Genomic DNA, 102,913 nt, shown 5'->3' on the forward strand with positions numbered 1-102,913 from the left:
TCGTGTGCCCCTGGCTGGGGCGGGCATCATGCAGGAGCTGGGGGTCTGCAGAGCCATCACCCTCCTCCCTCCCCTCTGCCGGGAAGCGCTGCGGCCCCTCTCTTCTCACATGCCCGTTCCTCTCGAGGAGCGTACATCCTTGGGGGACGGCAAGGCACGGACCAGCCTGCGGCACCCGGGTCTTCCCTCCCTGCCTGCCTGCTCTGCCCTCGGGGGTGGCAGTGGGACCTGGAGCTGCTCCGGCCCCTTGCACAAAGCTGGCGGTCACCGATCCCCTGCCTGCATCCCTCCGGTTCCTTGGCACGGGACAGGGCAGCGTGCACGCACAGCAGATATCCCTCCGTACCCTCCCTCTGCTCTCCGAGCAGCGCCTGCCCCACGGGGTGGGCAGGGGGGGCCCGGGGGTCGCGGGGGTTGTTTTACAGCCTTGCCGTGCCCCAGGCTCGGCTGCTCCTTTCTCACACGTCACCCAGCTGGCGGTGCCGGGGGATTAACGCCACGTCTGTGCCGTGACCCCGGCCTGCCCTCTGCGGGGGTCCCGGCTGCCTCCGAAGGGCTGGCGGGGGTGGGCGCGCTGCCCCGAGATCAGGGGAGAGGGCTCATGCTTTGGGACCCCAGCGAGGGGCTGCAGCCCGGGCTGGCTGGAGCTGCCCCGTGGGGCGATCCGGCCCCCCCAGGGCTGTGTGGTCTGTACCGGTCCGGGCTCCCAGAAGAGCCTGTCCTCGCCCGTCCTGCTCTCACATTGAGGGGAGGCTTCAGCACCGCTCTGCCCGCGCCCCGAGATGGGGCACGGCTCCGCATTGCCGGCTGGAGTTGGATGCTCTGCTGCCGCTGCGGCTTAGGACGGGACGTGGTACCTGTTGGCACTGCTCCTGCCCCATGGGTGACGGGACAGGTCAGCCCTCCGGTGAGCGGGGCGCAGGCAGCCTTTGCTCCCGCTGCACAGCCTGAACTGGGCTGGAGGTTTCAGCTGTGGTTGCTCTTGCGACACCTTTTAGCTCCCGGGTGGTTTCGGTGCCCCCTCCCCGGCTTGCTTTCTGTGCGCATGTGTGCTCCACAAAACGGAGTGGCCGATGCTGGACACTCGTCCCTTGTCACTTTAACTGGTGTGCAATCCCAGCACTGACTGCTTGGGGTGACCCACGCGCCTCTGCCCCCACGTCTCGTGTCCCCAGGCCCGCTTGCCCCTTGGTCCTTCACAGCTGTATGCAACGCAGGCAGCGGGGACGTGCGCTTTGTGAGGGCTGTTGGCATGCAGAGGATACTGCGAGAGTCCTCGGCCCCAGAGCAGTTTCAGCAAGAGGCCTTGCTTGGATTTGGACTTTTTGGTATTTAAACAAGCCCAGTCCACCCCCCAGTGCAGGCAGTCTGCAAGCTGCCCCCAGCCATGGCTCTTCCCAGCAGCTCTCCCAGCCGATACGGTCACGGGAGGAGAAACGTCCTGTTTTTCCCCTGCCAGCACTGTGCGTCCTGGTGAGCACGATGGCACAGGCAACAGCCACAAAAGAAAACGTGGAGAAGCACAAGCCCCTCCATGGGCTGGCAGGGATGGGGTGTCTGGGGCACCATGGCCCTGGGCCCCCTTTCCCAGCGCTCGCTTATGGGAACAGCATGATCCTGCTCCCTAGCAATGCCACGGACCGTCCCGTCCGTCCCTGCCACCCGCCCACGCATTGTCCTGCAGAGCCTGTGGCAAGTGTGATGCTCCTACCAGTGTGGTGTCCACCTCCCTCCTGCTTATGTCCTGACTGGGGCATAGTCCATGGCCTTGCCCCCCTGCAGGTTTTTAACCTTTTGGTTAGATCTGGGGGAACCGGCACAAGCCTGAGCAGCCGCCAGCCTAGGCAGCCCCTTTCGCAGAGCTCAGCCTTTCTCCGGCGGGCGGCAGACACCTACACATGAGTCATTTTAAAGAAGGATCTTTCCAGGGAGATGGTGTTGGTTTCAGCCCGATATGGGAAAGTCCCTGGGATAAGGCGGCGGCGGCGGGACGCCTGGGTGCGAGGCAAGGTTGAGTCACGCAGCATGAATCTGGGCAAGCCCCTTTGCCTGCCGGGGTGCTGCTCGGCCAGCAAAAGTGGGATGAGGCGAAGGATTGGCTAGGAAGGGTTCGCAGAAAGTTTGCTGCCTTACTCGGCTGTCCCTTGGGGAGCCCGCAGCAGCCGGCAACCCCAAACATCCCGCCCCAGCTCTGTCCTGTGACTCCTCTCACTAGAAAGAGCCTCTGCACAGCAGCTCACGCCTTCCATCCCGTTTCTCCCCTCCCTGCAGCGAGTCCTGCTCACAGCGACCGCAAATGCTCACCCGCAACTTCCGAGGTGCTCCTGCCTTCCCGGCCAGGGTGCCCGGGGATGAGGTAGCACCTAGCCTCTGCCCACGCTGTCTCGTGGGGCTTCAGTGCCACATGTGCCATCTCCTGCCTTTCTGGAGCGTGCCAGGCTTTTAACGTGGGGAGCCGTGGCATCGGCTGCCCCCTCGGAGGCATGGCGTGGGTGCAGCCTCCCACGGCTCGGGCTGGAGACGGTGTGCCCGGCACGGACGGAGGCTGCGGAATGGCTGGGAGCTGGGCAGGCATGGCACGTCTTGGGCCTTTTGGGAAGGAGGAGGTTTTAGAGAGCTGGCCGCAGCAGGCGCCTGCAGGCTGGGGTGTCTCCTGCCGCAGGCTGGCCGGCTCTCGGGGGAGCTGCGTGGCATGTCTGGCGCAAAATGGACGGGCAGAACCGGTGACGGAGGGGCAAACGGTGCAGGGGCTCACTTGGGGGCACTGTGAAGGAGATCCCTCACGAGGTTACCCTTTCTTTGGCAAAGCCTAGAAAGCCGGAGGCAGACAGAATCACGTACCGCAAGGTCGCATTGGTTGAAACGGCATCATTACGTGTGAGCAAAAAGACATGGCGGAAAAGCAGACCTTTCTGACGGGGATGGATGGGCTGTTCTGACCTGAGCACCCAGCAGCGCAAGACAATTTAGATTCTGATACGATCAAGCTGCTCTCCTCTACTCTCAGTGTGGAGCGAAGCTGTGTGTGTGTGTTTGGGAGAGGAGAAGTGGCTCTGCCTCCTTCCCTCGTGGGATGGGTAAGTGGGAAGGGGGTCTCCGAGGAGCTGCATGCTGGCGCTTGCTGAGCTCGCAAGCCTGCAGGCGCTGGGGCGAAGGGCTGGAGCTGCCACGCACATGGGTGCTGGCTCGGATTTGAGCACTCGGCCAGGCGAGTGGTCTCGCGTGGAGCTGGCTTCTCCTGAACGGGACGGTGGCCATCTGGCTCTTGAGAGCCAAGGCAGGGTCCCTTCCACCCAACGTCAAAGGGGCTGTGAGATCCCAGCTGCGCTGTGTTTGCAGCTCCAGAGGAGATTGCTTTCATTTCCTCACCATTTGTCAAAATACCTTCCTGATAAAAGATGGTTTATTTTATTCCTTTAACACACAGTAAAACTTATCAAGTTATCTGGCCGTAAAATCTCAAGCACAGACCAAGTGCACTGCTTAGGCACGGTCTGTTCGGTCCCCTCTTCCCACCATGAACCCAACCTAGCTTAATCTCAGCCAAACCAAAGTATCTTGTCCCCTTTGACAGCCGCTGAGGATCTAACCTCGGGGAGGTTTATCCAGAAGAGCCGCAGGAAGGGAGGTGGCCCATCTTGGCCCAGGAGTCCTGCACTGCCTATCCTTTCCACGCGCCTTGGCACAGACGTGCCTGTCCTGGGGTTTGCTCCCGCACAGGAGTCTGTGCTGGGAACTGATGCAAAAGTGGTGATGGGAATTTATCGGAATTGATGCGAAAGTGGCAATACCAGCCAAAGAGAGGGAGAATGCTTGATCTGTGAAGCTGTTACAGGAGGTTTCTGAACAGGCTGGTAACTGGAAGGCAGAGGATTTTTCCAGTTCAGCCCTGTAGGAGCTTCCCCACCTGCAGCTTCTGTTATTAAACTGGGATAATACCGGCTGGAGCAGTTCGCTGGTGCACAACGGCACTTTACAACCAGTGGTCTGCATCCCTCGCCCACGGGGAAGAGTTTGACACTGGTGCTCAGGAAAGCTACAGACAGGGCAGATGCTCGGTCTCCACTGCCCAAGCGGAAAGGGCCCCAGGTATTCATCTTTGAAGACCTGAGGTTTAGCAGTGCAAATCCCAGCAGATGCAAAGACTCCTGACGTTGTTCCCTCCTGCCTGCTGCTCCCAGCTCTGTCTCCTTCTCTAGTGAATTGGAAAGGACGTGCAAGGGGGATTAACAGGGTTTGGGGTTTTCCTGCTCTGAAATACTCAAGTTGTCAGAGTTTGCTCGTGACTGGCTTTGCCGCCACTGCTTCATGCTTAATGAGCCTTGAATCCTTAACAAAGACTTCTCCCTCTTCAGGGCATTACTCATTGGGGTTAAATGGGTTCAAACGGTGGAGCATGCATGCATGGCTCCGGCTGCCATCCCGACACCTCTGCCTCGGCTCTTGCGCTCTCCTTTACCTCTACCCTGCCAGAGACCATCTGCGCTGTGCAAGAGACCAATAGGTTTTTTAAAACCCAGCCACCCAGGGCACAGCCTTCTTGAGCAAGGCTTGAGGCTCTTGACAGCCACCTCCTCCCAGTGCCCCCGCTCCCCTGTGGCTGTGTGTGCGTGGCAAGAGCTGGCCCATACATCAGGAGAGCCCTGAGACAGGCTGCAGCCCTGCACCGCGCCGCTGCGCCCTGCACGGCAACCCTGGGGGGGGATTTGCTTTCCCTGCGCCGCCGGAGAAGGTCTGCTGGGACAGGCAGGGCCGTGCCGGGGAGGCAGCCGCTCACTGCCTTTCCCAGCCGGTGGCACTCGTGCAAACGGCCCCCGGAGCCTCGGCAGAGCTGCTGCTGCTGCCGAAGGTGGATTTTCCCAGTCTGGCTGCTGGGCTTATGTCCTACTCCACCGGCCCCTTCACCCTCCGTGGGCAGTGGTGCCCACCCCACTGGAGCCATGGGCTTGCATGGCAGGCATTGGCCAGTGCCAGTGCCAGGCGGGCATGGAGACAGCCTCTGCCGGAGCCGGTGCTGCCTGCCAGGGTGCTGGGAGGAGAGCGCTCCCCTAAAGACATGGGCTCGAGAGCCAGAAGCGGGGGACACTGGGTGAACCAGGCTGGCCAGGACATTACGGCTCCCGGTCAGTGGTAGAGACCCGCTGGTGCCTTTGGCTAGCTGGGACAGCCGTCCCGCTTCCCGAGTGCTCGTGGGGCAGAGCTGCTGGTCCCCGTGATCCTCCGAGGTGCTTGAGGGGCACCTACGTGCTGTGGCGTTGGCCTCGGCTTCCCCCCATCCCTGTCCCAGCACGGCTCTTTGGGACACCAGGCCCGCGGCTGGGTGTGCAGAGCCAGCGTGGCCCTCACCCGGGCGGATGGACCAGCCCGGGGAGCCAGCCCTGCCACCAGTATCGGGGGGCTGGGAGCCCCAGCCGCGGCCAGCCCTGCGCCCAGTTCGCTCTCGCCTCTCCGTTTGCTGCCTGCGCTCTGCCGGAGGGAAGATGCAGACTCTTTCCAGACTCTTACTTTCCCTGTGCCTGTGATTTCCAGCTCCTAAAATCCGTTTCTCGCCCTCGTAGGGTTTCCCCTTCTCCCGTCCCTTTGCCTTTCAGTGAACGCAGGCGAGATTTGGAGGCAGCTGCTGGGGGCTTTGGGCAGCAAATCTGGACGTGCTAAAGGGAGGCACCGTATTTTCCACGCCCGGGTTTTGGGCTCGCCGACGGGGTCTGGCATGCTCTCCGGCTCGTGTCGATGCAGCTCCCACCAGAGCTGCTTCGGCTCTCCCAGCCATCCCACCTCCCCCTCAGCTCGCACTGGCCCGATGGCAGCGGAGCCGTAGCCGGCGCCCCGGTGCTCCCTAACCCCCTCCTCGCGCGGCGGTGGCTGGGGACGCCTGGGGGTCCCCCGCCAAAGCCGGCGCAGCCCCTTCCAGCCGAAAGCCCGCGGGGACGGCGCGAGCAGACACTTACCAGCTTCCTCTGGTTGCTGAGGCAGAAAGTGCAGATCTGTTTGGGCTGGGAGTTCTCGGTGTCGCGCGCGGGGGGGCTGCTGCCGCCGTGGTGGTAGAAGGCAGGGGTGGTGTGGCAGGGCTGCCCGTCCCCGCACGCCTCCCCCACCAGCAGCACGTTCCCCAGGTGGGAGATGTAGCTGGAGGCCAGTCTCAAGGTCTCGATCTTGGAGAGCTTTCTGTCGGCCGGCTCGGTGGGGATGAGCGTGCGGAGGGCGGTGAAGGCGGTGTTGACGCTGTTGGTGCGGTCACGCTCCCGCGCGTTGGCTGTGTGACGCTGCCGGGGCTCCCTGTTGATCCGGTTGGGTTTCTTGCCGCTCCTGCGCTTGCTGGCCTTGATGCCGTAGCCGTCGGCGTCCAGGTGGTAGGGCTTCTCGTCGGAGCCGGAGCTCTCGCTGCCGTTCTCCTCGTCCTCGGACAGCATGCTGATCTCGGGGTACAGGTACCGGCTGGGGGCCGAGCGCAGCATGGCAAAGGACATGTTGGGCGGCGAGGGGACACCGGGGAAGCCGCGTGAGGACCGCCGTGCTCTGCCAACCTCCTCCTGCTGCGGGCGGCCTCAGCTCCAGGCGCTCATGCTGCTTCCTCGGCTGGGGTTCGGGGAGCCCCGGCTCGCGTCGCCCTCCCCGGGCAGGTTCCGGCTGGGAGGTGGTGCGGCGGGGGGTCCCCCTCCCCAGCTCCCCACCGGCTCTCTCCGCGCAGAAGGGGTTAAGGGCTGCTCACAGGCAGGGCTGCCTGTTTCCTCTCCCCACACATGTGCATCTTAAGACGCCGAGTGTGGCAGGAGCGGGGAGTTTTATAGCAGCAGCAGTGGTCAGCCAGGCCCTCCTCCGGCTCCGGCAGGCAGCCCTGCTCCGGCTCTGGAAGTGGGAGCTGCACAGGCTCACGCCTACCTGAGCTCACCCTCCATCCCCGCGGGGGACTTAACCCTTCAGGGCTCGGCCGGGGGTCCTGCCCGCAGCCCCGGGGGGCTTCAGCCAGCCTGGCGAGGATGGGAGCGCTTGCTGCGGTTCACCTGCCAGCTGCGGGCCTCGGCTGCGGCTGCCGGCCCGGCACGCGGCGGGCACACGGGGACTCGTGCAGCATCCTCGCCCATCACTTGCGTGGGCCTGGGTGGGCATGGTGGGCACCCGCAGTGGGGTCTGTGGGGACTCCCAGAGGACCCTACATGCTGGGGTGGGAGGGAGGCTCCCCCAGCCCTGTGTCTGCGGGGTTCATGGGCAGCCTGCGCCTGGGACAGAGTTGGGGACAGGGCTCTGTCACCCCCAGGCTGGGGCTGGGGAGACGGGATGCTGTTCAGGATTAGTCCCTGCAAAGAGAGCCCCTGAGAGGGCTCCCTCCCCTTCCCACAGCATGACCAAATCCATCCTGCTGCTGCTGCTGCTGCTGCTGCTGCTGCTGCTGCTGCTGCTAATGGGGCAGAGAGGGAGGAATTAACCCTTGAGGAGCTGCCCGCCGGCACACCTCCGCCAAAGCTCTTGCCTGGTGCACGCCTGCTGCTTTAATTTGCTTTAATTTCCTCCCCAGATATCAAGAATGGCATCTGTGTCTCTATCAGCCCCATAGGTGTGTGCAAGTGCGGAGCCTGCTCCTGTCCCCGTAACCTGTCCCCGTAACCTGTCCCCGTAACCGCGCCGGCTCTGCTGAGCCCGCAAAAACCAGCACCTGCTGGCAGGGTCGACTTCGCAACCTGCCCCGAACTACCCCCTGCTCCCCTTCCTACGCCGGCTCATCGTGCCCACGCAGGCAGCTCGAGCAGACTCCTCTGGGGACAGAGGGCTTGGAGGGTCGAGCAGGGGTCCCCATGGGCCCCCAGCGGCTGCCGCTTCAGCGGGGCAGTCCTGGCTGGCTTTGCCCAAACCCGGGACCGAAGGAAACCAAGGCCTTTCTGTGCTCTCCATGTGAGCTTAGAGGCTCGTTGGGAGAGTCCTGCGACCCAGCCCCAGCGTTGCTCTGCAAGGCTTTTGGCTCGGTGGCAGCCCCAGGCAGGCAGGCTCAGTGCAGCCCCAGGGCCGCTGGATTTCATGGCATCGATCGTGGGCCTGCCACGGAGGTGCTGCAAGGCTGCTCCGGAGCTTGCTGGCCCAGCTAGTCCCTTGCTGCAGAGGCAGAGGGCAGGCAGGGAGGTTCAGCCCCAGTGAAGGCCATCAGCCTCCTCCTCTGGGGCCAGGCACGTGGGAATCCCCACAGCATAGCGAGCCACCGAGCCGTCCCTAAGGTGTGGGGCTGGGACCCCGCACCCAGGGTGGGTCCAGGGAACCTGTGGACCTCCAAGCGCCAGGGCAGGCTGTGCCTGAGCTGGCAGGGAGTTGCCTCAGCTCCGGGCTGCCCTGCCCCAGCCCCATAACCTCGTAAAAGATGAGTTGTGACAGTGGGAGCATGCCCCCTTCAGCTGCACACTCCGCCTTTGCATGACGACAGCATGGGTGCCCAGAGAAAGCCTGCTCTGCTCCCAGCCCAGCAGAGCTCCTGCCACTTGGCCCTGCTCGGGGGACCCTCAGGGCAGCGTCATCCCCTCGCAGGGCGACTGCAAACCCGCAGCCTGGGGGGGCTGCAGCGGGGTCGGCCGGGCTGAGCCCACAGACTGCTCTCCCCTTGCCAGTGGGAGGGACACCGGCTGCTTTTGGTGAGGGGGAACTGGCAATCCCCAACAGCGGCAGCTCCAGCCCTGCCTGCACGCAGCCCCGGGGGCAGCAGGGCGAGACCCCCCACCTCTCTGCTGGTACAGCCACGTCACGGCCTTCGAGTGCACTTGCTTTGTGTGGCGTGGTGATAAGCAGCGTTTTAACTCGGCCAGAAATGGGAATTGCCATTTGCTGTGAAGTCTGGGGTTTCCCCTCCATTTCGGCGGTTCCGTTTCGGTGGGGCACGGTGCGTCCCCCCAAGCGCCCTCCCCAGCAGGAGCTCCGCATGGGGTGTTGTCACTTCGAGCCAGTGTTTTGCACCTTTGCAGCGTGCTACCACAGTTAATCATCAGTCTCAGCAGCTTCTGAAATCCAAGCCACTGTCATCTCCTTCCACAGTGCCTGGGCGCTCACCATGTGTGCTTTGGAAACCCAGGCTCCTGTAGGCATCTGCTTTCGTTTAGCTCCGCTAATGATCTTGCTTTTCTCTAGCACCTTCTATCCAAGTGCAATCCCCCGGCGCTTTCCCTGCGCTGTCCTTCCTGGTGAGAAGCACGTCTGTCTCCCTGCGGCCCAGCTCCTCCGGCTCTGGACCGGGATGGAGAGCGGTCCTGTGTGCAGGTGACGCTCAGCCCTGGGTCGAGCCAGAGCACCAGACCTGGCTCTGGCTCGGAAAGCCCCGGTCTTAAATAAGCAGAGGCATTTGGCGCTGGAGATTGCAGCGTCCTGACCCCTGGCTCTGTGGCAATCCTGGCTTCCCAGAGAGCTTCCATGATGTCCCGGTTTGGGCATCGTCTTCCCAGCTCTGGCAGGTCAGCAGAGCCTGGTGTAGGCGCCTTCTCCCAGGGAGGCCGCAGCTGCAGAGCCATGGCCGAGGAGTCTGAAATTCCCTGCTGCGATCCATCCCCTGCCACGGCTTTATTACCTGGAAGCTTGGCCTGGCTGCCTGCAATGACGCCACGGCTCCGCTGCAGAGGAGGTGCTGCCTGCGGAGGCTGCCTGCCTCGCCCTGCTCCCTGGACCGAGGCGCTGGGCCGTGGCGGAGCTGGGCTTTTGTGGGTCCCTTTTAAATCTGCCTCTCCCCGTCTTCGGGACCTGCACTCCCCAGCTAACAGCCCTGCAGAGCGTGGGGTGCTTGGGGTGGCTTTTCTACAGACAACTTGACCCCAGGCCCTGCAGAGCTTCCCTGCCCGCAGAGGGTGCCCGGTGCTTGTGCCAGACCCCTCGAGGACCCCGCTCCTACGGGAAGTGTGGCTGGGGGTGCTGGGGGTGCAGAGCCCTCTCCAGCACTGCTGGAGTCTGGACTGCGGTCGCCTCGGGGGGCACGCGAGATGTCCTCCTGCCGCGGTCCCGGGATCGCCAGCGCCCCACCAGCACCCGGGCACGCTGCCGCAGTCTCCGGGGTGGGGGGGTGGGAGGGCTGAGCTTGCCCCGTCCCCTTTCTCCTCCACGTGGACCGGATATTTTCAAGAGAAGAATCTTTCCTACGAGGCTCTCCAGCTGCCAGGAATGTGCGTCTAGGAATGCCCAGGGCCCATCCAAGAACAACTTCCAGACGTGAGGCTGAGTGACGGCAGTCCCTCGCTCCGGGGCTCCAGACTCCCCCGCGCTCGCTTGGAGGACGCGGCTCGCCGGAGGCGATGTGTTAACGACACGGGAGGCAGCCGCGCAGCCCGAGTGGGTGGGTGGGAGGCGAGCAGAGGGGAGGGACGGGGCCATGGCTACTGGGCTGCTTCGACACCGTTAAGAAACTCTGTCTGGGAGGAATTTGCTCCTTCCTCCGCACTGTGGGGCTGTGGGGGGACCTGGATCCCACTGCGGGGGATTGGGCTGGGGGAGGACGTGGATCCCACTGCTGTGGATTAGCCCCGTGGGCGAAGCCCGGCTGTCCTCCCATGGTGGCCCCAGGCATGTACATCCCTACGGGATTTTGTTGGGGCTGAGACCCCGGTCCTGACCTACCCAACGGCACCGTCGGTGCTTTGGGGTTTGCTCCCTGCCCCAGAAAAACTAGAGGTGGGGACACCCAGTTGGGGCCTCCCAGCGTCCTCAGCGCTCACTGGGGTGTCTGTGCTGGGCACGTAAGTGCTGGGGACAGGATGAGTGTGTGGGCATCCTGCCGGCGCTGAGCCTGTCCCTGCCAGGCTATGCCGGCAGACACGGCCTGGCCGGTGCCGCGTGGGGCACCTCCTGCTTCGGTGTCCGGGCTGGGGCAGTGCGCAGCCGGGGTGTGCTCCGTCTGGCCAGCACGGGACCCTGGGGCTCGCGTTTGAGGAGAAAACGTTCCAGGCCTGCTGGGATCCTGTCTGTGCTCCTGGCAAGAGCTTCGCCCAGGGATTCCTGCGTCAAGTCCGCAGCTCCTGGCGGAGCTGAGCCGGCCTTCGGGAAGAGACGCCCAGTCTGGGCTTCCAGGCTCCAGGCAAGGCAGCGCTCCCTGTGCAGCAGCCCGGGGCGTTAAAAATACTTGCTTGTCTCTACGCCGACTGTGTCTCTACAGCGGAAGGCTGCAGCTAGCCCTGCTTTGCCACGCCACAGCTGGAGAGCCCGGCCCCGCTCAAGTCTTTCCCTGTGCGAGTGCAGCATGTGTTTGTCAGGGTGAAGAGAGCATCACGCGGGGAGAAAGGGCAGAGAAAGCAAAGCTGCTCTGATCCCTCGGCTGCAGAGCCCAAACAAAGAGTTTGCATCCCTGTCCCCATGTCATCACCCGGGCATCTATGCTGCCCATCCTCTAGAGCCCTCTCGCTCTCTGCCCTGCCACCGTCGCTGCCCAGCCTGTCGCTGCTCAGCCTGCCTGCATCCCGGAGGTGAAGCAGAGCGGCTCCAGCATCGCTGCCTGCAGGCTGCGTGGGCAGGACTGCTGCGTCCCCATCCCTGCTTCTCCCTGGAGGCTCCGTGCCACCTGCGGCACTGCTGAACTCCTGCCCTGCCGGGGCCTCGCATCCCCGGCCTCGCCGCTGCCGGCAGGGACCGAGCCGTGCAGCAGTGCGAGCACGTGGGCGCGCTGCTCCAGGAGCAAGTATTTCTGCTGGAAACACAGCGGGGTGCAGCCGGACAGACGGCCGTACACCTCTGCCTGGCGAGCGTGCCTTGTGCTGCCTGGGAGCGTCGGTGTCACACTTGGTGCTGAGAACAGGAGCCCGCGCCAAGTGCCGGCTGTTGCTGACCCCGTCACCGTTCCCTCATCCCGTGCAGGCCCCAAGGGGCTGCTGTGAGCTCAAGGAGTGCACGGTCGGATGGAGCAGTCCCCGTGCCTGTGGGGACTCCCGCCTCTGCCTGGCAGCCCCTCGGGGAGCCAGCAGCTGCTGCCCCGTTGCTCTTTGCAGAAATCTCCTTCCCAGGTGAGGCAGCAGCTCCAGCCCCGGCAGACTCGGCGGCTGCAAGCTCCTGCCTGGCCAAGAGCTGGCACCACCACACAGCCGTCGTGGCTGCCTGCGGCCAGGAGAGCTGTGGGCGTTGGGCATCTCATGGGCATCTCCTGGGGCTGTGCTGGGGCATCCCAGGGAGAGGTGGCTGCAGAGCAGCCTACGCCCAGCTCCCGGAGGCCTCTTGGATAATGGCTTTCCTGCTGCCGGCCACAGGATGAGGCTTCCAGAGCCAACATCCCGGTGTCTGTCCTTCTGCGCGAGCCTTAGCTGCAGGGGGGCTCTCCCAGGCCAGTCCCAGATGGTCCTGGAAGTCCCTGGGGTCTCGGCCATGCCCCAGCAGCACGCAGCCTCCAGCCAAGTGCAGCGGCAGCATCCCGGGACCGGGTCGGCTTTTGCTGATGCCGAGGGGGAGATTCCTGCCCGGGGGGGCTGCGCACATCCTGCGCTGACGTCTGCTTGGAGAGTGATGGATGGGTCCGGCTTGGCCCCCGGAGCTCCCGCTGGCTCTGCCTTCCCAGGGCTCCAGGCACCTTTCCGTGGGAGGCTCCGTGTCGTTTACAAGTGTTTATGGGGACCAGATGGTGCTGCGGGGCGAGCGTGACCCCTGACTGTGGGGTGTACGGGGCACAGGTCGCCTTCACACCTTCGTCCCTCTGTGGCTGTAATTGGGGACGGGGTCTCTGCCTTCTGCAACGTGAGGGCAGCTGGGAGAGGCCGCAGGGCCCTCGCTCCCCGCTCCTGCCCGACCCTGCCAGTCCCGAGCGGCAGGATGCGGCCAGGGTGGGCGAGGAGCAGGGGCTGGCGCTGGGGGCAGGCAGGACCTCCTGCCCGGCATCTGCCTGACCCCCGCTGTCGGGTCGCATCCTGCCCTCACGTAGCTGCAGGGGCTCCGTCCCCAAGTACCGCCGTGGGTTTACTGTCAATGGCGATGAGTCTGGAGGTCTGCGTTGCCTGTAGAAGCGCCCGATTGCCGACGGGACTGCCTCGGTGTTTTGGCGACTTGCCGCGGCCGTGAGCACTGCTGCTGGGCTGTGGGTTGCGTGTGAGCGCTTTCACTACCGGGTTTGAATCTCCCACCTTTCCTTTGCCAAACACCCCCTCGCTCCGGTCCAGGGGGGTGCAGAGCGAAACCTCCCCGTCCACCCCCCCTCTGTGCCTGTGGGCTTGGCATCAGGCCCCGGCTGGAGCCGTCCCCGGTGCCCAGATGAGCTCTTTGGGGCCTCTTTGTCTTCACCGCTCCTCTCTGAGCCCTCCAAGCTCTGTGCTGGGGCAGCAGGTCCTGCCGAGGCGCCGAAGCCGGTGGGAGTCCGGAGCCCCCTCAGGGGCTGGTTCCTGCCCCTGGCCTCTCCTGAAGGGAAGCAGAGCAGCTCCGGCGTTTCCTCCATCTCCCTCAGCCTCTGTCGGTCCACGGACCGCAGCAGGTCAGGGACAGCTCATCTCCGCAGCGCGTCCCCGTGCGAGCTGCTGATGGGGACCAGGGCAGCCGTCCGTCGTGCTCCCTCCGGCATCGGGGACAGGAGACGCAGAGCCCAGCAGCATTTCCGAAACGTGCCCATGGTGCCGGCTGGCCCATTCCACCAGCACACCATGGTGCCAGGGGCTAGTCCTGCCCCAGAGCCATGGGACTCGTGGCCACATGCAGACCCCGGTGGCCACGGAGCCAAGGGGCAGCTGCCTGCTCCCGGTACGGGCAGCCAAGAAAGGCAGCGGCTGGCCGGGTGCGCGTGTGCCTGCACATGCATGCGTGTGCAGGGGGAGCAGGCCTGGCAGCTGGCAATCGGAAAATGTGAGGCGCGCTCCTGTCTGCGGGATGGACGCAGGAATGTGCTCAGCCGCGGCGCTGCTGACCGCCTGCAGCCCCCTGCCCGCGCGCTCCGGCAGGCAGCTGAAGCCTGGCTGCAGCCAACGCCATGCTCCGGCGTTCCCGTTCGTCAAGCCATTAAAAGGTTTTTAAACTCTTCCTGCTGCGGTAAATGAGCCCAGGCGCTGCTTACCTTGATGCTCGCGTCCTCTGCCCCGAGCGCGGAGGAAGGGGCTGCACGTCCCCTAACGAAGCGCAGCTCAGGGCTGCCCATGGTCGGGCAGGGCACTGGGGTTGGAGGTCAGACCCTGCTCAGCCCACTGCAGCTTTGGGGTTCAGTCATTGCCCTCCCAGCCTCCCCCCATCCTGGCGCACCCCTCTCCAGCCCCGTGCTGCCCGGGCCACCGGCAGCGTGGGGGTACCAGGGCAGTGGAGCATGGCAGCAGGCATTGGCAGCTCGCAGCCGGCATTTGCTTCGCTCCCGCTGGGAGGGTTTGGGGCATCCTCACTGGAAGTCGTGGGCAGAGCACCCGCCCGGGCACCGTTACTGCTTTTCGGTGCCTGCAAATGGGCAAGGGGGAGGCAGCGGGGTTCAGCCTGTACCTGGGCAGGGGGGTGGACATCACACGGCTTTCCTGCCCCCCCTCCTTTTTACCCTCCTGGCACCCAGGGGTGCTCCTGCTTGAAATGGTGTCCCCTGCGCTCCCCCTCACACCACTTCCCTCTGCTCCCCTCCAGGACATCCGCAACACAGTGGGCAACATCCCCATGGAGTGGTACCAGGACTTCCCGCACATCGGCTACAACCTGGAGGGCAAGAAGATCTACAAGCCCATCCGGAACAAGGACGAGCTGGACATGTTCCTGGAGAAGATGGAGAACCCCGACTACTGGTGAGCGGGGAGGGGAGGGCCGCGTCAGTGCACGGCGTGACGTGCTCGCCACGTGGAGTGTGTGTGTCCACACGCGTGCGCACCGGGACTTGAAACACCCCGAATCCCCGGAGCCCAGGGCCATAGAGTACCGGCTGGGGACCTCAAGGTCTCCTGGTGTGACTCCTGGCGTGGGGCTGCGGGGCTTCGTGGTAGTGGGGCTTGTACCACCGTCGGGGACGGACGCTGCAGTCCAGCCCTAACCCTGCCTCATTCGGTTCCCTGCAGGCGAACGGTCCAGGACAAGATGACGGGTGCAGACATAAAGCTGACAGACGAGCAGGTGGACCTGGTGCATCGGCTCCAGAAAGGGCAGTTTGGGGATGTCCACTTCAATCCCTACGAGGTAGGGCCACGGCACACCCTCTGCGCTTGCTCCGAGCCCTGGGTTGCCCCAGGATGGGCAGGGGCAGCGCAGCTGCCGCTGCCACACGGGTCTGTGTCTCCCCAGCCAGCCGTTGACTTCTTCACCCACGAGGTCATGATCCACCCGGTGACGAATCGCCCAGCGGACAAGCGGAGCTTCATCCCCTCCCTCATCGAGAAGGAGAAGGTGAGAGGTCTGACGGCACCTCGGGTGAGCTGGGAGCACAAAGCCAAGCTCTGCCTGCGACTGGAGCCCCCACGCAGACGGCAGCGCTGAAGGCTGATGACTGCGCTGCTCTCCTGTCCGGCAGTCCCTCCTGTCCCTGCCGTGGCTCACCCACCCCCCCGACTGTTCCTGCTGCAGCAGTTCGTGTCCACGTGTAAACCCCTGCCAAGTCCTCCGGCCCTGTGCAGCCCCACCGGGCTCCCAGGGCTGCCAGAGCTGTGCCCAGAGGCATTCGTTTCCGATCTTCGCATCCCACACCTCCTCCTCCCTGAGCCTGCGGAGTCCTGTGGCTCCTGGGGTTGACCTCTCCCTGCCCCACAGGTCTCCAAGCTAGTCCACGCCATCAAGATGGGCTGGATCAAGCCCCGTAAGCCCAAGGACGACACACCTACGTACTACGACCTCTGGGCCCATGAGGATCCCAACTCCATCTTGGGCCGCCACAAGATGCACGTCCCAGCCCCCAAGATGAAGCTGCCTGGGCACGAGGAGTCCTACAACCCCCCACCCGAGTACCTGCTCAGCGAGGAGGAGGTAAGGGGGGGACCGTGAGCGGCCAGGAGCCACAGGGGAGAGCACTGGGCACACGGGGAGCTCAGTAGGTGCCGGGACCCAAGGGAGGCTGTGCTGTGCTGGGGAGGGCAGCGGGGGAAGTGCTGCACCTCAGAGGGGCACCCTAGAGACTACAGCCTGTCGAGATGAGTCAAGACTTTGCAAGGAAAATGAAAGCAAAGGTTCCTCAGCCCCCTGAATAAAAACAGAAGAAGTGGGGCCACCTCCCAGGGAGCGGGGTGTCCCTGCGGCAGCAAGGTACAGCCTCCAAGCTAAACTACTGCAGGGTCTCCTGGTGTGGGGTTGTCCTGGCGCGCTGTGTCCGGAGGCACGTTCAGCCCAGGGGCTGGGGGGCAAAAACGGGCAGCAAAACCCTGGCAGGCTGAGGAGGGCAGCCTGGAGGCTGAGGAGGGCTCGGCTGGAGGCAGACGGGGGATGCTGGGGCAGAGCGGGTAAAGCACGGTGTCTCACAGAGCGGCACGGTGCTGGCCGGTGAGAAACCAGCTCGAGGATGATTCTTGCTCAGCTCGGGGGGATGTGCCGGGGCTGGGGCAGCGGCACCTCTCCATCCAGGGGTCCCGCCAGCCCTGCTGACCCGGGGTCTCCTCCGTCCCGCAGAAGCTGGCCTGGGAGCAGCAGGAGCCGGCCGAGCGGAAGCTGAACTTCGTGCCCCAGCAGTACCGGTGCCTGCGGGCAGTGCCTGCCTACTCCCGCTTCATCCATGAGCGCTTCGAGCGCTGCCTGGACCTCTACCTCTGCCCGCGCCAGAGGAAAATGCGGGTGAGGGCTTCTCCTACCCCCTCCACCCCCCACCTGGGTGTCCTGGGGATGTTTCAGAATGGCCTCTGCTCGCTCCTGTGTATGCCCCGATGCCACCCAGCTGGTGAGGGGACCGTGATGCTCTGAGGCACAAACTGCTGCTCCTGAACGCCTCTTGCCCCTCACCTACCCGCACCGCCAGTCCCAGCTCACTGCAGAGCTCCTGAGCTGCGATGAGGGCCATGCCCACGCTTACAAAAGTGCTGTCCTGTGATTCCCCCTCTGGCTCAGAGCCCCGAGCCTGGGCTTTCCACCCGGAGCCTGCCCTGGGGCTGCGGGGCCGTACAGCCCGTGCACGCAGGACACCAGCACCGGTGCCAGGGGAGCGCTGGGGGGCCGAGGTGCAGCCTGGTTGTGTCTCACCGCCTGCCTCTCGCAGGTCAACGTGGACCCGGAGGACCTGATCCCCAAGCTGCCGAAGCCGCGGGACCTGCAGCCCTTCCCGACCACCCAGGCCCTGGTAAGCGGATGCGCGGAGCCGGGGGGGCTGCTGTGCATGCCCGTGGCAGTGGGCTGTGCCCAAGCCAGTCCTGGTGAGACCAGGCGTGCCCACGCACCCGCGACGGCTGTTCTGGGCACAGCTGCTGCCTGCTTGTCCCGGAGGGAGAGGAGCTGCCCTGCAGCCCGTGCTGGCAGCCAGCGGGGTCCTGCCTGCAGCGGGTGAGGCAGGACTGGGATCAGCACCATCGCGGATGGGCAGAGCAGGGCATCTGCCGCAGGAAGAGAGCAGGGGCCCTGGGTCTGGTCATGCAGGGGGGTCGGCGGCATGCAGATCTCGGCTTTCCTCTAGACACAAATGACCCCAGGCCCCCTCCGTGCTCGCTGAACCCAGGGCAGTGCGGGGAGGTCCCCACAGAGGAGCCGCTGGGCTGCGTGGGGCCCTCCCCTGCCTCCCGTCTCCCTCCCCAGGTCTACCGTGGGCACACCAGCCTGGTGCGTTGCCTCAGCATCTCTCCCAGTGGGCAGTGGCTGGTGTCAGGTAAGCGTTCCCTCCCCAGACCGTGGCATCCCGGACGTGCCAGGTGCCGCTAGCCTGGCCCCAGCGCTGCAGCCGGTCCCAGCGTCACCCCATGCCAGCGTGGGGCTCGGGGCAGCCGGGCTGCCGCTCTGTACACGTGTGAAAGCCAGGGCTCCTGTGAGCTGCCGGGCGCCGGGGAGCCTGCCAGCCCCCTCCACCGGTGCATGGCGTGGGGGAAGCCTGGGCAGGAGGCTGGGAGCATCCCTGGGAGTCCTGCGGCTGCCCGAGCCGGCAGCGTGTGTCCTCCAGCTTGCGGGAAGGCGTGTTGCCTCCAGAAGGCTCCGTGGGTTTTTCCAGCCGCTCTCGGGACCCCACCCAGGAGCCTGCATCCCTCCCGCTCAGCAGTGGAGAAAGTGAGGCTGGAGGAGTGAACGGCGGAGTCCTGCGCGGCCGGCCGGAGGCTGGAGATTGAGAGCAGATGGCAGTTTAACAGCCCACAAAGGCACATGTGCTTTTTATAGCGCTGGAGTTTCCAGGCTGCCAGCTCCCGGTGGCCGCGGTGCCGGTCGGTTGCACAACGTGGAATTCCTGGCCCCGGGCTGGGAAAGTGGCTGAGATCAGGCGTTAAAAATAACCCGACCTGCGGGGACACGCGCGCACCGCCGGCTACCTGCTCCTGCCGTGCCTGCCCGCAGAAGAGCCTGCCCAGGCATCTGCCTGCCTGCATCTCGCAGCTAGACGGGGCCGTGCCGCGCCGTGCCGTGCCAAGCTGAGCCAGGCATGCTGCCAGCACGGCAGCTGCGCTGGGAGCCGTGCGCGTCGGGAGGGGGATCACGGGCAGAGACGCGGTGCTGGAGGGAGCGGGGTGGGGGCCTGTTCTCTCGGCAGCAGCCCCCGGTCACATCTCGCCTTCGTGGTGCTGGAGCTGCTGTCGTGTGGAGAAGCTGCTGGGGAATCACGGGCGCCGGGGCACTGCTGCGTTCCTCTCGCTGCTCCCAGTGCTCCTCCCCGACGGCTGCGAGCAGGGGCAGTGCTGCGGGGCACAGGGCTGCTCTCCCCTCCGGCTTGGGGATGTGCCCTGGAGTCCCGTGCTGCTGAGCCGAGCCGTGGCAGCCCCCGGCGCAGCGTCCCTGGCCGGGGAGGGGGCTGTGCCTGCCCCTGGCCCACGCCGTCCTGTCCCGCAGGCTCCGATGACTGCACAGTGCGGTTCTGGGAGGTGTGCACGGCTCGCTGCATGAAGACCTTGCCCGTGGGCGGCGTGGTGAAGAGCGTCGCCTGGAACCCCAACCCCACCATCTGCCTGGTGGCCGTCTGCGTGTGAGTGTCCCAGCGTGGCCTTCGCCATCCTCCAGCCGGCAGCTCTCGGAGCTGGAGCGGTTGCTGGATTTCCTCTCCCAAAGCCTGCCCAGCCTCCAAGGAGCACCTGTAAATTTGTGGCACCCCCAGCAGCGAGGATGGCCACACTGTGGTGTGCAAAGCCACCTCTGCTCGCTGTGACCCTGCCTCCCGCTTCGTTTGGTGGCCCTCATTCTTCTGTGGAGCAACCAGTCAGTCCCCACCATCCTCCCTGGGGCATTTGGGCTATGACAGAGCTCCCCCGTATTCTCTCTCTTCTCTCTTTGCTGGCCTGCGGAAGGGCCTGACCGCTCGCAGAGTCCCACGCGTCCCTCCCGTGGCCCTGGCCCTGTGCCGGGGCCATCCCATGGCGGCGCAGGGCTTGCAGAGGGGTTTCCTCTCCTCGGTGGTGCCCTGACCCATGCACTCATCCCACACTGCAGGGAGCAGTCGGTGCTGCTGGTGAACCCCTGCCTCGGGGACAAGCTGCTCTACGGGGCCACCGACCAGCTGCTCGAGTCCTACGTGGCGCCGGAGGAGGAGCGGGTCCAGCCCGTGCAGTGGGTGACGGCCACCGTGGAGGAACACAGCAAAGGTGTCCGGCTGGTCGTCCAGCACAGCAAGGTAGGGACGGGGAGGCCCCGCGGGAGCCAGGCTGGCCGGGGGGGCAGCTCCCTGGGGTGGTGGGTGACTCCCTGGGGAGGCGTGGGACGGTCCCGCTGATGGGTCTGACCCGTGGCTGTCGCCCTCCCCGCTCTCCGCAGGCCGTGAAGCAGGTGACCTGGCACGGCAAAGGCGACTACTTCGCCAGCGTCGTGTCTGACAACAGCAACATGCAAGTGCTGATTCATCAGACCAGCAAGCGCTGGAGCCAGAACCCCTTCCGCAAGAGCAAGGGGCTGGTGCAGTGCGTGCTCTTCCACCCCATCCGGCCCTACTTCTTTGTGGCCACCCAGCGCTACGTCCGCGTCTACAACCTCCTCAAGCAGGAGCTCACCAAGAAGCTGATGACGAACTGCAAATGGGTGTCCAGCATGGCCATCCACCCTGGAGGTACGTGGCCTGCCTGCTCCCCAAGGAGCTGCCAGGTCTTGTAAGCCGGTATGGAGCATCCCGCTCAGCCAGGCTGCTTGGGATGCAGACACGGCTCCGGAAACTCGCAGGACACTGGGGGGTTCGCTGGCAACCCCAGTAATACCCTGTTCCCTCTCACAGGCGACAACATCATCTGCGGCAGCTACGACAGCAAGCTGGCCTGGTTCGACCTGGACCTCTCCACCAGACCCTACCAGCTGCTGCGGTGAGCCCTGCGGCATGGCCAGCCTCTGCCTGCTCCCCATTAACCTGCCCGCAGCCCCCCCCAAACCCCACGGGGCCTCTTCCCGGGGCTGTTCCCTTTCCTGGGACCTGGCAGCAGGATGGAGCCCATCGGGGCTGTGGAAGGAGCAGCCATCCCTGCCCAGCGTGTTGGTGTCTCACGGCTCTCGTGTGCCGGGGTGGAGGACGGTGACCACAGCTCTCCCAGGGCTTAGGGTGGGGCAAAGCCTCTATGGCAGTAGGTACTGGGCTGGTTTGAGCTGCCCACAGCAGGTCCCAGTCTGTCCCAGTTGCCCTCTCCCCTCCCATACATACGATCATTAACAGCAGAGCTTGGGGTCCGTAAAGCCTGGCCGTGCGCCGACCCACGCGCCCCGGCCAAGGGTGGGGACAGGGGCAGAGCGTCCACCCCTTGCCCTGACATCGCACCCGCCGTCTTTGCAGGCACCACAAGAAAGCGCTGCGGGGGGTGGCCTTCCACAAGCACTACCCGCTCTTCGCCTCCGGCTCCGACGACGGGACCGTCATCGTTTGCCACGGCATGGTCTACAAGTACGTGGAGGGGAGCCACGGGGGTTCGGCGTCGGGTCTCCTCTCCTCTGGCGAGCGGCGGCGTGGCAGAGCCCTGGAGGGGCTGCTGGGCGGGGAGGGTGCGGTGCTGCCTGCACCTCGGGGGGTGCAGCGTTTGTGGGGTGACTCTGGGGGTACCCCAGGGAGATCAGAGGGAGGGAGCCAAAGCCCTGCACTGACTTGTTTCCTCCACCACAGCGACCTGCTGCAGAACCCGCTGCTGGTGCCGGTGAAGGTGCTCAAGGGCCACGTGATGACATTGGACCTGGGTGTCCTTGACGTGCTCTTCCATCCCACCCAGCCCTGGGTCTTCTCCTCTGGTGCCGATGGCACCATCCGGCTCTACACGTAGCTGCCGCCCGGTGCCAGCGCAGCCCCAACCCAACACCAGCACCCTGCGGGCGAGGGGCAGCGCCGGAACCACCGCACTCTGCCGGGAACGCACTCCCGCTCCTGCGCACAGACTCCTGGGGTCTTTCTCATTAAACTCTTTTGGATACAATCCTGCACCGCTTTGTCCTGCATTGCCGGCTCAGCCCGGGCCGGACCGAGGCTGTGGGGGACGCATGGATCCCCCCTGCCAAAACCCGCTCGGTGCTGCTGCCTCCCCCAGCCCAGCGCGGTGCCCTCCGGCCGGCACGGCTGCCTTTCCCCAGAGCTCTTGCGGTGTTCGCCATCGCTGCCCAGCCCTGGAGCTCACCGTGGCCCTGACCAGGAGAGCCGCTCCAGTGTGGTGGTATTGAGCAAGGCAGGACCTGTCCTGTGCCAGCCCCAGCTGACCCCCGTCCCTGTGGGGCAGCCACCCCACCACGGTGGCTGCGTGCTGGAGAGCTGGAGCTGGGCTGCACGTCACCCCCGAGTACCCCAGGTGGAGGGAAGGGTGGTGGACAGAGAAAGGGAAGGGCAGGTGACGGGATGGAGGGGTGGAAGGGTGGAAGGAAGGGCAGAAGATGGGATGAAGTTTATCTCAGCCCTCCCCAGGGTCTCCGCTTGCCCCCCTGCGCCAGCTCCAGCCCACTCGCGCACCCCCCACCACCACGGTGGGGTTGGGGAGGGGGGCATCACCCGACACCTGCACTGGTGCCCCCAGCAGTGGGCACATCCCTCGGTGCCCGGCCCAGCCCAGGGCTCCAGGCTGCCCCCCCTGCCACGCGCCAGCCCCGGGGGGCACGGCGGCTCCCGGGCTGCAGCAGGTCCCAGCCCTGTACCTGGGCTGGGGACACGCACCAGGGCTGGCATGGGACATGCACCCGCCAGTGGGAACCCTGACACCCGCTGCCCCACAGCTGACGCCATGGGCACCCGGTGCAAGGACACGGCGAGCAGCCAGCCCCAGCCATGCCCAAAATGCATTAGGCCCCCAGCCCCAGCACCCCTCTAACCCCAGCATCACCCCCCCCATAGTCCCTGGGGTCACCCCAGGTCAGGGGAGCAGGGCCCTGGCTGCCCCCCACCCATGGTCGCAGCAGAGGATCCCCACGTGCTGCCCTCGGCAGCCTGCGGTCCGACAGCCACCGTGAGCTCATCCCGCGCATGAGCTCAGCGCTGGCCACAGGCCAGGACGGCCACGGGAACCGGCCCTTCCCGCCACGGGCCTGGGGGGATCCGGCCGGGACCCTCCCTGGCCCACGCGCCTGCACGGCTAGGGGCTGCCGGGAGCCCACGTGGCCCCCAGCACGCAGCACCCCACGGGACCCCCGCTGCGGGGGGGCTCGTCCCAGAGCGAGGGTCATGGGCCAGGGCTGGCATCAAACCTGATGCGAAGAGCCCACCTAGGGCTTCCGCTTCACAAGTGGAAAAAGGCTGGGGGGGGGCAGTGCTGGGGGGGCTGGGTGCGTCTGTCTGTCCATCTGTGTGTCTGTGTGCGTGCATGTGTGTCCCTGATTGCCCCCCCCGAGGTGGGCAGGAGGGGTGGGAGCACCTGGCATGGCATGGCCCCAGCCCGGCTGCAGCCCAACTCCCTGAGCAGCCATCCCAGGAATCCCCCCCGCCACGCCAGAGCTGAACGGCCGGAGGGGCTGTGAGATATTTCAGGGCTGTTTTGGCCAGGGGAGCAGGCAGGGCTGAAGGACTGACCCACAGCAACGGAAAGGCCCCGGCAGCCACCCGGCCCCGTGCAGAGGCAGCAGCCGAGGGAGCACCAGAGCCCACGGGCACTGCTGTGCTGTGCCAGGGCCAAGAGCTCACAGGACACCTCCTGCCACCAAGCCCCAAGCGGCCTCTCCACCCTGCCTGCAGCACTGGGCATGAACCACTCCTGCCTTGCTCACAGCAGCTCTTCTCTGTCCTGGCTTGTTCACTCTGAGCCCTACTGACACCAGGACTACCACTGACACTTGCAAGCCCTCCTGGATGCCAGATGCAGGTGTCACTGCGGAGTGCTGAGGAGGAGCACTGCTAGGAGGATGGTGCCAGGTCATGATGGCACCCCTGCCACCCCACACCTCCCTCGGCTGCTTCTGGTTGTGGAGGAAGCTCCCACAGAGGCACCTGCCCAGCCCCCTGCCCCCCTGTATCACATACGTCCCAGCAAAGGAGCCCAGGGAGCAGCGCGAGGAGCAGCAGGAGTTGCAACAGAATCAGCACTTGAAGGAGAAAAAGAACCCAGAGGTGAGCAGAGCAGAGCAGGGAGCTCTGGCGTAGGGACAGAAACCCCTGACAAGGAGCCGGGGGAGCTGGGGCACCACCAGCGCCACTCGCCCGGGGCAGGACCGGCTTGAGGGGACCCCATGAGTAGAGCCAGGGCTGGCGCTGGGCTTCTCCTCTGGCAAGAGGGAGGAGAAGAGACCCAGCATCTTCCTCCAGAGGGGATCCCTGCACAGCCGGCAGTTTCCCCTGTGCCGCTCCCTCCCCCCAGGCTCCCCCAAGCCCCCGCTGCACCCCAGCTCACACAGCCGCGGGGTGGGGGGGGGCACCCCTCCCCTTCACCCCACCACAACGCTTGAGGAGCAAAGAGCTTTATTTAAAAATATGTTTATGTACATGTGTGTCGAGAGGACGGTCACATTCATCAAGCAGGGCCCCAGGGGGACAGGACCCCGTGTTCAGCATCAGGGAGCAGCAGGGTGGGACGAGGGGCTGGAGGCAGCCGGGGCGGGGGGGGGGCTCAGGCTCTGTCCTGCTCCCGGCTGAGCGGGAGCCGTGCGGGGAGCCTGGGGACGCTGCCTGCCCGCGGCTCCAGGCCAGCTGCAGCCCCTTCCCTCCACATCCTGCCACCAAGGTCCCCTGCCCAGGACCCTCAACCCAAAAGTCAACCAGGACCCCGTCCAGCAGCCTGCAGAGAGGGGCCATGTGCCCACCGTGTCCTCCGGCCACCGCGGTGCCACAGCCGGGCCAAATCAGTCCTGGAGGGGGACAGCAGAGGCGCTGGGCCGGGCGGGCTCCCGCGGGCTGGCGAGAGCGGAGGAAGACGACAGGGCTGCCGCGGGGACAGGCGAGCCGGGCCCCAGACGGGTGTGCTCGATGCAGGAAGACGTGGCAGTGCCCGTGGGGGCCCCAGGCTGCGGGGCTTGTGGCGAGGAGCCGACCCAACTATTGCTGCGGTGGAGCCGGGGTGCCCCGGGGCTCACAGGACCCTGACGAGGCGGCCCAGCGTCTCTGCCACCTTCACGCGGACGGCGGGGACGGGGTCCTTCAGGAGCAGGTTCAGAGCTGGAAGGAGCAGAGCACAGACATGCGAGGGGCCAGGGGGCCGTGGCCACCCACCCCCGGCCCCAGCTGCATCCTGGCTTTGCTCCATCACACAAGGAAGGAGAAACTCCACTCCAGTCCCAGGGATGCTGGGCCCCTCTGCCAGCCCCCTCCCCGGCTCCAGCCCCAGCACACGCCCCAGGGGAGAAGAGGCACCCTAAGTCCTCTTCAGCCCCCCCAGGAGCCCCCAGCTCTGCAGCCCAGGGGACCGAGGCCATGGCAGCAGGACAGGGCTCCAGAGGCTGCTGGCCCTGCCTGGCCCGGTGGGACTGGGAGGGCTCCCCGGGGCACGGGGCTCAAACTGGTGGGGCTCCTCCTGCACCGCCCTGGGGAGGGGAAGGGCCCCAGCGCAGGGGTCCAGGGCCAGGGAGGGGAGTGGAGCCGGGAGCTGAGCCCCCGGGGGCCCGCGGGGCCGTGCAGACGCTCGCCGGGCCAAGCCTCCCCTATCAGCACGATTTCCTAATGCCTGGAACAGCTCCCGGTAGTAAGAAAACAATCCAGGTAGTTTTTCCTAGCAGTAAAAGTATAATAATATTTTTCCAGTAGCTTGTTTACCCGGCGCAGGAGAGCCCTCGCCTCCCTCCCGTGTCCCCCCCCCAGCTCCCGCAGCGAGCCAGGCTCCCCTGATTTATGTGCCCGCTCGCCTCCTGCTCACGGCATCCTCGTGCCTCGCCGGGCCCAGCCGCGGGGGTGCCCCGGGGCGGGCTGTACCGCCGAAGCCCCCCCGGACCCCGCGCGGCCGAGCCACTCAACACGGGAAGCTCGCGCAACCCAATCCAGGCCTGCTCGCTCCAGCGATTACTCACACGCAGGCAGATTATCTTTCACTTGTTTCAAACAGACAGGCCTCTTTCTTCTGGAAGGGCTCAGGGAGCCAACGGAAAGATAGTTTTTCCTTTTTTAGTGTTTTTTAAGCTCCCTTGGAACAATCCAAAAGTTTCCATGCATTACAATATACTATGAGGTCACTAGTGACAGGGAAAAAATCCCTGAAATCCAGGAAAATTACTTAACTCTGCTCCAAAATGCCACCAGCTTCAAGTCGACTTTTTATTAGCCCTTCATAATGAGCCTTAACTCTGCCTTTTAACGGTTAACACGTTACAAACAAACCCTGCGAGTCCCCTCCTGCTTACGCTAAGCCAGCGCAAATGCCCCGTGAGCCCCTGAGAGAAAGACGCCCGGGGCCGGAGCCGCCGGCCAAGGACCGCAGCTCGCGGTGCAGCCCGGTGGGGCCGTGCCCGGCTGCGGGGCTTGGGGTTCACGTGGCACCCACCAGCAGAGCCCCGCTGCCGGGTGAGCTGCAACCTTGGCCCCGCGATGCCTGCAGGGTGCAAACCAGATACCATCTCAGCACCCCCACGCCAACGGCTCGGCCCCTCGCAGCACCTTGGCTTTCCAGCCCAGGCCCCCCACGTGTGCTGCCCGCAGGTGCCGGGCTCGTCCCGGCCACAGCTCTGGCTTCATGGGCTGACCAGGAGGTCAGGGACATTCCCCATGTCCCCCAGCTCACCCAGGGGCGCAGCCGGGTGGTGCCTGGGGGCAGTGCTGGATCTCACCGCACCGGCGCATCCGGGAGGGAGTGGGATCCCATTGCAGCCTCGTCCTTCTGCGATGGCCTAAAGCCCCTGAGCTGCCAGTCCCCAGGGGCCCGCGGGAGGCTGCCCCAGGCGCTGCCCATGCCCGGGCCCCGAGAGCCGAGCAGGAGCCTCGGGCACAGCAATGCCAGAGGCTGAGGAGCCCCATCTCGCGGGCCTGAGCTCCGGCTCCAGCGGGCAGAGGCGAGTCCCCGCTCCCCAGCAGCGAAAGCCGTGGGCAGCAGCACCTACTCACCTGAAATGAGTTGGTCCAGGTCCACTTGCTGACAGTGGTCTTCGTCCACGTGCAGCACAAGGAAGCCTGAGGAAGAATTTCAGAGTCAGGGCTTGGTCTGGATCCAACAGAGGAGTCCCGCATCCGAGGAGACAGGTAACAGCGGCACGCCGCCAGGCACCAGGTCACCCGTCCCTGCGTCAGCGCTTTGTGCGGAGTCTCAATGGAAACCCCGCAATAACCGCTCAGGCGAGGACCACCGTGGGTGTTGTACATGCAGCACCCTAACGTGAGCCCTAAGGAGATGCCTGCCGGCGTTTCTGCTGCCTGCAGCTCTGGTAACTTGTCCTAAAGCATCGCTGGGCGCAGGCGAGTGCAGCGCAGCCAAGGTCTGCGCTGAAAGCAGCAAAACCTGCCCTGCAGGCAATCTCCAAGGGGTAAAAGCAAGGCTGGGCGCTACCCATCCTCCTCGGAAAGGAGGGACTGCAGAAACACTCTGAGCTGTGGGCACGGGGCTGAGGCAGCTCTTCTGGCCTCACCGCAACATCATCTGCGTGCTGCACCCTGAGCCTGGAGACCTTTAAAGTGATGGCCCGAGCTGGTCCAGGCCCCATTGAGGGCATCGTCTGCGCAGCCCACAAGCAGCCCACTGCTGCTGCAAACCAGGGTCTGTACGGGCATTGCCCACGGCAGGTGGTCACCCAAACCACGGCACGACCTGGCCACGTGCTTTCCACCTCAGCTGGTCACGGCAGACGCCACGCACCCAGCCAGCATTAGTGGCAAGTGGCCGGAGAAAAGTTCCTGGGGTGCTGGCACCACGTGGCAACCTCGCACGTGTGCCTGTCCCCAGGCCTGGGCACAGCAAGGCGCAGGCCGGTGCTCTGCAGGACATGGAGGCACCAGATGACCCGGCTGTTTCCAGCAGCCCCGCTCGTCCGCAGTGCCCTCCCAGCAGAGCGGGGACCGAAAGCATTCCCAGGACAACAGGGACAGGTACACAGCCCTTCTGGGGAGAGGACACCCAGGCGAAGCCCGAGGAGCGGCTTGGGAGCAGGACCCCAGCAGCCTTACCGATGAACATGGGCGCAGCGGCTCGGATGTCCACCCAGTTGCTCTTGAAGTAGAACAGGTTGGTTAAGATCAGGCGGTTCAGCATCTCCGGGTAGCTCTGCATCTAGGAGAGAAACAGCCGCCGCGGAAGTCACGCAGGGCACGAGAGCGGCTGCCTGCAGCACTGGCACCATCTCCTGGAAGCCCAGAGCTCCTGGGGCGGCCGAGGTCAGCCCAGGAACACCCCTGGGCTGGGGGGGAACTGCCCTGTGCGGACGCAGGGACAGGACCCAGAGGACCTTACGGACCAGCAGCCCCCCACATGAGCCCCGCCGGGTTGCACCGAGCCCCGCGGGCAGTGCCGGCACCGGTGCCACGGGCTCTGGCAGCCGCTCACCAGGTGTTTGCAGACGTTGTTCATGAACTCGCCGTAGTGCAGGCTCCTGTCGTCCCGCAGGTGGTTGAGGAACATGTCGCAGAGCCCCTCGCAGCCCATGTTGGGGCCACACATGCGCAGAGCAAACTTGCAGGCCTGCGGCACAGAGAGGGGAGGCTGCAGCGTGCACTCGAGAGCTCAGCACCTCGCAGGATCCCCACGCCGAGGCAGGGGATCCCCTGTCCCCGCCGGCCAGCCCGGGCAGCGGGGCACTCACTTTGACAACCTCCGGCTTCGGGTCCTGGAGGTGCAGCAGCAGCGTCACCAGCCCGTTCAGGATCTGCTCGAAGAAGACCTCGCAGTCGCCTTCGCTGAACTTGGTCAGGTTGCCAAAGAGCATGATGGACGACTGGCGGAGGTCAGGCTGCTCCTGCAGGCAGAGGGGACGAGCAGGGCTCAGCGGGCACCGACCTGCGCCGGGCATCTCCCGCCTCGGGGAACGCGCCTGGCAGGGCTGCTCCCACCACCCACCGCCTCGCTTCTCGGGTTGGAGGGCATCAAAGCAGCAAGAGAAACGCTGCCGTCTGTCCTGAACCCTCAGCACCTCCTTCCCAGGCTGCCCCGCTCCTCAGCTGCAGGACCCCAGCTTTTTTTTTTTTGTTTTTTTTGCAAAACCATTTTAGACTATTCTTCATGAGGAAATAACAAGACCCCCCATGGGCTGAGGACAGGCTCTGTTGGAGGTGTAAATTCACTCCCTCCCACCTAATGACTCCACAAAAACACAGCCCCCGGCCTCTTCATCCCAAATTTCAGCCACTATCATCCCCATTCGCTCCTGCTGGTCCGGAGCCCCCCACCAGCTGGCGGGGAGCACCCGGGAGGTGCTGGGGACCGAGCTCGGGGATGGGGGTCTCCACGCTGCACCCTCCAGCTCTTCGAAGGGGCAGAGCAGCCGCACGCAGCTGGGGAGGGAGCTGGGGAACTCCCGGCTGCAGGTCTGCTCAGGCCAGAGGGAGCAGCACAGAAGACGACACCCCCGAAGCTGGAGCGTGGGGTGCAGCAAGGGCCTGGCCAAGGCGGGATGCTCCCAGCGGGACAGCAGCAGCTCAGCGCAGGAGCAGCGGACAAGGCTCGAGCCCAGGGATGGGCTGCAAGCTGAGCAGGAGAAGCATCAAGCTTCCCCGCAGTGATGCTGGAGGGGTTTAGGGCTGGACGGAGACTGCTAAGGGCAGTGAAACCCCCTGGGACAGGCACCCACAGAGGACTTCTCCCCTCTCCCTGGCCTCAATCTGCCCTTGCTCCTGTCCCAGGGCACCCACGTAACCCAGCTCTGGCTCAACCCCGCACCCAGAGCTTCCTGCTACCCAAGAGGAGTCCAGGTCCAAGCAGAAACGCAACGGGTGCCTCTGCTTCCCAACCGCACCGTGTCCTCACGCAGCCTGTGCTGAGCTCCCAGCTGGAGATCGGCACCCCGACCTCCTTCCCCCGGCTCCGTGGCACTGCCAGCACCCAGGGATGTGCCCCGTAGCATCCGAGCAGACTCCTGCTGCTCCCGCACCCGTCCCCTGCGTTGAGCAGGCTCTGGCTCGGCAGACGAGCCGTTTCAGCCACGCCGGCAAAGGCGCGAGCTCGGCCTCCCCTGGCACAGCCAGGGCGCTGCCTTACGCTGTCAAAGAAGGGCCGGATCCTGATGGCGATGTGGAGGAGCATGGACTGGATGTCTCTCTCCTCCACGTGATCCAGGAGCTTGGAGAGACTGGACATGGCCTCAAGCGCAACCAGGTTGTGGGGGTCGTCTTTGTCATCCATGCCATTGACCATGGACGCCAGGAGCTTGGCCCCGTGCTTCCTCACCTGCAAGGGAAGCAGTGAGAAAAGTGGTCCCCGCGGGGCGAGGCTGGCAGGGGGGCTGGCAGGGACACATCCCCTGGGTGTCCTGCAGCAGGCTCCTGCCCCACGCCGTGCTTCCAGCCAGAAAGAGCTGGAAGGAGACTTGAATTATGACCGCCGCGGGCAAAAGCGTCTTCGGCACAGGCCAGTCATTGCACACAGTAACTGCTTACTGCAGTCACCGGTTCCCCTCCCACTGGAACCATCAACGCAGTATTTCACTGTGTAATTAGAGCCGGTGTGTACACAGCGAAGGGGGAAATTAAGTTTGCATAAGCCACGTTAAGTCTGCCATCACTTAATTCTGAGAGCTCGGCTTTGCAAACTACGCCATGCTATCCAGCGTGGCTTACGGAGCATAGCTGGGAAGGGCCAAGGATGGACAGAGGGACTGCTGTCCCTGAGCCACCCAGGACGGTCGGAGCCCTGGAGCCCTCCCAGACCTCGCCGGGCTGGCATCGCTGCGGGTTGCCCTAGCAGATGTGGGATGGGACTCCTGATGAGCTGGAAAGCCGGTGGCGCTCGCTGCGCTCCGGCTGGGGTGAGCGGAGGAGCTGGCAACAGCTCGTCTCTGACATTGCTCTAATTGCGCGGGCTCGTCGCTGCCCTCCTCATCCTCGCCAGGCTGCGCTGTCAGCGCTGCTGGTTTCTTGCTTCCCCGAGGCAGTGCTCCGGCTCACGCAGCCCAGAGCACCGGGTGCTGTTACAGCAGCGGCTCTGACAGGGCTCACGCCAGCAGAATGATATTTTTAGCAGCTACTTATATTTTATCAGCAGATCACGGTAGCGTATTGTCTGTCTTGGGGCTGGCCCGCCCGTGACCTCTTCCCGGGGTTTGGCACGGGCAAGCACCGGAGCGGGGCACCTGCCAAGCCCCCGCGCTGCCGCCGATCAGCCGTCAGGTAAGGAGAGCTGCGGGGTCAGGCCGGCAGCCCCAGGCAGCCCGATGCTCCCACGCCTGCGGGGTTTGCGGCGTCAGCTCCTCTCCCAGGCAGGAAAGGGGGTTTAAGCTGCCGCTTCCCGGCTGCAAGGTGCATCTGGAGCCTGGCAGGGACCAGCCGCCCCTGCGCATCCTCAAGGTGAAGAGCTACAAGCGCAGAGCACCCTGCGCCTGCCCTCCCCGCGTGCCGCTCCACAGACGTGCCTCTGGCACAAACTGCTCCGACCGCAGCGCTTCGGAGAGTGGGGATACCGACTCCTGCCTGCCTGAAGCCCGTCGTCGGGACAGAGGAGCGCTTTGCTTTTAAGGATCCATTTGTCAGCCAGCAAAACCACGGGAGCAAAGAGCGATGGGCTCGCAGGTCTTGCACAGGCGCGATGCCGCTATCTGCATGGGTGACCTGGCTTGTTCGGGCCAGCCAGCCTTCCCGCAAGGATGGCCGGCTTTCCTCCAAAGCCAGGCTTGTATAAAGGTGTCTCCTAAAGCAGTCAGAAGTCTGAACCAGAGCAGTCCCGCAGCGCCTGCCTGCAGCGGCGGTGATGCACAGGACAGCTGCCACCTCCGTTTTGGAGGTGCCGTCACCAGGGCGAGGAGGTGGCCGACTGTCCTGCTGAAAGACCCACCCGGTCTTTGACAAGCAGCATCTCCCGGCGGCTATGTGCTCCCTTCTCCCACCCAGCCCCGGCCAGGACTCTCGGGCCGAGCAGCACGGAGTTCACGCTCACCTTTTCCGGCGAGCCGGAGGCGATGTTGCCCAGGCCCCGGAGCGCCAGCATCCGCACCAACATGCAGGTGTCCTTCTGCCTCCCCGTCATGTTATCCATCATGGTCTCCAGCAGGATCAGGTCATTCACCACATTACTATTGAGGAGCTAAAGCAGAAGAGAGCCTCAGCATCGACAGGACAGGGGTCCCGTGAACCACGAGGGAGATGACGGCTGTGTTTCAGATGCTCTTACTCCTTTACACTGGGAAAGAGCCCCAGCAGACTTGATTTGCCGCCCCGGCTCCCCTCAGACCCTCACTCCATACCCACGCCATCCAGAGACAGGGCTGGGGGAGCCCTCAGCCCCTGCACCCCGAGGCAGGCACTTGGATCTGGGGAACCTGCAATAATTCGTAACACGTAAATCGAGAAAACTAAGGACTCCAAGTTGGGAAGAAGGGGGAAGCCCGGGCGAGCACGGACAGCCGGGAGAAACCCACAAAACCTACACGAAAGCTAAATCCTCGCCCCCGAGATCGCCTGCCAGGTGAGAGGAGGCTGACTGTGGAGAGGTCGGAGTATTTACAGGGATGGAGGGCCAAAGCGGAGCTGCGGAGGCTGCGGAGCGGCCAGCGGCACTGCCAGCTGCTCTTCCAGAGCAGTGCAGGGGCACCCGGAGGCACCGTGTTCCCTGGAGCCCCTGGGAGCATCCCCAGCGGCTGAGCAGCAGCAGAACCGGAGCTTTTGGCGAGCAGCTCCTCGTTCCCGGAGCGCTCCCCGAGCGGCGCTGGGAGGAGCCGGCCGGGCAGAGACTCAAGGAGACCAATTCAGGAGACCTGGCTGGAAGGAGACGGCAGGGCTGCTCTCCCGCTGACCCTCCCAACCGAGCCCCCGGGTCGTGGGGAGAGCCACGTACGGAAGCGGGATGTGCTCCAAGGAGTGTCGCTGGCCCTCCCCGGTGGGGCCCGGCTCATCCTGGACGGATCAGGCTCCGCTTTACGGAAAGGAGGTTTAACCGCCGGCAGCGGCGGGGTCGGCAGGAGCCCCCGCGCCGAAGGGGCACTTCTGGGCGCCGGCGTGGCTGCTCTGGGGTTTAGCTCCTCTCGGGGAAAGCCCTGCTCCCTGCTGCTGCCCGGCCCAGGGCAGGGGGGGTCAGCGGGGCTGCTCCAGGCTCCAGCCGCAGCGGGGGGCTCCCTGTGCGCACCCACTGTCACCTGCCACCACTGCGGAGAGGCCAGGAACCCCGGGGCTGAGAGGGACCCCGCGACACGAGGCCTGGAATCCCAGAGCCTGACCCAGGCAGGGGTACAAGCACAGAGCTTGGCGGACACCCGTGGGTGGCGAGGGCTGCCGGCAGCCACGTGCAGGCACCGGCAGGGTCGCAGGGGCTGGCACAGAGCCCCCCGGTCCCGCCGGGACGAGGCAGTGACAGCCGTCCTGGGGCAGCGGCTGCACCTCTGCTGCCATCCCGGGGGATCCTGCGGAAGCCGGGGGAGCAGAGGCCCCGTGCTGCCGGTCTTCCCGCTGCTCCAGCCCAGTGGCCGTTCCCCTCCTCGCTTCCCCTCTGTCATCTCCGTCACTGGCACGGCCGAGAGAAAAGGGACTGAGCTCTCACCTCATCAGTTTTGAGAGAGGGAGACACAGGCATTTGCTTCCTTCCCCTCCAGCTCCACAGTGAGGCAAAGCTGCTATTTTAAACCCTTTAAGGATGCAGAGAGCCAACCACACTCCAAAACTAAAGCAGATTCTGGGACAGGCTCCAAGAGCCGGGCCGGCAGCTCCCCCAGCCAAACAGAAAATAAAAACAGTGCCTTAATCCCAGGCTGCTTAAGCAGCTGAGAATTTAAAAGGTGGTTTATAAGGGGGGATATAGTTCTGCATTGTTGGCATAAGGTGCTCCTTTATGTAACAAAAACTCCTCGAGTGGCCCAGGGCTTTAAGGTGGTATGTACGGAGAGATAGTGTTACAGTCTGCTGGCTGCACTGCCGGCGAGGGGAAAGGACTTGAGTCACTTCATTCCTTAGGGTGGTACGTAAGGACGGAGTTACGGTTTGCTGGCTCATGGCGGTGATGTGTTCAGAGTTGGACTCCTGCAAGCGCTTCTCTGCCATCCCCTCTACCAGAGGGTCGGGAAGCCGAGGAGGACAGGCAGAGCCCTGCTGCAGCTAAACCCTCATCCCGGCTGCTCTCCAGCCGGGTAGGGAAAGACTGACGGACGGACGGCCAGGAGCCAGCCTGCAGCGGTGGCTCAGCCGCGCTGCGCCTCCCCGCGACACCCTCTGCTCACCTCGGCGAAGAAGGCGGTGGTGGTGATCCTCTGGCTGTCAAAGACGCTGCTCAGAGTTGGGACGAGGTTCTTCACGATCAGGGGGAGCCGGGGGCCGGCGTGCCTCGCCATCGCGCTGCAAACAGAAGCCGCATGTGTCACCCGTGCCGACTGCCCGCACTGGGGGCTACAGCGGCCCCAGGGGGCTCTCAGCAAGCTGGCGAGGGGGTCTGCGAGCCACCAAGCACAGCGAAGCGTCGGCACCGATCCCGGCGCTGTGGGGCATCAGCGGGCTGCCACAACAGGCCTCTGTGGAGTGTCACCTCCTCCTGTGCTGCAGGACAGGCAGCCGCAGCCCAGGGTGCTTTGAGCACTGTGAGCAGCAGCGGGGACACGGGCAGCAGAGCGGGCAGCGCAGGCAGCTCCCGTCGCTCCACGTGGAGCGACGGGAGCTGCCTGCGCTGCCCGTCTTTCACGCCACCGCGTCCTGCTGCTGTGCAGAACCAGCACATTGACATCCAGGACAGAAAAGCTGGTGGCCCTGGCCTGGCATCGTCCCCTCCTGCCACCCGCTCGCCTGGGGACGAAGCGCAGGGCAGGACCGAGCCCACGCCTCGTGCGCGCCGGGCACCTGGCAGGAGCCTGCTCCGGCAGGACCTTAGCCAGGAGGGACGGTTTTTGTTTTGGATGAGACACTCTCAAGTGTTTGGGAGGTTCAAGAAAGTATTTTTGCAAATACTGGAAAATCCCAAACCGCTCGTCTCCTCCGCAGCCGTCCAAGAGCTATTAACGGCACTGGGTGGAGGGACAGCGAAGTCCCCGGCTGAACCAGGCTCCACCGAACTGGACCGCAGGGCCACGGCCGTCCCTCGGCCTCGCCGCCTCGCGCCAAACTCGCTGCCGTCGGCACGAGGTTGCGCAGCCGCTGCGGGAAGGACGGGCAGCTGTCAGCCAGCCGTCTACAGGGATCGGATACCGCCGCAATACTTGATGAACCGCAAGGACATTGCAGCAGCAGCAAAAGGAAAAAACAGTTTCCATCCGAGACCTTTTGGTGTCCGGCACACCTTGGTTAGAAGGGAACAGGGAGCCTGAGCCCCGGCGGGAGCACAGCGAAGCAGCTGATAGCAGCAAAGGTTTGGCCAAGGTGCCTGAAGAGCTGCCGCACAGCCCCAGCGAGGGGCACACCGGGGAAGCGTGGGACGGCGGGCACACCGCGGCGGGACTGACAGCGGGCGCACCGCGGCAGCCAGCTGCATCCAGCCCCACCGTGCTCGCAGGAACGCAGCTCAGCCCCCGTGGGCTCCCCACCCGGGCTGCTTCCAGCGAGCTGGGGACAGAGCTGCCCACCGCGTGGTGGGCAGCAAGGCAGAGCCCCACTGCCAGTCCCTCGGTGATGCTGCGCGAAGGACCCTCCACGGGCTTCGATGCATCGCAGCTCCCCGGGGACACGGCGCACCCGCTCCCCGCTTGCTACGGGGTGCTGTCCCGCTCCCAACGGCCGCGGTGCAGCTCTTGCACCAAAGCTAGAGGACGTACCAGAGAACCGGCGCGCGGTGCCAGCGTCTTACCCAGCGAGCATGGCGATCCCGTCGTGGTGCCTCTCCGGACTCGCCATCAGGTCCCAGCCGCCGGCGCTGCTCACGGCCCTGGCGACCTCCTCGCTGCCGCCCCGGGCCAGCATGACCTTCAGCGTTTCCACGGCACAGCTGGGGAGAGAAGCACGGCGGTGAGGCTACGGCAGGCTGCCGGCCCTGCCTGCGGCCCTGCCCGTCTGGCAGGTCGCAGGGCGGCAGGCGAGGGAACTCCTTGCCCGGGGAGTGCTGGGACACGCGGGAGGCGTTCGGGTGCTTGAGGACGGGATGAGTTATGCGAGGGCTTTAGCTGGAGTGAGACGAGCCCATAACTCACTGCTACTTCCATTTACACCGTGACGTTTGCCGTTAAAGTGATCCAAGACAATAGACTGAAAAGTAAAGAAGTCCAGAACTACTTTAAGGAGAGGGTTTTTTTGCATTAATATTTTATAGGTAGGGATTATTTTGCTGCAAGCACAGAGCAACATATGGGAAACATACATTATCCTGTCAAAACAAAACAAATATTAGCAATGGATAAATCTTAGCCTTCAATACAAGCAAGAGGAATGTAGTTACCACACACACAAAGAAAACATAATTTACTAAGAGTGTCTGAACACGAAGGTCTTTCAGCTTAGGAGCTGGGTTCCTGCTATTTTGCCTTCTCGTAGGGATGGGCCAAGCTGCGGTGACAAGGGACCGGCGCTTGGAGGGACCGTCACCCCTGCCGAGCCCCAGGAGGCTGCAGGGTGTCGGGCACCCCTGGGCCTCCGCCGCCGCCACGTCCTCCAGCAGCTGCAGGAGCCCCAGAGAGCCGGGCTTGCCTTAACGAAGGACATCCAGTCACGCCTCCCGCACGTCCCAACTTGAGACTAACGATGGAAAATAAAGGCTGACCCATCGTACGCACGGAAAGCACACCCTGCCACGCCAGACCAGAGGCTTTCGGCAGTTTTGTACTGCGCTTGTCTGTGTGTTGGATCGGGAGCCGGGGCTGGGGTTCCCCCAGGGATGAGTGCCCGGAGGACCCACTCACACAAGCGGAGCATCCTTAAGGGCCAAAGCTGAGCGCCTGCCCACGGCAAAGGCACAAGGCGACAGGAAAGGAGACAAGGAGGAGACGAACGCGGGTTTGCTTTTCTGCTTGGCACAGCCATGTCTAGTGCTCAAAGCAAGAGGCCCCCGCCGTCTCCCCCGTGAGCCCGAGCAGAAGCTGGCTGGTCCCGCGCTGCTCTCATGCACGGGGCACGCAGCAGCCAGTCGGGCTGTGCGGTTACAGACCGTGGGGCAGACGGTGCAGAAGCCTCAAGTCTGCCCTGCGAAACCCACCCGGAGGGGCCCATGGAGGAGCCATCGAGCTGGCTCCATTAGTAACGGCAAACAGAGCAGCAGGACCACAAACGCTTGCTGAGCTAGCTTGCTCAGCTCTTGTGAAAAGCCCAGACTGGCGGCGAGTCCTTCGACGTGCTTTCAGCATCCCTGGCATCATGAAGACTACAGGACAACAAGGAATTAATTACTAATTAAAGAAAACCTTAGGCGGAAGTATCCTTCCACCATCTGTCCACACCACAATCTGCTGGTATACGTAACAGTCCTGGTTTTACTGTTTTGGAGTCCGGCCACACAGGCCTTCGGAGTTTTTCAACCAGTTTTCAGCTAGAGACAGCCCGAGCTGCTGCAGCGCGCACAGCTCCCCCGAGCCGGCTGCAGTGCTTCCTTTCCGTGAGCTGTAGCCGAAATTGCTAAGCGACGTGCAAACATCTCCATTTAGAGAGGTCCTTCCACGGAGCAAGCCTCTGACCTCGAATATCCCCTTCCAGCAGCCTGGAATAAAACCCAGGCTCCTTTTTCCTTACAGCAGTCGGTTTAGCGGGGAGGTACGGTGTCAGCTTCACGTACGACCGCCCATTTGGAGCAGGAGACCCAGAGGCCTGCCAGCTCTGCCAGCCCAGCAGCGGGCAGCTCAGCTCCCCAGGGGCCGAGCATCGGCCTCCAGCCTCGGCCGGAGCAGTGCGGTCCTGCGGAGTGCATCCGACACAGCAGAGCTCTGCACAGGCTCCAGCGCCGGTGCTCAGCAGATACACGGCCGTACCTCTGCCTGCGGTGTGCCCATCCCCGTGCTCTCGCTCTCCCTAGGGCAGAAATCATCACCGCACTCGGCCACAGCACTGGGCACTTCACCAGCTCTCGGTCCGTCCAGCCCCAGAAGACCGAGCCAGTCTCCCTGCCCCAAGACAAGGTCGACCTAATCCTGGCGTGATTATCCGGTACATCTCCAGTCCTTTCAGCCCATTCCTGGGGTTCTCGCCCTCGCTGGCAGGGAGCCCCCCCCGCTCCAAAGCCTAACCCGAAGCGCTCTGCAGCTTTGGTGCAATGGAGGCCCCCCTCCTGCAGCGTCGTGAGGACCACTAACGTTTCTGCAGAGCAAGAAAACTCCACAAGCCTCAAAACTCAAAGCTTGCATACAGGTGAACCTGTAACTCAGCCCAAGGAAGCTGCAGTGGGACTTATTTTCTTGCAGCGTAAAAAAACAGCAACAAGAAAGCTTCCTGGCAAATGCTCACAGACAACAGAGGCCCGTGAAGGCCAACGAACTTCCCACCGGCTCCTTGGTTGGGGATGAGGTCTGACAGGTAACATCCCGGCACCAGCCCGGTGCTCGCGGGTGGCTCCTCGGGAGGGACCATTCCCGGCAAAGCCCCCGCGTGCCGGCTGCGGGATGCCCGCTCCACTCGAACCTCCCCGAGGTTTCGGCTCCCAGCCCACAGCTCCAGGCTTTCCCGCTCCTTAACAAGAGCTGCAAAGCCCGAGGCGAGCGCAGTGGGTTAAGCCCCTGCACAACCAGAGGCCGCTCCTGCAAGACAGATGGTTAAAGCCGTTCATTCACAAGGTTTGCTTTTTCCACAGTGTCCCATAGACACTTCCTTCCTTTCCAACAAAAGCCCGTGTCTTCCAACCTCCCTTTCCTGCCAAGCTATCATATTCACCTTTACCATCTCTCTTTGGCATTTAAATATCATGAAGACTTAGAATTCAAAACGCGTACAGGAAATTACTTTGATATTGTAACCAGCTCCTGGGACCAGGCTGGAATTTCACATCCCCGCGGTTTTTCTGCGCGTTGGACAAAGACCGTTCCCCCTCCATCCATCAGCGATGACTTCATGGACGCGCAGCCACGGCTACCTGCCCGCACCCACGCGGCAGGAGCAGAAACAGGGCTCGGAGCAGAACCACGTGCCGTTCCCTGCCCCTCCGGTCAGTCCCTGGAGATTTCTGGCAGGAGGCCCTCTCCCTGCTCCCCAAAAGCAGGCGACGTTACCGGGGACTCGCAGCTGCGATGCACAGCCAGGACACGGCTGCTCTGTACCAACGCCTGCAAGATCAAGCGGAGATTTGAGAAGCGGCGCTCAGAAACCCAACACAGCGCAGGCGTGACGGCCACGTCTGGGGAGCGGCGATGAAGGAGCCTTTTTCCCTTCTTGAGGACACCGACGCCGCGAGTGACCCACCGACTGTGGTCCCAAGGGAGCGAAGCGGAGCATCGCCAGCACGCCCGCATTTGGACAAGCCCTGGTGATGCAAGCTGTGGGCTCGGTCCAGCGAGAAAGCCCCTCCGGTACAATCCTGCCCGGCTTCACCCAGCAAAGCCCGGGACCAAGCTGGCCGCCTCGATCAGCGGCAGCAGGAGGGAGCTGGCCTCCGGCAGAGCTGCTCCCCGGGGGCTGCAGGAGAGGGGCCGGGGGGCTCCCCCACCCCACATCGGGGGGGTGGGTGTTGAAGAGCTGCTGGTTCCTACCCGTTTTCTGGCCGGCGCATCGGCTTTTCTCGCAACAAGGTCTGGGGGCTCTTGCACCCTGATGGTTCGCTCTTGGGACCGACAGCCGCCTTGCTGCCGCAGGGAGCACCCAGAGAGGAGCCTGGGCCAGCGGCGGGGAGGCACACGGGCTCATCCATCCCCAGTCCCACTCCACGGATGGAGCAGCGGTCCCGGCAATAGTTCAGCACGTTCTGGTTTGTGTCCCCAATGCTGTTTGGAGTCCCGACACTTTTGGAGGAAGAGCAGTCGTTTCTGGCTCCTCCGCCTCCTTCCCTGGGAGGCAACCAGTTGCTTCGAGTTTCCTTCAGTGCTCCCCGTCTTATGGCACGGGGTCTGGCTGGGATCTGCCCGTGCCTCTCTTCCAGGAGTCGTTAAGGGGGAAGAGCATGACGAGAACAGACAGTTCTGGCTGCACGAGCCCAAAGCCACAAAGGCAGCACAAGTGTCCGCTCCCGTCGGGGGGATCCGCACGAAGCCATCCCGAACCGCGGCCGCTGCTGTGCAAAACACCCCGCGGGGACGGGGCAAGCGCCACGAGCTCGGGGAGCGACGCCGCCAGCACCAGAATGGCCACGGGGCAACCCACGATCGGCCTTAACCAACCTGCTCCTCCAACACATTGGGTTCATCTGATTTTATTCTAACATGTGGTCTAAATAAAACACTAATCAGATAGCAGCCCTGCCATCCAGCACAACAACCTGTTTCCACTCATTACATCTCCCTGCCGGAGAAGTCACCCTCCGCGTGAGCAGCAGCTTTCCGAGATGAAGACGGGGCCTGGCACGGTACGGCGGCAGACAGCGGCAGACGGGGTATTGCTCGGTGTGCCCAACACCGCCGTTCCAGTCGCTCCGCTCGGGGTCTTTCCTCACCGTCGAGATTTGACAAATGAAGTGCCAAGTGATGCCAGAGCCCCTTTACCTCGCTGCTGCTTTGTCTGGTGTCTTTGTGGGCTCCTCCAGGTTTTTTTTTCCCCCTCCCCAAGACTAATAATAGCCTGTAAAAAGTCTGGAAACCCACAAGAGGTTAAAACTGAAAATCAGGGCAGAGCTTCCTCCCTGCCGGCCGACCCAAGCTCCTTTATCCATTCTGCTGGTGGAGGGAGCAAGGAGGTGGCTGGAGAAGCAGCTCCAGAGAAGGGCTCCCTGCCCTCCGACCCCCGGTAGCCTGCAGCACCTCCTGCCATTACTGCCTGGGGTGTGGGTTTAACCCCAACATCCCCATACATTTAAAGCGCTTTAAAGCAAACGCGGGTACCGCTCATCATGCTGCAGGATGAGGGCAGCCGCCGTCACAAGGCCAGGGCTGTGCCGCGGCAGGCAAGCCGCCAGAAGCAGGGCTGAAGGCCGCGGGGCACCAGTGCTGTTTCAGACACTAAACGCAGTGCAGGCAGCGCGGATGGCCGGGACGGCCGATGCGCGTCGGCACCCAGCCCAGCCCCGGAGCAGCTCCACGAGGGTCCCCAGGCAGACAGAGTTGCTGCGTGCAGGAGCAGGGCTGTTTGCATCTTATTCACGGCCGCACCACCTACGGAGGCTGAAGAGACAAGCCCTGGTCCTTTTGCCTACAGACCAAGGCATCGCCAAGGTAGCTCAGAGGTGCAAGAGAGAAGAGCAAGTCCTTAGCGCTGCTCAGCACAGGCAGGCTCCCGCAGGAGCACTGGATGGAGCCACGCAGGGCACAGGCAACGGCTGGAGAACCAGCACTTCGCACCAATCCAGCGCGATGCCCGCAAGACGCTGAAGACCTGCATACATCAACAGGACGCGTTCACCGGTCCGGCAGCCCCACCACACCGTGGGTTACGGCCTCACGCTCCCAGGAGGGGACTCGGTGAAGCCCAGGGGTGGGAGAGCCCTGCAGCTCGCCTAACGCGGGCTCTGCCTTCACGGCGTCCCACCTCTCCCAGCACAACGGCTCTACTGGAAACGTCCAGGAGCTGACGATGCTCAGCGAGTCGGCCGGCGCTGCGCTCGCGGGCTCAGAGCGACACGGAACGATGGCCTGCGCAGGACATGGACCCTGTGCAGGACGTGGACCCTGCACACCCAGACCTGGCAGAGGGGTGCAGCGGTCTCCCCGTCCTCCGCAGCCAGGGGAAAGCCTCGCTTGCAGAGGCGCCTTCAGCATCCTCACCTTCTAAAGATGAGAGATGCCCAGGGCCAACACAGGTGCTGCTCCGCGCCAGCAAACACCCTTTGGTGTTTGAACCGGGCTGTTTGGCTCGAGCAGAGGATTATTTAGCGGCTGCGGTGACTCTCACCTGGGTTCAGCAATTGGCCCTTTGGGGTTTCAGGGCCTCTCACAACAGAGAAATCATTTTTACAACACCACTCTCTTAAAATCCAGAAGAGCCAGCCCCCGGGAGAGGCCAGGACCTGAACCCACCTTTGAAAAAGCTGCTGATTGCGCCCTGCCTGGCTGGGCAGCGCAGAGGCTGCTGGCATCCCAGGTGGGCAGCGTATCCCCCCCACTGCCCGCCCGGCACATCGCCACTCGATGCGGCTATTTGAAGGTGTTCGCCGCAACCTGGCCGGGGTGGTGGGGGGGGCACAGTGGCTGGAGAGCGGGTGTTGGGGACCCGAGCCCTCCCCCTCGGCTCCCCAGGACTCCTCCTCAGCAATGAGGGACACCACGGGCTGAAAGCACCGAAGGAGGACAAGCCAGATGCGATGGCTCGGCACCGCCACCTCTCCACAGGGGAAGACGGCATGGTGGCCCGGCTCCGTTTGCTCAACGGGCAGCAATTCGGCGTGACTGAGACACGCTGCAGCCATCGACGCGACGAAGCCAAAAAGTTTGCTCTTTCCAGCTTCCCCTCCTCGTCCTCCACAGAAGCGGAGCCGTCCGCCCTCCCCAAGAAACGCTCATCCGCCTCCGGCGTGCCCAGCGAGCCCCGGGGGGCCCCGCCGAGACCCGCTCCCGAGAGCCAGCGGGGCTTTTTTGGGAGGCTGCGGCAGTAACCCAACCCGACAGGGCTCTGGCACGGTGGCTGCCCGAGCTCTGAAAAGCACATCTTTCACTGCGGCTGCAAAGGCGGCTGATTTAATGCTTCCCAATTTAGAGATTGTGTTCTGCAGAAGAAAACACACCAAAAAAAAAAAACAAACCACAAACCCAAAACCCCAACCCCAGAGCCCAAACCGCACCAGAGGTCAGGCCGTCATACCTAAGGCGTTATGGCCCGGGTGTTATTACCCAGCCCTCCGATTACAGACGCAGCACACGCTATTGTGTTTGTACAAACAAAAATGAGTTCCACATGGCAGATAGGCGCGTTCCCTCCGCACCGGCCGCCCCGGCTCCGCTGTACCTGCAGGGATGGAGGCTCCGGGGGGCCGGGCCGTGGCTGCTGCTCCTCCTCTCCCTGCTCTGCAGGTTCTTCGGTAGCTGAACACCCACGGTGCAGCTGACGCGCAGCAGGAGAGTCACAAACAACGGCGGGTAGAGTCCCAGCACTGCTGCCCCAGACTCCGGAGCAGACATGATCTCATACAAAGCACATGTGGCCTGGAGAGAGAGCGAGCGCGCGGGAGAAGAGGATTAGGAGGGGATCTCCCACACCACGCCGATATCTATTAGTAAATAACCCAGCGAGGCAGCGAGAGGGTTTTTGCTCCTTCCTGCAACGCCGAGTCTAACAAAGCATCGGCATCTACCCCCAGCGTAACCTCTCCGTATCCCACACGCAGCTCCGACGGAGCTACAGCTGCTATTAAAAGCCCTGCTCCTCGGGAAAGCTGGGTGTTTCCAGCTGGGGGAGGTTTGAAGTCTGTACCTGGGGAAGGAGAGCAGATCCAAGAGCTCAGGTTTTATGGGCAGGAAGACAACGCACACACAGAGCTCTTCGCAGAGCCCTATTCCGGCCAATTTAAAAAGCCGTAATTACCCGGCACAATATAGAGGGGTGTTAAAGACAGAGCGGGGAGGGGAGGAGGGTTTGCTTTCAGTGCGGCTGATTCTGTACCATCTGCATTTGGTCCTTCAGAGGAGGAGGAAATTTTCACAGCTGCTTTACTCCTTAGAAAGCTGCCAAGCTGGGTTTATTTTTTCTGAAGGGATAAAATGCAAAGTGGTCTCCCTTGAGGACGGACACCTGAGAGGCTTTTTACGAGCCGGTGGATTAGCTCTAATAGGCATTACACAGCAATGCGTTATTTCCAGAGCCCACGCCTGGCACAAACCCCCGAGGCCAAGGAAATGAAAAAAGCATTCCAGGTATTGGCGTGGGGAACAGCATCCTCCGCGGGGCTGGGAACGGGGCAGGACCGGCAGCGGGACACTTACGGCCAGGGGCAGAGGGGTCGCGATGCGTTCGGATCCGCTGCCCAGCAGGAAGCACTTGCTCTCCTTGTACGGGACGTCCCTGTTCACCTTCTCCAGGAGCTGCTCCAGGATCTGCGAGGTGAGGGTGGGCTCGGTGGCCAGGGACCTCCACATGGTGCACGTGTGGCTAGAGGAGAGGAGGGAGGGGAGCGCCGCTTTGGCACCGGCTGCCGTCGTTAACTCACGCCCTCGTTTGAGGAGCGGCAAGCGTCGGTCCCCTCCCTGACCCAGGGAACACCCGGGTCACGTCACCTGCCGCACAGAAACACGAGCGAGGAGCGCGTCACCGCCGGACAGGAGCCACCTTGCTCAGCAGCTCCGCTGCCACGGCAGCTACCGCCTCGCTGCCGGCAAAGCCGGCACAGAGAGCAGGAACCTGCAACGACGGCGAGCCCCGGCGGGAGAGCCGTCCTGGGTGGCTCACGGGAGCTGCGTGCAGGGGAAGGCTCGACGGCAGCCTCCTGCGATAGCGTGCGATCCTCACCCAGCGCCTGCTCTCGGGCAACTCCCAGAGCCACCCTGCAACCCAAAAAAACCCCACGGCTCCCCCGATACCAGCAGCCAGCGAGCTCCTGCCTTGCCCCGTGCAGTTCACAAGCCTGCCCGCCGTGGTAGGAACGGAGCAGCAGTAACGGTACAAGGAGGTGGATAACAACTGCTCAAGGCTCAGCCCAGGGCTGGCACCGACGCGGCCAGCAGCTTTGGGGTAGGTGGCCTGCTCAGTAAAGCAGCACCGAGCACCCCAGCCACGCTCGGCTCTCTGGGGCCAGCTTTGCTAGTTCGCGCTGCCGGCGCCTCTAAGCCCGGCAAGCCCCCCGAAAGGCAGCGCCGGCAGCAAGCGGCCGTGCTGATCCTTGAGCGTGCAAAGGAAATTCCAGCAGGGTCTGATTACTGGGGTAAGGAGCCAAAAGATTATCTGCAGCTTAGGCGAAAGCCGCTCCGAAGCCCAGGCACCGCGAGAGCACATGCAGGCGCCGGGCCACCGTGGCAGAGCAGGGCAGGACCTGTCAAAGGGCAGCGAGCTGCCCAGCAGGCTGGACACCACCACGCTCTTGTGCTGGGAGGCCAGGATGTAAACCGTCTGCTGGGCCGCCTTCCGGATGTGCTCCTCGTCCACCTCCTCCAGCTTGCTGTGGATGATGCTCATGATGTCGGGCACCTGAGGGAAGAAGAGAGAGCGGCATCCAGCTGAGGGCCAGGACATGCCGAGCACTCGGGGTCACCGTCAGATGCTCCCTGCGGCCAGGCCACGCGTGTCCCTTCCCCTCGATCGCAGCCCAGGCAGGTAACGGGACTTCAGGAGACAACATGGGTGGGCAGACCATCAGGCAGGGCAGTTTACCTTCCCGGTTGAGGGATGTCTCCCTGCTCGCCGGGTGCATGCAGAACCACAGACCTCTCTGGAAGTCAAGGATCCTTCCCCACCCTGCCACCCAGGAGACGGAAGAGGCTGCAGGGTATTCCCAGGGGAAAGAGGACCCAGCAAGGACACCCTCCACCCCCGAGCCACAGCTTCCTGGCAAGGCACTCGTGCTAAGCCCCAGCCTGGACACGGGTGATGCGAGAGGAGCTCAGCAAGCGAGTTCCTAAGAAGAACTCAAGCTGAACGCAGGGAGACACCTCGGCACTCGCTACAAGCTGTAAAACGTACGTTAAGACAAATAGGAAGTTCATGTGCAGACCAGGCCTGGCAGCAAATTCCCGAGATTAAGTGCAGAGCAGCCGAGCGCTCCGTCCCCAGCTGCGCTCAGGTCTGCCCCACGGACTCCGGGGCTTAGCATCAGTTCAGATTTCAGGATCTGGGCTGGACTGGATCTGACCAAAAGGTGAGTCATGGAAGCTGGAGCAATCCCACGTAGGATAGAGGCTAATAGGTAGCGAGCAGGACTTTAGCAGAAGCTCTAGCGCAAAAGAAAGCCCAAGGAGTAGCTAGAGACCTGGTGTTTCCAATTACTGCAAGAGAAAGGGGGAGCTTAGCCCTAAAGGTAGTGGATTAGACAAAAAAGCCTTCTGTGTCCAGCACCTCTAAGCCCTGCAAGCATTCAGACTGGCTTCCCAGCCAGGAACCCTGGGCTCCCCCAGAGCTTGCAAAGGTTTCACGGGGAGCCTGAGCCCTTCTGGTAAAGTGAGCTTCTCTGAACTCCTCAACCCGAGCGAGAGCCAGACCGGAGCCGGCCTCGCCAGCAGCCGCCGCCTCCTACCCCACAGCAGCCTTCCCCCTCCGCGACGATGGAGGAGGAGGAGGAGAGCGCGAGCGCACGTGCCCACGGGAAACGAGGAAGGTGAGGAGCGACAGCCCCCGAAAGCTTTGGGGCAAGTGTTCCTCTGGCCAGAAACGCAACGGCAACAGCCGATACAGACAGGGGTTCAATGCCTCCCTTCTTCCATCGGGGCTGGAGCCCTCCCCGTGCTGGGCATCATCACGCTGTGGCCAAGGGCTTGCCCCTTACTGGAGCATCCCTGCCTGTACCAGAGAAGCCCATCACCCCCAGCAAACCAGCTGCTGGAGCTGCAAGCGGGAAGTCATCAGGCTACGCACGTGGGAAGAAAGGGAGGCAGCGCGACCCGGCTGGAGCTGCCTCTCCAGGGCCGCGTTTGGGCCACGGAGGCAGTGCCGAGGCCAAGGAGCAGCAGCTCACCTTCTCCTGCAAGACGCCTCCGCGCTCCTTGAGCAGGGAGTTGATCATGACGGTGGCTGCTCGGGAACAGTTCTTATCGGGGTCCGCCAGCCCCTCGAACATGGCGAGCAGGAGGCTCATCAGCTGGTCCGGAGGGACGCGCTTCCCGATCACCTAGCGGGAGGGCAAGCGGAGTTAAGCAACGTGTTTTTGTCACTCTGAAAGAGAGCAGTCCCTTCGATGACAGCGGCAGAGCCCGGACAAAGGGCCCCCTGCGCAGCTTTCCCCAGCTGCAGGTAGCAAGGACGGGCCGTTCCTCGGCTCGGTGCCCGGCAGGAGCATCAGCCAAGAGCCCAAATCGGTGGTAACGGAGGGGAGCAAGAGCCAGGCGGCAGCCCCGAAGGAGGCAAGAGGCCGCCTGCCCCATGCTGGTGGCCAGACAACCTGGGGCTCTCTTGGGATGGGTCGGGACAGCACAACCAAGCCATGAGCTCTGCTCTGGCCACCACCCAACCGCTGGGAGGATGCTCCCCCAGGTCTCATCACGCTCTCCAGACCCGAGGGTGGAATAAGCTGCTCAGCAGAGAAGTTAGTAGGGGGAACGTCCACTGGAGTGACAACATTTGAGGAACGGCAGCTTTTCCAGGACAAAAAGACACTACCAGCTTCTCTCCAGCTACAAGTCCTTCTGGAGCAATGCTTGCAGAGCTCTCAGCAGAGAAAATGGCCATCAAGGAGGAGTTCACGCGTGCAGCTCTCACAAGAGCAGAGTGGTCACCCCTCATCCCGTCCCTCACCACCAGGCCCCAGATGCTGTCCATGTCATTCGAATCGCTGCGGTTTGAGAACCCTGAACCCTTTTGGGTGTCAGGTATTTGCACTGAACAGCTTTACCAACACCGCTGCCGTACCGGGAGGCAGGCAGGAGCCCAGCGGCTGCAGCTCCTGAGCCAACCACCCCACGCTCCACAGGAGAGCGCAGCCAGCGACAGGACCTCAAGGGCTTCCTTCGGCCAGCAGCTTCCATTGAGGAGCACGACGTACCAAAGTCTCCACCCTGGAGCATGCTGGGGCCCCATGCAGGGCCCGTAGGGCTGAGCTAGACCACCTCCACCTTAGCTTTTAGGTGACATGGACAGAAACTATTTGCATTTCCTACAGCAAAGTAAGTTTTCGACCCCAGCACTGGGAGCGTTGATGGCTGAAGAGTTCAGGCTGCCCGTCAGACCCCTGAACCACTGAGCCACAGCGCAGCCAGGCACAAGTCCCTGCCAGTGTCCTCTGCACTCCCAGAGTGCCTGCACAGATGTCCCCGTTGGGGCCCTCCTGCCCAAAGAGGGGACCAGTAGCTTCCCCATGGGGGTGAGATGCTCTGAGCCAGGCCAGGGGAACTCTCCAGCTGGAGGAGAGGAGAAGACGGCAGTGGCTTGTTTCCTGGTGCAAGACTGGGGCTCCCCAGCAGCATCCAGACCGCGGGGCCGGCCAGAACAGACGAGGCATCAAGTCCTCTGCAGCTCCCGCTCCACAACTCCACCACTCTGCAAAGACCAGTGCTGGATTTGCCCTCCACCTTACCATGGCAATGTTGTTGCAGGTATGGAAGAGAACGGTGAAGTCGGGCTCCTCCAGGCCTTTCTTGAGAGCTTTCAGCCCCTCCACCATCTCATCTCTGTGATCCCGCGCGAAACCTGGATTCAGAGGGAGCATTCAGTGAACAGCATTCCTCATATTTTACACCCACGTGCTGCAGAGAGCTGGGTTTTACTCGCGACCTGGCCCAGCTTTCAGGAAGGAGCCAAGAAACCGAAGCTGCTGCCAAAGGCCAGAAGAGCTTGCCCTGCAAGGAGCCACACTGCTCTGGAGAGCAGGACTGAGACAAAGTCCTCTCCTGGCGCTGCAGGGGCTTCGCTTTTCTCAACGCCTCTGCTCAGGCCATCTGAAGTGGAGGATTGACCTCTCCTGGAGAGAGGGAGAACGGCAGGCTCAGAAACCTCCTCGTCCGCACTCGAGCGCTGGAGAGAGCCTTTGAAACCCAAATGCTTCCGTGATGTTCTCCACCAGCCCTGCTTCTGCAGGGATCCCTGCTCCTTCGGGATCGCGTACATGGAGGGATGGGAGGTGCAGCCCCCTGCCCGGCTGCGGAGAGGAGGGCTCCTGCTGCTGGCACCGACCGCCCGAGCGGCAAAACCACCCTCCACGGCCCGCACGCCCACCTTCGTAGCACAGCTGGATGTAGAGCAGGCAGTAGACGCAGTCGACGGCGTGCTGGCGAACGCTGGCCAGGGAGTCCGAGCAGCGCGGGGAGAAGAGCGCGATCAGGACGCCGAGGTTGTAGAAGGGGATGACGGTCTGCAGGGACGACAAACGCAGGCGACACTAGCAAGGAGAGCACGGGGCCACGAGTCCAGCGTTTGCCTACTGCCGGCGAAGGCCACCTTCGCACCCCCACGGGGAGGGACGTACGCACGAGCCCCAGCAAGGCTGACAGCAGCAGCAAGAAAGACGCTCGAGCACTGGGTTTACTTACGCTGACGTTCAGCTTGCTCAGGTAGAAGTCCAGCAAGGCGGCGCTGACCTCCACTGCTCGCTGCCGCTCGTGTTCCTTGTTCGACTTGATCCAGGGGCCTAAATGCTACGGGGGAAAAGCATCAGAAAGGAGAGCAGAAGCTCGGCTGCTTTGCCGGGCGCAGCCAAGGCTTCCTTCAGCCCAGCGACCCACGGCGCATGCGTGGGCTGTGGGAACTACGGCCCTGACCCCACCAGCTTCCCCTGGCTCATCTTCACGACAACACCGGGTCTCTGCCTCCTGGTGAGGCTGTGCCTGTGTGTGTCCCCCCCCCACTACCAGAGACCTCCTCCTCAGCCACGTGCTGCCCACCCTTCCTGGGCACCAGCAGGCATGCCCGAAGGGGCAATCACATGCTTCCTCCCCTAGAGACCTTGCCCCAGCCAGGCAGCGTAAGCACCACACCAGAGCAGCCATGCCGCGTGCCCAGCCTCCGCAGGAGGGGGACTAGGGTCCCACCGGACCTCGCATCACATGAAGAGGTGAGGACCAGCCTCCCTAACTCCTGCTCTGGGTCCAAAGCTGTCTCTGCCTCGTGACCTCTGGTCGGCAGGCAGGCACCTCGGCTTCCCTGCTTCTCCCTGAAGAACCCACCGATGCCGGGCTGCACCTACCGCAAACATGTCCTGCAGCCCATGGGGGGTCAAGTTCCTCTGCAGGAGACTCTTCAGCAGGTCTTTAAGGGCACTGGTGGTGTCACCATACAGCATCTGAGGAGGAAAGATGGATCACAGGCTATGCAAGCACTGCACCTCATCCCAGAGAGCCTGCCCAGGCATGCAAGGAGGAAAAGCTCGCTCTCTGCACCGATTCTCAGCTTGTAGGACTCTCCCAGGTGTTGGGTGCCAAGATACAGCCACCTCCAGCCTAGTCAGAAAATGCAGCAGGGACTGAAACCCAGTTTGCAAAATCCACCTTCACTGGTAGCGCTGGGCACATGGCAGGAGTCGGCATAGTGGTGGCCGTGATCTGTGCCGAGTGCCAGCAGCTAGCCAGAGCCGAGCGTGCTAGCACAGACGCTTCAGTGCAGACTTCCCAGAAGGGAATTTGGTCCTTCTCCCGCTTGGGGATAAATCCCAGTGAGCCCAGTCTGAATGAGCCCTTTGAAGATGCTTACAGTTTCCTTCCAGGACTTATTTTGGCATAAACTCCAAAAAATAAAAACTACAAAGCTTCATAGGATGGAAGGGAAGGAGAAAAAGATTATTAACTTAAAACTCTAGGCCAGGTGCCTGCAAACACTAGCCGGGGACAGCCAGAGCCCCAGGCTCCTGCTCTGCAGCTCACCTTGAAGGAGCAGCAGCGGCGGCGGGCGATACGGCGGCGCACGGGGCTGCTCTGCAGCCACCCAGCAGCTGCAACAACTTCATTAGCAGCATGTTATTTTCATTCATTAAGCACTCAACCACAACTGAGAAGCAGCTGCAGCCTTTCAAAAGCTAGTTATGTAAAGGCCCCTTCTACCCTGCAGGGTTTCCAGGATCATTTGATTTTTTCCCTCGAGGGAGTTCATGCTCTTATTAGCAGCATTTGGACTTGCTGATAAGCTCATATTTTCTCACTTGCTATCAGTGCGCAGAAGGGCCAGGCTTTTTCAGGAGATAAGTGAGCAGAGGAAGCAGGGCAGCCTGCTTCCCCCCCGAGGTGCCCAGCTGAATTGAAAACAGGCCTTTCCCACGGCTGATCCGCTGTCAGGGAGATGCTGGGGCCACGGGACCCGATGGCTCACGGGACTGTGAAAAAGGCATCTGCGCGCTGCCTCGAAACCAATGTCCCGGAGCAGCCGTGACCGCAGCTCCTGCGCCGCAGAACAAAGCCGTATCGCCTCGCCGGGTCGCGAGCGACCCGACGTTAGCTCCGCATCGGCTTTGTGCTGCCAGCGCTAGCTGCAGGCAGGCAGGCAACCGAGCGGCACGGGCAACTCCCTGCCTGCCTCAGCCTGCTGGCGCTGGATACCGCACCTCCTTGTGTAAGGCATCGCCTCCGTTCTCATCTCTCTCCTTCACCGGTTCCAGCGGTGGAAGGGCAAGCACGCTAGCGAGGCAGGTATCAATCAGCTCTGTCCTGTCGGGGTCACTGAGGTGGGGCTCCAGGATGCTGATCCCAGGTTAAGGAAGCAAGACGGATGCACCAAGCGCTACGGGAGCGCCTGTCACCTGGGTAAGCAGGGAACAAGGACTTTAATAGGCATTCCTGCTGACTTGACTCTATCCTAAGTGGCACCGGCTTTAATCGGAAGCAGGCAGAGTGTTCCCAGTATCTGTGTCAGGAGCTCTGACGTGCTGAGTATTTTTAACTGGAGCTCAGAAGTCATCTTTGCGTAACTGAGAGTGCGGTGCCCTTGGCTCTGGTTTGCACAAAGAACATTTACCGCAGAGTCCAACGAGAACGGAGCCCGAAAGCGCTGGGGAAAGCTGGCTGGCAGCTGTGCCAACCAGACCGTCCAGTTTCGCTGTGTCTAGCACAGCTCTATTAACGTGCCCACCGAGGGAGAGCGCCTCGGCTCTGCCGTCAGACCCGCAGGGCAAACCGGGGAGCGGGGTCAGGCTCTGCGCTCCGGTGAGCGCTGCCCTGCAAGCGGTATTCCCGCAGGAATGGGCGCAGAGGAAGGATACACCAGGTAAGTGCAGGTGATCATCGCCCGCTGGCGAACCGGCGTCCGCATCGCCTCCAGCGGTTCTGCTTTTATGAACTCCTGGAAGGCAGAACAAGGCGATGGTTACGGTCACATCCAGCCCCGTCCCGCTCCGGGCATGGGCCAAGCTTTAGGGTGATTGCTGCCTCGAAGCCCAGCCTCCCCAAGACAGCAAGCCAGGAGCCACACCGCATTAGCCCGACACCCCAAATGCTGCACAACTACTCCACGCCTTGGGCAACGCGGCCACGGAGACGCAGCACCATCGCTCACTGCAAGTCTGCTTTGGCTCGCGGCAAGCCGTCCTCCCACCGCTCAGCTCCCTGCTGGGACCTGCCCTCTCTCGAAGGGCAGGCAGAGGGGTCTCTGCAGGTCTGGGGGTCCATGGAGGTCAGCCCCCTGCCCCAGCAGAGCCCGGCAGACACGCGGGGACGGGGCTCAGTAGGGCGAGCTCATACCCGCCCTTCCCACAAGGCGCCCGGACCACAGCTCCAGAGACGGAGCAGCTACACCTACGCTTAACCCTGAGCAACGTGGGTTGGGAACCTCCCCCGGTGTCCTCTAGACCAGCCCCAAGCCAGGCCACCCTCCAGGGCTTGCTCTTACCACCATCTGGGCCACAAGCTCAGCTTTGCGGGAGAAGATGAAGTCCCCACACTTCACACCGTTGTAGATGGCTTGGCTGATCATGCAGATGCTCCGGATGAGGCACAGCTTCAGGGTCAGGTCCTGAGAGCAGAACCCAGGGTGAGAAGCGGAGACCAGGCTTACGACACAACCATAACTGGTCATCCCACCCAGCACTGGTGTCCCTCCGAGAAAACTGGTGCTCAGGCTGAGCACAACAGCTTGCCCTGTGCTGTTAGTAGCGTGTGGGCTCAGCTCTCTGCTCTTTACCCACGTTACAGGCTCTCTGGTGACCGGGGAGCGCAAGGGCAGCCTGTCCCCAGTGTCACAGACTAGCTGGACACCGGGAGCTCCCTGGCAGCACATGGCAGGAGGACAGTCCTCCGGGGTCTCCCTGCTCCCCGCCGAGGCAGCGCCCTGAGCACGCAGATGCTGAAGGCAACGCCGGGAGTTGCCAGGAGCTCTTCCTCCTACACAGCTCGGGGTCTAGGCCAGTCGACACGGGGTCGAGAGGAGGCACCCCAATTAAAAGCGCTCCCCTCGCCCCAGCCCTCAGGAGGGCCGGGAGCCAGGGGAGGGTTTGAGCGAGAAGGTTCCCAGCTCGGGGGCCGGAGATGCTCTGCAGAAGCTGTTAGTGCCAGCGGGAGCCCAGAAGGAAAACGCATTAGTGGAGCCCAGAGGAGGAGTCCTTGGACTGACAGTTCAACTTGACAAATGCCATTTTTCTCGTTCAGCATTTAAAAAGAGAAATATAAAAATACAGCCCCTCGTTGCCCCCAGGACAGTAATCTGGGTTTTAGTATCTGCCCATTGAATGATTGTTCCAGGGGGAAGGAGGAAAATTAGTTCAGTGGATTTTAGCCAAGCGGTGGGTTGCTTGGAGTCTCCAAGCTTCCCCAGCGAAGCACGTGCCGGGGAGCCGGAGGGGCTGCCTGACCGCCCTCTCGGCGGGCAGGGGAGGTGAGCACCGTGCCGTACCAGAGCCCTGAGCCTGGAGCGGCTCCGGGGAGGGAACCCAGCCCTCGTGCCTCCCAGGGCAGGCATGGCTCGTCTTGCCACGAGCGCAAACCCAAACTGGCTCGCTCCCTCCTGGGGACAGCTCTGCAAGCTCCAGCCACGCAGAGCTCGCAGGAAAGGCACGGCCTCAGCAGAACGGGTGGAAGGCGACAGGCTCAGGTCTGCCCACGGGCAGCGAGCTCGGCCGTAGGCACCCGTGGGAGGCCAACGCAGCCTTTGGTCAGCTCAGCATTTCACCACGGTGGTGCCCACCCGAGCCACGCTTTCACCTACGGCTCCTGTCCTGCCAGAAAGGCATTTTTCCCTTCCCCTCTGCTGTGAGTTTTGGCACTTTCAGGCAACGGTTCCAGCACAGAGGACCGGGCTGGGGAGCTCGGGGCGAGGAGCAGCAGCTCCCACAGCTCTCCCGGTGCCCACGGGCAAAGGAGCGCTGCTGTGAGCACAGCATGGGGCTGCTCTCGAGGGGAACCCAGGGCAAGAGGCAGACAGAGACAGCAGGAAAGAGCAGAGAGCAGTTCAGATTTAATGCCTCACACTGTACCTTGGTTTCTACCTTTATTCCCAGAACCTGAACAAGTGAAAAAACAAGACACATTAGCAATGCACGAGCGCGCAGACGCCGCAGTGAATGCCCTTCTCCCAGGGGCTGCCGGCGGGTCCCAGCGGGACCCTCAGGCAGAGCATCCAGAGCAGCCTGGCTGCTCCAGCTCGCCCGGGTGTGCTCTCCCTCCCCGGGGAGGACGGGGCGTCCCAACAGCTTACCTTGGTGTTAAAGTACTGGAAGATGTTCTTCAGGATGTCTGCCTCGATCCTGGACAGCACCAGCTCCTTGGGCGCATACAGAGCTACGTATCCATAGCACAGGATGAGAGTGCTCTTTATTTTCTCCACTTCGTTGTCACTACGGTCCTGTTACAGCAGATGAGAAAGTTAATGGGGGGGGAACGGGTGGGGAAGCCAAGGCTGGCTCTTCCCAGGTCTCACAAGGAGGCAGTCCGCCTGAGCAGCTGAAGGTACCCCCTAGAAGACAGGGTCCCTCCTTGTTTCGGACCTTTGGGTCCGAAAGCGGGTTTTGGACCTTCGCTTCCCATCCTTTTGGTGGTGGCAGCGACCTCCAGAGCCCTGACGGAGCGTCAGGCGTCCGAGCACAAGCCGCACTAACAGCACGTCTCTGTCCGAGGCATGAGCCCCAGTTTGCCATCGAGTGTTACCTGACAGAGCCCTGCGGGGAAGCACGTGAGTCCCAGCCTGGCCAAGTTAACCTGGTTAACTGCTGGTTAACTACCGTGCTAGAAATCAGCACCCACTGCCCATTAACCAGCGCCGCTGAAAGGTTTCACCCGCACTGTCGCAGGGAGCAGTTTGTGGCCGACCCCCCCCCTTGTACCACAGCCCGAGGGGCAGGGCAGGGATGAGGGCTCCCTGGCTGCTCGAGGGCTTCCTCGCCCAGCTCCCGAGCTCTGGGCACCTTTCTGTCACGGGCCAAGGTCTCTTCCCTGCCCAGGCAGCACCAGTCCTGTCCCTCAAACACCCAGTCTTAGAGCCTGGGAGTTAAAACAGCCACCTGGGTCAGAAAGTTTGAGGAAAGGCTTTTGCTGCCAGCGCTCGGGGCACGAGACACCTCCATCTCCTGGGGCGTGCGCAGGGCTGCAGGAGCCGCTCGGGGACCGCTGTCAAGCACCAACGTGGGCGACAGCCAAACCACATCAGGCCAGGGTCCCCCGACGGATGCAGAAGCCAAGTTCCAGCTTACTCGAGCCCACCCAGCAAGCAAGCGGCTTCACCGGGACGCGAGTCCGCAGGAGCGTCCGGCTGAGGGCTGGGAGCTAATGCCAAGCAGCCTCTGATGCCAAGAGCAGCTCTCCGGAGAGGCGGAGGGTATCCCAGCCCCAAGCCAAATGCACCGAGGCAGGAAATTAACTCCTTTCCCGAGGACCGCTCCAGCGCACGCCGTATCTGAAGCAGCCTGCCCGAGCCTTTTGCTGCAGGCTGTGTCGCAGCAGGGGCCCTGCGGCTCTTACCTTGAAGATACTGAACAGTCCCACAGATTTCTTGAAGACATCAGACCTAACAAAATCTTCCAGCTTGGCCAGGGTTTCCTCCAGGTGATTTATTGCACATATCCCAAAGCAGGAAGCAAGTCCCTGGAGGAAGCAGAGAAAACACGTTAGCAGACAGCTATTAATTCACCAGCCCCAGCTGACACTTAAGGAGAGCCTGGTTACTGGTTTAATTCCTGGCACCAGAGCTGTGCCCAGCTGGGAGCCGGCCCGGCAGCCAGCGTTCCCCTCTCCCAGGGCAGGGACTTGCCCCCAGGGGATACAGGGCACAATAACACCGTCCTTGCCTGGGTGACAGGCTGGGACACAGCTCCAGAGGAGCCACGGGGGCAGGACAGACACGGCACGCTCTCCGGCGGGCAGATGTCAGCCGCTCGGCGGGAGACAGGAGCCCGGTCGAGCGCTCCGGCTGGAAGCGAGAGCGAAGCAGGCTTAGCAGGTCCTGCCTTTCTGCTACACCTCCAGGAGGTCTAGCAAGCCGGGCTGAAACTCCATAAACAGTTGATTCAAGAGCAGCCCTTGATGGAGTTGCATAAGCTGGAGCAAAGCCAGGCACCATTAAGCTTGTGTTTGCACTGCACTTAAAGGCAGCTGCAGGCGAGGGGAGCGCTCGGTGGTGGGGCGATGGAGCCGGGCAGAGCAACACGGCTCGGCCAAGTTTCAGTGTAAGCCGGGGAGTGTGTGAAGCCGGAGCACGAGTCCGGCCAGGACGGGCAGGAAGAGCTCGACCCCGACCTCAGCTCCAGGGTAGCGAAGGAGGGTCTGAGCTGGCGGCGGAGAAAATGCTGCAAAGCATCCACATGCAGATGATTTTTCAGTAGGGCCTGGAGCGATGGGACAAGGGGGAATGGTTTGAAACTGAAAGAGGGGAGATTCAGACTAGATCTGAGGACGAAATTTTTACGCTGAGGGTGGTGAGGCACTGGCACAGGTTGCCCAGAGAGGTGGGAGATGCCCCGTCCCTGGGAACATTCCAGGCCAGGTTGGACGGGGCTCTGAGCAGCCTGCTCCTGTGGGAGATGTCCCTGCCCATGGCAGGGGGGTTGGACTGGATGACCTTCAAAGGTCCCTTCCCACCCAAACCATTCTGTGATTCTATGACTTGAGCACATGAGCTGGAGGTCGCCCAGGAAAAGTGGAGCAGCATCCCCAGCTGCTCCAGCGAAGGCAGCAGCAGGTCTGCGGCGCCGTGGTGGGTGCAAGGCTCGGTGGAGCTCAGCACAGGAAGGCAGAGATGTCACCAGACCATCCTGGCGCAGCCAAGAGCTGCTGGAGCCCAGAGAAATGTCTCACCAGCTGGAGATGCTCTGGGGACCAGGGGGAGACACTGCCGCAGCCCCCAGGGTGACACCAGCTCGGTGGGCTGCAGCACAGAGGAGTAGGAAGAGCTAGGTCCCCTCCCTGCCGCAGGGACGGAGCAACCCTGGAGGGTCCGAGGGAGCAAGAGCTCACACCGGAGAGACGAGTTAACGCTGCAGAAGATGAGAACACTTCGTGATTCAGCCACGCTAATTTAACAGTTGGCTGTCAAAGCAAGGTGCTGAGCCCATCTGACCCCACGGCAAGCCAGAACAGGCAGCCAAGCCAGAAGAAAACTCCTGGTTTTTTTCCCGTGGCTCTGGCTTAACTCCCCAAACCTGTGGGGCTACACGAGCCCCAGCCCAAGGACGAAGCAGGAGCCAAAAAGCCCCTTCTGGCAGCAGGCAGAGGCTCGCCGGGCTGTCACACACGCAGAGCCAGGCAGGCTGCCAGGGACAGGCCAGCGACGACAGCTCTGCCCACGAGATGGCACCTGGCAGTAACAGAGCCCCAGCAGCTCCGAACACATCCCAGCCTGTCACAGCACCTCCGTCCCCGGAACCTGCAGAGACCCTCCTGGCACCCAAGGATTTGTGAGTCCGATCATGAAGTTCCACAAGGTCAAGTGCAAGGTCCTGGGTCCGGGCAGTCCCCAGTCCTGGCACAGGCTGGGGGATGGATGGATGGATGGATGGAGAGCAGCCCTGCCGAGAAGGACTTGGGGACACTGGTGGGTGACAAACGGGATGTGAGGCGGCAAGGTGCGCTCGCAGCCCAGAAAGCCAAGCGTCTCCTGGGCTGCAGACCCAGCAGCGTGGCCAGCAGGGCGAGGGAGCGGATTCTGCCCCTCTGCTCCGCTCTCCTCAGACCCCCCGGGAGCACTGCCTCCAGCCCCGGGGTCCCCAGCGCAAGACAGACAGGGAGCTGTTGGAGCGGGGCCAGAGGAGGGAGACGGGAACGCTCCGAGGGCTGGAACCCCTCTGCTGCAGAGAAAGGCTGGGAGAGTTGGGGGTGTCCAGCCTGGAGAAGAGAAGGCTCCGGGGAGACCTTCCTGCCGCCTTTCAGTACTGGACGGGGGCTGGGAAGAGAGACGGGGACAGAGTTTTTAGCAGGGCCTGGAGCGATAGGACAAGGGGGAATGGTTTTAAACTGAAAGAGGGGAGATTCAGACTAGATCTGAGGAAGAATTTTTTTACGCTGAGGGTGGTGAGGCACTGGCACAGGTTGCCCAGAGAGGTGGGAGATGCCCCGTCCCTGGGAACATTCCAGGCCAGGTTGGACGGGGCTCTGAGCAGCCTGCTCCCGTGGGAGATGTCCCTGCCCATGGCAGGGGGGTTGGACTGGATGACCTTCAAAGGTCCCTTCCAACCTGAACCATTCTATGAGTCGACTCTATGATTTCCCCGAGGAAGCAGCTCTGCCAGCAGGCTCAGGGCTGGCAAACAGCAACCTGTCCCAGTCTGGGGCTACACGCTGCTTGAGACAGAGTCCCAAGGCACCCCCTGCATCTCGCCCAGCTTCAGAGCCCTCTTGCCGTCGGGTTGCCGCAGGTGGGCTCTCTTCACTTTTCTGGGCTCATTCACCCAGATGCTGCAACCTACCCTACAAGCCATTCTCCAGGAGGTACAAGCCCAGGCCAGGCATGGTGGGACCAGAAAAGAGAGGTCAGCATGGTAGGACTGCTTTCCTAGTCCGTCAGGATGACCCTTGGGACATTCGGCACAACTCCTCACCTCCCTTTCCGCCTCCTCGTGGTATCTGGCTGTTTCCAGGAGCTCCTGGAGCTGCTTTTGCACGAGGTCTTTGCTGGCGCATGCCCCAAGCGTCGTCCCGATGCATTTATACAGGAAGTTCTGGAAGAGCAAGAGGAACGTCACCACCCCGTGAAACCCTGCCGAGCCCTCGCGGGCAGGCTGAGCTTGGTCACGCACGGATTACTCCTCGCAGCACCCTGAAGGCGCAGGACAGAGTCCAGCTGTAAGCAGCTGGGACACTCAGAGCACCAGGGTGCACCGGGACAGAAGTCTCATCGCAGAGCAGCACTCGGGCCAAGGAAGAGCCAACTGCATTCATCAGAGCCAGGAACAGGTATAACGAAACCCTTGTTCCTGCCCAGAGAGAAACAAAGTCACCGCGACAGAGGGAGCACGAAGACAGATTTTTCCAGCGATGCCGCCACAGCCCCTGGTGACCAGCCAAGCCGGGCTCAGCTCCGACTGCTCCTACACCCCTGCAGAAACACCACGGCCTTCAGCAGCCACCTGCACACGGGAGATCTCTTCCATCCTGACCCACCAGAGCGAGACCTCCCCTGTTCTCTGCCCTCGCAGCACACCCCTGCACCGGTGCAGTCGGAAACGGGGTCATTTGGTTCCCTCCCTTCTGCACCAGAGCTCTCTTTGCCTGGTTCAGCTCGCTTCTCGCTCAGCTTAATTACAGACCTGCTCACAGCAAGCTGCAGAGACCGTGCATCAGGTCTGACCGGCACAGGCAGAGCAACACAGCCTGGCCGGGACCTCTCGAGCCAGCGATTCGGCTGTGGACTGACCAATATTTCATTTTCAACCCTGCCTAGCCGCCTCACTAACCTCCTGCTATTTTTTCTTCCCTCCTAACACCCCTTTCCCAGTGCCAAGCTGTCGGCAGGACGATGCTTTCAGAAGGCGTCGAGGGCTGGATCGGCCCTGCCCCTGCTAACACGCCGCGGCAGGACGGGCACTGCCGGCCCGTCGATCCCCCCGCTCCCCGACACGATCACCTTCTCCATCGGGAAGCCGTTGTAGCTGTTCAGCTGCCTGCACATCTCCGTGACAAAATGGCAAATCCACGTGTTGTCAGCGATGGCCGCCAGCGTCTCCTGGAGGAACTGCGGGAGGAAGAGCCGTCAGCCCCAGGCGTCCCAACAAACCTGCTCCTAGCTAAGCGAGGAGCCTCAGCCGGGAGCGGCGAGAGCAGGGCAATAAATAAAGCACGGGGGCTTGTGTCAGACCTACCCGGACCCTGTCTGCACCAAGCACCCCCCGGATCACCACGGGAGGCTGCCTGGCCCTTCGGAAGGCAGGCTGCCCACCCCGGAGTGGATCCTGCCAGCACACAGCCATTCCCCCCACTCCAGAAACGTGCCTTTTTCCTGAGGGTCAGGTCTCTCCCAAGATAAACTGCACCCAAGTAACACTGCCATCATCGGAGGAGCAGGATGAGCCCTGCCCGGTTTTAATTGCTTCTCCATGCCCTATTTTAAGGCTCTCCAGTTAAGTGGGGAGACACTCCTGGGACTGCTGTTCTCTGACCCACCAGCAAGCCTGAAAGCTCATTTTTAACTTTCCCTGCAGGAACCGCAAGTCACCCTCCGCGCTGACCTGCATCTCCGCTTCTGAAGCGGCAAGACCCGGCAGCGTGACGACGAGCGACCGCCTCTGCCGCCACGGTCAGGGTGGGTGAAGGCGAATGCCTGCGCCCCTGCAGACCCAGCCCGTGCTGCTGTCCTGCACGCGGAGCCCTGGCAAGCCCGGCCGAGGGGAGCTCTGGAGCTGGTTGCCGCTTGCCCTCCCACCGTCCTGTTGCCTCCCCGGCAGAGGGACCCTTACCAGCAGCAGCTTCTCTTCCCACTCCTTCTGGGACAGGGACTTCTCCGTGTTCTCTAGGAGAAAGCACATTTTTACACTCGTTTCTCATCCTCACTGTACCTCCCGCAGCAGGGGCGGACCGCTCGCCAAATGCTGCCTGTCCTGCCCTTGGCAGAGCGGGGCTAACCGCCTGAGGGACAAAGGCACTCCTGGTAGGAATTAGTGGCATCAGGGTGATTAAAGCCCTTATTAAAATAGGAAACGGCACTTCTTCAGAGAGCTTCGATGTACCGAGGGTCATTAGGCACGCGGGCAGTACCCCACCCTATTCCTGGGACAGCCCCAAGTGTCCAGGCACACGCAGTCTGGTTTGGAGAAGGTGACTCCAGCAGAGAGTTTCTCCCGAGCAGAAGCCCCTTCCTACCTTCTATGTGCTCCACCAAGAGCGGGACCTTCTTGCTCCAAAGCTGGTCCAGCGCGGGGTGGACGCTGTAATGCAATACGTTCAGCAGACGCAGGGCAGCCGTCCCCCGGCAGTCTCCTACGTACGGCTGGGAAGATACAACCTGAAAGGTTGGGGATGGAACAAAGGGTGTTAGGGCAGAGAAAGTCATCGCCAGGTTGTGAGTCAGAAAATATGAGACAAAACACAGGAATGCAATACTGGGAAGCGATGGATCACTACACCTCAAAGAAACTACAGCTTCCTCCTTTTGCTCCAGCTGTCGACAGAGAAATGTTGTCAGGAGAGGATGTCTCTCCATACCCTGGATTCATCCCTGGGCGAAGGGGGGCAAACCCCAGCCTCCCCAGGGCTGAGGAAGAGTTTCTCAAAGCCGTGTAAGAACAGCCGCAGATCTGCACTGCAGCACATCCCACTTACGCAGCTCTGGGTGTCGAAGAGGGAGCCCGAGCTTTCACAACCTACACGGACACGCTCCCGTGTGCCAAGGGGACGCGGGTGCACCCAACCCACGACGGGTGGGATACGGGCACCTCTGCCTGGAGCAGTGGGGCATAAACGGGGCATTCACCCTGCCTGTTTGCTGGGGCAGGCTGGGTGCAGGCTTCTCTTAGTCCATCTGGGACAGGGGAGGGAGGGCGCTTTCTTCGGACGTGCCGGTAAGCAGAGGAAGGAAGAGCTCTGCCTCCAGGCCACTCACCAGCAGTCTCGTCGTTAGAGCATAGGGCGAAGGAAGATTTGCTACAAAAAGAAGGGGGAAAAAAAGTATAAGACAGCACCTCCCACCAAGCGCCCACGAAGCAGGGCAGCGACTGCCTGGCTTGCAGACAAGTCCCAAGCTCGTGCACCCCGGCGTCTGCCGGGGGAGGCCGGTACTGACCGTTCAGGTCGTAACGGATAAGGGACGCGTTTTCTCCCTCCTCCTGCTTCTTCATGGCCAAATACATGAGGCTCTTGCAGAGCGGGGTCAGGGCGTTGGTGAACTGTATCGGGGTCACAAACTCCAGGAGGTACGGCCACAGAACCTGCCAGGAGAAGGGGAGCACGGCACTCGCCCTGCCTGCTGGCGCAGGGCAGCCGGCAAGAGCCCGGCTGCGGGATGGAGACCCTGCACCGGAGCATGGGACCGAGAGGGAGAGGAGGGGGAGATGCCAGGTCAAAGGCCTTTTGCTGATGGGGAAAATCCCCGAGTCCCCTTAGCCAGTGCTCTTGTTCAGGAAGGGAGACGTCTCCGCTGCTTCTGCTCTACTCCAGCAGCACCGAAGCTCCAGCCCCAGCGTGTCCCCTTTCACAGAATCACCGAACGGTTTGGGTTGGAAGGGACCTTTGAAGGTCATCCAGTCCAACCCCCCTGCCATGGGCAGGGACATCTCCCACGGGAGCAGGCTGCTCAGAGCCCCGTCCAACCTGGCCTGGAATGTTCCCAGGGACGGGGCATCTCCCACCTCTCTGGGCAACCTGTGCCAGTGCCTCACCACCCTCAGCGTAAAAATTTCATCCTCAGATCTAGTCTGAATCTCCCCTCTTTCAGGTTAAAACCATTCCCCCTTGTCCTATCGCTCCAGGCCCCGCTAAAAACTCTGTCCCCGTCTCTCTTCCCAGCCCCGTCCAGTACAGAAAGGCGGCAGGAAGGTCTCCCCGGAGCCTTCTCTTCTCCAGGCTGGACACCCCCAACTCTCCCGGCCTTTCTCCGCAGCAGAGGGGTTCCAGCCCTCGGAGCGTTCCCGTGTCCTCCTCTGGCCCCGCTCCAACAGCTCCCTGTCTGTCTTGACCTGAGGACTTCCAGCACCACTGCCTTGCTCCAGCCTTAGAGAAGCTTGCAGGGAGGGTACGCACGGGTCCTTGCGAGGACAGCTTCCCGAACCAAACCTCTGCCCTGCTCCCAGAGGGACGGGGATACTGGCAATAGCTCCTACAAGGGCTGGGAGCGGCGACAAGCCGTCCTGCCTGGCAGACGGGCCATCCCGCACGTCGCACGGGTGGTGCGGGCTGTGCCGAGGGCAGTGCGGGAGCCCCGGCACACGGTGCACGGACGGCAGCTCTGGGGCCAGCACCCACCACCCCAGAGGCAGAAATGACTGCGCAGACTCACGTTGTTCATCCTGTCGACGGTCGTGCTAAGGAGAAAGAGCGTATTGACGCTGATGCTCTGGACGCTGTCACTAGTGAGGTCATCGGCATCCGGTGGCTGCTTTTTGGGTTGCTGGAAAAGAGGGAAAGCGCAGGTCAGCACGGATGCTGCGGCAGGGCCGGCAGCCAGGAGCAGCTCTGGGTGACTCCCTCAGCAAACACGCTTCCCAAGCCGTCGGGATGGCACGCCTGGCAAACAGCGTGCTGGGAGGAACGGGCAGAACCCGAAAGCCTCCTGGTTCACGGCCCATCTCCAGCATGCACTCCAGCCCTATCCATGGACCTCAGAGGGGCTGCCGAGCTCCTGCAGCCCAAACCATCGCCCCTGCTCCTCTTTGAGGGGGAAAGGGATGAGCCCAGGGGTGCTTTTAGTCGTGCCCATGTCTCTGCAGCCCAGCTGGACAAGCAGGGCTGGAGGCAGCCAAGCCTCCACGTAAGGGAGCTGCCCCCACTGAGAGGGCAGCAGCCTGACCCAGCCTGGCTACACGGAGGGCACGGAGCCGGCAGGAGGTGGAGGTCCTGCCAGTGCAGCCCCCGCGTCCTGGCTGGCGTCCTTTGGATGCGGGGAGATGCCGGGACAGCTGTCCCAATGGCGTCTCTCCCGCTCCTGAGGTTTGCCCCCGCTCCTCCTCGCTCCAGGAATGACAACACGTCATCGAGGGGAAGACAGGGAGGAAGCTGCAGTGCTGCCGCGCGAGGGCTGGGGTGGTGGGGATGGCAAAGGGGACAGCGGGGATGGCAAAGGGGACAGCCTGAGGGTCTGAGGTGGGAACCCTGTGCAGGGACAGAACTGCGGGGGTGTAGTTGGTTCGGATGCTTTGGTCCTAGAGCAAGGGCTGGCCTGGGGAGGGTTCAGGGTTGAGAGGCCGCAGGCGAAGCGAAGCAAAGCCCGCAGGCTTCTGCCAGCTGCAGCGCTCCGCTGAGGACAGCGGTGGCCAGAGGCTGGATGGGAGAGCTCTGCAGGCTGCGCCGCACATCCGCAGACCTGGGTACCGGGCAGCCGCCGCCACGGCTCTGCCTAAATCGGTGCTGCGGGGAGCCAGAGACGCACACAGGGGCTCGCCCAGCCCCGCCTGGGTACCTTTCTTTAGGAGTTCTGCCCCGCCTGGACGTGCTTACCGCATCCGAGGGCAGGGCGCACTGCCGGACGAGGAACTCCATCATCGCCTCCCCGCCGGGCTGCTCCAGGTAGCCGTGGTGAGCCATGGCGCTGATCACCTGCACCACAGCCCGCTTCACCTGCGCGGGCAGAGCAGCGGCACCAGCGTCGGTGCGGGGTGGAGGGGAGAAGCTGCGAGCAGGGGGGTTTCTGCCTGCTGCAGGGTCCTCCTCACAGCTGCCCTTCGCCGCCTCCTCCTTGGAACGTTATTATGGGTCCTGCGCAGCCCTGCACAACTGGGTTTGGGCTCTGCCAGCAGCAGCCGGGCACCGCACAGGACAGCGGGGTCAGCTGCCCGCTGCTTACGTCTGTGGGGTTGTCCGGAGGGGACGGGACAGGAGCCCACGGCCACACCACCCACCGCACACGGTTAGGTCTGGCAAAGCAAAGTCTGTGTTTTGCAGGCGGGATGCACCGTGCGACGGCGTGAGCTGAGCCACCGGCAGCCCGGTGCTCCCGGCAGAGCCGTGAGTTTTGTTCACACGCAGCGCTTCAGGCAGGAGCACGCTTCACAGCGGCAATGCTCCCTTGCTAGGGAGGGCTGCCGACACTCAGACGCACTCTTTGCGCGGGGCGCAGACGGAAAACCAGTCCCCGTGTGCTCCCCCGTTACTGGGACGGTATCTTCTGGGCATGTTGGCAGAACTGCCAAAATCCCAGCCAGGAGAGAGATGAGCAACAGGAGGAGGCAGCGGAGGACAGCCGGGCTGGCAGAGGCAGGGGTCACGGCCACGCAGGGCCCCAGAAATAAACCCCCACCCCTGAAGTACCCCGTGGAAGAGCAGAAGCTCAGCTTACCTTATTGTTGCTGTCTTGCAGAGGAAGTTTCATAGATGAAAGAATAAAGGGCTTTTTAATCTCCATTTGCGAGGCTGAAAAAAAGAAAAGACAGACTCTGAAGCTCGGTGATGCTCTTGAGCTGCCAAGGACAGAGCTGCTGACCCCAAACATCCCCCTTCCCCGACAGGGAGGGCTTTGCCCCTCGCCCCCTTCCCAGCTGGTCGCGCCACCAGACTGGTTTCCTTCTCCCCTGGCCCTGCAGCCAAGGACAGGCTCGCCACCTCATCCCACTCATCCCAGGTCCCAGCAGGGGAATGAGGGGACTCGTGGAAAGGGACCCACTGGAGGAAGGGGAAAGCCTGCCCGGAGCCCCTCCACACCTTCCTGCTTCGAGACCCTGACAGGAACCGCGGCCAGCCGGGCGGCAGCCGCCCCGGTACTCACGGGCACTGTTGATGATCTGCCTCATGATGAGGAGCGTCCCCACACGAGTCCTCTCGTTGCTGCTCTCCAGCTTCGGGAGGAGGAAGGCCAGCACGCGGTCAGGGAACGAGCAGGCTGCGGGAGCCAAACCAACCGTCACAGATGCGCGTCGCCCCGGGGACGGCACACAGCCTCAAGTTTTGGGATGCAGGCACCGCATCCCCTAACACGGAGACATCCCGCCCCACGTATCCCCACGTGCGATGGGGGGGGGGCCCACGTGGGAGGGCTTTGCCTGCTGCATCAAACTGTGTGCGGTTCGGAAAGCACCGCTCCTCCTCTCCTGGCCAGGCAGCTCCCCAGGGAAGCAGCCTGCTGCCATGCCACCCCGCGAGCCAGGCTAACCGGCCCATCCCGCTCTTCGCATCCAGACCCGAGCTTTTCTCCGGTGCTTTCAGCACATTTCCCGCGCTCTCTAGGGAGCTGAAGGAGTTTAAATTGTACCTTCCAACAAGTGCTGCCCCGTCTGTCAAAACATTTTGATTGTTAAAAATAAAACCAGTCTACGGATGCTGAAATTGGAGCAACACTCGTGGGCATTCGAGAGGCGTGTTTGGGGAGGGCTGGGCTGCTCCGAGGCAGGGTAGCCCTGAAGATTGCTCAGGCAAAGGCAGCTTGGCTGCAGGTCTGCCTTCACGAACGCTAGCAAGGAAGGGACATCGCCCAGCCGTGACTCAGCAGCAGCTTGTCACACCGCCGCTCTTTTTCTGGCAAGTGCCCACGCTTCTGTCTGTGCCACAGCCATTCGGCGAGGCGAGCCAAAATCGGGGGAGGCCGGGCTCCAGCCACGGAGCTCCACGCGCAGGCTGGGAACGTATAAGCTGTAGGTCAGCCCACATCTCCTGCTCAGTCCGACCATAGGGGACCCCGCCGTGCTCTGAACGTTTGCACTAACCTGGAGCAACAACTGCGTTAGCTGTACACAAGATACAGCAACAAGGAGTACGGATGAGCAGGGTACCCCCAAAGTCAAACTACATCTACTGCCCCTGGCCACAGGCACGGCACGCTGCGGAACCTGGCTCCTGGGGAGGTCTCAGTGGGCTGGTACAGCTCAAAAGGCTCCGAAGAAACCTTTGAAACGGAGCCAGGCGCCTTTGGAAGGCCCCTGGAAGGGGATGATCAGGCCTGAGCCAGCAGTGAGCTCCAGGGGAGCGGAGTTGGCCCCGTGCTCTTCCTCAAAGAGCTCCAGCGAGAGATGCTCTCCCTGGACGCCAGCCTTTAGGGACACGCAAAGCTACTGCCTTCTGCAAGCCTGAAGCCATGGGCTAGAGCCAGGACAGAAACCACCGCCCTCCCCTCCCTCCCATCTCCCCACACAGTTAAGAGATGTCCGCGATATCCCCCAAGCCCAGCAGAGACCAGGGGGGAACAAACCCCTCCATTCACCACGCACGACTCCCTGGAGAGGACCAGGAAACACCAGGAAAAACACCGGCCACGGTGCAGCACGCCCACACCGCTCCAAGGGGTCTGACCCGCAGGCGCAGCAGGCTTTGGGACAGCCACGCCACGTCACCCCTTACCCAGCACGGTGAAGCATCGGAGAACCTCAGTGTGATTTTTAAGAGTCAGGGGAACAGACGGATCCGCAGGAGCACAAATCTGTTGGGAGAAACAGCTGCGGTCAGGGACGTTACCTGGAACGGGCCCCGGCAGGCTGCAGACCCAGCCCTGGCGAGGCAGAGCTGCGCTCAGCACAGGTGCGGTGCCGAGATTCGGGGCAGACCAAGCCCTGGGCTGGTGGGTGACGGCATCCCACGACACGGATGCCCAGAGCGGTGCTTTCTGCCCGCTGCTGGCCGAGCAGAGCTCTGCCTGCGCTCGCAGCAGGTTAAGTCATCTCAGGGAGACCACGTGGGAACGAGGTGCCTGCTCAAGAGCTGCGGGACCTTCCTTGTTTAAACATTCCCCACCACCCAGCCGGGACCGCCGGCCTCCTCTGGAACCTCTTCAAAATGAGTCAACCCTTCTGGGTGCTATTAAAACAATTCAGGCTCTTGATTCAATTTACGTCGCAGCAAGGACAACGTGCATCTGCTTACTCCGGTCTGCCAAAAAAGATGCTTCGGTCTGCAACTGAGCCAGAGCTGCTGTGTGAGGCCAGCCACATCCCACAGCCCCAGAGCTGCCCCTCTGCATCCCCGAGCGGCTTTTGCCTGTGAAGCCCGTCATCGAGAAGCAGCTCCTATAAATGGCACCGTTACCGCGTTCGGTCGTTATGCATCACTTTGGAAAAGCGTGTGTTTTAAAGGACAGCCTCTCTGCTGGCCACTTCCGAGACTCAGAGTCAGTTAAGCATTTGAAAAAAAAAAAAAAGTGTTCAGACCTGTTTCAGCCCCAGGAGCATGATTTTAAGAGTTTAGTAATACAACAGACCTCGCGCCCCTGCGGCTGAAGACTGGCTGAGGAGGAGTCCGGGCTCGGCAGCCTGAGGAGGGCTCCTGCACGCTGCTGCACGGTCACTGCTCCGTGGCGAGTCAATGCCCTTGCTTCCTCTCTAAGAGCAAACTTTTTAAAAGGTCCACTGCCTGGTTTCGGCTGGGATAGAGTTAATTTTCTTCCTAGTAGCTGGTACAGTGCTGTGTTTTGGATTTAGCGTGAGAATGATGTTGATAACATGCTGATGGTTTAGTTGTTGCTAAGTGGTGTTTGCTCTAAGCCAAGGATTTTCCACTTTCCCGTGCTCTGCCAGCAAGCAGGTGGGCAAGGAGCTGGGAGGGAGCATGGCCAGGGCAGCTGGCCCCAACTAGCCAAAGGGCTATTCCATACCATGGAACGTCATGCCCAGTAATAAACTGGGGGGAGTTGGCCGGGAGGGGCGGATCGCTGCTCAGGTATCGGACAGCGGGTGGTGAGCAACTGCATTATGCATCACTTGTCTTTTCTTGGGGTTTATTTCTCTCTTTTTTTTTGTTATATTCCTTTTCATTACAATTATTATTATATTTTATTTTACTTTAGTTATTAAACCATTCTTATCGCAACCCACGAGTTGTACTTATTTCTTTCTATTCTCCTCCCCATCCCACTGGGAGCGGGGAGCAGTGAGCGAGCGGCTGCGTGGTGCTTAGCTGCTGGCTGGGGTTAAACCCCGACATCCGTTGATTTCGAGATGTTTGTTTTCAATCTGCTGCATAACTGTGCAGCCAGAGCTGCTCTCGCTTCAGACAACCTGACCGGGCATGCGACCCCTTCAATACATCAGACACCAGAGCCCGAGAGGTGGCAACAGCACCGGTGAGCAGCAGAGAAGCCGAGAGCCTCAGAGGGGCACGACCAGGGGACAGAAAAGCCGAGCAGGCTGCACGCCCCGATCTCAGGCTGACCCAGGGGAAGCCTCGAGCCCGGCAGACCGAGCTTACGGCCGGGCTCCAGCGTTAACGCCTCACAAGAAGCCCACCTTCCCCCTGCCCCCCAGCACCCTCCTGAGGGCGGCCGCTCTCTGCCCAGCCCTTACCTGGGGGTGCAGGGTGCCCAGGAGAGCGTCCAGCTGCACATCGAGGCTGCGGCTGCCGATGTTGACAGAAGCTTCCAGGATCTGGCAGAGGCTCTGCTCGGCAAGAGACCAGGTTGCGGTTAGCATCAGGAAAGTACTTTCCGTGGCTCCAGAGGAGGACAGAGGATCGTGACCCCCATGCTACGCCAGCCCAAGGGGAGGGACTGCAGGCGAGAGCAGCGATCACGAACCCACCACGGCGGCAGCAAGCAGCGTAATCCACCACCGGGACACAGCTCGGGCGTTCGAGAGCTGCCTCTTCCCCCAGTGCCGTGGCAGGAGGCCACGAAGAGGCACGCTGGCCGCTGCGAGCCACGGCTGGGTGCACGGTGAGAACCAGGCACACGGCAGAGTGCCCGGACATGGCAGCGGAGATGGGCTGCAGCCCACTCCCAGATCACTGGGCACAACCGCCTGAGGCTTGGGCTCAGTAGCAAGAGGGATCACGATGCAGGGAGAGGGAATCTCGCGTGGAAAAGGCAGCCGCAGCCAGCGGGCGGAGGCACGGCACGAGCTGCGTGACACCATCGGTAAGGTAAGGACTAAGATCATTTTGCTGCTGTGACCGCATGCTGCTCTCTGGGATGGGCAGAGCCGCTGCTCGGCGTCCCTCCTGCATTCACGGACGGCCGTCGGCACCGCCGAACCACAGCCCAACCCGCGGCAGCGGGCAGAGGTACGCTACCCACCCTACGGCCCCCACCCTACGCCCCAGCAAGGCTCCCAGTCAATAGGGCTGGGGACGGGTCCTCGGCCAGCGACACCAGCACTCAGAGCTGCTTACCTTGGATATGTAGAAGGCCTCCGTGTGCTTCTTGTAGAGGGCAAGGATGCCTGGAATCAGCTTAGGGAGCTGCTCCTCCAGCTTTTCACCGGGCATCAGGTAACTCATAGGTCCCATAGCCTCCACCACGGCCAGTCTCAGCTGCAGGGAGAGACTGCGCGTCAACAGTGTGGCCCAGACCCTGGCCGGACAGGCCTGCCACAGCATCGCTCCACTGCTGCCGAGCTGCTCTTCCTGACGCTTCTAGGAGCCTCTGAGCAGAGGCAGGGACAGTATTTTGCCTGGCTTCGCCAGCCTGAGTGCAAGGGGTGCTCAGCAGAGAAGGGGGATGCTTAAATATGTCACCCATGCCTGCAGAGGACACAACGGGGCCGGCCATCTCCCAGCTGTGGCATATGCCCAGACTGTTCCCCAAAGGGCTACAGAAGCACCCCAGGCTCTGCTTTCCAGCCATGGGGAGCAAGCGACCCGTTCCGCACTGTGTTACGTATGGGACACGAGGACAGAGGGAACCGAGCGGAGCTGCAGGGCACAAGCAGAAAAGCATCCAGCCCTAAATCGGAGCCGGGGGCTCGCCCTTCTGGGGGCACGTCCTGACAAAAGGGCACGGCTGAGATGCCGCAAGGCCGACGTCAGACTAACAGCCCCCCCGGCTCCGCACCCAGGGAGGTCCCGCCGTGCTCCCCCGTCCCCCCACCTTGGCTTCCCGGTGCTGCAGCCAGCTGTTGAAGAGCACTTCGTACGCACTGAAGATCTCGTTTGAGAAGGTGTCCTTCCTGACCGTGGGGTCCGGGGCCTTGTCCAAGTTGGCCAAGTACTCCTGGATGCTCTCACTGAAGTGCTGCAGAGCTAGGAGAGAGATCGCGTAGTTACGTTTTCCACGCGTACAAGACAGTGTTTGTGTTAGCCCCTCCAGAAAGCAGATGGCTGACATGCTGTTTCACTGGGCAGCATCTCAAGGGAGAGCAGATGCACCAGGACTCTCCCTGGCAGGCGGAGAGACTTCCCAAGAGTGCCCTGGCTACGAGGGATCCTGGCAGGCAGCCACGCCAGATACACATGCTGCTTTACGCTTCCTGGGCCAGGGCCGATACAGCCAACTCCAGAGACCCAACTCCACTGACCCACGGGAGCCTGGGTTTGCCGCGTGGGTTATTTCTATGCATTTGTTAGGGGCTAGGGCGGCCAAGAATTACAGCCTCGCAGCCACAGGCAAGCCAGAGCACCGCACCTCAACGAGTTCGTCTGGTCCCTGGGCCAGCAAGCGCTGTGTGGGAGCGCATGTTGCTCTTCCTCTTGCGAATCGGACCGGTGACGAGAGCATGTCTGCGTAAAGGCACACGTCCTGGCTCAGACGCAAGGCTCAGCTAGAGACCACCGACCCCAGGGGATACCCATCTTCCATCTCCCCCCACCCCGAGGAAGACTCTGCTATGGCTTTACGGGGTTCCCCAAGGCTTTACAGAGTTCCTGGGGCAGCCGAGGGATTACCTAACACCAGGAGCAGGTCTCAGCTGGCAACTCCTGAGGGCCACAAACACCCCCCTAGTTTTACTTTGGGAGTTATCCAACAGCGGAGCGCACCAAAAAAAGCTCCCAGCTTCAGGAGCTCCTGTGCGGGACATCGCTCCGGATGCTCAGCACGAACCTCTCCGGGCTGAGCCCCGCGCTGCTGCTGAACACGGACGCGGCAGGCAGGCTGCCGGTGCTCCGGGTAGGTTTGCCGAAGCGGCGTCCCCGTACCGGCCTTTCACAGGCAGCCCTGGGAAGCGCCGCTCACTGCAAGCCCTGCCTGGCCGCCCCGTCCGACCCACAGCCCCAGCACACCCGTCTGCCCGTCCCGCAGCTCCTTCCAACCCCGTCCCCGGGACCCCCAGGCACCGGAGCGCCCGTGCACAGACCCTGCTTTCCCTCCATCTGCTCCCTCCACGTGCTCCCTTCCTCAGTCCCTCCATGCACAGCAAGGCTCTTTAGCTTCCTCACCCTTCGCTAGCTATTTCCTAACGAGGGAAGCAGCCTGGGGCTTGCGGAGCCGGTAGCGTGCCACCGACCTGGCCAGGTCCACAGCCGTGGCTACCGGCATCACCAGGGGCCACCGAGCACCAGAGTGGGACTGGCGAGGAGTGACGCTGACGCAAGGGGAGAGGAGAAGGATCACAGCCTGCTCAAGGGTGGAGGCACCCCCGGAGCTCACCTGATCCAAGCCCCAGCTCAAGCAGGGCCACCCGGAGCACCCTGCCCAGGACGAGCTCATCGGCCCCTCTCCCGCTAGAGAAGGACGGCTCCCGCGGACGGTCCGACAGCAGCACCCCAAGGAAGGGGCCGCTGCACCCATGGGATACCCACGGGACTGAGCCGCCCCTCCCCAGGCACGGCAGCCCCGCTCCTGCCAGAAAGTTGCTGAGCAGGAGGCTGCTCAGCTCCTCCGGGGAGGGAGACCTCGCAAGCCACGTCCCGCACTAACGGGGTGAAGGAAAAACCCCACAACGCCCTGGTACCCTGGGGAGGAGGTTTCCCGCGGTAAGACAGCAGCAGAAGATGGAAGGCCGAAGGAAACAAGCGGCTCGCCCCGTGTCGTGGCAAGACGTGATGGAGGAGCACAGCATTTCTGACACAACAACTGCCCGGTGCAGTCTGACCGGTGCCCACGCTATCAGCCGGGGACTCTGGAGCCCGGTTGTGCCCGAGCCCTCATGTCCATGGGACGGAGAGGCCGACACGGCCTGCGAGGACGTGAGATGACTCAAAGGCACGCCAGCTATCCGGGTCCCCACGCTGAGCACAAGCTCGATGCACCCACGTTATCACACCCAGAGGAGGAAGCAGGTTCCCTCAGGAGGAGGAGGAGGAGGAGAGGGGGCTCCCGAGGAAAGAGCCCGGGACCCTGCCCGCCCCAGGGCACCGCACACCGAGGCTGACACGGCAGGGGTTGCACAGCCCCCGCTCCCTCCTCGCCTACAGCAGATGTTTATTTTCAGCCCGGTAGGATCAGAGATGCTGAGTCACTCCGCGACCTCGTACCAAAGCCAGATCATTTCAATCACATGCCTCCTCACCCTCACCGCAACCCAGCCGGCGGCTCGCAGGAAAGAAGTACTGCAAGCACTGCCCTGCCTGCTGGAAGAGATCGTCATCGCCCTCAGGGCTGAGCCCTGCTCTTCTGCTGCCCTTAATGGGGGGGCCAGGAACCCCCCAACCTGCTCCCCACGGCTCAGACAGATGGGAAGGGCTCGGAGGGGACATCCCTGTGCCGCAGGGATGAGGGACCAGCAGCAGAAGGGTCCAACGCTGCAAAGTGGAGCTCACGCCGCCGGGGACGCACCCGCAGCAGGGAGGGTCCGGCTGCTCTTTGGGCAGAAACGGAATTCCCATCGATACCCACCTCGGAGGGGTCAGGAAGGTCCCCAGCTCACCCCCGTCACACCCAGCACCTTTCTGGAGCAGGGAACAAAACCTAGACCCCATCTAGACCCCTTTTTCACTCCATCTCCAGGCTGGAGTCAAAACACCCTTGCGTAGGTTGAGCCCTCCTAAAGTTGCTGTGAGAAGTTTGTCTTGACAGGGCGAACATGTCTAGCCAAAAACGTCACCTAAAAGTCCTCCCCCAGCTTAAAGCCAGGTGGATGTGAGGGCAACGGGCAACGTTACGCCCGCCTTTACTTTTTTTTGTTGTTCTTTTAAAAAAGCTTGTAGCCAGGAGCGCGGGGGCAATACCTACTCCAGCCAGCAAGGTTTTAGGACACGGCTGGGAAGCTCATTCCCTTCCCTACAGCGGGGCTGCCGAGGGCAGCACCACTCCCGAGTCAGAAAGCGCACCTTGCCGACTCCTCCGGAGCGGTAAAGCCAGGATCACATCTCCGCATCCACCTCTCCATCCCCGCGTTCAGCCCAGATCAAGCTCCATGTAACTATCCTGTAGCCTGGTACCTCCCTGCCACTGTCCCTCTGCGCTGGGCCGCCCCAGCAAAACAGCAAAACCACCCCAAAAAGACCTGCCTGCATCGCACGGTTGTGCTGACTCCAGAGTTACCTCATCTGCCTTTCAGCTACTGAAAACTTTGGCAAAAAATTATGCAGAAACCGTACGGAGCCAGAAATCCAGCACGCTGGCAGGCGGCATCCTCCGAGTTTCGCAGGCAGCCCAGCCCCGCTGGCAGCAGGCAGCTGCCGGAGACGGGATATCCCCTCCTGGCAGCCCCGTATCTGCACCGCGGCCTCCTCGTGCTCTCAGGAGGGTCCGGGGAGGCACATCTGCCTGTGCCCCAGCCCTCTGCCCGGTTTTCCGCACGCTCCGAGGTCAGGAGCGGTCACGAGGGGCTGACCGTGGGGCAGGCAGGGGTTTTGGGGATCAGGGCAAGACCTGCTCCAGACCCGCACGGGGCTGCTTAAAGATGCTCATCCCTCCACGCTCCCCAGGGCTTTTTGGAGATTTCACGTGCTTTAGGATACGAGTTAAGAGGTGCAAGTACTCTGCAAGAGCAACAAATCGACCGTGCCTCAGCCGCAGCAGCTATGGGCTCATTTTGGGAGGAACATGTGCAGAGCCGGGATGTCACGTTTCTCAGGGCCAAGCAGGGAGAGTGGGGAGCAGAAAGCCGAAAGGAGTGATTGCTGGAAGTGATGAAGGAGAAAGAGCTGCTGACAGCGGAATGCGCTCCAGGAAAGAGCCACCCGAACCTCAGAACTGAGGTTTACCAGCCCCATGGGCCATGCTGGTCCTCCCCGCCGTGCCCAAGCAGAAGGATCCCTTCTCCGCAGGGCCAGGCACCACTGATAAGCCATCTGGGACAGGAGCAGCAGCAGAACTCCCGTCCACAAACACGTAGCCCGCTATCTGCGATCGCCCGCAGCCAGCCTAAACTACCTGAGCTGCCAACACCAACAACCCCCATGGCTAAAACCAGCTCAGGGGTTTGGTCGTACTTGATTGAAGGAGGATGCTTCGTATTCACAGAGATTGCCGGACCTTGGCTTTGGCTTTCTGAGAACACACCTGTACAGAAAGAGCTTTGAGAGCTGCACGTTCTTGCTTTGAGCTCAACAGAACAGAACAAGAGCTCTTAAGGTCGAAGCAGCCCTTCAAGTCCGACGGTGTAAGACCGTTACTGGACCGCAGCAGATCCCAGTAACGAGTTCAGACACAAACCTCATCGTTCCCAGCAGAAACAGATGCTGCTGAACGTAGTCCTACATCCATCCCTGCAGTTTACAGGGCTGCTCGGGAGGCTCCCACTCATCCCATTCATTCCTCGACGCACAGAGCCACATCAGCATTCCCAAGCCTTGGATGTAAGTATCAGCAAGAGATAAGAGCGACTGCACCAGCGGTGTGCTCCAGCAGCTCCCGTGGCATCTGTCAGAGCCCTTGAACCCGCACTCCCCCAGACCACCTTTTATTTTTGCCCGGCTATGGAAAGAAAACCACAAGTCCTGAGGATTCTCTGCTGGATATTACCAAGGCCGCCGCGCCGTGCCCGCTGGGGGCTGCGCACCGTCCCCCAGTCCGAGACGCAGGCGCTTCCCGCCCCGCGCTCGGGAGAGCATCTCGCCGGTGAACAAACACAAAGCGACTCGGGCCGGGAGCCACGCCACGACGGGCCACCGCGTCCAGGTGAAGGTGGATCAGCTCCGGCTAGAGACGGAGGGACAGCTAAGCAGGCCGTTCGTCGGCTGCGTAAGCGCCGGTACTTCTGCGTCAAATCCCGCTGCAGCAGCAGCGGCGGCTCTCAGCGAGGCCAGGGCTGGAGGAGGGCGTCACGAGAAGGGAGCCCCGTGACATCCTGCTAGCCCACCAAGAGCGTCACATCCTGAAACCGGCTTATGAGAATTACAGAAGTGGCTTGGAGGAGACCTGGCCTGGCACCATCGCTGCATCCCGGCCTCCTCACAATTCCTATCCGGGTAATGCTTGCGCTCTTGCACGGTGCCAGGTTCACGGTCTTAATAAAGGGACAGCCTGGTTTACAAGACGGTCTCGAGTAGTGCATCCCTCCTTCCTTCCCCGTCCCACCGGGCCCGTCACCTCCACCTGAGTCCAGACAGCTCTGGGGTATCCACATGCTCTTTGCCAGAGGAGAAAGTGAAGGGCACCAGTACTCACTGGGCTACGAAATGGGAGTGACAGGGATCAGACAGGAGATGGAGAAGGACTTTTCCTGGATCCCAGTGACCTAGAGCTGACAGCTATCCATCCCTCCCCAGAGCCAGCCAGGTCCCTGCTCCACACATTCAGGCAAGGTCCATCTCAGCCAGCTCTCCAGCCCCCGTCCACAGTCCCTCCTTTTCCAGGGAAAGGAAAAAAAGCCTCCCACAACACATCTAAAATCACCACAGTCTCAGAAGATCCAGAAAAAACCTTACCGTAGCAGAAGACAGACTTCATGTGGTCCTGTTTGGCCATTCCCAGCATGGGCAGCATCGTCCCGAGGATGGAGTTGAGAAAAGGCACCATTCCAAACACTGGGAAGGAAGCGGGAGAGGCTCACTTGCAGCAAACACACGAGTGCCGCTCTGCCGCTGCCCCAGCCCACGCAGGACACAGACCCAGGAGGATCGCACGAGCACCCGAAGAAACCCGGCTCGCCGCAGCCAGGCGCTCGCTGCCAGCCGGGAGCCCGATTTTGCCGCGCAAGAGGTGCCGAGAGCCCCGGGCGGGAGCCGGCCACCCCCGCACGCAGCAGAGACAGCTCTAGTGCGGCAGCAGCTCACAGTCCTCCGAGCCCCTGAAGTTCCCAACCGTTTCTCGAGGTCGGTGAGCTACAGGCTACGTCCCGCTTGCTGCTGGCATCAGCGGGTCCTTCCGCAGCCAGAAAGATCTGGCTTTCAGAAGTCCCGTCGTAGAATTACAATTTTTAAACTTGGTCTTTCTGGGATGGCTGGAGATAAGAGCCCAGCAGGGAATTCTCTAAGGATGAGGGCCAGGCAGCTCCAATTCCCGCTGCTTTTAAGCGGCAAACATTTTAAAGAGCTCAGCTGAGCTGTGAAGCCAAGCTGCAGGGGATTTCTAAGTTCAGTGCACTTTCACAGGGAGTCAGCTCCTCCGGGCATTGCCAGGTGCCCCCTCTCCTGTCCAGGGCTCCAGCAACCTCCGCCCAGCCGGACGCAGAGCATCGCATCCCTCCACCCCTGCGAGGAACGCTTCCTCCAGCTGCTGCGGAGAGACGGGGACAAGTACCAGCACCCCAGGGCAGAGCCGAGGCCTCCACCACAGCTTTCCCTTTTCCCCAGGGCACCGAGCGGAGCTCCCTCCTTCCAGAGCCGCTGGGAGGGCCTGACAGGCCCCGGAGCAGCACGGCGTCAGGAGCTCCGCTCAGGCTGCTGCAAGATGAGCCAAGAGAGCCGACGCTGCCCGCTCGCACTCCCCCCCGAGCCCTAGACGAGGGGCTGCCCTCAGCTCCCCGTCTCAGCGCGGGGGACGCAGTCCCAGCAGCCCCCCGTGAAGAGCAGCCAAGAAGAGAGCAGGGTTTCCCAAATCTCCTCCCCACGCCAGCGCCCCGCAGCACCGGCCTTCCTCTTCTTGTGCCCCGTCTCTTCTGAAGAGAAGGGGAATAAAGGACACCACAAGCAAGTCATTCACACTGGCAGCACTCCTCCTCGCCATACCGGTGTTCGCTCTTTTTTCAGTGCATTTCATCACTAAGTCATTCTGCAGAGCAAACACCTCAGTCGTTGAGCAGCGTCAGGTCTAAGCTGTAAGATCCCGGGAAGTTTGTTTTGAAGCACGCCGGCTGGCTCAGCACGCACGACGCTGCGGAGGTGCCCCGCCGCAGAGCTATTCGGGTACAGCATGAACCACAATGCCCGAAGCACACAACGCTTCCACAGCTCCTTCCAACGCAGACCAGCAGCCGCACACAGAGGCGGCGGGGTTGCCAACTCACCGTTCGACACAGAGAGGTTTGCAAACGTCTGCATGACGAAGTAGTGCGGCAGGATCCCCGGCTGAAATTTGGTGAGCACCTCCTCCATCACCTTGTTGATGAAGCGCTGCCCCACCGCAACGAGGACGTTGCTCGCGGCTTGCTGCCAGTCCCGGATCACCTCCTGGCGCGGACGGAGGAAAGCACGTCAGAACAGACACCGCGTCAGACACGCAGCCTCCCCAGGAGCCTGCTTCTGCTTCGTTTAAATGCCATGCGTCACGCCTGGCTCCAAACGCCGTGGGGAATTGCACAGGGCGGGCTAAACAACAGGCTCAAGATTCAGACGCGATCTTTTCCCCACGCAGACCTGCAGCCTCTCCAGGCACGGCCTCCTTCCTGCTCTAATACCCACCTGCCCGTCCGGGTTCTTTTCAGCATCCAAATTTTATTTAGCTGTGTAGGCATGCCGTGCTGGAAGAAAACCATCAGCCAAACCCTCCTCATTTCTCCCCAGAGAGAGGAACGTAGCCCATCCCCTGCTCCCTCCAGCACCCCAAGTCCAGAACACTGCATGTAATTAGCCCTTCCCTTCCACGAAACGGGTCCCAGTAACTGCTACCGCTGGGGCAGCCCCAGACCCGCAGCATTTACTGCAACGACGGCATCAGGGACAGAAAGGGCCCGGCCAAGAACAACGACAGGAGGAGCTGGAGCTTTCAGGTCATACCTTTGACTTGGTCATTTCATTAGACGCCAGGAAGATAACCACCTTCGCTGTGCTTTTGTCCAAGAGGGCAATGTTGTTCTTCACCACAGTTTCCATCGCCTTCAGGATGATCACCCGGTGAGGGTAGGCCAGCTGAAAAGGGAGGGAGAAAGCAGCCGGTCAGCCACGCTGAGCAAGGCGCCGCAGCTGCCCCGGGGCAAGCGAAACCCGCACGTCCCAGAGCTGCCCGGGCTGCGAGATGCCCGGCAAGGGACTGGCTAGCATTTCCACTGCGCAGGAAAAGGCAATGACCTGGACCGCCAACCAGTTTTACTCCGTTTCTCACCCACGACAGCGTATTATCGCCGTTTCTTCACCCGCGCAACTCCAGCGCCTTGGACCAGACTTCTCAGCCAGCTGGTCCACCACCCTTGTAGCCCAGATCCTCCCAGGTATTCCCTCGCTCGCTGACCGAGCCAATATCCCTGAGCTGCCAGGAAATACTTCTCATCCTGCTGACATTCCCAGGACCGAGCAGAGCAGACCCCTACCTTGTCGTGCTGCCGGAGGTACTCGTCACAGGAGTTGAGGATCTCCTCCGGCTCGGATTCCCCCAGGTAGCACAAAGCATTGTAGATCTGCTCCTGGACTAGCGGGTCCTTATCTGTTGTGGCATCCATCAACGTCGTAGCAAGCCCTGAGCAAGACAGGCAAGTTGCAAAGATTTTCTGTTCTCTGAGCATCTCCTGGACTAACAAGAGCAGCAACAGAAGAGCCTCCGTGCATTTTCATCCGTCCTTCCATGAGCCACGTGCACAGCTAAATTAAGCTTCACTGGCCCTTTTGTTTCCCACTCAACGAGCACCTTCCAAAACCTTTCCTTCTCGGCTCACCACGCAAGAGAACTCACCTTTAACGTGAAGACACCCCGCTCGCAGCCCTTCCCTGTTCCCCACGGGCTCATTCATCCTCATCCCCCAAGCCGGGCTGAAGCCCTTACAGGTTTTTTTACCGCAGACCCCACAGACACCGCTCAGCACCGCGTCAGCCTCTGAGCCAAGGTGAACTTGGCTCTAAGGTTTCTCGCTGGGGCAGGGAGAAGGAAGGATTGATTACACTGGAGATTTTAGAGCAGGGCTGGGCAGCGGCACTGGGGCATGGGCTCCGTCCTGGTTTCGGCTAGGACAGAGTTAATTTTCTTCCTAGTAGCTGGCATAGTGCTGTGTTTTGGATTTAGTAGGAAAATAACGTTGATAACACGCTGATGTTTTTAGTTGTTGTTAAGTAGCGTTTATACTAAGTCAAGGATTTTTCATGCCCAGCCAGCGAGAAGGCTGGAGGGGCACAAGGAGCTGGGAGGGGACACAGCCAGGACAGCTGACCCAAACTGGCCAAAGGGCTATTCCATACCATATGACGTCATGCCCAGTATATAAACTGGGGGAGCTGGCTGGGAGGGGCGGATCACGGCTTGGGAAGTAACTGGGCATCGGTCATGAGTGGTGAGCAATTGCATTGTGCATCACTTGCTTTGTATAGTCTAATTCTTTTAGTATTACTACTGTCATATTATTATTATTATCATTGTTTTTTCATTCCTTTCTGTCCTATTAAACTGCCTTTATCTCAACCCACGAGGGTTTTTTTTTTTTTTCCTGATTCTCTCCCCCATCCCACTGGGTGGGGGGAGTGACCGAGCGCTGCGTGGTGCTGAGTTGCCGGCTGGGGTTAAACCCCGACAGGCTCGGCGGCGCAGCTGGGTGCTGGCACCGTCTGAGGCGCCTGGGGAACCTGCACAGGGCTGACACGACGTGGGACCTACCGCGGGCACGTCCTCGAGGGTCAAGGGGCTGGAGGAGCCCCGTGGCCGTGCCGCTGAATCCCACCACCAGATGAGGCTCTACGAGGTGCGCGGGTGCCATCAGTTAAGAGCTAATACCTGGCGAAGTCCTTCCTGGTATTCCCATCCCTCCGGCCACGCTAACCAGCTGCCACGTGGGAACAGCCCCGGCAGCAGAGGCGACGGCAGCCCTTGTCCCGGGGCACCGACAGCAACGTGCCGTCCCCAAGCATGACACCCTCCGCTGCCCGAGGTTACAGGGCCCCTATTAAAAACACTGCCCCAACGGCCAAGCCGGCAGCGGGCAGAGGGACGGAGCCCACCGAGGTCCTGCCGGACGAGCCGGCAGCGGGCAGAGGGACGGAGCCCACCGAGGTCCTGCCAGCGTCGAGCCAGGCGCCTGCACTGCTGCTGCGGACCAGAGCCGCTCCCTCCCACCCGTCAGCCGGCGACTCTGCTCCAAGAGGCTAATCGTTATTGCGGAGCGGTGTATTTCTCATTAGGCCCTCTGTCGTAATAAAGTTAATTGGTTACAGAGGAGGCCGCCTGCAAGCGCTCTGCAAAGAGCGGGCAGAGAGCCCCTTGTCCGAGGACGTGCCTTCACGCGGGGGCACGAAGGCTCGCCGGGACGCCCGGCCCCGAGGGGACGCCGCACGCGCTGCCTCGAAAGCGTCGGTGGCCGTCACCGAGGGTGGCACGAGGAGGGTGACAGCGTCCCTCGCCCCTTCCCCTCCTGCTGCGGCCAGCGCTTCCAGGCCGGGAGGAGCTGCCCGTCCTCTGCCCGTCCTCGCGTCGTCTGCCCGAGCAGCCGCACGGTCCCACCCCACGGCTCACACCCAGCCCACGGCCGAACGATGCCCCGCTTTGGGGGGTTTCGTTTTCCAAGGCAGGGGGTTGTGGAGACGTTTGCCACGCTGTCACGTTAAAGCCAACGTGACCCGGTGCGGCTGCTGAAGGTAATCCCCGCTCCCACCCCAATTCATCCCTTCCCTGTGGCTTGCTTAAACCAGAAAATTCTTTATTGCCTTTAAAAAAAAAAAAAAAGAAAGAAAGATTCATTTCAAAGCTGGCTGGGATTAATTTAGGAAATGCACAGGGTTTACACCAGTTTAAACATTTAGAGACTATTTAAGCTTATGCAATCTGCAGCAGAGACAAGGCCCGAGATTAATTTCTAGGGCAGGGAATTACTGTGCACAGAGAACCGCTCCCTCCTCCCGTCCCCGACCAGTACGTCTCTCCAGATGCTGCAGAGAGCTACGGCAGCCCGGGTCCCGCAGCTTCCCTGTTTGCTCCACCGCAGACTGCCGAGGCAGAGCTGAGCTCCCCCCCCGGGCACCGGCAAGGCAATTTAGCCTTATTAACGAGAGAGAGAGAGGCTTCCCACCCGGCTCCGTCCCCACGGAAGCGGCGCAGAAAAGCTGCGCTGGAGCTGGGCGGAACGAGCAGCCCGAGGCGAAAGGGGGGCTGCAGCCGGAGGGAAGGAGATCCCCATGGCAGGGCCGGCGCACTGAAGCCCCTCGCCCGCTCCCGCCGCGCTCCTGTACTCACGTTTTATCCGTGACTCCATCATGCTCCGTGTTTTCAGCTTCCCCACCAGCAGAAGGCAGTTGGCAGCTTCCTCTGTCTCAAACCCGGGGATCCCTGGGGAACCTATTTTTACGCGCTGCCTTTACTTTCACGGAGAAGACTGTTTGCGGTGCTGGCGCGGGTCAGAAAGCCGAGGCTGGGCGCAGCGAGGCGGAGGAGAGGTTCTTACGGCAGCCGTGGGGAAGGCGAAACACCGGTTCCTCGCAGGCAGATGGTCGCCTGCCCGAGCTCTGCTTCCGAGAGGCCGGCAGGCAGCGGGCGCCGCGCTTCCATCGGTTCCCCAGCACCGTCCCTATAGAGGTCGGAGCCGGAGGGAGCGCATCCCGGGTTCCGCTCCCCTCCGCGACCTGCAAACGGGAGGACGTTTTACACCGGGAAAACGGACTTAGAAAGCCGAACCATCCCAACGCCGTTTGCCCCCGCGCTGTCGCGAGGAACCGCCGCCGCTCCTGACCGCGGCCCCGAGGTTCGGCGAGACGGCGCTGGCGGATGAGCCCGAGGCGGGTGCCCCGTCAAGCGAGCCCCGGCACGCTGCAGGAGCTGCGGCCGTGCTCCAAATACTCGTCCCTAAAAAAAAAAACCCCACGACGATAAAGCGAGGGAGCGAAGTCTCCGGCGCCTACAAGGGCCGGGAGCCCTGCCGTGGGGGTAGAGTCGAGCTCAACTCCTTTAACTGACCAGCTCCAGGCCGGACAAGAACAAGTTTTCCGTGAAATAAGATTTGAGGGCCGACGTTCGAGACTTTCCCCGCGGCCCCAAGCCCAGCACTGCCTACAGAGCCTTCTCCACCCCGGCCAGGCCAGGCAGCTGGCCAAGCCGGTCCCCAAGGGCTCGTTCCCCGGCCGTGCCGCCTCGCTACCGCCGGCCTGGCCACGGCACCGCGGCCTTTTACAACCACGTCTGCCTTCCCCTACGGAGCCGGGGGGACCGCGTCACGGAGGTGGACGCTGCCCTGGTTTCCCTCAGGAAGAAAGGCAGCCGGGGAGGGAATCCCACCGCCCCGGGGTGTGGGGGGCTACGACCCTCCCGGCTTCCCAACAGCGGGGGCTCCGGCAATGGGGTACCGGAGCTTTAGCCCTCAGCGGCGGGTCCCCATGGGGGGCCCCCACCGGGGTTATTTCCCCCAGGAGTGGAAAGGGAAGGGGGGGGGGGCACAAGCAGCTCCCCGAGGGTGGGAAGCGGGGGGGGCACCTGCCGCTCCCCGGTGCCAGGCGAGGGGTCCGGCGGAGCTGAGCCCCTAGGCCCCAGAGCCCCTCGGGGAGGGCAAAGCAGCTCCCCGCCGGCTGGGGAACGGGCGGCACCGTGTCCTCCACAGCACCGTGTCCTTCACAGCACCGGGTCCCCCTCTACCCGGCCTCTCCCCCCCCCCCCCCCCCCCCGCCGCCCGGGCCCGCTCCCCCCAGCCGCACTCACCGCGGCCGCCGTCGGACCGGGACCTGCTCGGGCTCCCCCCCGCCCAGCCCCGGCAGCCGCTTCCGGGTGCGCCCGTCACGCCCCTTAGCCACGCCCCCCATCCCCACTGCCGCGGGCCACGCCCCCTCCTAAAAAGCCCCGCCCCGCAGGTGCGGCGGCGACCCGCGCGCATGCGCATCCCCCCCCCCGTGGGGCAGCGTGTCCGTGGGGCTGCCCCACGAACAGGGGCGGTCGGACAGAGGCACGGGTGCCTGTCCCTGTCGTCCTCCCCCCCCCCCCCCCCCCCGCAAGGCCGTGGGGGCTCCCCTCCCTCTACGGGAGCCGATCCGGGAAAGCCGGGTGTGGGTCGTCTTCCACCCACGCACCCGGCCCACGCCACGCCGGGGAGGGGGTACCGCGTGGCGAAGGGGTCCGTGGGGCTTTGGGGTGTCCCCAAACACGGAGCTGGCACAGTCAGGTGTGTCCCACAGATGGGGACCCCCTACCCGGGGTGCATCCCACAGATGGAGAACACCCCCCCCCCCCCCCCAGCCCCATCCACGACCCCCACGGGGACCCCACCCACCCAGGCACATCCCTGACTCCCACCCAGGGTACCCTGAAGACGGAGACCCCCACCCAGGCACGTCCCACAGTGGGGACTCCCCACCCCATGGGTGCCCTGTGGACGGGGACCCCCATCCATCCCACCCTCTCCCCGCTCCGTCCCTCCTCTGCCGGAGCCCACGGCCGTCGTTCCCGTGACAGGACATCACCCCCCTCCACGCGTGGGGCATCCCGGGGAACCCCACACAAGGACTCGGGGTGCCGTGCACCCGTGCTGGGGACAGGAACCACAGGAGGGGGGCATCACCTCCCTGGGACCCCCCAGCCGCACCGACGCAGGGTGGGGATCGCCTCCCCCAGCTCCCCGGGGTGCCCTGACCTGTGTGGCTGGCACAGGCACAGGGGGAACCCCGAAATGTGGCCCCCAAAACAGGGCCAGCTCCCACAGCAGGGCCTGAGCCCACCGCCACCCGGCCCCCCGCCCCGTCCACCCCTCTCCTCGGGGCCACAGCAGGTTTGGGCTGGAAACCGTTTTATTTTGCAAGGCACGTTGCGGCAGCCCAGCCCTGGGGAGAGGCCCCGGGGGCCAGCAGTGGGGCAGCCCCACGGCGTCGAGCGGGGAGCAGCAGCCCCTTCCCCAATCTCCCCCGCCACATTTCAGCCTCGTCCCACAAAAGGGAAGGGCCGAGCTGCGTGAGGCGAGGGGGGGGGGAACCCTGCCCTGGCAGCACCCCAAATTCGCTTCGAGGAACGGGGCCAAGCTGCCACCCCGACGGGCAGATCATCCCGGCGGCATCCCCTCGGGGAGCTGCAGTCTGTGGGTGACCCAGCCGCGTGGGAGAGGCCGAGCACGGCAGCCCCTCACCGTGACGGCTCCTCGGGGCAAGGCGTCGAGTCCCTCGCCTCTTGCCGCTCCTCCTGCTCCCGCCGCCGCCACCGCTCCTCCTCCTCCCGATCCAGGCGCTGCAGCTGCTGCTCCACCTCCTCGGGGACATCCACTTCCAGCAGGTTCTCCATCCCCGGGCCGGGCTCGTCCCCGATCAGCACCTTTTCCCAGGAGGAGGAGGAAGGCTCAGGGAGGGGCGACAGGCCGGTGGGACCCCCCCCCCCACGGCTCTCTGCAAGGGGTCCCACGACCCAGCTGGGAGCAGAGAGCGAGGGAGAGGCAGGACAGAACCCTGGGAGCTGTTCCAGGGCAGCTCCGCACCCCGAGACCCGGCTGCCTCCCCCCTCCCAGGGACCCTCCTTCCCCACCTGAATGAGCTTCTCGCAGGCAGCCAGCACGTCGGGCTCCCGCTCCCAGCGGTGCAGCTCCCGCAGGATCAGGTACGTCCCCTTCTCCCTCACGACGTGCCGGCCGGCCTTGGTGGCTGTGAGCTGTGAAAGGAGACAAAGCAGCAGCGTCAGCAGGGAGTCCGGCGAGGCCAGGAGAGCGGTGACAGCACCCGGCAAGGGACCTCTCTGCTGGGCTGCCGCTGCCCTGCCGGGGGGGCCGCATGAAATGCCCCACGGCACGGGGGGGCTGCCACAGAGCCGCTCCAACCCCAGGAGGGGTGGGACAGCCCCTCCAACGCACGCACAGGGCTGGAGAGCAGGGAGAGGGGGGACGTCGGCTCGTTGGCCCTTCTCGCCCACAGAATCACAGGCTGGTTGGGGCAGGAAGGGGCAACCAGGTCCTCAAGCAGGGCCACCCAGAGCCGGTGGCCCAGGACCGCCTCCAGATGGGTTGCGAGGATCTTCCAAGGAGGGAGACTCCACCACCGCCCTGGGCAACCTGTGCCGGGGCTCGGGCACCCTCCCAGTGAAAAGCGTTTCCTGATGTTCTGACAGCACCTCCCGTGTTCCAGTCTGTGCCCGTGGCCTCTGGTCCTGGCACTGGGCACCACTGGGAAGAGCCTGGCTCCTCTTTACTCCCTCCCTGCAGGTATTTATAGACATGGATGAGATCCCCCTGAGCCTTCTCTTCTCCAGGCTGAGCAGACCCAGCTCCCTCGGCCTCTCCTCATAGCAGAGATGCTCCAGTCCCTTCACCATCTTGGCAGCCCTTCGCTGGACTGTCTCCACTGTGTCCGCGTCTCTCTTGTACTGGGGGCCCAGCACTGGGCCCAGCACCCCAGGTGTGGCCCCACCAGCGCTGAGCAGAGGTCCCTCAGCCTGCTGTGACACTTCCTCACGCAGCCCAGGACACCATTGGCCTCACGGTCAACGTGGTGCCCACCGGGACCCCCAGGGCCTCGTCTGCAGAGCTGCTCTCCAGCCCGTCGTTCCCCCTCCACGTCCCGCTGCCTGGGGTTGTTCCTTCTCCTTGTTGAACTCCACAAAGTCCTCGTCGGCCCATTTCTCCAGCCTGGCGAGGTCCCTCCGGACAGCAGCACGACCCTCTGGCGTACCAGCCACTCCTCCCAGCTCGGCATCATCCACAAACGCGCCGAGGGTATGCCCTGCCCCGTTATCCAGATGATTAATGAAGACGTTGAACAGGGCTGGACGCCGTATCGGCCCCTGGGGCACACCGCCGGTCACTGGCCACCAACTAGGCTTTGTGCCGTTGGCTCACCACCCTCCGGGCCCGTCCGGTTTTCAATCCACCTCGCTGCCTGCTCGTCCAGCCCAGACTCATCGCTTCTCCGTGAGGATCTCCCGGCAGACAGCACCTTCTGGGGCGGCCCTGAACACCTTTCTACTCCCAGGAGCCCCCTCCCCGGCCTGGACCCTCGCCCTCAGCCCCGCCGTGATTATGCACCGGAGGGACCCACCAGCATGATGGCTTCCAGCAGCATCTTCCGGATGTCAGGTTCTTCCTCTCGCTGCTTGTCCTGGGGCAGGTACTGCAGGTCCGCGGGCAGCCCTAGGGGAGAGGCAGCCTCAGGGGGAGGCACGGGGCCGGCAGCCCCCAGATGCCCACCGCCCAACTCTTGACACCCGCTTACTTTCCATCTCATCCTCAGGAAACTCCTCGGGGCCTGCCAGAGGCAGGAGGAGGAAGGGCAGAATGTCGACCTCCTCACTCAGCAGCCACTCGTGGTCCTCTGGGGACAGCCTGGGGTCAGAGGAGCCGCCGCAGCCAGGGCAGAAAGCCCAGCCCGGCTCCCTGCGGTGGGCTGACCCCAGCCAGCAGCTCAGCCCCCCCGCCTCGCCCCAGCCACGCACCCGCTCCCCCCCCTCACACCGGCGGAACCGGGGAGAGAATCGGAAGGGCAAAAGCGAGAAAAACTCGTGGGTCAAGATAAAGGCAGTTCAATAAGCGAAGGGAGAAAAAAAACCAAAACAAACCCCACACACCCACCAAAAAAAGCCCCACGCGATGCAAAGGCACTGATCCCTGGGCACAGAGGGATGCCCAGCCCGTCCCCGCGCAACGGCTGCTTCGGCCTCCTCCCCGCCGCAGGGCTGACCGTGAGGCTGTAAGGTGTGGGACACCCCTCTGCTCCGTGGGGGTCACCTGTCCCGGCTCTGTCCGTCCGTCCCCCCCCCAAATCTCCTGCCCACCCCCAGCCCACTCGCTGCTGAGAAATGGAGAAGGCCTCCGCGCTGCCTGAGCGCTGCTCAGCGCCGGCTAAACCCAGCCGGCGTCGCCCGCGCCGGCTAAACCCGGCCGTCTTACCGGCACCGCTTTGGTCACCGCTCTAAAACGCAGCGCCGCGCGGGCTGCTATGAAGAAAGCGAACTCCATCCCAAGGCAGACCCAGCACCCTCCAGCTCCCAGCAGCGCCGGCACAGCCCGCTCGCGGCCCACGGCGAGGGCGGCAGGGCCCGGCAGCCGTCCCGCAGGCCGGGGCAGCGGCTGGCTCGGCCGGCGGCTCTCACCGTACTCGAAGCAGCAGTTCCTGAGTGCCCCCACGACGCCCCGGCGATGGACAGCGGAGTCCTTGTACTGCGTGAAGGGCAGCAGCCGCTGCACCGAGCACCTGCGGGAGAGGGACGGTCACACCGGGCCGGGGACGCCCCGGTCCGGGCACTGTCCCCCCGGAGGCCGCCCTCCCCGCCCCGGAGCCGTACCGGGAGCGATCGAGGAGCCCGCGGCGGCCCTCGGGCAGCTGGCTGAGGTTGCAGAGCAAAGGACCGAGCTGAGGCGGCGGCCGGGGCTCGCCGAGAGCCTGGAGGAGCGGCTCCAGCCCGGGGCCGCGCTCCCGCAGGCCCCGTAGCACCCTCCGCGCCGCGCCGCGCTCCCGGCAGAGGTTGGCCAGCACCCCGCAGGCCGGCCCGCCCGGCAGCAGCCCCAGCAGCGCGGGCAACGCGGCCAGCAGCGGCCCGCGGGCCGCCGGTTCGGCCGAGACGTTCACCAGGCAGCCCAGGGCGTCGCGGGCCGCCGCCGCCGCCGGCGGGCACGGCTCCGGCGCCGTCGCCAGCTCCAGCAGGGCCTCCAGGGCCGCCGGCCGCCCCGCCAGCAACCGCCGCCCCGCCGCGGCCCCCGACAGCGCCAGCGCCGCCTCCGCCGCGCCCGCCCGCGCCGCCTCGCCCGCCGCCGGGGCCAGCAGCCCCGCCAGCTCCGCCATCGCCGCCGCCGCCGCCGCCTCGTCCTCCTCCTCCGCTGCCGCCATGGCGGGCGTCGCCTGGCAACCGCGAGGTTCCCCTCGCGGCGATGGGCAGGCCCGGGAGCCAATGAACGCCGCGCGGGCGGGGCCGCGCCGCGGCTGCGCCAATCTGCTACAGAGCAGCCGGCAAAAGGGGGAGGGCCCGGCGGAGAAAGGGCTTCTGGGAATGGAGGTCCGCCCGGCGCGCCAGGCGGCCACGCCCCCGCGCCGCGCCCCCGGCTGGGCTCCGCCCCCTGGCACTGCGGCGCCGTGGGGTCCTAGTGCGAGTGGGGAGGGACTCGGGTGCCCCGTGGGAGGGCGGTGGGGAAGGACTCGGGTGCCCCGTGGGAGGGTGGTGGGGAGGGACTCGGGTGCCCGTGGGGGTCACGGCGTGGTGCTGCCGTTTCCCCGTGGCCCTTCACTGGACGCACCCCGGGAAGCCCACGCCTGACCGCGGTCAGCCCCACCATCTCGCCGCCGCTGCGACCCTCCCGTCCCCAGCCGGCCCTTCCTCGGCGGGACGGGGGTCGGAGCAGCCCCCGGCTCCCCCCGCCCCTCCGCCGGCGAGCCGCCCGATGCGCTCCCGGACCCTCCCGGGTCGCCTGTCCCCTGCACACGGTGACCCTCCAGCAGAGCTCGGGGTGGCCAAGCCCCCCGGGAGGAGCGGGGTCCCGGCGCTGACCCCGGGGCGGTCTCGGGGCGGTCCCGGGGCGGTGCCGGTGCCGGTGCCGATACCGGTGCGGTTCAGGTGCGGTCTCGGGGTGGTCCCGGGGGCGGCGCTTCCGAGATCAGTTTCTATTTCTCCACTCGAGAAGCCTCTGCTGAGAAGTGTGGGAGCCGCCCTCGGCTGCTCACCCGGAGCCCTCCCGGAGCACCCCCGGAGCCCTCCAGGAGCATCCCCGGAGCCGTCCCAGAGCATCCCCGGAGCATCCCCAGAGCTGTCCCGGAGCATCCCCAGAGCACCCCCGGAGCCGTTCCGGAGCATCCCCAGAGCATCCCCGGAGCATCCCCAGAGCATCCCCAGCGCATCCCCAGAGCATCCCCAGAGCATCCCCGGAGCCGTCCCAGAGCATCCCCAGAGCATCCCCAGAGCATCCCCAGAGCCATCCCGGAGCATCCCCGGAAGCGTTCCAGAGCATCCCCGGAGCATCCCCGGAGCATCCCCGGAGCATCCCCAGAGCCGTCCCGGAGCATCCCCGGAGCACCCCCGGAGCACCCCCGGAGCATCCCCAGAGCATCCCCAGAGCATCCCCAGCGCATCCCCGGAGCATCCCCAGCGCATCCCCGGAGCTGTCCCGGAGCATCCCCAGAGCTGTCCCGGAGCATCCCCAGCGCATCCCCAGAGCATCCCCAGAGCTGTCCTGGAGCATCCCCAGCGCATCCCCAGCGCATCCCCAGAGCATCCCCAGAGCATCCCCGGAGCTGTCCCAGAGCATCCCCAGAGCATCCCCAGAGCCGTCCCAGAGCATCCCCGGAGCATCCCAGAGCATCCCCGGAGGTGTCCCAGAGCACCCCCGGAGCACCCCCGGAGCCGTCCCGGAGCATCCCCGGAGCATCCCCGGAGCATCCCCAGAGCATCCCCAGAGCATCCCCGGAGCCGTCTCAGAGCATCCCCAGAGCTGTCCCGGAGCATCCCCGGAGCATCCCCAGAGCCACCCTGGAGCACCTCCGGAGCATCCCTAGAGCATCCCTGGAGCTGTCCCAGAGCACTCCCGGAGCATCCCTGGAGCCGTCCCGGAGCATCCCCAGAGCATCCCCGGAGCCGTCCCAGAACACCCCCAGAGCATCCCCGGAGCATCCCTGGAGCCGTGCCGGAGCATCCCCAGCACCTTTCCTGGAGCCTCCCCCAGTGCCCATCCTGGCCCCGTCCAGGCCATCCCCGGTGCCGGTGGCAGCCCAGGACCCCGCCGTGGGGTGGTCGTGCCCCACGCGTGGTCCCGAGGGACGCCCCGGGGCAGGTGAGCGGGACTGGGGCCGGCTGGGAAGGGGGGGCAGCCGCCATCCCCACAGCCCCCACCCCACCCCAACCCCACTCCCTGCACCCTCCCATCGGCCGCAGCCCCGGGACCACGCGTCCCTCTCCCTGCGTGGCCGACGCTCTGCCGCATCACCCCGTTCCGCCGGGGCCTCTCCCCACCCGTGCCGAGCCCTGCAGCCCGAAGCGGTGGCGGTCGGCGAGCCCCGAGGGGGACTGGGATGCCCCGTACGATGACTCGCCGGTCCCCGAGCCGGGGCGCAGCGGGGAGCCCCCCGACCTCCTGGGCAGCTTGGAGCGGCTCTGCGACAGCAGCCCCCGGCAGCTCCTGCCCTTCCTGCGGGACCACGTGCTGGAGCTGGGCCAGCTGCTGGCCCGCCGGGACCTCAGCCTGGCCCGGGTGTACACGCTGCTGCGGGCCCTCGGGGCCACCCTGGAGCAGGGGCGGCCGCAGCAGCCCCCCACCCCCCTCCTAGGCCTGCTGCTGACCCGGGATTTCATCCTGGGGGACCTGCTGAGGTTCATCACGGAGCTGGACACCTTCCAGTGCCGGGAAGGACAGGTCTCCCAGGAGGTGGTGGGGGACACGGTGGCCGTTCTCCACCGCCTGCTGACCGCCTGCCCCAGCCGCGTGCAGACGCTGCTCTGCTACCCCGTCGACCTCCTCTTCTGCACCGTGCAGCGGCTCCAGGGCCGCGGCTTCCAGTTCTCCTGGCTCATCCAGCAGCGCCTACACGAGGCCAGGCGCTGGGTGGATGCGGCTTTCCCCCACCGCCCCGCCGGCGCCTGGCAGGACGACTACCGCAAGGTGCCGGTGATCCCCGCGCCGAGGAGCTCTTCGGGAGGCGGAGGGCCGGCTGCGCCCCAACCCGCGGCACGGGGCACACGAGAGCGCCGCAGCCTACCTGGACCTGCACTTCCGACTGCTGCGGGAGGATTTCCTCAAGCCGCTGCGGGACGGCATCGCGGCGGCGTTCTCCCTCGGTGGCGCCGACGGCAACGAAGCGGCGCTTAGCCTCTACCGGGGGGTACAGCTCCACGCCGTGGCCACCACGCTGGCCGGCCCCATCTACCTGGCCCGTTTCCCGCCCCGCGCCGGCCCGGCTGCCGACGAGTGCCTGAGGAGCGGCTCCCTCACCTGCCTCCTCTCCGAGGACTGCAGCCTCATGCTCTTCGGGGTGGTGGCCGGGGTGCCGAAGCAGAGGGTGGCCCACCGGGACCGCGTCTGGCTGCGCATCCAGAACTACGGCCACCGGCAGCTCCTCGCCCACCTGGGGAGAACCACTTTTACCATGGTGGAGTCCCCGGCTTTCTTCGAGGCGTACCGGCACGTGCTGGAGGGGCTGCAGGAGCTGAGCCCCGCCGCCGTGCCCTTCGGCCGCTACCTGGTGCGCTGCAAGCCCTCCATCCGCCGCCCCGCGCACCTCGGCGCCGACAGGCTCTTCAGTCTCACGCCGCTGCTGCCGCCGGCCGGCGCGGAGGTGGGTCACGGCGGGGACCCCGCTGGCAGCGCAGGGCTTGCAGGACCCCCCCTGGGGAGATGCCGGCTGCCCTCGACCGTGGCTGCAGCTGGCAGAGCCCGGCTGGGGTGCGACGCCGCGGGCACCCCATCCCCGTTCTCGGTTTCAGAAAGAGGAGCCGGCGGTGGACCTCTCCGCCGTGAGCCTGGAGGACCCGGAGATCTGGTCCCCACAGACTTTCCCCCACTTGGATGAGTCTCAGCTCGCAGCCATCCGGCTGGCGCTGAGCAGGGAGTTCGTGCTCATCCAGGGCCCCCCCAGCACAGGTAGGTGCCGGCGCCAGCACCCCAGGGCTGCCCCCCCCGTCCCCCGTCCCCGCTGGGGGTCCGTGGGGGCAGAGCGGGGCTTTCCCTGCCCCCAGCGCGCGCCGGCGCTTTCCTCCCCAGGCAAAACCTTCATCGGACTCAAGATCGTGGAGCTGCTGCTGCAAAACCAGGGCAGGGAGGTGTGGGGGGAGCCGCCGCTGCCGCCCCTCCTGGTAGTGTGCTACACCAACGACGCTCTCGACCAGTTCATGGAAGGTGCTGGTCCTGGCCCCGGCCCCTGTCCCCTTCCCGCAGACCCCTCGTGCCCGGCGTGGGCTGAGCCAGCAGCGTGCCCGTCCCGCCGGCGGCATGGCCGTGGGGTCGGTGGGCAGGGTGGCGTTGGTGGGCAGGGTGGGCATGGCCGTGGGGTCGGTGGGCAGGGTGGGCATGGCCGTGGGGTCGGTGGGCAGGGTGGGCATGGCCGTGCGGTTGGCTGCCAGCCTGCCCCTCTCCTCCCGCAGGCGTCCTCCAGTTCCAGCCCTCCAAAGTGGCGCGCATCGGGGGAAAATGCCGAAGCGAGAAGGTGATGCGCTGCTCCCTGCCGCTGCTCCAGCGAAAAGCTCTCTGCGGGCTGTGGAGGGACAGCAGCCGGCGGCAGCACATGGAGGTACGGGGCCGGGCCCCTCTTCCCGGCGCCCACCCGGCAGCTCGCTGGCCGCGGGGGCTCTCGCCTCACTCCACCGGTTCTCAGCTCCCCCCCCAGATGCAGAGCGCCTTGCAGGAGCAGCAGAGGAGCATCGCCTTCTGCATGGAGGTACTGGGGCTGCTCCGCCGCGGCGTCCTCACCACCAGCGAGCTGGAGGCAGAGATCGTGAAGGACGACCTGCCCGTCAAGGTGGGGGTGTGGGCGGCCGCCGCAGCCCTGCCGGGGGGCCGGGGGGCTGGGGCCGAGCTCAGCCCCCCTCTCCGTCCCCCCCAGGGTGCCGCGCATCTGGACATGCTGCAGTGGCTGCAGGTGCAGCCCCCGGTGCCGCCGGAGGACGGGAGCCTGCGGCGAGGCCAGGACCACGTGGCAGGTGACCCTCGCTGCCGCTTTCGGCCCCGGCCAGGGTCATGGGGAGGGGGTGGGAATTTGGGGACCCCCTACCCCGACTTGCATCGGGCACGGCGGGGTCAGCAGGAGCGACCCAGCAGGAGTGGGAGCCCCGGGGGGGACCCCAGGCAGAGGTGGGGGGCAGACGTGGGGCTGCCCTGGGGACAGGGGAGGAGGAGAACTGTCCCGGTCCCCAAGCCCCCAGGGACGCGGGCTGTCCCGCTCCCAGCGGTGCCCAGTGGGGTGCCACGGGCACGGTCCCGCACGTCCCACGGGGCCACCGCCAGCCACCGCGGCTCTGCCCCCAGGCACGGAGCAAGGGGCCGGGGGGGCCAGGGGGGCCCCGGGGCGGAGGAGAGCTGGGAGCCGCGCTGGGATGAGCGGTACCTGGACGAGGAGGAGGGGTTCGACCTGATGGATGCCGAGAGGAGACGAGCCCGGGAGAAGTTCGCCTACATCATCCCCGAGGAGGAGGAGGAGGGGTACGGCCCCGCGCCCTCCCGCTGGCCGGGACCCCAGGGACGCGCTGGGGCTCGCCAGTGGTGGGGGCCCTGACAGCCGCGTCCGTCCGTCCGTCCCCAGCCTGCCCGACACGCAGCTGGCCCACCGGCTGCAGGACAGCGATGCCATGACTGACAGGGAGGTCGGGTGCCTGAGGAGCCCCTGGCAGCTCCAGCTCGGTGACCGGTGGCGGCTCTACAGGTCTCACCGCCCCGTCCCCGCCACGGCGGGTCCCCGGGGAGGAGAGGCTGGTGATACGGCACCTCCGGCACCTGTGTGGGGTCCCCGTCCCCACGTGCCGGTGCCCCGGGGCTGCCCCCCGCGGTGACCCTATTCCGTGCCGGCGGCAGGCGGTGGCTGGGTGCCTACAGCGCGGCGCTGGAGGAGAAGCTAGCAAGGCAGCTGGAGGAGTACGAGCAGAGCACGGCCCAGTTGGCCCAGCACCTGCTCCAGGAGGACCTGCAGATCCTCAAGCGGAGCCGCGTCATCGGGGTGACGGCCACGGGTGAGAGAGCCACCGCGCCGGGGCTGGGGCTGGCAGTGGTGCCAGTTCCGGTGGTGGGGCCAGTATTAGTGCCGGTGCGATTTCTGGTGCCGGTGCTGCTTCCAGTGCCAGTGTTGGTGCCAATGCTGGAGCCAGTGCCAGTACCAGTGCTGGTGGTGTTGCTGGTGCCATCTCCAGTGCCGGTGCCATCTCCAGTGCTGGTCTGGTGGTGCTGGAGCCGGTGCCTGCCCGTGGGAGGTGGGTGAGGAGCCCGGGGCAGAGGAACTGGGGGACGTCCCACGGGGTGCTGGGTGGACCCTGCCGGGGTGCCGGCTCCTTCACCCGGCTCGTCCCCGACTCCAGGAGCTGCCAAGTACCGCAAGCTGCTGCAGAGCGTCCGGCCCCAGACGGTGATCGTGGAAGAAGCCGCCGAGATCCTGGAGGCGCACGTCCTGACCTGCCTCACCACCTCCTGCAAGCACCTCATCCTCATCGGGGACCACCAGCAGGTACGGCGCTCCTGGCCCCACGCCCCGGTGTGCGTCGGCACACCTCGGCGAGCCGAACTCCCTTTGCAGCAGAGACCCAAACTGGCCGATCACACCTTGGAGAAGAAATACTGCCTCGGCATCTCCCTCTTCGAGCGGATGATCAACAACAAGATCCCCCACGCGCAGCTGCTGTGCCAGGTGAGCCAGACCCCCCCCTGGGTGGGCACTGCCGCCCGCCCCACGCCGGGGAGCCTGCCGCCACGGCTCGAGCCTCCGCCGTGTCCCCGGCAGCACCGCATGCGCCCCGAGATCTCCCAGCTGCTCGTCCCCTTCTTCTACGAGGAGCTGAGGGACCACGCAGTCGTCGGCGGCTACGAGAGCATCAAGGTGGGGGGAAGACCACCGCAGGGCGGGCGCGAGGACAGGGGCCGGTCCCCTGACACCCGTGTGTCGTCCCCCCCCGGGCAGGGCGTCAAGAGCAGCGTCTTCTTCATCCAGCACGCGGGGGCTGAGGACTTCAGCGGCCACACCGGCAGCTACAGCAACCGCGCGGAGGCCGCCTTCCTGGTGCACCTCTGCAAGTACCTGCTGGAGCAGGGCTACGCCGAGGGGCAGCTCACCATCCTGACGCCCTACAGCGGCCAGGTGGCCACCGTCCGGCAGCTGCTGGCCAGGAGGGACATGGCCAAGGTGGCCGTCTGCACCGTGGATGACTTCCAAGGGGAGGAGAGCGACATCGTCCTGCTCTCGTTGGTGCGGAGCAACCTGGAGGGGCGGATCGGCTTCCTCAGGGACCGGCGCCGCGTCTGCGTGGCTTTCTCCCGCGCCAGAAAGGGCCTCTACTGCATCGGCGACCTGGAGGGCATCGCGCAGAGCGCCGGCGGCCGGCTCTGGGCCGAGATCCTGGCCGCCCTGAAGAGCAAGGGCCTGGTGGGGGACGGGCTGGTGCTGACCTGCCAAAACCACCCCGAGGTGACGATGACGGTGCGGGACGCCTCCGACTTCAGGCAAAGCCCCGAGGGCGGCTGCACGCGCTGGTGCCGGATGCCGCTGCCGTGCGGCCACCCCTGCCCGCGCCACTGCCACCCGGGCGACCGCGAGCACCGGCAGGTGCGCTGCTGCCTGCCCTGCGCCCGGACGTCCTGCGAGCACGGCCACCCCTGCCCCAAGCTCTGCTGGCAGGAGTGCGGCCCCTGCCTCAAGCAGGTGGAGAAGGTCCTGCCCCGCTGCGGTCACCGGCTGGGCCTGCCGTGCCACGTGCCGGCAGAGTGCGGGCACTGCCAGGAGCTTTGCCTGCGGCCCTTCGCCTGCGGCCACCTCTGCCTGCGTCTCTGCGGGGACAACTGCGGCGGGCACAACTGCGGCAGGAATGACCGCGGCAGGAATGACCGCAGCAGGAATGACCGCAGCAGGAATGACCGCGGCAGGCACAACCGCAGCAGGAATGACCGCGGCAGGAATGACCGCGGTGGGGACGACCGCGGCAGGGACGACGGTGGAGTGGCAGCAGAGAGGGTCCTGCCGTGCGACCAGCCTGCCTGCACCAAGCAGGAGCTGCCTGCTGCCTGCCAAGAGAGCAGCCGGCAGAGCCCGGAGTGAGGGCATCCCTGCAGCCGGTCCCGCTGCTGGTGCAGGGCCAGATCCGTGCCGGCTGCTGCTCTGCAGTCCCCTGCCAGCGGTGCTGCTGGTGGGGGGCTCCCTCTGGGCAGGAGCTGGGGGCTGTGGCGCTGCTGGCATGGTGCTGCCCGCCATCCCCCTCCCAATACCTCCCCGGCTCCATCCCAGGGGGCACCTCCGCAAGTCCCAGTTGATCCCAGACAGGTCCATGGCGATTCCTAACTCGTTCCCGGCTGGTCCCACAGTGATGCCAAACTCGATGCCAGCCCGCGGCAATCCCCAACTTGATCCCGGCTGCGCCCACAGCAAGTCCCAGCTCGATCCTGGCCGGGACCTCAGCAATTCCCAACATGATCCTGGCCGGACCCGCAGCAATTTCCAACTTGATCCTGGCTGGAGCCGCGGTGACACCCGAAACGCCCCCACGCACCCCGGTGCCTTCGACAGCCACCGCCACCGGCCTTGGGGATGGGCTCTGTTCCCTTCGGTGGAGCAGAGGTGCCATCAGGGTACCGGCATGGGCGACACCGTACGGAGGGACAAAGTGTCCACCCCTGCCCCAGACAGGTTCAGCCTTGCGGGGGTTCGGCTGGATGCGGCTCTCCAGGCTGCGGCGGCAGAACCACGGACCCCGCTATCCCCGGCATCCCCCTTTAACCCCTGCCTTGCTGTGCTGCTTTGCTGAGTAAAGCGTGAGCAAAGCCACCCTCATTTCTGCTGCCTGTCGATCCTTGCATCCCGGCATCCGTGCTTCGCCAGGCAGCCCGGCGGTCGCCTTTGGCTGTCCCCGGCGAGCCCGTCCCCCCGGGGAGCGGGTGGTCCCGAGGGTCCCACGCTCCCACTGCCGTATCCACAGCCCGGGGGTCCCAGCAGATCTGGAGCCCAGCCAGGCACCGTCCCCAGGGAGGAAAAGATTTTCTATGCGGGGATGGGCAGCTCCCGTGCTGGGAGAAAAACCCCTGTCCTCTCGGGGCGGGTGAGCGGGTTTACGGGGTTCCCCGGCACGGGTTACGCACCCGAAGGGGATCCCGGCTGCCTGTCGGCGACGCTTTTCTCTGGGAGCATGGAAGAAGCAGCAGCAGAAGGTGCCCGGGCTCGGCCGGGGGGTTTGGATGGAGTTTGTGCATCCAGATGGTCCACGCAAATTGCAGGCACCGCAGCCAAACCCCCCTTCCTGCAGCTTGCGGGGAGAGTCGGCAAAAACCCCGGTTATAAATGACCGACCTCCGGGGCTGGCGGAGGGTTCCTGCACGGGCAGCCGAAGGCAAAAGGGACAACGCTCTTCGCTGGGTGACAAAGCGAGACGCAGCGAATAAAGAGCCCCACGGCAGCCCTTTCTGAAGGGAAACAGCTCCGCTGAGCTCATTTCAGTGCTCTGGTCCCGGGCGATGCTCCTGAGAGGAGACGCACCAGCATCATCCCTGCCCTGAAGGCCAGCGGCTGCATCCCACCGCCGCGGCTCCCGGCAAAGGGCCGGGGAGTCAGGGAAGTCCCAAATAATGACGTTTGCTGCTTGAGAACAGGTTCATGCGGTGTTAAGGCCGTGGGTGTAAGTACAATTCTGGAAGGGAAATGGATAATGCAGGTCAAGGAGGTCGGTTCTTCCTCCACGCCGACCTCTCCGAGCAGGCAAGGGAAGCAACAGTTGGGTCAGCGGCTTCACGTGCTGGGGTTTGGGAGAGAAAATTCTGCATAGGGGAAGCAGACCTGGATGCATCGCACTAAGACACCAATTTTTTAAAGTTTAGAAGCCTGAAACACAGATGCAATTGTATAATTTCTAAAAACCCGTCTTTTACAAAACCCAGCTTTGCGGTGTGGGGATTCTCCTCGGCACGGCTGAGCGAGGGCACGTGAAGAGAGGCCGAAGCACCGCTTAAAGTGCTTTCCGAGGTGTAAAATCCAGCTGACGTATCAGCAGATATGACAGAGAGGAGAAAAAATACGCAGCATTTGCTCAGTAAAGCTGCTTCAGCGCGAGGGGGCTGAGAGCGCAGCCCGGCTCCTGGCAGGCTGGAAAAATAAGTTATAGGAGAGTTCTCAAAGAAACCTCAATTCCGCGGCTGTCCGATGCATGACTAAACCAGAAGTTCCAGGGTCTAAAAAAGTAAATAAATTAGGACTTCAAAATTTAACACAGTCCCCCCCCAAATACTGTGCTCCTGTGCACGGAAACTTCAGGCAGAAGGAAAAACAAACTTAAAAGGGGAAAGCTGTGACAATCCGAACTGTTTGTGCCGCTTCAAGCCTGCGCTGGGGTGACGAGCGGCCCGAAAAACCCAAGCAAGACATGGGGGGGGCTTGGGGGGGTCCCCGTCAACTGGGGTCCCCGGTGCCGGGGGGTCCCGGCTGGCGGCGCCGGGGAGCCCTGTGGTTTGCCTATGCAAAGTGCCGGTTTGCAGGGAGCGGGGAGGTGATGTATCGACCCTCCCACCTATCCCGGGGCAGGTCTTTTCCTCTTAATTTTCTTTTTAAATAATAATAATAACAATTCTTAACTTTTTCTTCTTCCTTTGTTCCCTTAGCACCCCCCTGGGCTCACACTGCGGGCAGGAGAAGGGGTGCGTGTGCCGCCGTGCCGGCCTGCTGCAGCCCAAGGTCCCGCTCCCGGCTGCTCCCGGAATCCCTGGGGGGGTTCCCGGCACATCGCCCAGCGCCGCAACTTATATCCAGGGCAGAATCGGCGTTTGCCACCGCTGCCACCGCGACAGCCTCGCGGCAGTCCTCCTCTTCTTCAAACCGTGATGCTCTTGGACAAAAGACACCCCCCCAGCCCCGAGTCGGGCTGCTCCTCCTGCCCAGGGCCAACACCGAACACCCCCACCCCGAGGTCTCGGCGCAGCTTCGCCTCGGGTTTCCCCCGGGGCGACGCCAAGCGCGGCGGCCGCTCGCGGCTGCTCCCGGGCGCCGGCGCTCTACCCGGGCGCTGATGGCAGCGGTTGCGTGCCGGTGCTCGCTGCCCACCCGAGTGGGCTCAACGCTCAGACCCGAGTGTCCCGACCCGTTTCCAGCCCCCTCTCTCTCTCCGATGACAAATTTGTTTTCCCGCCCTTGGAGACCCTCTGATTAAATCACTCTTCTGGTCTCTTCCTCCTCAAAGAGCTTTTAATCACGCTGACCGTATTTATAAACACCGACATCATTAATTTGCTCTCTCCCCACTTTAAAGGCCGTCCATCCCTACTGCATCGACACCTCGGCCGACGGCGTCCCTTCCACGCGGGGGTTTTGCCTTCACCCCCGAAGACGGGCGCTGCCTTCCCCCGCAGCCCCGGCAGAGGAGATTCCCCGCGCCGCCGGTACCCGGAGAGCGGCTCCGCACCGACCACAAACCATCCCGATCACGCACGACAGGGAATTGCAATTACACGGCTGCGATGAAGCATCTCCCTTTCTCCCAGCGGCACGGAGGAGGATGTGTTTCTTCTTCCAGCCAGCCCCAGCTGCATGCCCGGGGCCGGGCTTTCCCGTGGGATTCTCCTTCAGCCCCCCCAGACGTGGCCAAGAGGCCGCCCTCGCCCCCTCCCACGAAACCCACCCCAGCACGGGCAGGTCCCGGAGCCACCACGGGCATGGCAGAGCACGGCTCCAACCTTCTCACGCCTGGATATCGCTCCGGGAGGGAGCGCGGCTCTGCAGGCCAGCTCCGGCAGCCTTAAAAATATATCGGGGCTCACAGGACACCAAAACCCTGCAGCCGGAGAGGCCTGGGGACAGCGAGCTCAGCTCCAAAGCGTTCCAGCCTCTCAGTCACCTCCTAAATACAGCAAGATGCAAGCGTACAGCGAAAACAGGGGTCAGGAGCCGCTGCGTGATCCCCTGGTGCGTGCCGGCCCAGAGCCTCGCTGCCGAGGGGTGCCAGCGAGGGAAGCGGCTTCACCACTGGATGCTTTCTTAAATAAAGTAATTTTTTGCGTCAGAACTGCACCGGGTGAGCCCTGAACAAGGGACTCAGCGTGGCCGGAGCAGCCCTGGCCGCCTTTCCCAGCCGCTTTCAGTGATGGAGAGGGAGATGCCACCCCCGAGCCCCGGCAAAGCCGCGCACGGCTGCGAGCTCTGCCGGCGCTCGGGATGAGACCCCGCGGGGTCTGTCCTTCTCCGGACCACCCGGCCGCCTGCAGCCGGGCAGGACAGGCAGGACAGGCAGCCTGCGCGCACCAGCGCTGGGGGTCTCGGCGCCCTGCCCGTGCCGGCGAGCACTTGCGAGGCTGCGGTGGGAGGCGAGCGGAGGCACGCGCCCAGACCGGGGCACCCTGCGGCGGCTCCGGCAACCCCGGGGGCTGGTGCAAAGCCCTTCGCCTGCCGTCGCTGCTGCCACTGCTGCCGCGCCATGCCGGCAGCAAGACACGGTCAGCGCATGAACTGCTGTGCATCTCTGGAGGGAGAGCTGAGCACGCCGGTGGGAACAGCCCACGATGCACGGAGCCCCCAGGAGAGGTCCACCACCCACCAGCCCCCAGGAGAAGCCCCCCAGCCCCCCAGGAGAGGCCCATCACCCCCAAGCCCCCCAGAAGCCCACCAGCCCTGCAGAAGAAGCCCACGGCCTGCAAGCCCCCCAGGAGATGCCCACCAGCCCCCCAGAAGAAGTCCCCAGCCCCCAGGAGAATTCTACCACTCCTAGCCCCCCAGGAGAGCCCATCACCCCAAGCCCCCCAGAAGCCCACCAGCCCCCCAGGAGAAGCCCATGGCCAGCAAGCCCCCCAGGAGAGGCCCATCACCCCCAAGCCCCCAGAAGCCCACCAGCCCTGCAGAAGAAGCCCACGGCCCGCAAGCCCCCCAGGAGATGCCCACCAGCCCCCCAGAAGAAGTCCCCCAGCCCCCCAGGAGAATTCTACCACCCCCTAAGCCCCCCAGGAGAGGCCCATCACCCCCAAGCCCCCCAGGAGATGCCCACCCAACCCATGCGACCAGCAACCCAGCAGCGAGGTCCTGTCCCGGTCCTGGCTCCCACCCCTGTCCGGAGGAGCCGTGGGACCGCCGGAGGCTCCCGTTCCCCCTCTCGCAGCCCCCGGCAGAGCTGCAGCCCCTGCCCCGGGACCGCGGAGAGCCCCGGAGCCCAGCTCGCCTGCCGTGCCCCGGGGCCCCTGGCCGAAGGGACACCCATCGCCGCGGTGGGTTTCCTGGGTCGCCTTGATGGCTGCTCACATCGGAGGGGAAACGGGAGGACAAAGAAATCAGGCTGGATCGCCGGTCACCAGCCCCGGCATTGTGGTGGAAGCCCCCGCTCCTCAGGGACTTCCTAATCCCAGGGTCTCAAAGTGCAGTAATTCGGCAACGTGCCTAACTCCGGGAAAATCTGCTGTTCTGGGTCACGGGGAGGTGGGTTTGGAAGGCGCCGGCCGGCCGGCCGCCGGTCCCCTTGTGCCGGGCTCGCTGAAGCTTGGGCTGCTCCCTCCCGCTGCCTCCAGATCCATCCCTCTTGGTCTTGAGCTTGGTCTTGAGCTGGCTGGAGCCGTGCCTGAGCTCTGCTAAACCAAAACTCGCCCCGCTGAGGGCTGGGAGGAGCCCCCAGCCCCAGCCAGCCCCGCTCGCCCGCACCGGTGAAGAAGCCGATGCAGGCGAGTGGTTGGCAAGGAACGAACGTCGTCCCTGGGGCAAATGATGGAGTCGCTGCCGGCAGCGATGGCTGTGCGCAGAGCCGGCGCTGGCACAGAGCCCTGGCGTGGATGGAGCCGCCTCGGCTGCCCTGTGGAGCTCGCAGCGGCCCTGCCCCGGGCTGTCCCCAGGCTTTGGGGCATCCCGGAGCTCCCTGTGCTCGTTAGAGCGGCTGCGCTTCGTTAGCCACGACCTTCCAAAGCCAAACCTCTGCTCTGCTTCTGCGCAGCTCTGCTGCTCCAACGCGTGCGCCCCTGGAGTTAGACGGAAAGGGTTTGTGCTACTGAGGCTGCACCAAACGTCCCCCCGGTACCCGCGCCCCCTCCGAAGGTCACCTCAGTTCTGCCAAACGATCCCGGGAGCTGCGTCCTTTCCTCTCGTGTGAAGTTTGCACCGTACGGCAGGTCACCGCCGTGCCGGGCAGCTCCCCGCGCTCCCTAAACCGCAGCCTGAGCGACGCAGCAGCGACCGACGTCCGTCTTCTTGCTGCCTGGGCTGCAGCAGAGCTCGTTAGCGTCCCCCTTTAACGAGAGCTTAAGCACCAGTCTTCTTCTCCACACAGGGTGAGCCCACGGGACAAGCCTCACAGCCCAGAGCGACGGCCGCCTCGGTTCCTCGGCGGGGGCTCGATCCCGTAGCAAATACGTGGCAGTCGGCAGGAGAAATCTTGCCAGAAGTTGTGTAATACCAAAAAAGTGACGCTTGAGGCTCGGGGTATCGGACAACGGATGGCACGAGCCCGTCTCTGGCCCGCTGCTCCGATCCCGGCGTTCCCAGCGTGCTGCAGCGCGGCATGCACCGCAGGCTTCGCCAGAGCCGGGATTTCCGGACACAACGCCAGCCGGGAGCACCATCATGAACTCCGGCTTAGAGATCTCCTTTGAAATGAAAGCGGCTCGGCCAAAACCTACGAAATATCCAGCAAGTGAAGAGCCAAAGCCCCCTTAAATCTGATTCGAGAGAGGATAAAGCGACAAAATAGAGGATAAAGCGATAAAACAAGAGGACAAAGCAATAAATGGAGGATAAAGCGACAAAATAGAGGATAAAGTGATAAAATAGAGGATAAAGCGATAACTGGAAGCGAAGACAGAGACCAACGGCCGGGGGAGCCCGCTGCTGCCGCTCGGGAGGGGACGGAGCAGGAACGACGCTCTGAAGGAGCACCGACAGAAACACGGTGTTTCTAAAACCAAACGCCAACCCCAGCTGCGGCGGCAGCAGGACGGGACCGCCCGGTTCACACCGGGTAACGAGTAGTAAAGGCGACGGCTCAGGGACGTGCTGAGCCCGTCCGGCTCCGTGGTCCTTCCCAGGATGCGCTCCGCTGCGGGAGCCATGTCGGGAGGGCAAGGGGGGGGTCCCGCAGCCGGGGCTGACCGCGCTCTGCACCGCACAGAGCCCGCGGCACGAGCCCTGGCGCGGCAGAGCCTGCCCTGGTTCAGCGGCGGGGTTTCTGTGCCAGGAACGGGTGGGCAGAGCCGCACCGTCGCTCCCTTGGGAGAAAAGCCCCCTCCTCAGGTCGCGGTGGGGCCCGGTGGGCTCCTGGCCGCTCCTTTCGGTGCGGGGTTGGGTGCACTCCCCGGGGAGGGAAAACACCGTTTGCGCTGCCATCGCTGCGGTCTTTGTTAGTCGGCGCCTTCCTAACGGCGTCTGGGAACCAGCACGATGCCGTCGGCCCCGCTGCCGCGAGTGCGACCGGTGGCATTTCATACTTTTGTTAATGAAGGAACACGGAGCCCGTTCATTAAATGCAGGACGGCGAGCAGGCGGCGCCCAGCCAGTGCCGAGCAGATGCACCGGCACGGCTAGAAGCTGTGGTGGCGGCAGGGGGGCCGGGGACCACGCCGGGAAGGTGGGGAAGGACCCGCCGGTGGCACGGCACGGGGCAGCCAGAGATGCCGGAGGCGCCCTG

General features: G+C 63.7%; 4 protein-coding genes across 7 annotated transcripts; 1 reads left to right on the top strand and 3 right to left on the bottom strand.

The window, feature by feature from the left end:
• Nucleotides 1-1,099: 1,099 nt before the first annotated feature.
• Nucleotides 1,100-6,492, bottom strand: SCX (scleraxis bHLH transcription factor). The gene is made up of 2 exons (XM_050892843.1): nucleotides 5,949-6,492; nucleotides 1,100-1,264 (listed from the first exon to the last, which is right to left on the bottom strand). Exons 1-2 carry the CDS (start codon nucleotides 6,465-6,467, stop codon nucleotides 1,100-1,102), a joined length of 684 nt encoding a protein of 227 aa, XP_050748800.1. The 5' UTR covers nucleotides 6,468-6,492.
• Nucleotides 6,493-13,611: 7,119 nt separating this feature from the next.
• On the top strand, nucleotides 13,612-21,353 carry BOP1 (BOP1 ribosomal biogenesis factor). Its single transcript, XM_050892844.1, has 14 exons — nucleotides 13,612-13,659; nucleotides 14,515-14,669; nucleotides 14,937-15,054; nucleotides 15,160-15,261; nucleotides 15,622-15,834; nucleotides 16,471-16,632; nucleotides 17,051-17,131; nucleotides 17,581-17,650; nucleotides 18,814-18,946; nucleotides 19,408-19,588; nucleotides 19,729-20,017; nucleotides 20,180-20,264; nucleotides 20,726-20,833; nucleotides 21,050-21,353. Exons 1-14 carry the CDS (start codon nucleotides 13,612-13,614, stop codon nucleotides 21,201-21,203), a joined length of 1,899 nt encoding a protein of 632 aa, XP_050748801.1. The 3' UTR covers nucleotides 21,204-21,353.
• Nucleotides 21,354-23,792: 2,439 nt separating this feature from the next.
• LOC127012622 (maestro heat-like repeat-containing protein family member 1) lies at nucleotides 23,793-81,329 on the bottom strand. 4 transcript variants are annotated; one of them, XM_050890846.1, is made up of 42 exons: nucleotides 80,966-81,329; nucleotides 78,126-78,271; nucleotides 77,596-77,727; nucleotides 76,887-77,049; nucleotides 75,367-75,465; nucleotides 69,704-69,855; nucleotides 69,007-69,147; nucleotides 68,184-68,276; nucleotides 66,250-66,328; nucleotides 64,685-64,798; nucleotides 64,259-64,332; nucleotides 63,424-63,540; nucleotides 62,264-62,374; nucleotides 61,052-61,196; nucleotides 60,872-60,912; nucleotides 60,133-60,274; nucleotides 59,730-59,782; nucleotides 58,901-59,008; nucleotides 57,876-57,995; nucleotides 54,805-54,927; nucleotides 53,546-53,692; nucleotides 53,325-53,351; nucleotides 51,746-51,868; nucleotides 51,120-51,199; nucleotides 50,466-50,601; nucleotides 49,119-49,214; nucleotides 48,466-48,570; nucleotides 48,152-48,287; nucleotides 47,514-47,626; nucleotides 45,960-46,112; nucleotides 44,325-44,479; nucleotides 43,282-43,447; nucleotides 42,308-42,504; nucleotides 35,160-35,297; nucleotides 33,610-33,724; nucleotides 31,341-31,487; nucleotides 29,451-29,639; nucleotides 28,060-28,212; nucleotides 27,804-27,938; nucleotides 27,428-27,530; nucleotides 26,375-26,440; nucleotides 23,793-24,502 (listed from the first exon to the last, which is right to left on the bottom strand). In XM_050890846.1, the coding sequence occupies exons 1-42, from the start codon at nucleotides 80,985-80,987 to the stop codon at nucleotides 24,417-24,419; spliced, it is 4,941 nt and encodes a 1,646-aa protein (XP_050746803.1). In that variant the 5' UTR covers nucleotides 80,988-81,329; the 3' UTR covers nucleotides 23,793-24,416. The 4 variants fall into 4 exon arrangements, with proteins under 4 accessions (XP_050746803.1, XP_050746802.1, XP_050746805.1 ...); XM_050890845.1 differs by having other exon boundaries at nucleotides 63,421-63,540; XM_050890848.1 differs by lacking the exon at nucleotides 53,325-53,351.
• A 2,141-nt stretch (nucleotides 81,330-83,470) lies between these two features.
• Nucleotides 83,471-87,504, bottom strand: HGH1 (HGH1 homolog). Its single transcript, XM_050892868.1, has 6 exons — nucleotides 86,963-87,504; nucleotides 86,771-86,871; nucleotides 85,894-85,992; nucleotides 85,720-85,811; nucleotides 84,218-84,340; nucleotides 83,471-84,010 (listed from the first exon to the last, which is right to left on the bottom strand). Exons 1-6 carry the CDS (start codon nucleotides 87,502-87,504, stop codon nucleotides 83,825-83,827), a joined length of 1,143 nt encoding a protein of 380 aa, XP_050748825.1. The 3' UTR covers nucleotides 83,471-83,824.
• Nucleotides 87,505-102,913: the final 15,409 nt, after the last annotated feature.

This window comes from Gymnogyps californianus, chromosome 2 (genome assembly GCF_018139145.2).
Source record: "Gymnogyps californianus isolate 813 chromosome 2, ASM1813914v2, whole genome shotgun sequence".
Taxonomy (NCBI): Eukaryota; Metazoa; Chordata; class Aves; order Accipitriformes; family Cathartidae; genus Gymnogyps; species Gymnogyps californianus.

Excerpts from the sequence above, each read along its gene's own strand:
- SCX (XM_050892843.1), bottom strand. The coding sequence starts at position 6,467 with ATGTCCTTTGCCATGCTGCGCTCGGCCCCCAGCCGGTACCTGTACCCC. Across the intron at positions 1,265-5,948 it reads TCAGCAACCAGAGGAAGCTG|TATCCTCTGCATGCCAACAG; the intron begins GTAAGTGTCTGC and ends GGACTCTCGCAG.
- BOP1 (XM_050892844.1), top strand. The coding sequence starts at position 13,612 with ATGCAGACCCCGGTGGCCACGGAGCCAAGGGGCAGCTGCCTGCTCCCG. Across the intron at positions 13,660-14,514 it reads GGGGCAGCTGCCTGCTCCCG|GACATCCGCAACACAGTGGG; the intron begins GTACGGGCAGCC and ends GCTCCCCTCCAG. Across the intron at positions 14,670-14,936 it reads ATGGAGAACCCCGACTACTG|GCGAACGGTCCAGGACAAGA; the intron begins GTGAGCGGGGAG and ends GGTTCCCTGCAG.
- LOC127012622 (XM_050890845.1), bottom strand. The coding sequence starts at position 80,987 with ATGATGGAGTCACGGATAAAAC. Across the intron at positions 77,050-77,595 it reads ATGAAATGACCAAGTCAAAG|GAGGTGATCCGGGACTGGCA; the intron begins GTATGACCTGAA and ends CGTCCGCGCCAG. Across the intron at positions 33,725-35,159 it reads GGGATCGCCATGCTCGCTGG|CGCGATGGCGAGGCACGCCG; the intron begins GTAAGACGCTGG and ends TTCTGTTTGCAG.
- HGH1 (XM_050892868.1), bottom strand. The coding sequence starts at position 87,504 with ATGGCGGCAGCGGAGGAGGAGGACGAGGCGGCGGCGGCGGCGGCGATG. Across the intron at positions 85,812-85,893 it reads TCCTGAGGATGAGATGGAAA|GGCTGCCCGCGGACCTGCAG; the intron begins GTAAGCGGGTGT and ends CCTCTCCCCTAG. Across the intron at positions 84,011-84,217 it reads CCTGCGAGAAGCTCATTCAG|GTGCTGATCGGGGACGAGCC; the intron begins GTGGGGAAGGAG and ends TCCTGGGAAAAG.